The sequence below is a fragment of the Centruroides vittatus genome, unplaced genomic scaffold (genome assembly GCF_030686945.1).
Source record: "Centruroides vittatus isolate TY-2023 unplaced genomic scaffold, ASM3068694v2 contig_742, whole genome shotgun sequence".
Lineage (NCBI taxonomy): Eukaryota > Metazoa > Arthropoda > Arachnida > Scorpiones > Buthidae > Centruroides > Centruroides vittatus.
The window spans coordinates 497,640-641,818 of record NW_027122478.1 but is presented as its reverse complement, the minus strand read 5'-3'; the positions used below and the strand labels follow the sequence as shown (position 1 = coordinate 641,818).

The window sequence follows — 144,179 nt, the reverse complement described above, 5'->3', positions numbered from 1 at the left end:
AAAAGGAAATTCGGAATTAATCTAGAATTTGAGATGTGTCTATTGTGATTTTCCATCTTTTTTGTACGGCTTGAATCACCTTTATCGAGTTCGGAAATATTATCTTAATGAGCATTAACGTTACGACGAATTCTTAATATAATTAATTTTGGAAACAAGAAGCTCGGGAGCGGCATAATTATCCTTTCAATTAATTGCAACTTCTTCGCTGCAAGTAAATTAATTATTAAAATCGATAATTATTTCTTAACATTTTATTTGATTGATTCGTCTTATTATTAAGTATAAACATGTTTTACTTAGACATTAATAATACCATTATATTCTTGTTTTTTTTTTCCAGATTTTGTAGGCAGGGTCTTTAAACTATAGCATTTAACAGACCCTTCCCCTCTACCAAATGACGATATTATATATAAAAAATATGAGTCTTTAAACTACAGCTTATTTATCTTAAATCCCGCCTTGGATATAGATCGAGATAAGTATACTTGGTTACTAGAGAATAAAACGATGCCCACATTTTAAGTAGAGTCACATAATTAAACTGATGATTAAGCGATTTGTTCATTCGATGCTTAAGTGGAACGAATCCTTTTATTTATAAAGACTGCCAACAAAAATTATGCAAATATAATTGTGACCGATTGGGTAGATCGCGTGACTCACCGTTAAGTTACTTGTCACTCGAGTAGCGTAACGCTAACCTTTCAGATACGAGTGTTGGACGATTAAAAAAGAAGGGGTAATCACGTAACAAAATCGCGCGAGGTATATATATTAACACGTTAATAGTAACTTCAATAATTAATGATAATGTTTACAGAGTTACATGCTGTTAGCATATGTGGCAGAATAGTTCTTCCTCCTCGAAAATCAGTACAATGAAACTACTGTTTCAGTGTTTACACAATTTTTCACTCTTTTTTTAATTCGTGTAAAATAATGAATGTGGTTAATGGGTCATATTTAAAAACGGAAATTGGTTAAAGATGTCGAAATTTCTGTATTTGTTTACACGTATATTTAATTATAACTACTTTACACGTTATTTATTGGAAGTAGAACTAGATCCAATTTACAAGAGTTTCCCTTGACACATATTCAATAGAGCTGATTGGATCATGTGATTTGTCCGGACGGCTGTAACGCGACTTGTTTGAGTTGTTAACACCGGTCACACGGTTAATATTTGATCCCGTGACTTATCTAGACGTTTAAAATAGGACAGAAAATTAGGAGAAGTACAATATAATTTGCGAGGGTGTCGAGGAAGTCACGTGACTCGTTAAAAATTGCAGAATGGCGAAACAATAGTGCGGTTAAAATCGATCACCTGGCATGTCGAGATGCTTAAAATGGGTCACGTTCTTTTTCGGGGTTGGTTGAAAGTAGAATTTCTTCCTTCACTTGTCACGCTTTTGTTTTCTATTCGAAAAGACGAAACTCGTGTACAGAGAAAAAGTTGTACTTTGATTAAGGACTAACATAGTTTGCAGCGATCAATGCACTTCCCTGGAGTCAAGAAAGAGACTATCGAAAAAGAAAGGAAACTTAAACTAATCGCATGTTTAGAAAATCTTTTGCCATTTCTTCTTCAGTAGAAGTTCGACGTGACTCATTCCCAAACAGTTTTTATTTATTTACCCTTTAACCGGAATGAATTTAATCATATGACTGTAAAATTTCCTTTATTTAGAATTTGATTACATGACTAGAGAAAATCGATAACTAATTAAGTTATTAAATTCTGTTTACGTAGAATAAATTTACTTAGATTATTCACTTTCGGGATTTTCAATTCTGCAACAAAATCGGTAAATAAATTAACATTAGTTCCCATATTAGATCATTACTCTTTAGCCGAAGTCGGGATGATTCACATAAAGAATATGCGCCGATCACGTGATCTTCGTCTAACGAAAGCGACTACAGCACGATTTATTACAGTTTTTCGAGGGAAGAAATCTCAAATTGTCATACCGAGAAGCTAAAGTTATTTTCGTTATTTTTCCTCTTACAACTGAAATAACTTTCCATTAGTCTCTCTCTCAATCATCCGGTTTGGAAATTCGGAAGAGCGGGAGAAGTAAAGAAGAAGAAATTACAAATGTGTCCTTAGGAAATACGTTACGTTATTTTATACTCATTCGTGAAAACTATTCTCCCCCCTATCGTCTCGCGCTTTTACGAGGCGCAGACAGTCGGTCACATGACAAAGGTGAAAGTTCACGTTAGTACCAGTCCACACGTTTTCTCGACTCGGCTCTGACCCCGGCCGCTTTTTATGACTTCCTGTGGAGTGTCTTGCCTCAAATAGTAACAGACTTTTCTTTTGTTTGCATAGTGTGACACCTCGTCGCTCACACGCCTATAGTTTATTTCCCAATGTGTGCCCAACCCCCGTTTCGATTGCCAATTGAGACGTGAAAATATTTCGTCTCTCGTATCTCTTTTTCTTGTTCATTGTATAATTTCTCTATTATTTTTCCTTCATCCATGCTTCTTACGCAATTTTTCACGCGGATTTTTAAGAATTTATTCGTTGTATCGCGCGATTTGGCGAATTTTTATGCTTAGTTTTTACTCCTCAATTCTCTATGCGCGTTTAATTTGCCTTGAGGAATTCGCATTCGAATTTTAATCGGATATTTATGATTTTTTTTCCTAGATATTTCGGTTCGAAGAAGTATTTCCTATCCATTACTTGTGTTGATGAACCCTTTAGACATCGGGTTAGCCTATAATTAGGAAATATGAAAAGCGCATCATTGAGAAAAAATTGAATAATACCCTGTAATCCATAAAGCATTGATACTTCGCCTCGGGAAATTGAGAGAAATTTAGAAACAGTTTTTCACTATAAAAGCAAATCTGCTTGATTTCCAGTGGCGAATTTTCCATTAGATCCAGTAGACTAGGACCTACGGGCGCAAAAATTCAAAAGAATAATAAGAACAATAATATAACAATTCATAAAGGAATTAGTTTAAATTGAAAGCTTAAGTAGGACAAAATAAGACATATCAGTCGAGTAATATTAAAATATGAATATATTTTGCATGAACAGAGTTTGATTAATGAAGGATTTTCGGTAGCAATGCCCTTCTCTCTTTCGATATTTAAAAATCTGTTTAAAATACAATTGCTGCGGAATTAAAATTATAAAATAGAATCATTCCGTGGCACTATTAGTTTGGGGGTGCCTGCATATTGTGGATCCAGGGTGACATATCTGTAAATCCTTCACTTTGTTCTAATTATTCTTATGTGATTTAATACGGCTTAACGAATCTTTGTACGTAATTCCCAACATAACTTTTTTATATTTAGATATAAATTTGGGGGTATTTTTAACGCTTTTTGTTTAGTTAACCACGTGTCTAAGCGATTTGTTTTCTTATATTTTTAGAATTAAATAAAATTTTCCTTTCTAAACAAATTTTCTTTTCTTTTTGTTTACTTTTAGTCACTTACCGAATGCTATGGGCTATATTATCTCCGTTTTAAAAACACTGTTTATCCTTAGATTCACATCACTTTCTGACATTTTTAAACATTAATTACTCTTATAAATTTTAAGAATATTTTCAGAATTATTTAAAATTATTAATGAAACATTTTTTTCTTCACATATTTTACTTTAATATCTACCTGAAAAAAGAAATAAAACTCGTAATTTTTCACGACGTGTAACTCAAACGAGAAACGTTTAAAAAACGTTATTTTTCTAAAACGTTTACGATTCGAAAACAATAACAAACGTTGTCATTACAGAAGACGAAAGCTCCGTTTTCAAATTTCACTAAATCACGCAAACAATAAAAATTTCCAAAGGGGATAGTCAATATTTACGAAGTAAGGAAGAGGTAAATCAGTAAAAGACTCAAAAATCAAAAGGCATCAATTGTGTAGTAGTTTTTCAATCGCTTTCGGAGTTGGTATTTTCAGCTCACTTGCCATCCGTCCTCGATATGCAATGCAGAAAGACAACTCTGTAATTTGTCATTGGCTTGACAGCCGCCAAGTAATACAGCGACATGATGGATAGAGCAATACTGCCTCTATTGATAACTGCCGGAGCACCTCCATTGGTAAGAGTGCAGTGGGACCGACTGGCGAGTGGCAAATCGTTTCTTATTTTATAACGTCGACGATAGATACAGCCAACCGAAAGTCAGGATAACAGGTGACCTGTCAAGAAAATAAAAAATAAAAAACTATAAAATCGCCGCTTGTTATATTGCCGTGCAACTTTTGAAAGATTGCATAAGAATTTATTAAAATTCCCTTACGATACGTATATAAATTGTCTTGTGAAATGCGCCAATCTGCATCTATTTTTTAATTTTTTTTATATATATATTGATAGTAATATCACTTATTTTATCCGTATTTTTTGAAGAATTTAACTATAAAATGTTTATTTTTTTTTTGTAGTTTCTGCAGATGGAATCATTTCTGTTTAGCTTTCTTATGAAACCAATATCTGAGATTCTGGAAAATTTTAAGAATTTCGACAGAAACTAATATTTAATAAAATATCAAAAGAATTGTCGTCAAAGTCGAAAAATTTACCAGAAAAATAAAAACATGAATTATTCTACTATAACACGCTTCCATGCAACGGTGCGTTATAGCTTCTTGGGGCCCGGGCAAATTTCAATTAGGGAGCCCCGTGTGCAGTGTTGACTTTGGACATTATTCTCCGGGGAAATATAAAAGATTAGTTTGGGGCCCTCTTTTGATGAAGGCACCAGGCAATTGCCCTTTTTTTCTCATAGCATAACGTTCGCTGTTTTCGTGTAAAATTCTATTTCGAAATGATGCGAATGGACTCATAAGAGATTTGCTGATTACATGAAAACATTCCATAACAAGAAAGAATTTCTTGTAGAAGACTCTTTCAGGAAATGATTATTGACTGCCACGAAAGTATTTTATCAATAGAAAAATAGAAAAAAATAATTATTCCATTTAATAATTAAAAATATTTCATTATAATCAAGCAATGTATGAGGGATATGTTGGATATTTGAGTAATCATTAAATATTGTTAGATAATGCCTGGAAGAAGCACTAGTACAATTTTCTTCTTTTTTCGCCTATGCAAAAAGATATTTGCAGTATCAATAAAAGTATATTGTTAACTCAAATATTTGACATCCCTCCGGATTTAGAAGAATATTATATTAAAGAATTCCGAGAATGATTCGATTATAAATGTTTCTCCACGGAAAGGGATTTCATAAAAATGAAACTTGAAAATTCAGGATGATAAATTCGCATCATCTTTTCCAAAGAAATTATCCATTGAAATCTTTTTAAACAAGGATTATTTTAGGGGAAAAAACACGAAATTGAGACAAAAGGAAAGCAAAAAAAATAGCAGAGTTAGATACAATTTTAGGGGAAACGACACTGGCTACAGTCAGACACCCGTCTCTAACAATGGACGAATCTGTTCCGCTCACCGATATTAATTAAGAAAATGAATAACCGAAATGATGGTAGAGATGCTTACCATTTCTCTGATGAGGCGGCGGATTTCTATCTAGGATGCGCATTCTTTATGCATGACACGCGCTGACTTGTGTGCATCGGAAGACGGGAGGAGGGTGGCTAGCATTGGACTAATTAATCTGACTGTTATTTATAACGGTAAAGGCGAAATAAACCGGTAATTAATGTCACGTGACCTGGAAGGCGGAAATAAAGTATCGAACGCGGGACGTGTTGCTCTTTACTGCCTTACCTCCAGTCGATAATCATTATAAAGCATATTTGTTTAAGGATTTATCGAATTGACTTGTAAGCCGGCAAAAATATCGTTAATGTACTAAAAAATTATGCTTGATACACTTAAATCATTGACAAAAAGATTAATTTTATAAATATACGCAATATCGTTAATGGCGCTTCTAAAAATATTACGTTTTTTTTTAAAATAAATTATTGTATTTTGAGTAAAAAATACGAATGTAATCCTTGTAAAAGTTTTTAAATACTTCTAAGTGTTAAAAAATTGATTTAAGGCAGTCGTTTTCAACCGGTGGTACGCGTACTCCTCGCGAGAACGATGGGTTAATGCTATAAGTACACTCACAGAAAGGTCGAGTGAAAAGGTTGAGAACCTCTGATCTAAGGATTAAAGAGTTCGAAATGTTTAATCGTTTATCTGTTTACAAAAGCGCAAAAAAAAATGGCTAAAATATATCCGATTTTAGTTTATTAATGGAAGAAAATTATAGGATTATCTAACATTCGAAACTAATTTGCGCTAGAATAGTAAAAAAAAAAAACTTGAAACAAAGTTGAAGACAAAGCGATTAGTTAATAAAAAAAAGAAAAAAAAAGTTATTCTTAGTGAAAAGGAAGAGATTAATGAGGTAGAAAGTCATAAGACAATTAAAGCCGTTGATCTTTCACTTGTTTCCGTTATGTTTGGATGACTAATTAGTGTAGTTGTGTGCACGGCGGCACTTGTACTAATCAGTAGCTCTTCAATTCCAACTTTTGATTCTAATGACATCTCCTTACTTAAATTTCCTCTTTTCTTTCAGTTGCGAATTGTTATTCCTTCTCTACGTCATTATACCTCGACTCAAATTGGGATCGTTTCCTCCTTTTAACGTTTATAATTGGAAAGATACAACTTAAACTGCACTTTTCTGCAATTCTTTAAAATTACGGCCACGTTTTCTGTTAAGAACGCCGATGCTGTTCGCCTGATAACTTTTTTTTTCTTCTTAGAATTATCTTTAAAAAGCTTTCGGAAATAAATAAGCAAGAGTAGGAAACGAGTCTCGAGATGCTGAAGTGGTTTACGTTCTTCTACATTATTCTACCCGTGTTATATACCTTTAAAAAGTCCAGCAACGAGTTGCTTAACTTTTCCGGCAATATTTAAAATTTTACTGTCGGCATTTTTATACTTTCGATTATTATTCCCTATTCCGACCCTATTCGAAATATGACACACGACCCCCTATATCTCTCTCCACCCTCGACCTTTAACTACCAAACTTTAATGGTATCAATCCCCCTAATGCACAGAACTCCTTGCAAAGTTTCAAACATTTTCGACAAAAAGCACAGGAGTTATTAAGCTTCACAAGGTGAACAAAATCGTGACCCCCCACACACACTAACGTCCACACAGAAAAAATTCCGGAATTATTTTTACATTTCTCGACTCTTTAAAGGTCCCCCGAGTCCACGTAAAAATGTGAAAATCTTTGGTGGTCGTTCATACTTTCCATCTGTTATATATGAACATAGCCGGGAAAGTAAAAATATAATATTTATAAGGAAAAATTCGATCAAATACCAGATAAGAATTTCCATTATTACCCATTAGACCAATTGTCGTAAACATTTTCGTCATTAAAAATAATTGTTTGAGAATTTGATTCTTCTTCCTCTTCTTTTTTCCCCGTTTTCTCTTTAACGAAGAGTAAACGAATCGAAGCAATTTCAGACAGGGCCTATTCCTTAAATAACGATATCGACTGGTAGAATCAAATTTCACTTAGGTCTATGGTAAATAAGAATCCAGGATCGTATAACTTAAACAAAGTGAAGTTCGAGAGTATTAATTTAAAAATAAATGAAGCCCTCTGTGGATTGGTGTCCTTTCACTTAAATGAGCAACAGACTAAATACTTTATCCGAACATGAATCCTATTAAAGACGAATATGCGACGAGCCTAAGTAAAAAGACAGTTTTGGATTTAATGAAGTAGGGATCAAGCTAAAATAGCTTTTAAAAAAATATTTCTTTCCATCAGAACAGTAATGAAGCGATTGAACCGAACATTTCTATACGAAAATTATCGTCTTACACGAAAACTGATTAAAGCAGAGCCCGAAAATTATCAAAAGTACTTTTCCCGTGTTTAGAATTTCTGTAAAAAGTTTAAAATTTCGAAAATTGTGAAGAGCTTCTTTATAATTTAGCCAAGTTGCACGTTTAATTACATTGCATTGCACGTTGAACAATTAGAAAAAGCAGTTACTTTATTTTCATTACAGTTCTTTTTACATTATTTTAAAGCTTAATAGAGCCTATACGTCATTAACGTCAACGTTGCAACTTTGAGAATTAACATATGAACACGAATTTTACACGTAAAGTTTACATGCAAACAAATTAAAGTTCGAGTCTTTCATGAGTCTCTACCACACAAAATAGATTATTTCAACAGGATTTATACTTAAAACCAGTGCCGAATTGCTCACTAGACACGTGAGGCACGTGCCTAGAGGCCCCGAGACCCGTAGAAATTGGTAAAAATAAATGGTAAAATTAACATTGCAATTTTAGCTCATAATTTATAAATCATTCTACAGCTATAATTAGACTTTATTAGTTTATGGTGCGAAATTATGTAGAGGGGCGTCCAATCTTCTGTGTCCAGGAGCCCTTTAAAGTCGATGTATAACTGCTCAAAACAAATTATTGTTTTAAATATTATAGAATGAGAAATTTTTATGAAAGTGATCCATTGGTCTGGGAATTAATTTCTAATTCTGAGGCCTCGTGTAAATTAATATATGTGTAATATAAATGGCTTAATTGGGGCATACGGTTTCTGGTTTTATAATTTTGAATGTAAAATAATTCTCAATGGTTTACGGTTTAATAATTCACATTGATGCACGAATAAAAGGGGTAACGTGTTATCTTCGCAAATAATATTTATGAGTTCATGCGGCATAAAGATTTGATGATAGACTAGAAAATTATTCAATAAAAATCTTGAATGTTCATATCTCGACTGTTTTTGCTGAAGGTTTTCGAATTATAATAGAAACTTTTTCTTTTACTATCGCTGGATAGCCTTGAACTTCCAGTTTTCCTGGTCTCGTCACGGACAAGATGATGGCTCTTCTGCTGTAATTATCATTAGAATAAGCAGTATTAGACCACTTGATATGTCGGTGACACACAAAGAAACACCTTTCTATGAGGGCCAATTTGAATTACTCTTTTCTCATACGACTAACATTATAGAAACGTTAACTGAAAAACTACATTTTCCCATTTGACACGGTTCCATTTGCAAAAAAAATAAGAGAAGGAATAGCTTTATAATCTCACAGTAAATAAAATATACGAGTTAAAAGTTAATTATCTAATTTATTCGAGGCATAAATGATAAATTTTTTTTATATTTTTAAAGCGATTTCAAATTTAAAGAGAGTATTGTAGATACATGTTTTAACATAACTACACTATATTTTATTCCGAATAATTCAAAGTATGGTTATCGAATTTGGATCAGTTAGAAATCAATGAAGCGTTCAAAGTCATTTTACGTCGATAATGCAGGTGGCAAATAACTCATGACCTTAGTAAGTTTCTTCAAAAGATCCGGGTTCAACTTCCAATACAGTAAAATATATATATATATAATAATACGATCTCGTTTATGGCTAAATATACGTGAGACAATTCCGTATTTAACAGAACGTCGTCTTAAAACATTTTTGTCTATTTTTAAAACTCGTAAATCTGAAAGGTGTGGTCGTTGAGGACGTCAGCATAACAGTCTGAGCTAAATGCATTTTTTTTTTTTTTTCTTTTCTTATAAAACGTTTGCTCTAGACCTAAGAACTAAGAAACCACATTTAATGGATTTATATAATTTTTCTCTCCCGTTTTAAATTTGTTCAGAATTAAAGCGATTTTTGTAGAAGCAAAGCTGAAATATCGATTGGGTACAAGTAATTGTAAAAGAAATGTTGGTAGGAGGAGTTAGATGCAATAAAGTGGATATGGGAGCAGAGTTGAAGGTAATTGAACCATCTTTTCAAAGAATATTTTCTAATGGAATCTATTGCCAGGACAACAAGAGCGAATATTTATCAAAAAAGGAAAAAAATTCGAGTAAAATGAATCAAAAAATATAAGTTGTTTGTTTCCTTTTCAATACAGATAGTTAATATTGGTAAAGAAAATTTTTCATTTTTCCGAGATAGCTTTTTTCATCTCCACTTATTCTACATATATTTATATAAAATACAGTGGTAATGCTTTTCTAGGACCTTATAAATCTAAAAAATGACATTATTTTTGTATCTATTATAGGAGTAATAACTTTGTGTTTTTGTAAAGATATTCAATTTCTACATTAATTCTATCCAGGAAATATATATTCAGCATATGTTTACGCTTAGATTATTCTGTATTTAATTGATTTTGATTTGTTGCAGAGTGGTCGTAGGTGAGGTAGAGACGTGAGACCTTGCACATAAGCATATGTGACAGAAGTTACCTTTCCGTAGATTTTTCTGTATTCACTCGGGGCAAGGTTGTTTATATATAACCTTGGATTTGTTTTATATTGATAAAAATTATCAATATGAATATCGTGAAAGAATGCAACGTACTTAGTTTTCGTTTAATTAAAGCGATGTATTAAGGGAATAAAAGAGATAAAAGTTTTTATTTACACAAGCTGGAAAGAGCAGGAATCTGAACTGAATAGAAAAGATACTTTTAAAAAATTCCAAAAAAATAACTTTGTATCAAATTTTGTGAAAGATCGAGAAAGTCTTAGCAGGAGATTATAAAAAATGACTCCGGGTGATAGGTGACAACCAATCAAGAGACGGGAAAAGTGAAATCGATTTGACACGTGACTGGAATCAAATCTCCGTATTTCATCACGACTTGTGAGTATTGCTTGTTTACTAGAAAAAGAAAAAAAAAGAAGAATGCGTCTAATCGTCGAAATTTCGTGATAGCAAACAACCTAAACATATAAAGTAGACGAAAATTTTTTATATAGGCCTATACATTAAGAATGTTATCGCCTACACGACATAAAAACGCAATGAGATCATGTCCGACAATACACAAATATTCACCTTTCAGTTACGTCAAAAACGGATTTAAAAATAAAAAAAAATAAAAAAAAAATTCTTTAAATTATTTTCTCCGAGTTAATCTGCTAGACAATGTATATTTTTATTCTTTCTTTCCGACCTTTTAACGGTAATTTGACAAAGAATTGTGTTGTTAAATTTAAAACGTACAAAATGTATTTAAAATTGATTTCGATTACGCAATTACATTTAAATGTACTGTACGTAACCACACACTTTTATTATTCTCGACTTTTACTATCAAATTCGTTATCGCGGTTTTCAACATCCTGCAGACATCTTTTGATCTTATCTCTTTGGCATGAAACTACGAGACAATTTCATAAATGATTTATAAACGAGGAAAAATTGTCTAAAATGTATAACATTCTATAATGATGGTATTAAACTAATTGAAATCATATATACTATATTTTAACAGCTCTTTAGAAACACGTTGAGAATTTATACTCTTTTGTATCTATAAAATATATGTATGTATTAAATACAATATCCCTTTGTTCCCTATACGCTTCTAAACCCTTTGACCGATCTGGACCAAATTTTTCAGTTACTCTCTTAGACCCTGCAGAAAATATATACTACCAAGAAACCTGTAAACCCGCTCCTTCCCTTGACATTTCGTGATAAACGTAACAATGGTAGGCTAAAATAACCAGACTTTTAATATAGTTTTCATTTTTAATGTTTGTCATTATTACTTTTCGCTCGGGCCACGCCGGGCATTTTCTTTATTATTCTCCCTTAAAGATTAATCATAATTAGAAAAATATACTACAAAATAAGTTCTGATTAGCATTAATTAAATTTAAATAACAATTTATAGGTTTATTCAGTTTAAATTCAATAGATTCTGTGAGCCCAATGTCAAGAAGGTAAAGAGTTAAGAAGATTAAGAAATCAAAACAGTAAAATTAAGTAACAATTATTATACAACATGTAGAAAAGCGGAAGAGCGAAAACAATTTAGAACATAAACAAGTAAACGTCCTCGTATTTTTTTATTATTTTAATTTTTTCTTTTTTTTTATAAAACATTCATTCTGACGCCATTACTAATTCTTGTCGTACAACAAGGTCCGAAGGACTACGAAACGAAAAATAAGATTTCAGTCGATTTAAAAGAAAAATGGTTATAAAAAAATGAGGGTTAACTCGATCAATCGGCGATTTCCGGGAATGGAACCAACCTCTGAATGAGTTCCTTGTTTTGAATCTCGTTACGAGCATGCGTAATGAAGGAAAGAAAGAGAAAGCTAGAAAAGCATCAACAGCGCATGCCAGACAGTAATGTTTACAGATGTATTTTCGTTAGGGGAGATGGTATTACCAGCTCAGCTAATGTCAACAGCTGCACTTAGCTTTCGGCAAGAGTGTTGCAGATTTTTTTCTTTTTTCCCCCTTTTTTCTCTTGTCTGTTACAGAATTAGATATTAATGAAACGATTTCGATTTAAAGAAACGAATTCCATTAACCTACATCCTGTTTTTATTCGTTTAAATATAGATATTACAAATATTTAAATTATCATCTCGAAAATGCCACAGAATTCTAATCGTTGTTTAAACGAGAATTTAATAATATGTATATTAGAAAGAAGAGGAAGAAGAAGAAGAAAAAAAAAACAATATATATATATATATATTATTCGTATGCTCGTCAGATATTTTGAGCGAAGAAATAGGGAAAAATCTAAAAATCTCGACCCTGAAGATTTCGCACAAACACAAGACATCTACAATAGCATCTGACAATAGAGAAGGGAACAATAGACAAGAGCCTTACCAGTTATGTGTGTGTGTGGTTTGCCATCCTCTGTTATTTTGGACTACAATAGTTATCGGAGTACTTTGAACCGCAGAAAGAGCAAAATAGTTTCCAGATCGATTCTTCAGTTCTGGTTTTCTTGTCGCTCGTATATGTTCCGAGATGAAAGAACACTTCCCCATTTTAACCATAAATCAGTCAACTTACGTTGTACTTCCACTTTTACTCTAACGAATACCCTTGCCAGTAAACTAGATCAAAATTTTCAACTAGATTCTCCAAGAAAAAGAAACCTTTCCCCATCCAAACTAAAAATTTGAATATGTGGAGCCTACTGAAGCATGCATTGCAGGCGTTCAGAGATTTTAAATTTCTAGCGCTCTAAAAAATTATTTCTTCGCGTTTAAATCTCAAGTATATATAAAAACTTTTTCAAAAATTAAGAAAACTTAAAGATCCTCGTCTAGTTCTTATCCAGAGAACATAAATAAATTCGGCCTTTCACAAATTATTTTATTGAATATCCTGTAAATTTAACATTTACCCAATTTGTTAGAAGGAAAGAACAAGAAGCTAAAGGGAAAAAAAGAAATGAAATTTTATTAAAATCTCATTTGTTGACTGTTTTCATTAGTAAAATTTGCATTTATTTGCAGAAAGAAAAGAATACTTAAGGGATTTTAAATGTTTTTGAAACTTTTCTCAAAACTAGCTGCAAGACAAATAACGAAGGATAAAAAAAAAATGAAAAATATAAAGAAAAAATACTCTACAAATGCTAACAACACTGGTACTTACACTTTTATAAACACGTCAGCGAATCTTTTGATCGATCACGCAATATTCCAATCATTTTTTCCCTTTTCCTTCACGCAACCTTACTTGGGTGTTAAAACGCCCAAAATGTCAATACCAAACTATCTACTTGGATATGGGCATAGGATAAAAAAGTAAAAAAGTAAGAAAAAAAAAAAAGAAAGATTTCTCGACCAAATATTTATTTTCGTCTCCTAATCGAATATATCCCATTCATCGCCCTCACATTCGCTCTAAATGATGTAGAATAAATCTAATTAATACCCCGAGGAGGTTACAGTTTTATGTTGTAGGAGAGAGTAACCCTTTGGGAAACGAAAAATTAATTAATGTGTTAATTTTAATGACAGAGATTCCTGTAAAAATCACTGTGTTTTCTTGTCGTTCGACAGATGGCGCCACGATAAATTTAAAATTTACCAATTGGAAATTGATCATTTTTCATTTCGTTTACGGAATCTCTTCTAGAAATCAAGGAGTTTCAATAGGATTTTTGGATAAATCTTCCTATAATTATTGTAATTTGTCTAAATAATAATCAGTGAAATTGTCTTTTATAGGCCTTCAGATAATTACTAGAGAGATAATTTTGCTTTAATGGCCTTCTAGAAAAACATTTAAAAAAAAAAAAAAACTTCAAAATTACGCAAAAATTCTTTCAGTAAATTCTTAAAAATAAATTAAATTTCAACATCAAAAAAAGTAATTAATTTAAATACATGTTTTTTTCTTACCCAACTGCGAAATTTAACACCGAACACATTGAAAATAAAATGTAGCAATGCGTTTGAAAATTCGCTATTAAAATCATATTTCCTCATAGTTGTTCTAATTTTTGGCCAGCCTAAGGGATGTCGGAAAGCAAAACTTGACAAAGACAATTGAAGTGATAATTTGGGACGAATGTTAGCACGTGGAAGGGTCGACCTTTGTAATGGTCGCTATTTCTCTTGTCATCATTCCATTATATATGTTGAGTTGAGTGATGGATGAAGCAGGACGAATGACGCTGAAGAAATTTATATTTAGGACAGGAAAATCTCGATAGTTTAAGTGCCAAATTAAACTTTTACGAGGGATCTGCTTTTTGGATACGATTTACAATATTATGCTTCCAATTATAAACGTGTTGAGCTATTTATAATCTGGTTCGGAGTAGGGTCAGACGGAGTATCTTTACACTTTTTATTCCTCTGAATTACTCTTATTAAAAACCGTTTTAGTAAATATGGCGGGCTAATTAAATTAAACAATTTTTTTTAATTAAAAATGCTGAATAAACCGCTAAACTCGTTAAAAAATTAAAAACTCTTTAGTATTAATTTGAACAGGTTTGATAAGCAGGAAAAAAAAAAAAATTGAAAATTCTTCCACGTTACGAAATATGTTTTAATAATTGTAATTATAAAATTGGCAAATTAAGTCGTTACTTCATTAAAGCGGATTTTCATTTAAATATATTAAATTTATGTAAATACGCGCATACAAACTAACTTTCTGCAAGTTTAAAAACATTACCAATCGAATAAAAATAAATGAAAAGTCGTGTTTAATCACCGAAACTTATGTCTCTGGAGAAAGTATAATATTAGGTGTTATTCGAAGCATTCTTTTCCAATTAAAAACAAACAGAAAACCGAAACGGCTTTGAGGGCATCTAATTCAATAACCACCCAAGCGAAAGTTGTTTCAAGTAAGAGGCACAAGTCAGGTGGAAGAATTAAAATAGTCGATCTAATCCTCCTTCCAACTTCACAACAATTTCTTCCTTTCCAATAAAATACTTCCAACAAGTGAAGAAATATAAGAAACCAACATACAAACAAGCGTATATATTTAATAAATGTAACTTAAAAATAAACTTTAGGCCTAGTTACACCACATTAACCCGTTTGTCTATAAAGGGTCGTTACCTATTTAATTCGGTTCTATAGAACTGTGAGCAATGCATAAATGCTTTGTTGTTGGTGATTTAAAAAATGAGGTCAAGGTACTCGGTATACTAAGAAGACCCCATCAAGGTTGTGCAGACCTGATATAGCAGTTATATCTTCCCTCGTTAACGTTTTTAATAATGAATGTTGTCGTCTTCATCTATCTGATGGCCGATAGAAAAAAAAACGAGAGTTTATAAATAAATTCTGATATATATATATATATATATACGTATTAAATATTTGTTTGGCATGGCGTAAATGCTTTTTTAAAACGTAATTATATTTGTGAAATGGCTTTAATAAAAGTCGAATTTTTTTTCTCTATAATTTTTAATGACTTATTAATGGATTTTTCCTTCTGCTTTGATAAGAATGAAGTCTGAAAGAGAGCAAAACAAACCGGAACAAAATCAATAGAAACAGAAGAGAGAAAGAAGAAAACACAGACACCTCGGGAATTCAACGTGAAACAGAATGAAGAGAATTATTTTCTCCCCTCATCTAACCATTCCTGCGGCCAACGAATCGATTGGCGATCATTAAATAAATTTTCTGTCTACATTTCATAAAAGCGGAAAAAAGATTTTCCGCATTTCCGGAAGAATTTCTCTCTCTTTTTTTCCCCCTTTCTTTCTATCTTTCTTAGCTTTTATATATCTGCTTATTGACGTTCAATCGAGTGGTATTGTCCAATCGGGAATAGAAATTTTGCCTACGTCATCGCTATTCCCGTTAGGATATTTAAAAAATTTGAATTTAAAAATTTTTAAATTGGAACGCATTAAAATGCATATGTAGCGATGGGATATTTTGTAGGAATATTAATTAAAAATTTAGAAATGTAATTATAAATTTTATTTATTTATTATTTATTTAGCTCTTTTGATTTTATTTTAGTCGTTATTTTTATTTTTATTCTATTTGAATGCATCGACTGAGATATAGCAACATTACGACTTAAATGGATACAGAGAATTGAGCGACTTTTATCGATCGGAAGAACACGTCTCCTCTACAGATAAAAAAAGAAAAGAAAAAACTAACATTGGAGTGAAAGTTTCCGACTTGGAGACAGTCCAGAACAAGGAATCAATGTGGCCATTTTGCCTCATAAGACTGTAACTCCCTCTATTGCGAATGAAACGTTTTAAAATTCCAAGCTAGAAACTCATATATGACGTCACAGCTCAAGATTAAATTCAGGAAAAAATTTCTCAGACGAAAAACAAAAAAGAAGCCTTATTATATACGATTTGATTGGTACAAAGAAAATTAGATGGGTTTTAGAGATTCGCGATAATTTTTAGGCTTCCTCGAAACATTAAACAAAAAAAATCAAATCAAATAAAATAAAAGAAAACAAAAAATTGGAAGCCACACATATTCCAGTAAATAAATTTGTGTTAAGTAGTTTTGCTTATACTAAGTCCAATACTTTGTTAATGATAGGAGTGGAAGTAATCTTAACCTTATCTTTATAGCCTTTTATTACACAAGTAATCTGTGGCTAGTGAGTTGCGTGCGAATAGTCCAAAGGGACTGGTAATGTGGAATTAGAACTAAATAGATGACACTGCCGCTAGGATGAAAGGTGATAACTTCTACCGGAGATTTTTTCAAACAAAAATCTTTAATTAATTGGCTCGATGCCTGCAGACGCGTTGCATATTCCATTACAACAACAATAAAAAAATCCGCTCTTCGGAATCATCCGAAAGAAAATCCCTTCAATTATAATAACATTCGATTTTGAAAAATGAAAAATCTTTAGAGCATTTTAAAAATGTTCGTATCTCCCGCTGCTGCCATGCATTTCCCGTGTGCTGTCCTTTAAAATGCTGTGCCTCACCTGGTGAATTGATAAGGTGAACAAGTAGAAATGGCATTTTTTTACTCTTCTGTCATTCTCTCTTATCTCGTTAACCTTGGAACTATGAGAATGTTGATTCTGTTAACTTAAAAGAATATAATGGGTTTAGCTTATACATTAAAGAGTTTGTTTTCTTTAATTAAATATTTACTTTCATTCTTGCTTACAGTAAAATACCTTCTACACATGATTAACTCATTCTTAAAAAAATCCACGTAAACACGTTATTACCATTTTTATTATTTTTATTACTTTAAAAGGTATAAAACTTAAAAGCAGCCAAAGCAACTTGCAAATTGCAGTCATTGAATGTTAGGAAAACAACATTTTTAAAAAATCTCTTTTTATGCAGTTATCTGAATTTAATAAAAGAGAGGGGGAAAAAGAGAAGAGGCGCACCTTTAAAATAATAAAAATGTTCAATTGTGTAATCCTTTCACATTCCATTATTATTATTTTTATTTTTATTTTTTACAGTTTTTACGATGTAATTTTACAAGTGGCACTTTGATACCAAGTTGACATCATGGCACACCCCTGATAAAGTTCGACCACTCCTTTGAAGCTATAAAGTGAAACAAAACTGTTGACATAGCTTCATAGCTTTAAAATTAATATTTTTTAAACACTCTACATTATTTACTTTAAAAAAAAATCTAACATTTTAAAATTAAATATATATATATACACATAATTAAATTTTATTGTATTAAAGTATGCCAATTATTTAGAATTAAAAATAAAATATGTAAAAATATTTCTCGCTCTAAAAAAAACCTCATTAATGGCATCGTTGTTCTTAATTGAAAAACCTCCACTCAAGGATTATTATTCATTCAAGGATTTCGGAAACACGACTTCCAATTATGGTCGAAATTAAACGTTATATAAATGTTATTTTACTGTCGTTTCGTCATTCCATAAAAGCTATTTGATAATTTTTCGCATATAAATTTGATTCCGACATTAAAGTGACAAAGATTTGTTTTAAGATAAAGCGGCAATTAAATAATGTCTTAATGCACTTCGGATCAGATAAGAGGTAAGCAATAGATTTATATTACACAGAAGATATCATTAATAGGGCCACCCTGGTTATTGGCCCCATTGTGTTAAATACAGAAACAGATAATTAAAGACTATAAATGTTTTTTTTTATTTTTATTTTATTTCTTACGGAATTTATGATGAAAAATCTTTGAATATTTGATTGTATTGAGCGTGCAATTATCGATATTTGCTAGGAGAATGTCTAAAATCTAAAATATTTTTAGATCTTAAAGCACTTTTAAAACGTTATTTCACGATCTACTAGTGTTTACGAGTCTTTTCATCATGTAAGATCTCTTTTTAAGTTCTCAAAAGAGGGCCATTAAAAGAATATTGTTCGAGAACTTAAATAATAATTTTTTATTTATTTACTTTGCAGGATTACAACTTTAACTTTCCATCATATAAAAGATTTCTGGAAATGTCATTTATTCGTGTTTTGAAATTCCCTGGCACATTTTCTATTACATAAAGTTCTCAATTAAACTTAACCTCTTTATAACGACCCAGCCTCACTATTTAACAAATAAATAAATAAAAATTTCGCTTAAAAAAGCAACAAAAAAAAATATATATTGAATTTTGAAATTAATTTTTTTCGTTTATTTATTTTAACATAAATACTCGAATTATTATTTTTTAACTTAAGTGATTGAGCATCCGTTAATTTGCACAAACGTCATTTCCTGCATTACCAACAAGATTAAACAATGACCTAATATCCCGGATATATCTAAGGTTAACGTGTCAAAATCCGCAAGTCAAGCATCAAATGCTAATCATCCATCACAAGATAACTACACTTTATGAAAAGAATGCTTTCAGCTGTTGGAAAAAAGGAGGAAGAGGAGGAGGAGGAGGGAGTAATGCACACAAATAAGTCTCTATATAAGCATTTACTTAAACAGATTACTTCTTTAGAAAGATTTTTCCATATTCTTCGAATAAAAATATAATCGAGATTAAAATGTATTTCCTGCTAAAACATAAGAGAGAAAGAGAGAGAGAGGGAGAGGGAGGGAGGAAGAAACAAATCAATGACATTTTGTTCCTTTATTTTAGACACTTTCACTTCCTATTAAGTCTCAAGCGTTAGCTATATATGAATCCTTTTAAATGAAAAGTTACTTCTACTTATTTATTTTTTATTTATTATTTTTTAATTTTACTTCTTTTCTCGGAAGGTCTGTTATTTTCCAGAAAGAATCTTTGCAGATGCTTTTACACAAATCTACAAAAATATCAGAGATTTGATTAATTAAGTAACAAAACAGTTTAATAAAATAAAACTTATATTGATTTATTATCGCATTTTTTACTTTACGTAGATAAATAACGGGTTTAAATCGAAGTTTAAACCAAGAAAATTCTTTTAAAATAATGTATTATTTTCCAAAACTGTATATAACACTCGGTTTAAATTTAAATTTAGAATTTCTAATTAAATTAAAATATTTAAAAAAGAAAATTATATTTAATCTAGCAATATTGACTAATACATGCAATAATTAAAATAATTAAAATTCAATATATTCAATAATTAAAATTAATTTACGATAAGCGTTCAAATTAATGATAATTAAGAATTTTACGAGGGTTTAATGACAATAAAATGTAAACAATTGTAATAATTCAACACTTATTAATTAATAATTATAGTTACAATTCAAACTTATTAAGATATGAATTAAAATTTTCGAATCATGAATTGAATTAAATTAAATTAAAATAACTAATTCATCGTTTTCAGTTGCAAACATTAAAAAATAAATATAATTATTAATTAAAAATTATTTTAAAAATATAAATTTAAGTTCATTTTATATTAGAATAAATCGATTAAATTATATAATAAACAAGAGCAAGTATATCATTAAAAAATAAAAAATAAATAATAATAATAATAATTCTTAGTTTACATCGCCATAATCATTGCTTTAAAGAAGAAATATATAAAATAGATTTTTAATTGTATTTTTATAATAATAATAACTTGTTTAAACTGCAAGTAACCAATCATAATTCTATAATTAAATAGGCCTAATTCAAATTAAAATAACCTAAATTCTGGTGAAAAAGGAAATTAAATATTAAATATAATTAATTTTGTGGCTTATTTAATAATTACAACAACAATAAGAAAAAATGATTTAAAACGTAATTTTTTTAAGTAATAAAAGAAAGAAGGAAAAAAAAAAAATTGAAATTTCAATACAATAATTCAACATCTTAAATCCAATTTTTAAATAGTTAAATTAGAATATATTAATAAATTCTATTATCAAGTTCAATTCTAAGTGGAGTAGTGATTAACATTGCTATTTTTAAGCATAAATCATGTTTAAAAATAGGGAAATAATTGATAAGTTAATTTTGAAAGTAAGGCGAATTAGTAATAATCCTCGTTTATACGTAAAGTGTAGAGAATATAAATATCAGGGAAATATTAAATTCCTCTTTAAGCAAGAAATAAAAGAAATATTTGATAGTGTTCAAGGCATATCGCTCCATTTGCATGTTATAAGGCAAATAGCGGATTCGTCTGGGAAATGAGAGTATCTTTTTTCCAAATTGATCGCATCACTTGTTTTTAATGCGCCTGGAAGAATATTATTCAAATCTATTCACTTTGCTTTAATCGAGTCGAAATTTATTTTGCTTTTTACGAGTCAATATCCAAGAGTAAAAAAAAAAAATAAGAAAAAAAATAATAAAAAATATACTTAAATCTATACACAGTTTATTTATTTAAATGTAAATTTTTAATATATAAAAATGTATATTTTTGACTATTGTAAATATATCGATTTTTTAAAAAAATTTTCCTCTAATGGTCGAAAATAAACTCGACACATCTCTGACGTATTTATTTTTTTATTTTTTTATTTTTAATTCAAACGGTTCTGTGAAATAGAAATAAAAATTGTGACGTCATAAACGCGAAGCTTTCAATTTTTAAAATTTATACCGAAAGAATACGCTATAAAATTGTTACGCGATTGTGACGTAATAATTATTGTTCTGTTTGAAATTATCTTACCGTTTTTTTGACGTTACGGCATATTATAAGGGATAACAGCTTATTTATTAGTAACTGAATAATTTTCATTATCAGATAAATACTTATCGCCGTTTCTTTCTCGATACAAAATAATTTAATTTTGTAATATTATTTCAAGGTTTAACAATTAAAAATCCATTTTATCTCCTTTTTTTTGCGTAGTTTACTTGGCAACATTCATAACTTAAATTTAAAATTAATAAATGAATTTTTTAAATAATTTAAACTTCGGCCTGTCTCCTTATCAACATATCGAAGATAAAGCTATGAATATTAACGAATATTTTTTAATATTAAAAAAAAGAAGAAGAAGAAGTAGGCAAGAAGAAGTAGGCAATTGTTGGACGAGTAAAAAGCCATAAAAACCAATAAACCCCGAAGGAAAAACTTCACTTTGATTGGCATTCTAGCTTATATATAAAATAAATCAGGTAAATTACGTCTTTTATAAGATTTCTATGTGTAGTTTTTACATTAAGCGACGCCAGAAGAGGGGGGAAAGAGTAAAGAAAAGCGGTTAGTTTCAGAATGCTTTCCAAAATTCGATGATGCATGAAGAAAGAAGGTCCACAAGGCGCTAGATCCAATGCAGCTGTCCATTCCCGCATGTCGAGAGTAACAACAGCAATTTTACTTTTTTCCATTTGTCCTCAAAAATTGTTAGGATGTGACTAGTTTGAATTACAAGGTCTGCAAGTGCAGCAATCACTTGTCAAAGAGTCGAAAATTGTTTTATTGATATGTGTAGTTCGGTTAATGTTTTCTAAATTACTAAAATGTTTCGCTGGCAATTTCGACAAGATTACCATCTTCTATTTGATACTCAAGAGGGTTATTACTTAATAACCTAAAAAAATTTGCGTGTGTGTGTACGCGTACACGCTTAGGAATAAGAAAAAATTAAAGCTAAGCAAGCTTGACACGGTTTATAATTGATTATTTTTTCTCCAATCTCTTCCTGTAAATTATTAACTATATATATATATTATATTTATTTTTCCTGTAAAGATTTGTAAATATTTTTAATTTTATTAAATAAAAAGATTCACGTATAATTTTTTAAAAATTTGTACATTAAAAATTAACTTGTTGTTTATTGAAATGCTTAAATTTTTATTAGGATAAAGTACAGCCAATGTGTTTATATCCGGAAAATAAAATTTTTATTATGAAGAAACGAGTTTACATTCGAACGTTTTTAATTTTTCAGCAGTTAAATGACATTTAATTCTTAATTTAACAGTTGTCAAAGAGAAGAAAAATTATCTCACGTAACAAGTAGGCACGATTATAACGGCTTAATTTCTGTTATTATCCACTTATATAATAAATAAATAATTCCGTTATCATTTATTTTCTTTACTTATCAGGTATAACAATCGTAAACAAGCACTCGTATTCCCGAAAATTAGCGGTTTTTTTTTTCTCCCCCATTTAACGTTGCTCTATCGTAAGACTCATTATAATCAAAAAGATGAAAAATGGCGTAAAACGAGCGAATTATTTAAAATCTATTTTAATTTGCAGTAACTCATCGAATGTCATATTAAACTGTATATTAGAAGCAGAACATCATAAACGAGAATTATCAGGCAGTCTATCATCCTTAATAAAATTATCATTAGGCAACTGTCGGCACACCTCCTGCCAATTAGCATAACCAGACCGAAGGAGAACGTTTATCAAGCCGAATCATTCAAATTTGCAGATCACGTCGAGCCAGTGACGTCACGAATTATCATTAAGATGATAAACGATAATAAAATTTTATAATATAGTCCGGATAATATGAAATTAATATACGATTCCGTCCTTGAGAAGGGATATAGAATTGGTCGGGGCAGGTATAATGTTATAAGTTGCTATGGATTACTGAGCAAGGACGTGAATCGCGATTGGAAATACTCCAAATAACTCTTGCTTCGAACAAACACATTGTAAATCACCCCAGATGAGGTAAACAAAGGTGATCGGAGATGTTATAAACACACCTCCGCAACAACGAAACGGTTTCTGTTTAATATCTCCCCGATTCTTTATCATCTAACTAATGGCGTTTATATAAATAAATACGATCAAGAATTGACTTTTCTGCAGAGTAGAATTACAAGGGAGGTTATTTGTAGAGCTTGAAAGACAAGTAACAATATCACCCAGCTGATACTTGTTGAAATATCTGTAAAATTAAATTATTTTTTTAACGCTTAAAACATAAACACATTACCATTAAAGTTATTTGATTTAAAAGTTCGTATTATATGACTCGAATAGCGTAGGATTAGTTAATAATAGAATAATTTATAAACTATTTTAACGAAATATTATACTTGATTAGTGTTAATTTTAATAAGACGTCTGCGCAAACCTGTTATTAATAACCCAAAACCCCTACTGCTGAACTGACTGCAGTTAGAATCAAACTAGCTGGGAGGTATCTACAAAATTCTTAAGTTAATTATTTATAACAGAGTTGATATCTTCATTAATAAAATAACAAACAAACAAGCCGAACATTTATTTATTTATATTTTAAAAAATATATGCATAAACATTTAATAAATTATTTATACTTTGACAAATCTTTCTTCCTAACAGTTACACTGGTATGTAGAAAGGATTGCAGAATTCTTCTTGTGGCTTAAATGTAGGAGGGCCGAGATCTATATTAATCACAAAACAAATAAGCATATATTTATCTTCGCATAGCTAAAAATCCTCGGTGGTTCCGGGTGAACCCACGATTTTTTTAAAGCTGTAATAGTGTTGCAACGACACGTAAAATTTCAATGTTAACGCCCTGGAATGAACCACGTTGCAACATAATATTTAATAAATAATTTTGTTGCAAAAGGCGAATATCGGATGAAGCAAGTGGATTATTATTATTATTTTTAATCATCTTACAAGAAAAACATCATTACAAAACGAAAACCCGAAAATAGCGACAAGGAAATAAAGCTTAAACAAGGAAGTACCAGATGACAACAAGTAAAAGCAGGAGACGAGAATAAACTGGGATGCGTTACTTTTTAAACCGACCTATCGAATCTCCAGCATTTACCAGCTGTGAAAATATCATTCAACAACGATAGCCTTGTAACAGCATGAAATGTGTAGATCGTTCTCCATTAAACAAGTCGAGAATAAATTGCTGGCTTCTAGGAATATTTCAAAACATAAATATCCCTATTTATATTTATGTTAACATATTTTTTTTCTTCTTCTTTATTTTTCGAGCCTCTGCGAGTTTCAACAATACTAGAAATATTCACTATTTTACAGGAAATCTAACGAAAAATAAATACGATTTACAACCAATTAGAAAAACTTTTATATAACTTATTATTATTTTTCTATTTGCACAACGTCAGCCTTGACCTATTACTTCATAAATCAGCCTTATTAAGAACGATTTTTACTTTTTTCTAAATCGATTTTTCGGTTACCATTTCCGCATATATTGGTTTGCCAGCTTATTATAAAGAGAAGGCGACATCAGTTCTCTCTTCTTGCCAAAACTTTTACGACTGTTCTTACGAGGTAATTCCAGCAATCCCGTACTCTCTTCTCCATTCAACATCCTGTTATTACTAACCTTAATATACCGACTACACCCTTAATGTACTCTTTACTATCTCGAGCAAGTTTTGTCGCTCTAATTTTCAGCTCTCTTCACTCGGACTCGACGTTATGAGGCCCGCAAACACGCGTACAATAGAACTCCTAAAATCCGTCCCAACGATAATCAACGTGATTGATCATCCTCGATTTTATTCATATAAATCAATTATCCGGCGTTTTTTTCATATAAAATATTAAAAAAATACACGTATAATTCCTATTTTTATGATGATGATGATGATGATGATGATGATAACGTTTTTATCATCGCATAACGACATAAATCACGAATCATCTCGTCATAAAACGAAACAATTGTAAGCCATCTTTAAATATTTACCAGAAAAAATACCGTATAAAATATACGATAATTGCTGATTTATGATAAACGAGTTTTTAGATGTTTATAAAATAATAAAACTAGATGATGATGATGCTATCATCATCATTTTTTTTTAAATATTTATACGTCGAAACAGGTATGTAATAGGGTACTTAACTCCGCCACGCTGGTTCATTCAGTGATTTTATTATTATAAATTAGGCGCGATTATATGGCTAATTAATAGATAAAAATTTTAAATACGGTCTATTCATTTTATTTTCCATTTTTAAATAGTTATAATTAATTTTTTAATACATAAAAAAGACGAATTACTTTATGAAACTGTTCTTAAATTCGAGAATTTGTTAGCTCACACCATTAAATGGATTCTTTTTACGCTGCTGACTTTAAGGATAAAGTTATTTAAACTTAAATATCTTTTTATAATGTTGATGATGATGATGATGATGAAGACAAAAATTTCTTTTGTTTTTCATTTAAATCTTAAACGAAGCGCATAAAATCCGATATCATCACTCACGCCTTTTAGTAATAAATTACACCAAAATTATATCCATTTACTTAGAAAAATATAAAAACAAAAATTTGAAATTTATGTTTTTCTTTCGTTTTATGATGATGACAATCGGCTTGTTTTATTTTATAAGTAAATAAATCCGCGTTAAAGTGTAATTTCTTATTTATCTTCACGGTCGAGATACGTGTTTTGATTACATTAGAATAAGGAAGTATAAACGAAACTTTCATTTATTTTTCACTATTTAAATAATTAATATTAAAATATGTTATATTTATAAAGCTTTATACAAGTTAATTTATTTATTTTAAAAGTAAACAGGAATGTAAAATAATATATCATTATGCAGGATAACAAGTTACGAGGAGTTTAAGCACACAATCTACCAATTGGGTCCTTTGTTTAATCATTTAAAAAAATAAATAAAAATTATTCTCCCACGCAAAAGTGTTAAATAATTTTTTTTAAATTTTAATTAATAATAAAAAATAAAAAGTAATATTAACACAGAAAAAATGAATTAAAAAAAAATTTTTTTAATAACAAAAATTAAGTTTTGTGATTAAAACTTTTAATTACTTTTAACTTATTTGTTTATTAAACACAAATTTGTATATCTGGAAAATAAATAAATATATTCGAATTTAAAAAAAATTAATTAATAAAAAAAATTATTGCATTAATTATTTAATTTTAATTTAATTAAAGAGCGTAAATTAGCTGTAAAAAACAATTACGAATAATCGTCGCTTTACGTGAATTTTTGTAATTAAGAGAAAGGGAGGAAAAAAGCTTTTTTTTTTTTTTTTTTTTAATCACTTCTAACAAAAGAAATGTAAATTGAATTTTAAGAAACCGAATTAAATAATTATTTTTTGATGATTTAATAAATATATACTGTATATAGGAAGGAAATATCGAGTACGAGAGACTATATTCCGGGCCAGAATGGCTATTTAGATGTGTTAAAGCACGGTGTGCACATGACAGAATCTGTACACGGAAATGTCATAGAAGAGCAACAGGCCATGAGACAATTTCCGTGCATCTTCCTCAATGCTAACAAAATTTATGTGGTATAATGGCAGATTTTCATTATATCCGTTGACCGAGGAAAATATATATTCTTATATATATATATATATATAGGTCGTGTATAATAGTTTACAAATATACAAATAATTTACAAATATATTTATTCTTCGTATGCTCTTATTAAAACACATTAAAATGAGCGCGGAAGAAAATTAAAATGCCTTTGAAACGTTTCCTCCTCGACACTCCATTCTAATTCTACTGTTACGTCGGTGGGGCTGTCACGTGACGTATTAACAATTTGTATATTACAACATCTCTTTTGTATATTAATAATTTAATTGTGGCATTAGTGATTCATGCTAAAGGTATCGTTACGTTGCCAATGCTGACGTAATGAGGACATTAGCGAGATCAAACCTTATAAAGTTTGTTTATACGTAACTACATATGGATGATTCGTAACATTATATATATATATATATATATTCGTGTCCTTAAGCCAACCAATTAAGAATAATAGCTTTTAAAAATGTGAATTTTTAAAAAAATAAATGCTTATGCTTTCTCCTAACAGAAGATTCGAAAAGTATACATAAAAATATGATTTTAAGCGGATTCTTTCCTTGCGTAACCGTATTTTTTTTCACTGTTTAAACATATTTTTAATGCAGAATTTTAAAATAGTTTAACGATAAATCTTTTCACAATCCATTGCATAAAATTGTTAAATAAATTCGGATCATCATCTGGCGATTTGCTTGGCGAGTATCTTATTTATGGATAAAACGCGTTACGTATTTACACAGTTACGACTATATATATATAAATCTACGCTTTTTTTTTTTTTTTTTAAGTGAAGAAATGCAAAATAAATCACCGTCATTACGGTGAATATTTGCATAAAGAAATGATTGACGAGAAGCTGGGAAGTCACCACCATTTCGGTGGCACCTCGGCGCACTTTTGGTGAACAGATATCATCCTTCATCGCCCCTTGCGGGTGCCACGACTCTTTTTTTTTTATTTCTACCTCCTTTCTGTTGGAGAAAATTGAGAAGGTGCAGTATATTGATGCAGGATCTGGAACTGGAAGCGATGGCGGAATAATAACTTCCATTTCCGATGGCTGTGCTGTAGGTGGTAATATGGTGATGGTGTAGTTGCGCTTACTTTTTTTATTATTATTTTTTTTAATCATTCGTTCGAGAAAGGAAAATATGTTTCTTAAATAATTTCACTACAAATCAGTTGCTGAAAAATATACTCGACGAGAGAGAGAGTATTTTTATCGGAAACGTTTATATCGAAAGTTGAATAAAAAAATAAAAAAAACGGAATTTTATAATATATTGTATGGAATATTTTCCCTTTCCCTTACTCTGAAAGATGGTTATGTTAAATTCTCTGTATAAAACGAAAATATATTTTAGTCATCTGGGACTTTATGTATAAGTTCTATTATATAAAAGCTGAAAATATTCGTTTCCTTCAATTTTATTCTCTCCGAATTTAATTGTTCATAATTTTAAATTAATTTTATTGCATAAAACAATTAAAATAGCAATTTTAAATAAATACGAAAGTTTATACCATAATTATGTAATTTAATTACACGAATTATCGCGAGAAAATTGAACTTCATTCACGATAGGAATCAATTCTTTTTAATCTGTTTCTTTTTTGTACAGATTTTTGTGCGAGTAAAGAGTCTAGACTATAGTTTTTGAGCGTAAACATCGCCTTCCCACGAATGAAACTGTTGGTTATCATCTCTTTTAAAAGAAATTTCGCTGCTCGAATTTCTGTCTTACTACTACAAACGGAGGATTTATCTAGATTTAACCACTCGAATTTCTACATTACACAATTTTTTAACTGTATAAACCAACAACTTCAAGCAGAGAAGCTCAGTTTCTTAACGATAATTTAATATCCTTATCTCCCCCTTTTGCTCTTTCTTTTTCTAGATTAAAAAGAAAAAGAAAACAAGATATAGTTTCATCTAGATTTTTATATAACTCTATATATATTTTACAAACACCTGCAACAAAATGACAAATATTCGCTTCGGACTGTCTTTCTTTTTTTCATTTTTTCGAATTATCGAAAGGTAGAAATGACAAATTGATAAAGTTGATACACCCTGCTAGAGTTAAATGTTTCCAGATGATCACTCTGACGGATCGCTCTTTCGATAGCCGTACAAATCGTCTAAAGAAAAATAAAAATAAAAATAAAAAATAAAAAAATGTAATTATTGATGAGCATTCTTTAAAGGAGACAGTTTCAAAATGGCTTTGTTTATCGTCGATTCAATTAAAGTGCGGGGGTCGAGGCGTGTCCAGACATCCTAGTACTATATCAATATGAGTACTTGTGGCAAGTGGCTGTGTTATCACTCTGAGACCCGACGTTTTTCACACGAAGAACTACTGGTCAATGGCCAAGAAAAACTTCTCCTCCACCATTTATTATCTCCTAGAACCCCGGCGCCATCTGCAACAACCGGGAAAGAAATGGCGAAGAGATCTCTAGCACTGATTTTAGTAAGTTGAAGTGGAAATGGGTATGTCGTCCGCCATACTGGCTAGCCACATGTGTTGTACGGCTATAAAAATCTCTCTTTCCAGGTGTTTAGAAATATACGAAACCGCAAAAATTTATTAAATACAATTTATACATTAATTCAGTTTAAAATTATATATATATATAGTATCCACAAATATATCAATTTTGAAGTGAATTAAATGCGTTGATATGGTAGAAGGCTAACAAAACGTTTATTTCTGTCTGTGAGCTCATTTGAATCTAGTAATTCACCCATAACAGATATTAGAAAAGTGCAGAACGTTTCTCCAATTTCTCCGACACCTCCACAATGATTGATTGCCTCCTTATTACCTAAAGATACAAACCCTAGCTGTGTATGTGTTGACGGCTAAGTTTTGACCTCTGATCTCTCAAACATGAAATTCTTGGCTGCTCAACACGCACACCTGTCAGCTATATTACCTGACGGCTATTACCTGCATTATTCAATATATCCATCCTACCTTGATATAATGAACCCTTCGCTGCCATGTTAAATCAATGGTTGATGCCTTCCAACCCCGAGTTTAAGGCTCTAATTAAAACTCTGATAAACATACGTCATTGGACGTGATCAATTCGTCCAACTCCGCCCAAGTAATTTCTCCTTATACTATCTTTTTTTTCGGTTTTAAATGAAGATTTGTGTTTATTTTGTTAAAGATCAGCGCGGAGAAAGTTAAACTCTGTAGTAAAGTGGAGGGAGGGAGTGAAAACTACTTAGACTTCACTGGCAGCTGAATATTCTTAATTTATCGTAGAAATTACGATAATTAGAATAATCGAACGTTTCTCTTCGAGTTTTTAAGAAATTTAAGTGTGTTTAATGCGCACTCTTATGAAAAAAAAAGATTAATAAACTACATCAATTAAAAATTAATAGACATATTTCGAACTCATGGTGCATGCTTGTTTATTTACCCCCTCGGTGCCTTTAATCTTTTCTATAAATTAAATACAGTATAACCTACTTTTAGTTGACATAAGCGTCAACGTTCTTAGAATCATAAGCGTTTAATTAAAATATTTACAAGCATATTTAATGACATTATTCGCATTATAACTCACTAACAACTTTGTTGGAATGAGCGATGAAATTTTTGGCTATGCAATAAAATCCTGTGTCACAACAGTTTTGCTTTATAGTTTTACCTTTAACGTTACTATTTTCCTTTGAAAAATAATATTTTTAATACTTATAATAGACGTAAGCTGTAAGCGTATCGTGTTACATATTGATTTTTACAAATTCTGTTCTGGTTTCCTGTTAAAACACGTTCGCGTTTTTTTATCAAACAAACATGAATCAAAGTGACGAAAAGCGTCGGAATGACGGAAACACACCCGAACTGCAATCACGTGATCGAAGAGGCCACTCACCGCATGCCACTTAATAGGTAGATATTTGTTTCAGAACTGTCATGCACACGTTGTGACGAATGAGGACCGTCTTAATGCTGCAGGGGTGGTAACAGGTAAGGATGGGACACAGGTGAACGTCCTAATAGAGCAGTTAAAAGTCGGTCCAACCGTTTTAAATATTACCTAATAACCAAATAAAAGATTTAAACAGATTCTCAGATAGAAAAATCTGGTTAGAGGGAACGTGTTCAGTGTAAAGTAGTATCTGTCAGCTACCGGTTGTAAATCTGGCGAGTTAGTACAAGGAGGGAGAGATCAAACAAAGAACGTCTTTCACGCAGCAAACATCTCCCAAAGGCCATATGGACTCGTTGGTTAGCCGAACGATTCAGTTTTGTTACACCACATTCCGATAATTTAATTGAAAAATGGCGACCTTTTTTAAGACGCTACTAAAGAAAAGATTTCATCACTTTTTTTTACAAAGTGATTTACAATCCATAGTTTTTGATAAAGTAGGATTACTCAACGTTTATAGAAACATTCGTACAATATGTGTCAGGTATGAGTGATGTAAGGTAAAAGTATGTCATCGAAACAATCGAACGTTGCTTAATCTTTAAACTTTTATCAACAGTTTATTTTAATTAAATTTCCAATAATAGTTTCATTCGAAACTCGTATTTTATTACCGAATTTATTATTATTTAAGAATAGATCCCAGGCAAATTCAATACGAAGATTGGTCACAGATCTCATTTGTAGTTAACCCAATAGTTGCCCCTCGCGACTAAACATCGTAGTGACCTAATTTTCTTCCTAAATTTTTCCTTCATTGGCTAAATATATATATATCATACGATCGGTACCATATGAGCTCTTCTAGATTAGGTCAGGAGGTTAGAGCAGTAACTAAAAACGCATTACATAATTGTTTCTTAAAACTTATTAAATTTAAAAAAATAGAAATTTTCAGAATTAAAGAGAATAAAAGTTGTTTGAAATTTACGATATATTGCATCTAGTAGAAGTGACAAAGTAAAATCGAGATGACAAACGGAGTTGGGAGAGTGAAGTTGATGACATCATCGTTTTTATGGCGACAGTAGAAAGAAGGCGAGGGCGATCGACCTGCTGTGTCACGTCTCTTTTCATGAACACCAGGTTCCGCTAATGGAAATCATCACGAACATCTCATGTGCAAATCGATTGAATGGCATGATTTCCTAGAAATGTATATTTTCCGCGTTTAATCCAGCATGGTTGGATGAAGATCTTCGCTTAACGAGCCGTCGCCAAGTTTTAAGAAGAGCGATGATCGACACCCTGCTAAACCGGAGTCACACGAATTCATTAAAAAAGTACGGTTTGATGATAATCAATCCACTCTAACCGCAGTTACGTATATTAAATCACAATGACTATGATAATGATCATCAAAATCATGCGAATAAAACGCATTATAAACAAGAGATGATGGATGACGATTAATACCACGCGATCGTGTTATTTAAATTCATAAAATACACAGAATGATGTTGATGATAAATCGATATAAGTTAATATAAAGTCAAATAAATTCTAAAAATACGTAAGACGATATTGACGATGATGATGATCAACACTACATTTACATCAGTTCACAGAAAAATACGTGAAGATGATAATGATCGAATCGATGCAACAAAAGAAATATAAATGCTCGAAGAAGCGAGAATATTAGAAATGAAAAGGACACAGATTCGAAATAAACTATTATATAGAAGCTTAATTAACAACATACGCGTTTCCATTCAAGAAAAATAAGTAAGAGAAGGAGAGAGGGAGGAGGGGAGAAAAATGAAAGAATAAAAGAGCAGGAGGTAAATTGGAGATCTCAAAATGCAAATGAGGTTAATCACATAAAGTTGCAGTTTTTAAAGCGAGGGAAACATGTCAAAATACAAAGAATTTTCTAAACATCATTTCCCACTTGCCATCAAATCTGTCCTTATCTATTGTAAATGTATTCATGCCACGAGCAGGAGGAGAAATAAAAAGATAAGAACATTCTCTTCACCGCATACTCATATGTGCTGATGTTCAGCCACAGGCCAAGATGCAGATGATAGCTCTTGATTCTGTTTGATTAATGATACAACAGAAAACTCCCCATCCTTCCGGGTATATGGATGCGCGCTATATAACATATATATACATATATATATATATTTGTACATCTATCAAAATTTCCGAATTATTTATAGGTTATGAATATGTTAATAAAGTTAAACTGATTGCTTTTACCCTGATATATTTTCTTTTTTCCCCCCTCCCTTCTAAACATCTCTCTACCCGTAATAACAATTAGTGAAAGTTACGACTCTGCTGCCTATCAGTGGTTATGCTGTTACAGTCAAGTTTACGATGTGTGTGTGTACTTTTTTATGGAAATTTAATAGCCAATCTTCGCATTTTGTTAATGGAGATGTAAAAGTGGGAATTTTATAACTTGAGTAGTTCTATTTTCGCTTCAATTGCTCTTAAATGGGATGAGAGAAGGTGTTAGCTCTTCTTCGTTTTTGCTCCGACTCGTTTGTAATTAATAGAGAAGAATCCTTAATTTTTTTTTTTAAATTTTGACGATTGTTTAGACCTTAAACGCTCTTCTATATTAATTTCTGATAGTTAAAGTTTATAAATAATTCTTTTTAAACTTTATATAGATCTACGTCTATTTAAAAGTCGTTTTTCCTTCTTTGATATTAAATTTAGTATCATTGATATTGTAATTCATTCAATTTTAGGTTATCTGCAATGATCAAAGTTATCTTCCTTCCGAGATTTAACCATCTGTTCTTTATAGATCTAAATTAAATCATCTCTTTTCTTCTATAAGTAATTTTTGGATGAAAAATAAAGATGAAATGTAGCGATTTGGTTTATAGATTTTTTTTTTATGATTAGGGAATATCCTGTGGTAAGTATTATCTTCTTAAAATTATAACTTAATAATTTTCTTTCCAGTGAAAGGAGATTTATTGTTCGATTTTAGATCATCGTGATTGCTTTTTATAAAAAGAATTTTAAATTTGATAATATTCTCCCGAAAAAAAATTAACTTTAAAGAGAAATATCTTTAAGTTAGACTTCAACATTATTACACTTTATTTATTTATTTTAAGAATTTGCATATTTGTAGGTTATTTTGTTTAATGAATGTCTTAGAATCTCCACAAGATTCGAAATAAACTCTTACCAAAACCACAATTTTCTAAGTGCCAGATTCATAAATATCGTCTATAAATAAAATGAAAAATACTATTTAAAATTCTAATTTTTCTCTCAAGATTTTAGCAAAAAGTTTATGTAAAAGCTGGACATGCACCGATTTAGACGGTAGAGTTGCTATGTCGGACCTCTAACACTACCTAAAACTTTCGTATCTACATCCTAAATGTATCTGATTGAATTTTCAATTGAGGCACTAGCTCATCACGAGTATAACGATGAGCTAGTCACATAACGAGTTCAAATTTGTTCATTTGTTAGTTGGTATGACCCGTAGATTAGCGTAGATAAGAGACTAGCAAAAAAAAAGTGACAAAATAAACTAACTTTTACCATTAGAAATAAAAATAAAATTAGTCAAGAAAATCGAGAATAAAAGTAAGAAGAAAAATAAAATAAAATTAATCAAGAAAACGAAGTTATGAGGTTAACCAAGAAACCAAGATTAAGATTAATTTAGAGAAAAAACAACCGTAAGATTAACCGAGAAAAATCAAGGAAAATATATAGGCTATATATTTATTATATTTATAAAAAAATTCTTTTATTAAATTGTACTTTAAAATATTTTCTTAAAAAAGAAAATGGACACTTTATATTATTTTAATTGCTTTTGAAAATATATATAAAATCAATAGAATTTTCCTTCGTAAATACTACAGGGAATGTTTTGTATGTCTGCATTCAGGACAATTGCATATTGTAGGAAGTTTGAAAATTTTTAGAGAAGATAAGGTATAATTTATGCTCCCTTTTTTTTTGCAAAAAATTAGTTAGAAGTCAGTTTGGTCGGATTGTAATGGCTGTTTAACTTCCTTCAGACGGATTGTTAGGATATCATAACGTTCTTCTTCCTTCAAGTGCCTCCTCCGGAGTGTTTCAAAAGGAATATGCTTTTCGGAGAGATATAAAATCAAGTTTAATAACCTTTACATAGGTGAATCGTTTGGGATACAATAAAAAGTTCTCCCTCTATCCTCTGCTTTAACCACAGTAAACAAAAATATTGAAGTTCATAAGAAATAAAATTTTATCGGAGTGGAGATACATTCTATGGATTTAAAGAAGCAGAAAATTGATACCTTTAAAGGGAAAAGTGTTGATATTCAGCCAAGCTGCAGAAAATCGAAATGTTGCATCTCCACTTTATGTAAATCACTTATTTTTTGAAAAAGTCTAGTCGAGCAAACAACCGCATTCCTTCATCCTCACAATATCAAAACCTGGATTCCGTTCGGGGATATGAGCTCCTAAAAATGTTTTAAAAAACTTAATTAAAAGTCAAATATTCGCTTGTTAGACGAGTAACGGCGAAAATGGAGTGAGAATTTCACCAAAATTTAAGAAAGAGACACTACTTTATTTTACACTTCTTTTAAAACGATAATTAAAATTTCGCATGGTTTAACTGAACCTAATCGACGATCGTTTCGATATTTGTATATTTTGGGTTGTTAAACTTGAAAACACGTGACGATAAAAGGAAGTGTTATTTAAATAGGTCGAATTATCGCTGTATAAAAATGTTTGTGTAAAAACGTTAGAAAATTTGGGTCCTGTCCTAATTTACCTGTTTTAATTTTCAAAAAGCGATTTCATAATTGTGGAAAAAAATATATATATATATATTCTTTGCAGATCAACAATATCTCTTTTGTTAATTTTAAAAATCGTGTCTCTATCCTGACGTCATTTTAAAAATAGAATCACACCTTCTCTCCTTTTTCTTATCCTCTCACTCACCCCCTTTCCTATGCTATGAAAGGAAGAGGGCCTTTTTTAGCCTAGAACTTTGAGTAGTCTCTACTCGTAATAATAATAATATCTGAAAACAAATCAGGAACCATCATAAATTATATTAACAATATTTACAATTCGTTACATATAGATTTCGATTAAATAATAAATTTTTAATTTAATATAAAAAAAAAACAAAAATTCATCGGATCTGCACGAAAACGAAAGGGATACGATTTCACGTATATTATATAATAAAATATATTAAAATATAATGGAATTTTTCCAACGGAAACATGTTTTCATTGTAAAAAATTCTCATCTAGCATTTCTTTCTATTGAATACTCAAGAGGATTACTACTTAAGTTTGAAGGCCAAAGCATATCGCGTAATGATGTAACCTGATTTAATATTTATATCCCTGACCTTAATTGTATTTTTTAAAAAATAATTAAAGACACAATTCTAAAATTAGAATATACATGAAAAGCAAAGGAAATTCTTCGAGACCCAGATATTTAATAAGGTTTCGATCGGACGAATGTATTAATAATAGTAAAAATGAAAAAAAAAATCATTTCGGAGAGGGCCAACGACAATAACAACTCTTCTATATAATGTATCCACTGTAGCTGCGTGGTTATTTTTTATAATGATGTGCATGACCCTGATCAATTAGCCATACCTTGCCAATGGTTAGTTAGGAGTCACGTTTCGTATGCAATTTAGGACATGACCTGTCATCCGACATAAAAAAATTATTATTTTTTTTTAAATAATAATATTTTTATTGAATTCGATTCTATACGTTACTCGATACTGTATTTAACCTACCGTTCATTTTTCTTGTGAATTCGTAACGTTATTAAATATATAATTGGGAAATTATTGTTACAGATTTACTCGAGATTAGTAGAATTGCTTCATCAAATCGAATGTTGCATGCAAAAAATCGCAATTATTTTCTAATCAGAATGTTAAAATTTCATCTTAAGTTAATAATAGAAGTGGTTACTGTTTAACCAATTGACAGAAAACAATGAGCTTAAGATATTTAACGTGTTTTAAATGTTACGCGATATAGTTTGGCCTTCACACTGATGAAGTAGCAATCTTCTTAGTTCTGTTTAGATGTGTAAAAAAGATGAAAAGGAGTAATTCCACTGTAACGTTTTGATGGTAGCACGAATAATTATAATTTTGTTTAAGATTTGTTAGAATATAGAAATGAGTGTAACTCTGATACTTCTACAGTATAAAAATATGAAGGTCTAAGTTACGCGTATTCGAATGATGGAACAATGTATAGATATTAACTTTTTTCCTGGTGCAAAGTCAATTTTTCTTGTAGATATTGTAGTTGTTAAACATTTTCCTGTTAGATGTGTAATTTTTTCTCATTTATTGAATATAAGCAAGGTATTTCGTGCATATTAAATGAAAGAAACGTTCGATAATAGGAGCATGTGCAACCTTTTTTCAAACGCTAGTAAAAGAGCTTATAATTTCTATCAAGAGTTTCTTATTAATAGGCTATTTTAAATAATAGAATGATGTTCAATTGTAATTTTGATGTCAAATATCCTGCTCCATCGAACATCTATATAATAGTTTTAATTTTTCCTTCTTAGATTTGTAAGATAACGAATGAGAAACTTTATTTTCTTTTTTTTATTAAATATTGATACTAAAATAATGAAGGAACAATTTTGATTTTTAATTTCTAACCTTCCTTAAATCTAATGATAATTAATATATGGCAACGGAAGATCAGATTTATTGATTAATTATAAGATTTATATGCACGTTTTATCTGAATTTATTATGAGAATTCTATATAAGTCTGCACTATAGCCTTCTTGAAACGTACGCATAGTGGCCCAAAAACTGAGACTTAGCTAAATTAGTCAAATATTTGTTTGTTAGACGAAAATGGAGTGAGAATTTTCGCTAAATTAGGGTGACCAAAACGTGCAATAACCGAGATTTGCTTCGATGTATTAGAATTCTGTACATTTATAGCAAGAAAGATTTCATTCTAAGTAATTTTTATTAATAGAAACTATATTAAACGGGTTAGCTGAGTTTTGGATCGCCTCGTGTGATAGTTAATACGTCTTTAGAAGAAACTAGAGTCGAACATACTTTGATAAAAGATCTCACTTTTCCTCTTTGTTCTGTGCGAATCAGACACAGGATGAACATTTCCGAGACGATAATTAAATTGTAGGAATGACATTCTTAGAAAACGCTCCGATTTATCATTTTCTCAGTCTTAATTAAACCATCAAAACTTTAATTTTTAATATTTCCGGAGGAAATTTTATTTATCTCTTTAGAATGGGGTCGAATCGCGGACCGGCGGAGACATTGCACGAACGTTATATGTATACGTACCGTACTACGTTAATATACTAATATATATCTAATATATAGCCTATTTCTTGTGATGCGCGCAGTTCCAATGACACAACCGAGTTGGCAATTTGCCCGACCTAATTATTTTAATTCTCAATTAGTATAGATGAATGTATCGTCTGAGATAACATCATCCATCTGACACTCTCTATAACTTCAACCACTGAAAGAGAGAGAGAAAAAATTAGTAGGTGTATATTCGTCCTTGATTCCTTTGCATGACTGATTATTAGTGCGTGAATAAATAGTAAAAAATGTGTTTTTATATATTACTGAATATTAATATAGATTTATAAACCATGTTTTCCTCAATTTTAACAATTTTTAATACTCTTAAGCCGGAAAATAAATTTAAAGAGCATCAGCATCACTGTGCATCGTAGCGATGAATTAAGTAATGCATTTGTGGGCCAACTTGATTACATTTTTTCCTTTTAATATCGAATATTGAATGATGTTTTCCTAATTAAAATAGCAAGAAATCATCCCTTAACTTTAATACCTTTTCCTAAGACGATGCAGTATATTAAAACTCGACATTACTCGAGCATCTACTCCGTTATCAATTTATTAATTTTTAAATAACATTTTTGTCCGTCCACGGCTATGAATATGTATAGAGACCTTTACAACACATTATAGATGGTCTTTATGTAAATATATTCGTGTTAGATAAAGAAAGAAGCAGTCGGATCACCCTAGAGCTAGGCGAGGGAGCTAATTTTGGAGTAGAGAGAGTCTAGTTATCCAAAACAAATAAACTCATTAGCGAAAGAGCGTCAAGAAGAAGAGAGAAGGTCTCGGATTTTGTTAAAGAAGACTTCATTGTAGTGATCGATCAGCTAAATTGTTGTTTAAAACGCAAAGATAAGTCGACTTGATTGGAATCTCAATTATGACACCCAAGATGCTCATTTATAAATAATTGATGAGCGCTCAGAGAGACATTGAAAAGATTTGAGCAGATAATGAAACAATAAAGATTGGAGGAGTAGACGAAGAGAATGTTTAAAACTCGACGCGATTCTTTTTAACTTTTAATTTTTTTTTTCCTCTTCCCCATTTCATCTCATTGAAAGAGTGCATTGTCACTTAAAGAATAATAATATCTAAAAAAGAACAAAGAAAAAAATAACATTTATTGGTGTTGCATCCGACATCGATATTTTTAGATTTGACAGAGATTAAACGTGCAATATCCAAGCACAATTGCAATCTCGGTGCTGCAGCTTACGATACAATTCCTTGACCTTTTCTTATAAATCGATTTAAACTCCAGTTACCGCAATAAGTTTCCAAATATCCCGTTTTTAAGGGAACAAAAAAATAATATACAAATAAAAAAAAACACATAAGTCGTAGGAAGAACTTTTTAAGTGTCTTTTAAAACACACGATTCGAACAATAAGATGGTCAGAATTCACGTTTCTCCGTCACAGAATCCTTAATTCACTTAACTACTTCAGTATCCAGTTACCAGAATTCGTTTAATGAATAAAACTAAATAAGTATCATTAAATAGATGCCAGATTTATATATATATATATATATATACACATAAAAGCTATACATAGAAGCATGCTGTACATCTGTACATATTTTAATTAAAGTCTTCCTGTATAAAAGTGCACCGTAATGTACTGTACAGTACTGTACATGTTGCACATTTTCAAGAGGTCTCGTAGGATTAATTTATAAAGTGCGCTATTGATTTTAGACTAATAATTTAATTTAGGAAGAGCTAACAATAACTATGCACTCCCTATATATATATATACTTATATACATCACAAACACACGCATATATATATATTACAGTAACAAGATTTTTACGCAAGGGCGATCACTTTAATTACAATATTAATTATTTACACGTTTTGTTGATGAAATAATGTGATTTATTCGGCATCAACCGGTTTGCTCCTTGGAAATTATTCATTCTTATCAAAGATTAATACTTCTGAGACGAGTAGAAGTTGAAAAACGGGCGCTCGAATTATGGAAAATAATCGCAATGCGTAACATCGGATGTGGTTTACGAGTTGTTACTCGGTGGCGCACTTTTTCTTTGGAAAATATCAATTTCTGGGCATTGTTTACGTATAGAGTACAATTGTCTGTCTAACCCGAGTCGGGACAATGACCGATAGATTCAAGGACGAAAATTGGGAGTGACGGGCTGCTTGTTTAGAAAAACGCACTTATATATATATAAGGAAAAAGAGAATAAAGGCTTTTGGGGAAAAATCAAGCTCGGGTTCTCACTTCAATCGAAGCAGATAGTGACAAAAAAAAAAAAAAAAAAAAATGCAGCCGAGATAAATTACGTTTTAGTTATCTGATAGCCCATCCAGCCGGTGCCATTCTTCCCTACAGGCCGAATGGATATGCACCAGGCAACTTCCTCTGCCAGAACTGTCCTTGCTCTCATTTGTCAGTCGGTTCCAGTGAGGGACTTCTGAAGAACGATCCAACGGACGGACCGAGGCAGCACCCAAGTTCCCTCTTTTGTATGTTGGAGGGCGCTGGCGTGTGTGTACGGTGCAGCCCGGATGTATCAGCAGACGACGTGTGCCGACCAATTGCAGTGGCTGCGCTGCACAGCCGGCTTAGCTTAGGTGTCCGCCGTAGCAGTTAACTTACAGTCGTGTGGTACTGTGGTGAGAGCCGGCAACTAGTCTGGCAACACTACGATGACACGCCTCGGTTTAGCGACAATTGGTGTTCTCCGCTGTCAGTCAAAGCAACGAGTTTGCAGTAACCTGGCCTGCCTCGCTCTGATAGAAGTCTGGTGACAGAGCCTGGGAATTAACGCATCTTAAACCGTTTGGATTGTAGTAGTGTGTGCCGTGTGGCTAGACTAATTGGTTAAAAGGAAGAGAATTACGGCTGACAAGGTGAGTGTTTCTACTTAAAGTTCGACTGGCATCGGGTCGGCGCCGCTCGACTACGGCCTGACAAATTGTCTCGTCTGCTAACAAATTACGCGTTTTAGAGCTTGTTTGGATAAACACTGGGATGGTAATGTGTGCCACGTGACTTGGCGTGATGCGCTACACGCACCTTAATAACGCACGAACGTAACTCGATCGGGTGAAGTGCTTTTCTGCTGACCTTGCCCCGTGCCATTCGATATTTTGTTTAAGGGGTTGTGTGTGTGTGTATGCGAGTCTGTGTGCAACAGCTAGGTGGCTGCGCTAATCGGCAGGGAGTAATGTGCCTCAACTGGTCTCATTCAATCTGCAGACATGGGAGATTGGTCTCCACTTACTAAAGCACTAAAGTAGCCTGTTTAAGTACGAAGGCGGGTTGTAAAGTGAGGGATGAGGAGATTTCACGTGTTTGCCTCCGATCGGGGTGTAAACACTGTCTTGACTTTTTACCGCTCGTTGCGCCGCTTGGCTGCGTATCTTTTAAATGTTTCTTAAACAATTGTTCCTGTTTATTTGACTTGTTCGCTTCGTGTTGACATCATTAGTCGGTCGCTTTTCTCCTTTTTTCAAAAATAAAGAAAAAAGGCGTTAACGAGTTAAAAATTCCTCGACTTTAAAAACTAAAAAAGAAATTTTTATTTTAAATAAGTAATTCAGTTTATATAAAAATTATTAAACAAATGAACAAGTTTATTTAAACAAATTTATGGTTGAATATTTACAGCATTAATCATTTAAATATTTTCTGGAGTAAAATAAATTAAGCGAAACGTCATTTGTAAAGTGAAGAGAGGAGAGGGAAAACACTTTCCATCTCTAATAATATTTGCATAGTTTAGAAGACGGAAAAACCATAATTTGACACGCTTTTATTTATTTATTTTTTTTAATATATATATTCCGTTAATGAGTAAATGTTGACAGATTATGCATATTTAAGGTGTTTTGTTGAGATTTAATTCAAATGAATAGACTCGTGTTTACGACTACAACAAATAAATAAATAAATTACAAGATAAATCGTATTTCACGCACTAATTCCTTACGTGGAAACAAAGGTCTTCCTCATTCTTTCGTCGCTCTGAGATTCTAGAGCATCTGATGCACACCAGGACACAAGGACCACACCTGATTCTATTGTCAACACAATCTACGTACAGCCACCTTACTAAAAATCTCTTTGCCATCTTTTAAAAGTTAACTAGTCCAACTCTATTTCCCCACTCTTCTCACGAACTCTTATTACTCGCCATTGACACACGGTAACTTTCCATTTTTCCCGCTTATCACCCACTTATCCCGAGGTACAAAGTCTATACCTGTTCCCCTTACCTCACTAGATAAAAATATATAAGCAGTTACATTATAAAAATTCGCATTAAAATATATCTGATGCCACAGTTTTTTTCCTCTTAAAGATAAAAGTTATATATATATATATATATTTTTTTTTTTTTTTAATAAAAAAGCATGCCGCCGAGTTAGGAACAGAAAAACGGACAGACATACAGACAGACACGGAGACGAGCCACAAGTGATTACTGTCTGTCACAACCTGGTTAAACGGGAGTTTATAAATGTAGGCTACTGTGCCATGACGAAAGCCAATAATAGTTTAAATGTTTAAATAACCGTTTGGATGCTACTAATGTAGCAATTGGTTAGCAGCTGTCCAAACAGCGATCTTCCTATCGACACGAAACTGCTTTTGTCATTTCATCACCGTGTGCATCACCATAGCAACAATGAGACACGTCGTGTCATTCGATGACGTCAGGAGGCACGATATACACTTTTATTAAGAAGCCAGTCTGGATAGAATTAATAATTACAACATAAATAGAGACAGTTAATTTAGTCGTTCAGCATATAAAGGTTGGTTGAATGTAATCCATAAAAAGAAAAGGAAAAAAAAATATATATTATACACGAGAATATAACCAAGCTGGGGACAGTTATAGCAGTGTTGTAGCGCAAATGAATAAAGATAAATGCTCACAACTTATATCCATAGAGGCGAGAGGATAGATAAATCATAATAATATCCTTTATAGGTTGTCGGACATCCATCACCGGTTTTTCTCCTTTATTTCATATTCTAATAAAAGTGTAGCCAGCTTCTAACATTCTTATTTAATTTAGAAAACCGACCAACATGTTGAAGGTTGCACTGGCATACAAATTGTCTTCCTGATTAGAAATGGGCTGTTATCAATTTTGTTTGACTTTACACCGTTCATTTCAAGCTCATGATTTATGCTTACGTGTTTTCCCCTTATTTTTCGTACAAGAAAAGCGTCGACGTAATCGTCCCGTCCGTCGTCGTCGTCTCCGGAGTGTGTTTTAGAAAACGAGAGAAAAAAAAATTAATAATAATAATAATAATAAATACTACTATCGTCGATTAAAAAATGAGAACGAATTTACGATTATTATTTCGGTAAAAGAGGGCATAAATGATTCTATTGCCAACTAGCGATTTATATATACATGTATATAAAAGTCAGACAAAACCGCACAGCGATTAACATCTAGACCAGAGCATTGACAATATAGATAACTTCCTGTACAACATAGCACGAATGCAACAATACTGCTTCCTGTATTCTAGGTTAAAGCGATCTCGAGGGGAATGAATCCACCAATGTAATCGAACAAAGTTTACTACACATTTAACGTATTATTAATTATTTCGTTTCCAAAAATGGCACTGCCCCGTACACAATGAACGGGAGATTTTTACGGCTTGTCACAATACAACGATTTTAGGATAATTTGTGAATAATTAATAGCTAATTAGTGACGATTTATAGATAAAATGATATCTGTAAGTACTACATTCTTAGAATAAATTAGAGTTTTTTTTAGGGAAATGTAATAAATAAGAAAGCTGGTGATATATTTGGGGATTTTTTAAAGGAAGTGTTAGGTTGTTATTTTAAAAAATGAAAAGAATCTATTAAAATTTTTTGGTTATAAACACGAGTATTTTTTTTAACGAAGGATATCAGGAATTTTCCTGGAAATTTTTTTAGAAAGGGATAATTTCGTGTAAATTAGGGAAAAAGAAAGTTAAGGTAAAAACACATTGTAATGAACTAGAATAAGGTTTAGGAAGTGAAAACATTCTAAAGAAAGTATAAATAAAATTTTAAGGTAAAAATTAAAAATAATTTTAAAAAGATTAAAGATTTAACATTATCAGTTTTGTTTATAAATAGAGTATCGTATGAATATAAGGTATTATCAATGGCAACAGACATTAAAAGGCATTATTGCAGTTAAGTGCACTTCTTTGCCTTTAGTTAATCTGATCGTTCCTTACTGTCAAGTGTATCACTCATAATAATCGCATTAAAAAATTATATATATATACACAGAATTTTTTTTTAATTCTTCTGTATTCTCTGCTTCATTGTGTATGATCAAATCATCGCATGACTCTTGATCCCGTGAACGTTAGTAATTCAAAGTTAATTCTAAGAATATGCTTAATAACGTTATTAAGTGACGATGCACTTTAAAGTTTGATCTTTGTAGCGCTTTACGCAATCGTGTTTCATATCAAGGAAAGGAGGAAAAAAAACGATATAAAGTTTTGATTTCGTATATGGTCAATTGCATCACTTCCTTGCAAAATATGGCGCTAAAAAAGGGTCTTAAAGTGTAGTTGTATGCCAAGTAAAGACGATTGAGAGTAGGCAGAAGGGCAACTTGAACTGATTGTATAACAATTTATAGATGTTTATCCTGTGGGGAGAGAAGTAAAGAACCTTATTGAGTTAGGGATTGGGTTGGCATCTTCACTCTCTCTTTCTCCTCAATCGTGTTTACTTTAACAATTCCGATGTAACGTATATAAAACATTTTATTACCCAACCAGTTAAAGGTTATCGGAAGATTAATTTAATCCCAAACACTGCTTCTGTTGAGTGACGTCGGATCTCCTCCTGTCTTCTCGAGAACACAGGTGTGTCATCGTTCTCTCATATGCTGTCTCTGGAATTGGGAGGACCACTCCATTTTCGGAAGGGGGAACTAGAATGTGAGGCCCGGTCTGCGCTGTGGCTATTAGGGCCAAGTTTGGGGAGATCCTGGCCTCTCCGACTGTCTGCACTTTACCAAATTTGGCTGTTTGGATGGCAATGTTCTGGTTCCTCTGTCTGACTCTCCCCTATCAAACTGTTCGCCCGGGGGTGGGGGAGGTCTATATAGGTTCGATACAAGACGATTAGAACTGGTTTACTGAATGGTTGGTCTTCCTTAAACAAAGTTCTTTGCCAATCGAGATAATGAGATGTTTGCACTCTCGGTGACATTTTATATACAGCCAGAGGACCGATAAATATCGAATATTTAAGTGTTTTGTAGCACATGTCGTCTGATAATTTTTTTCCTTCGTGTTTTTTCATGGCATTACGCTTAGGGACTTTAATTGTTTCAAGTACTTTGCCATTTGTCGAGCAGCGCGCATTTCATGACACGTTCGGTTATCTGATCCAATTTTGGATCAACTATAGCTTAAAATTCAAGAATTTTCATCCGGGAGACGTGATGATTTCAAAACCAATTTCTTCCTAAGAGAAAATCATCTCTGATGAAAGATTATTTTTAAATTCCTGCGCCGTGATATCTTTCCAATCTGGCACTTCTCCAACTCCGCAGACACCTCATCCTTTTCCCAACTCACATCTGTCCAATTCCATTCCGAGCCATTCATCTCTGTGGTTAAAATTGATGATAATTCAGCTAAAGTTAAGTTTTATTTCTATCATGGATTCGATGAAGTGGCTCACGCTCACTCTTTAAGAGATTTTTGCTTGTTTTATAACTAGCGAGATATTAAAACCAATCTGGAGAGACGAAGAAAAAAGTCACCTCCTTTACGATTTATCAGCCATAATTGCCGACTGCTTGCTCACCTTCAAATTATCAATCAAAATTATCCATTAGTGTCAAGAGCCAAACTGAACGTAATCGGAAAATATACAGAAGAGGAGGAGGAATATAAAAAAAGGAAAAAAAGAAAAAAAAACAAATGCTTGCTCGGAATTTATTATTTTTTTAATTTTCCCATTTCCCCCCTTCTTTCTGATGAATTTTTGTTTATGATGCCTCGCGACGTATTCTTTTGCATTTTGCTGATGCTCCACGTTAAATTGATGTTAGAGAAGAGGAAGAATTTAATATTTTATTTTTAAAATCTCCGAAAAACGGATTAATTATTTATGGATATATTTGATAGGTCGACGACCCCCCGAACACTAGTAGCAAAGCGTGTAGCACACATCCCGGTGATGTGCCATACTGTTTACTACTAGAGAAGCAAAGTGTCCATGTATCTGTGGTACGGTTGGCCTCCTTTGCACCGCTCGGTCACACTTCCTACTGAATATACGACCTGGACAAGCAACGGACCAGTTTTTACAAGCGATATAACCTCATCTATTTATAGCTCCGGAAATACTACATTCATATATACGATTCTTTCTACGTTCGGAAGGGCATTTGGCGTGTTAATGACACTTCCCACAGATAAACATATCTGACATCTTTGTTCGCGGCATTTTTTACAAATGTAGGTCTCGTCGATTAAAAGAAAAACATAGCTACAGATAAGGCTCGTCTGCCAAAATTAGTTTGGAATTTCGTAATTAAATTCTCATCCTCCCATTCATTCGATGAAACGATTGACTTATTTGCTCCGAAAAATAATATTGAATACGCTTTTTCTGTAGGAATTACATTAAACTTTTTCAGGTAGAAATCACTGAAAATTCCCTAAAAATCGCGATATTTTGAAATTATAATTTAAAAGATTTTGCTGTAAATTATAAAAATTTCAGTCTTAGTCCCCAGAAAATATTTTATAAATCCGAGGAAATGGGTAACTTTTTAACGTCGAATGTCTTCGGCATTTCTGAAAAGAAAAAAGTCCTCTAAATTCATAGAAAATACTCTCCAATTTCCGGTAAAAACTTCTTAAACTAGCATATTATTAAGATAAATGGAATTTTAAAATTTCGAAGTCATTTGTTTTATTCAACAAGTTTTTTTCAACAGAATGGGGAGAAGAACTCGTGTTTTTGTGTGCTCATAAGCATGTCAATGAATGACCACAGTCTCCGCCATTAGCATAATTAAGTGAAAGTTACTTAAACAATTTTTATCTCTATTTATTAGTGTCAACCGATGCATTTCGCTGTGTTTGGAGTGCGTTGCCAAGTAACAAATGCTATTACTCGTTTGGTGCTTTGATAGGATGTTCGGAAGATCAGTGCTAACAGCTGTCTCTTTTCATTGCCACCGACAAGCCAGAGAGGGGAGTCAGTTAACCGATAGCATTGTGTTGTTATAAGTCTAAAATTCAAACAGTAAACTCTATAATGCCAGATAGATTTGTGCTGATTGTTTTCTTCGATTTTAGCTGTAAATCATGGCAATAATAGTCTATAACAGTGGCACAACCTCAGTTTACCATAAAGGATTGGAAAGATCTCCCTAATTACGAATATAACTGGCACAAATACATAAAAATTTCAATCTGTTTCTAGTAAATGTGTATCTGATGTATTCTTTTATTAAAGAAATTACTATTTTATCATTTTTATACGCCTAAATAAATTTATAGTAGAACTAATTAATGCAGTTTATTGTACTTAACGGTAGCCAATTATGGTAAAACCATGTTGCTATAATAGTAGCAAACTCACAACAGAATAATAGTGTAACACTGGCGCAGCCGTTTAACGCCCTATTAGCACGTAAATTGCATTTTCATTGTACTTTATTATTATAACAGTAGAATGTTTAAAAGTGTTACATTAACCAGGCCAAACGCAGGGGAAAAAAAGAGAAGATAAAACTGTTATTGTGGAGATAGTAGAAAAGGGGTGTTTAAGAAGCTTTTATTTAATAAAATAGCCATGTTTAGAGTTCAATTACCCGCAATAAGGTGGAGTCGATTCGAAACAAGAACAAGGAAGAAAAGAAGGGTGCTATCTTATGTTTGGAATGATCTATTGGATAATTGACGGATACTATGAGCAGAGAGAGAGACTTGGGGCGGAAATCCCCTTGTCCCCAAGGCCTGCAGGTGGTGAGGGGAAGGCCTGACGCCATTGTTGTAGGCCTGACAAAGACAGGGAGTGAGAGTACAGCTGTGTGTATGTGACCAACACTCCAAAACCTCATAGGGCGACCTCTGAACTGCAAATCGACCGCATACGATAAGAAAAATAGATTACAACATTCCATTTATCGAAAGAGACATGTTGCAGCACAAATTGTCGCCGACGTCATTTTGATTCCCATCGTCCTCTGCTTTTTTGTTTTCTATCATACCCCAATTGAGGTCAGAAGCAGGAAGTGGACGTCCTCGCTATCATAACTGTTGTGTTAGAGATTATAGGAGAGAGCACGTCTTTTGTTTTCTGGAAAGAAACGAAAAATCGTTTCGTTAAATACGTTAAGAGAAAGAGAGAGAGAGAATCGGGGGGAAGAAGAGGAAAAAAACAGACAACACTCCATACACTCACCAGAAAGAGAAGGGAAGGGGAAATGCCGAATCTTAAAAGGGGAATGCGCCAAGCAGCCACAACAATTACACAGTCACGTGACCGAGGGTGTCTTTGTCCGCATCTCCGTAATATCTTTCAACATTACGTGTGCGACCGGTAATACGACCTCATCTCTCCTACAAATCCGTCCTTCCCTAGAAAGGGACGGAGTGGTTGATTCCACTTCGTTTTTTTTCCTTCCTTCCTCTTGCTCTTCCCCCCTTCGGATTGCACTTCTTTAGACGATTTGTTATGGTTTAGCGTCAATTCGTCTACCAACAATTCCCACATACTTTACACTGCATAAATCGCTATTGATATACCTCGCCTTATTTTAAACGGATATTGGGTTTAGTTGCCAAGTGGTCAATCCGTTTGACTTGAACCGTAACTAAACACCAAACACTTTACTATTGACATGTTTTTAAAAGGACATGATTGATTTTACTTTTTTTTTCCTTTTCCTTTCTCCTTCCTCTCTCTCTCTCTCTCTTACCTCTTCCCATTTAGTAATTTATATACCTTGGTAGTAAATGTTTATAATGTTTTGCAGCTGGTAGTGTCGAACTGGTGTTGCTTAACTCCGATATTATCTGTAATAATCTGTTTTGTAGACGTTTCTTCCTCTTATTACGCATAACTTCCGATTCTGATAACAAATTACGAAGCCATACACGCCACATCAATGCTCGCTTAACGATTAGAAAGCTTTAAAAACTTTATTTTTTAAGCTTAAAATTTTAAACAAATTATCGTGTAATCTCCTAATCTTTAGAAGAAAAAGTGAGAAGAACGGTTGTTTCTCTCTGTGTAGGGTGTTTTTTTTTCTTCTTCTTCTTCTTACTGACGTGTACTTGATAAGTGCATCTAGACAGTCGTAAATTTTATGATGTCATTTATTGCCGAAGTCAGTCCCCTTGTCGATATGTTTGTCTTTATTTTTCTGTGCTTTTTAGAAAAATCACGCAATTGAACATCATCCTCTTACACAGAGATAAGGGAGAGAAGATTTTAAAAAAATTACTATTTTACGGTTTATGTTTTAAGATTTTTTTAAATAAATAAACAAAAAAAAAGCCGAGTAGATAAAACGGTTTTACTGGGATTTTAAAGAGATTCCGAGTTAAATAAAACGATTTATAAAGTGAAATTTTAAGATTAAAAGTTAATAAAATATATATATTTTAAAGAAGGAGGCTGCAAATTATAATATTAAGTTGCATTCTTTAAATAGAAGTTTTGGATAAAATGGAAAAGTTTTGTTATACCAGATCGAATGTACTTTCGACATGATGTTCATTACTTTTAATTACATTTTCTCGGAAAATGATATTTATGGCAAAATTTAAAGATTTTTTCCTTTTTTTTCCCTTCCCCCGCTTACGCGACTGTTAATCTAGTTAGAGATTTTCGCAGAAACGGATCAAATTATGTAAATTATTTAGTTAATGAATGTGGAAATGCTTTGTTGGTAAAAAAGCGAAGCACTCGATTTAAAGTGACAGAGTTTTGAATAAGAATGGATATTTTGGAACCAGCTAAAATCCGGTTATTATTTGCTGTTACGCTTTTAATCGAATAAAGAGGGAAAAAAGTTTTTTTAGCTGTTGGAACACAAGCTTTACTATTTGAAAGTAAAAAGGGATTTTTGGTTGCGAGTAAGGTGAAATTTTAGTAGGAAATAAGTGGAAACACTTAGAAGTAGAACACTAAGCTCAAAATAAAAAGGAAGTTATAAACATTTCTAATAAGAAACAAAAGGATTTTCACTAGAAATAATTACAATTTCTTAACAGTTTGATGGCGAATCTTATAAATATTTTCCTTATTGTAATATATCAATAATACTAGTAAAGTTAGGGTTTTGTAATGAAGAATGTCGATCAGATATCGATTTAATCAATTATAAAGAAAAATAACTTTAAACATAGAATATTTGATATGGTTTGAATAGGAATTTTGATAGAAAATAATGGGATTTTGGAATGGAAAATGGAAAAGGTTGAAGAGAGATTCGCTAAGGAATACCGAAAAAATTGATCTGTATATATGCATTTTTCTGGCATAGATGGTAAGAAAAACGAAAGTTTTGGCTGTAAATGTATAAAATTTATTTGAGTTTGATAAAAAAATAATTTTAAAATTAGTATAAGGAAAAGAATATATATTTTTTTTAGTCAAGGAAAATAACGGAAATTAATAAAAATTGACGAAAAAAAAAGAGAAAATGGAAGGATAGAAAAACAAAGGCCTGCAGTTAAAATCTCTAATGATCTCAATAATTAATTGAAACATTGTGCATAAATAAAACATTTATTCATTTGAAAAATATTTATTTTAATAAAAAGAAAGTTGGAATACATAAAGAATTTAAACTGGAAAAAAGTAAGAAATAAAAATTAATTCAAATATTTGCAAGAAAAAAAAGGAGAAAATTGTCATTTTAAAAAATAGTAATTTGAGCAGTTAAATTCTGGGTAAATTAAAAATGAAGTGCGAATCTAAGTTGATTGAAAACAAAAGAAAGAATAATTAAATTGTCGAGAGGTAAATAAGAATAGAGGAAGAAGCTCAATGGAAGAGCAAACAAGTGAAAATTTAAGTTTAGAAAGTAAAGAATGAAAACTTAAGTTCGATACAGAAAGAAAAAAAGCGAAATGAGTTTTTTAATTAGAAGAAACGATTGAGTGAAAATCACAAAACTTTCATTTAATGTAGAGATTTATTACAAAATATTTATTCCTAAATACAATTAAATAACTGCTTAATTATAGTAAACAATGACTTTTATTATAATTATACATTCGATGCAATTAATCATCATTATCAGCAAACTTATAGATAGTAATATTTATTTAATTAATAGGTTATAATCATTATAATCATCAACTATAATCAAATAATGTCAATTATCATCATCATCGAATCGGTGTATGTTAATTAAAATTAAATTTTATACTTTATCTATTTAAATTTAAACAACAACAACAACAAAAAAAAACATGTTTATACGATGGAGTAAAACGAAGTTCACTGCAAAGTCACAGAGCCTTGAGGGGAAGCAAACATTCAGACGTAATTGAATAATTATAACAAATTTTCTTAATTTATAAGTCGGGAATTGCGTAAAATCTTGTATTTATTTATATAAAATATATAATTTGTGTGTTGTACAAGCGATTTTTATAGATACTTAATGAACTTTTACGATTTTTAAGAGTTTAAATTTCCGAAAGTTTAAAAGCTTAACTCCGAAAGCGAGGAGTTGACGTTTTTATGAAGTGCTGTTTTGTTAATATCCTGGTTATCGAGCGTTTAAACAAATCTTAACTGAGAAAATAACTTTACATGGAAAGTAATCCGCATGAATATGGTAATAAGGATCATAAGTAGCGTAAGCATTGTCAGTAGTGCAATTGGTGAATAACAAACATGCTCCTTTTTCCAATAGTGAATGGTTAATGTATTTTTATAATTTCTTAACTCTAGAGGTAAAAAAAGGCAACAAATCTCGAAACAAGTGCATTCGCTTACGAGTAAAAAGCTGTCGAATTATTCATAAAGTATTGACAACAGCTTTGAAAGTAAGAATTTCGTTTAATTAGAATATTGTCCCCCTTTTTTTAACTAAGATAATGTTAAACAAACACTTCTTTTTAATGTAAAAAAAAGTCAAGAAAATTCGCTAGTTTGTGAATTTGACAGTTTAAAAACAAATTTAAAAGAAAAAATTGAAGGATTTGAGGAAAAATACCGGATTATGTACCCAAAATTCTGAAAACTTTACAACGTTTTTTTAAAAATTGAAACGGTTCTTACCAGCCATTTAGATCGCTAAACATATTTGAATTGTTAACATAAATTAATAAGGAGAAGAAGAGGGAGCTTATCATTTTAAATTTAAAAAAAAATAATATCAAAGGTATTTTAACGTATGTAAATGATTTATTTGCAATAATGGTATTAAGTAACTTCTCTGCAATCTATAATTCATCTTCCTCCTCCTTATCATTTCCATAAATATGTGTGTGTGTGAGAAGCGAATATAATTTAAAAAAAAAAAAATGAAAATGGTGGCTTTTGGTGCGTTTAAGAACATCACTTATCACTGTAAACACAAACAAACAAGTCATTATAAGCTCGAGTCAAATATCAAACTGATCTGAAATTATCCATTTTACAGCGCATCTCTGGCTCTTTAAAGTGTTTCATTTTTGATTCAAAAGGCGGATTCAAACAAGTAAAAAGAAAATAAATAAATAAAGTTAAATCTATCTTTTAGTAGATAAAAATAAAAGAGAAAAAATCTAGCCAATAAATCTGATAGCATAAAGTTATTTGCGAGAGACAAATTCGTTTGACCCGCTTGTCTGCAGCCATTAGATTTACTACCAACACACTATAAACAGATCAGTCGGCAGTTCAGTCATAAAACCACCTCAAATACCTCGGGATTAGGGGCGTCGAAAGTGAAGTTGCTACTTTCCTCCAGTTCCGCCTTCATAACCGGTAGTGGCTTTATTAAAATTTAGTCATTCGTTGCACATACATTAAGGTAACATCGATCGCTGCAGCCACTGCATTTATTGACGCTAGCAAGAAGTAATTACTCTATATGGTGTGACGCTAAGAAGAATTTCCAGTAATCTCTGTAATTCTTCCTTTCCCCACAACTTAACGAAATTTTTCCATTCTTAATACTTTTTTTATCTTCAAACATTTATTTTGGAATCTCCCGTTGCAGTTACGCTGCTTTAATTTTAACTATTAGAAAGAGGAGGGAGGAAAAAACTTTATGCACTAGAATTTACGGGGAAAAAATTATTATTGATAATAATCTTTGAAAATTTAGCATAAATAACTTCATGCAATAAATTTTACATGCATACGAGGGAATAAAATACATTTTAAACGTAATTATCTTATATTGAAGCGTAAAAGGAGTCGTTGCAACTCCATTGAAGATGAGCACATAATTTATTCGCTATTATTTTGTGCACGTGTATGTACACGTCTGGCACCTTCTTCAAAACAGTTCTACATGATTTCCACATTGCACATGATCTATACACGCTACATGCATAGATTCGCAAACGTGTTGCGCATAGGCATCAGATTGAAAACCGCGCTGTAATATGCATACATTACATGCACATTATGGCCGGGAAATGCGTGGAATGTGCATATATTACACATTAAAAATTTTATTACACGCTTCAATTCAAACCACATATATATACTACAGGTGAAAATTACGCTACGTAGTCTGAATCCATTATACTTACAGTGTGATCATGCAAGCCATAAGCAATAACTATGTAGCGCATTATAGATTATACAGTATAAACTATATGTATACACTATAAATTGTATATTGTATAATCTGCAATTCACAAATTACCATTCCATTAATATGCATTCACACATATATACGTTATAAATTACATACTCCGAAAACATCGAGTAAACATATCGCATTATTGGGCATAGAATGGGACACAGGAAATGTATATTACATTATTAAAAGCTATATTTTTACGGAGGGGAGGGAAATATTTATCGATAATTTTACAGAAATTCGAAGACATGATTTACATTGTCTCGCTTTATATATAAAAAGAAATTCTACAAAAATCGAACCGGTGGATCGTGAGACTTTCGTGATTAAATTTTCTTCTAGTCTGCACGAAAGCTGGAAGAGTAATATAAACGGTTTATTAATAGCGGAATAATTTACAGAATTTCTTTTTTTTTTTGTTAGCATAGAAGGATCGCCAATTACCGTTTGGAAGATTAAATAGGATGCCGAGTTGTAACATATATTATAGTCGGTGCAAAATTATGCCTGGCATTCGCGAATTGCGAGAGGAAGTCAAACATACTCATTGTCTCTAACAACCTCATGACTTATACGTTTCGCATGACAACAAGAGAACATATCCACAAAGTGAAAAGTGATGGCATGTAAGCAACCCCAGACCTGGAACAAATCCAAAAACAGCCGAACGGCATTCTATTTCTGTCCACCTGCTGTTCTCTGTCGGAATGTATGCTTTCGTACTCATTCGCCAACTACTCTTCTGTTTAACACTGGTTGACATTTTTCCTTGTAACCTTAACTTGTACGTAACGTAAGGGCATGCTGTATGGGCGTGTAATACGTGGCACTTACATGTATCATTGCGATAGAGTCATATAAGTGAAAAGTACACTTCGTACAGGCCTATAGTTGTATATATTTAAATTATCCGACACGTAAGTTTAGTATAATATGATACGCGTGTCTTTAAAGTTTGCATTGTTGTATGCGTGTTTATATAAATTGCGTAATGTACAGATTTATAATATGTAGTGTAAACGTTTGTATAATAGAATGTGCATGCATACTAAGCACTTATTGTACAATAAGTGTGTAGAATATAAAATTTGTTTATATAACTTTAAACTTATAATTGGCAGAACGTATTATCTAACCTTGAAGTTTGCACAGTTTGAACTTTTCTGTATTTTTGCAATAAAAACTAATTCGATTTTACCGATGAGAATTAGATATGATAAAGTTTACGGATCCTGTTTGTCGTAGAATTTATCTAGCGTAAACGTCGTTTAGATAGTAAAACACCTGTTTAAGAAACTCCCTTTCATAGTTAAGATCATCTCGTATTTAACGTTGACTCAGTACAAATACACGTAAAAGAAATGATCAACATTGTATTCTGTCGTATTATCATCTCTTATCCGGAAGATATATGTATCGAGTGCAAAATTATCAAAGACTCTCTCACTACAGGACAGAAAAAGAAGGAAAAAAAATCGGTAGAAGAGGGGGAGCGTTTTTGATAAATTCATAAAAAGTAATTTTGCTTTCGATCGCTGAAGTTAAAGCAAAGATGACTAACTTTACAGCGTAAGCAGCGGTCGGAAATACAATTAATCGTCATGTTTCATTCTTAGGAGGATATGCATCGAGCTATCGATTTCACATTTGTCTCGTTCACCTGTCTTCTCTTAACCTTTCTTTCCGTCTTTGCAAACGATGAAATTTTTTTTTCTTTTCATTTTTCTGTTCGAATAACTGAAATGTGCGAATGAAAACACGATCGATATTACAGACACAGTCTGTTGCTTGTCCGCAAAAGATTTTTTTTCTTGGTGTTTTTCTTAAGACCTATATAACTGTCTGACCCAATCTATCCGGTGTTCGACACACTGACATAGACATGAAGTTCTGTTATTGAATCCACATAGATATAAAGAAAGCCTTTAGTCGGAGAAATAAAAAAAAATAGAATAAATAAGGTAAGTCCTCATACTACACTGACCTGATTTCTGATTTTTCTCAATCTTTCTACGTATTTTTGATGTTTGAGGTCAACGTATAAGAAAGACTTGGAAGTAGTCGTAGTCTTTCTCTCATATGACAAAGAACAGATCGACTGACGACCTAAAATACGAACTAGTTTATTAAATGTTATCAAGTGGAGACTAACTTGTAATTTTATGGAATTCTGTTAAACAATAACTTTATTTTCCCCACTTCCCCCCGTAATAAGCGTAAAAATCCAATACATCTCACTCTTTTGTTCTTTTTTTAAAAGATTTCTGTAATAAGTTTTATATCCAAAATTTAATTAATAAATTCACAATAACTATCTCTGCAAATGATAAATTAAACGGGGAGATATTTTAATTAAATCATCTTCATAAGCTAGAGATGATATAATAAACCGTTACTGATATGGAATTATCATTAGTAACCTTTGACGCGTTGACACAGGTGAATTGTAAGCCCATTACCTTATTGTACTGTAGTCTTTGTTAGAATAATAGCATTACAGAGTAGATAAGGTCTGATGAAAATAATCGAAAATTCGATTATTATTATTATTATTATTATTATTATTAATATACATAAAAAATGAAAGATTCTTCCAAAAAAAGATTTGTGACGAGAAAGAAAATATGTGTAAGAGATTTTAAACATTTTAATCAAATCGACTACTGGTCTTTTGAACTCGACATACGTGACGTGTGACGTCACACTTTGATAGATTACCAGTGTCTCCAATTCTGATTATTGTCGATTACTCATGTTCTTTACCGATTATTGTTACTCGTATTGAATTTTCGTGTCAATTACCTGTGTTGTTTGTTCCTGTCGATTGTTGTCTGCTGTTCTGTTACGTCACACGTGTCGATTACTTGTCTATTACATCTGTCAACTTCTGTGTTTCGTTTCGATCGTTTGTCGTTTATTTGTCAATTTTATTTTTTTACACAATCTGTACCATTCTTTCCGTGTCATTTTCGTCAATTCGTAGTTTATTGGCGTGTCAATTATTCGTAATATATCCGTCGCAGTTTATATAGGCTTATATATATCTCGATTATACATCAGTCCGTCACGTGTGTCGTCACGTCAAATTGTTGGCGATAAAGATTATTATTTCGCTAGAAAATTCGAACAATCCGACACATGGTAATAACGCAATGCTGCTTACTACTAAGCTTGGCATTTATTCGATTTTAAACATTTATAAAGTAAAATTGGATTACTCGCAAATGTAACAAGCTAAGGGGGTCCAACTGTTAGTCGATTGGAGCGTTTGATAGATAACCCAATCATTGTAAGGATAGTGAGTCATGTTAGTATCGAGGGAATAAATTCCATGTCGTCATTTCGGTAAAGGAAAGTCAATGTGCTAACGAAAACACTCTGATGCATGCTAATTGCTGCAAGAGTGGTCGTATTGGGAAATCCACTTTGTAGCTATTGGTTGATGTTATTGTAGCTGCATCTGGAGAGAATTGGACAGAATGATTCTGTCGATTTATATTCAATTTGATCGTTGCTAATCTAATCAAGAACAATGCAACCTCTGGGCGAATTATATTCTTATATGCTTTAACGAATATCGCGTAATTAAAAAGACTTTTTTACCCATTCGTACCATAATAAATCCGCCCGGAGTTAAAGATATTTTTATAAAATTTTTAATAATTTAGTGCTGAGCTTCTTACTTAAGGCGGTAAGAGACTATTCCTTTAATGCGTTAAATCGATACTTTTGCACGAGCAACTGCCAGTTTATTAATTTAGTAATCGTTAAAAAGATGTCGACACTACCGCAGTAACCAATAAAATGATGCTTTCGTTTCCATCCTCAACCTGTTCTTAACGTCCGAAGCTCAGAGGTCACGACTTAGCGCAGATAACCTGGTCGTGATCACAAGGCATTCTATAGTGAGGCCATTGACTCCTAGACACCACCTTTGGTTCCACCTGTATGGTACACGCGCCTAACTCGCGAGGATCACGTGACACGGGTAAAGATGACAACTAGTTCTTTTTACAAGATTTACCATATTTTGATTATTGCCAAACCTTTCACGTACGAAAAAACGCGATTGGTCTTGCTACACGCAATTAATTTTGATTGCTTAATAATTAAATATATACGTGCAATCATCCCACTGTCTGTATGGGAGTGGGGGATTTCAACGAGCAGACACCAATGAAAAGTTATAAAATAAGCTTAGAAGATAGAAATCTTATCTCGAAAACATGAATCAGACACAGTTTTGTTTGAATTTATTGAATTTATTATCTTAAAAAATTAAGTATTTGATTATAAAAACGAGCGAACAGCTTTAATTCTCTGAAGTTTATTATAGGTTTTAATGGATTCTGATAGGTAAAAACACCGAAAGAAAAAGTAGAATTTGTTATACTTATACGAGGATGCCGTTTATTATCTACAGATGAATTGCAAAATGAAAGGCTATTGTGAGAAGCACGAGTAAGAGTTGAACATAATCAGAATCAGATGAATATGAATTTAAAACAATTGATATGTAGAGATAAAGGTAAATAGTAGAATTAATGTAATTCTATAGATGAATATACTAGGTTTATTTGCGAAATTTTATCTCCTTTATGTTGTAATAACGGCTTCGATTTCCTTCGATACGAGTTAAATTTTCTTTAAATAGATTATTTATCGTAGATAGAAGAATGGAAAGTCGTAAAAATCCCGAAACGAATAAGAAACTTTTCGGTGTGTTATTTAGAAATTAAAATTGTTAGATAAAAAATTCTCTGCTTTTGTGAGTAATAACATTAAAAATACGAATAATGTTCACCGTGACCAATGGACAAATATACGTATTAAGAAGACGAGATGTTTATCCTGTTGGAAATGTACTCAAAATTAAATTTAATAATTTAAATATTCAAATATTGAGACTGGAAATTCTCAATAGAAAAATCAAACTGCAGAGAAATAAAAAATAAAATAGAATAAAATAATTTTTTGCACTTTTTAAAGACGAATCTTTGAAATCGTCTCTTAACGACGAGCATTGCAGTCTTAAGTAGATTATTTGCATCATCTCGCAACTATCTTATTAGAATCCCCTCTAATAAGATGTTTTAATATTAAATTATAAAATTTAGGTTAATTTTTTTAAAGTATTAAAAAGAATTAAAATTAGAAACAATCGCGAAGATAATTTTATTTTTATAAATTAACCCATTTTCTTTTAAAATGCTCTCTTTGCTAATGCTTAAAAATTTACTGGATCGTTACAAATAGATTTTTGTCTTAATAATAATAATAAAAGGAGGGGAAAAAATAGAAAAGGAAGAATAAAAATTACGTCAAATTTCTCGAAATTTAATAAACACTTCATTTTGAATCCAATTTTCGAATTTTTAAATCAGAATTGTTTTTTTTTGTTTCTAGAACGTTGAATTTTTTTAAGAGCAATTAATTTGCTTTTTTTTTTGTTGTGTCAGTGAATTCAGTTAGTTGCAGCCTTAATTGCAACCACCTGGAATAATTCCGCCCACGAAATATACTAGTGAAAGAACCTCTCTAAAAATTTGAAGATTTTTATCTCGTGTTTACTCTAAAAGCGATCTTAAGATAATTATGAAAAGTCAAACTCATTTTTAAAGGACATCATTATCATAAAACTGAATCTTGATGTAATAACCTTTTTAGATGAACATCGCTTTTGAAGAAAAAAAAAAAAATATATATATATATATATATATATTTTTTACTATTATATATATATATATATATATATATATATATATAATAGTAATAAAGAACTGAACCTGATTAATTTCTCTTACGAAAATAGATATTTACAAGCGCATTTGTCCAGCATCACTACGTATTTATATGTAGTTCTTTATAGTATTTTTTAAACGGGGGAAGATTTGAGGTTGTTTAGTTAAATAATGATTAAAAATATCGAAAATTGAGGTTGTTTACGGTTAAAAACTGCAAAAATTTGATGTTGTTTACTTAAATTATGGTTAAAAACTGCAAAAATTTGAGGTTGTTTAGTTAAATAATGGTTTAAAACACCAAATCAGTTAATTATTTGATAGTATAAATAAATACGAATATAAATTTGAATAAGTTTTAAGTGAATACCAATACCAAAATCTAAAATGCTTTAACTTCTATAGATAAAACAATTAAATTTATGTTGATCATTCTACATACTAATACGAAAATTTAATTATTAAAAACGTTGTATTGAATCTAAAATATAAATATAAAAAAATAAATTTTGCATAGAGGATACAAGTTCTCTTAAGAAGGATAGATATAATTTTCGCTTCCACAGATAAACCTTTGGAATTAATGCTGTTTAATCTTTAACTCGAGTGGATAAACACCTAACTGTATTGAAAGTCTTATTTATAGTAAATATAAATACAGTTGAACTGCCAATAAAGACCACCTCCATCAACGGAGACCTCTAAGTAACGGCCATTTTTTTAAATGTTTCTGTCAGTGACCGTCGTTCGGAGGTTTGACTTTACTATAAAAATGACGAATTTACACAATTTTAAATACATAAATAGAAGTGTTTTTATTGAAAAAAATTATAATAATTATTTACAGACGAATATAATTAAATAAAATTAAAATAATTTTATTATTTTATAAATTAATATTAAGAATAAAATAATTAAAACAAAAACTCGAAGTGAATTGTGGAGGTGTCCAAAAATACCTGAACTCTCCAGCAATTTGAGACTTTCTCATTTTCAATACATGAATATTTATGTTAATATATACAAATACTTCAAATATATATAGGCCTATATATATATATATATATATACACATACATATATGTGCTTCATATGTATATTATATACTTGTATCCATAAATAATGGAAGTAGGAAAGCATGCTTCTATATGGCTTAAACTGTGAATGAAAAGGTTTATAAATTTAAAAAAATTGCATCTTAGTTTGAAAAATAAGTGTGCTGTATCTTTTCTATCGTTGAAAAGTTAATTTATGTTGAGAAAAAAGTGAGAGAAAAGATGAAAATGCACAGTTTCTCATGTTTCAGATTAATATGCGTGGTTAGCAATATTTATATTCATCAAGGAATGGATTACGGAGAATATTTGAATCTCTTTCTGTAGTTTGAATATTAAAAATCATGATATATGACATTTTCGGATGAAATCTAAACAAGAAACGAGAAGATTAAAAGAAAAAGAAGGGTAGAAAAGTCGAAGCTTTCGCTAATTCCAGATAAATTTGTATAGAAAAGAGTGATGAGATTCGTCGTTCCTAGATGATTCCCTCTATCAGAATTGGTTCATCTCTCGATGATTATGGACACGGTATAAGTAGCTTCTCCAGTTGATTATTGACATTAAAGATGCGATTGATTCAACGATGCTAAATGAATTTTGGAAAGAGGAATAATAATAAACCGCTTACATATTTATCGGAATTCATCGGAAAATAATCTCTCACCAACAGCTAATTCATCTTATAAAAACATTAGTACATTCCCTCATAACATTTGTATTTATTTTTTTTATCCTTTGTAGTTAGTGTGTGAGCTGCCCGGCATCCGAGCAGAACACAATGTCAAGCTTATTTTCCCTCAGAGAAAAGAAATCATTTTTCTGTTTTCACAGTGTTTGTAGTACTTATTAAGTCCACATCGGATTGTTTACTTTAACAATATATTTTTAAATAATATGTAGCATCCGCTTTGCTATCGTTTAACGGCAAGCAAATCTCCATTGCAATTATTAACATTTTAAAAAGCGTAACGTTATGATAAACCTAACACACTACGTTAGAAGGAGACGTGAAAAAAAGAAAAGAAATTATTACCTTAATAGCAGTTAAACCAGCAGGAATTAATAGTTAAGTACGTTATTCCGCGGTTTTTAATGCGTTTATCTACTAACTTTTGGCACGATTACAAGTATAATAAAGCGAAAATTATAGTTCTCGACACGATATATGCGGGATATTGTATAAATTACATATTTGTTCATATTTATCTGATGCATTAATAGATATCGGAAGAGAGGGAGAGAACAGGGAAAAAATGGCATTTGGGGAAAAAGCGCGTTGTAAAAATTACCCCAAAACATGCCAAACAGCATTCATTCGGGATAATTTCCTGTATAATCATAAACAGGTGCACAGTTGACGGATGGAACTCTCTTCCACTAAATGATTTGTCATTTAGATGGATTAATTGCTTTTTTCATCCCTATTTGTCTTCTAATGACATGTAATAAGTCAACTCATCACGATAATAGGAACGATCAAAGTCTTTAACGTGCACAACTCTACATTATATTTAATTAAAATAATAAAAAATATATATTAAAATTTGAAAGTCGACTTCACATTAATGTTATATCGATCGTCGTTATTATTATTATGTTATGTATTTTTTCCCTTTCTTCTTCCCATTTAGCTAACAAAAATAGAAATATCGAATAGTTAATAAATGCAGATGTTCTTGCAACCTACCAGCCATTGGCAATTATTAAACAATTATTTCTATTGGTTGTTTTCAAATTTTGATAGAATATACAGCGAAAAGTCGGTGGCGAATGATTTTATATTCTTTTTATTTATTTTTTTACTAAAGTTTAGGATTTATTATGCAAATTAAAATGTCCGACCTTGATGCTTAATTTGAGTCAGCCATTGTTTTTGACAGACAAGTTATGAATATTAAGCCCTTGCCCCATTTGCGAAAACGTGGTCGTTATTTTTAAATATATATATTAAAAATATTCTCATAATTTCTGAAATCTTTAAAAATATTACACTTTTTTTCTTTTTTAAATCGTGACTGGCTGGTAACAGTTTTATTTATGTATAAGCCTACGAAAGGGAGTAATTACACACTCAATACGCCGTATGTATATTTGATTTCGCTTTGTTAATTTACAGTTTTGAGACTGGAAAACTGTTAAAATCGTTGATTAAAATGATGGCGAAACATTAGAAATTATTTAAAATTCTTTAAAATTAAATTGTTTTCGATTACGAAGCGTTTAAAAATGTAAATTGAAGTATAACCCTGGTTAAACGACTCTTCTTAATAACGCTGCTTTCGTCGTTATAATGAAAATTGGAAATTTACAAAATACTTTAATTAAATTTATCAATGATAATCAGAAAGCTAATTATCAGCAATTAGTATCGCTTACAACAGAAATTTTTATTTTACTTTTAACCTAACAGGTTATTGTTACGGCGTAAACTTACTTCTTAATTTACTTATTAAACAAGTTTTGACGATAATAGTTCCTCTTGTTTTCTGATATTAGCGCGAAACTCTATTAAATTACACCATCTTTCTTCCTTTTTTTTAAGAAAAAAGATAATTATTTAATCAATATATTACGAGGAAAAATTGATATTTCTATCTTATTATGGAGATCAATCTCGGTTTTATTGCTTCTTTATCGTCGTGTTGTTCTTTATTTTCTGAATGGTGTTTGAAAAATGCTATATGTGTGTTAGGGAATTAATTAATTTTAACAATTGACTTTAGTCTTTGGGGGGGGACATCTTGTATAGTGTGATTTTTCGATGGTAAAAGTTTGCTTTGATGCAATTCAAAATGCGCATTTCTAGCCGAAAATCTTTTTATGATAAAGCAAAGTATTTTCCCGGAAGGAAGACTGATGGTATCTTTTATTCATTGTCAATCCTTTGGCGACTATGGTGTTCTGACTGCATATCGTCGACGGTATGCGTCACGAGGCGAAGTGCAGCTGACGTCCCTGTCACGTGTCCCACGGTCGTGTGATGTATGATTCTGTTGTCGCCTACAAAACGAAGTCTCAACGGCCGTGTGACAGACAAATAATCTGTCAGAGCGGTATGGCAATCAGCAACACAGATTGTCTATTGTTTAGAGACAACATCTAACCCAAGCGGGAGATTGTTCGTAGGTGCGAAGTGTGGAAAGCCAAAAAGCTTTAACAAAACCTTTTACAAAATAGCATACTTGCATTTTCTTTTTTTAAAAAATTTAAAGCTTAAACTCGAACTGGATAGATAAGAAAAACAATCAATTATTTAACGTGTTTATTTTACTATCTGTTGAACATATTTTATAGAAATCTCACATGCGAGCTAACGTTTACAATTTAAGAGGATTACCTCGGAGAAGAGGGGAAAATCGATGTTAAAAAAAATAATAATAAATTGATATACAGTTATTTTTCCCGTGCAAGACACAAAGGAAGAAAAGTATATCCGGAGTCACAAAGTCTGTAAACAATTTAGGCCGATTACTTAGCCGGAAAAGAAGTTAGATTGGCCTCTGTGCCTCAAGCTATGACTATAGAGGAAGATCTAAGGAAGCCGAAACCTCAATCTATACACAAACTTTGTTAAAAGGTTCTAATTCTGCAGTAAAGTACAAGTTTAAATGGCTGATAAAAGTAAAAAAAATCCTCGTTTTGCCAAATGGCTGAAGAGTATAAACAACAAAATTCCTTTTGTTTTTTCTTCTCTTGTAAAGGAAATTTAATGATATTATGTTTATCCCAAATATATAAATATTTATTTATTTTGTTAAAACGGTAAAATTTTTATATACCGTATTAATTATTTATTCTTATAACAAGAAGTGTTGGCTAAGCAATGAAATTTTTCCTTCTATTAAAGACAGAGGGGGGGAGAACTAGCAAACTTTCACTGGTCAAATGCCATTGAAAAGCATATTTACGTGCTCTCCAAGATTCAGATCTAGTGCTCAAGATTAGATCAGTTGAAATATATATATATATATATATATAAAAGATCGGCAAAAATCCTGAGGGTTTCCTTTATATAACGTGACGCGGAGCCATTTTGAAAGTCGATCCAGAATAAAACAATCGGAGATCCATATAACGTTTATCATCCATCTAAAGAACTATTAGAAGAGAGGAGTGGGAAAATGTACACAGTTTATCGACTAGTTTCTCCCGGTGTCGCAGATCACCGAGTTGACAGATGGATCACATATGTCTACACACGCCTTTGTCTCGATGACCAGTTTATAAATCGATCTCTCTCTTCAATACACCTGAGATACTCGAATGCACCTGCTTAATTTTTTTTTTACCCTTTCTTTATTTCTTAGTCTAGGTGAGAAAATGGAGAAGAGGAAACCGAATTAACGATTATAGAACGGAAAAGTTTATTTATTTTTGATAATGTTACGTTTTATATCCGTTAACTGACTGAATATACCGCGAGCGTGTGTCTGTGTGTATATATATATATATATATATATATATATATGTACCAACTCTTATTACTTTCACTTCGGATATGGTCTCTTCGTACGCTGTGCACGCACGTCATCAAAAATCAATAGGTCTGTCTCTATCTTCCTTAGCGAGTACCTTATACAGACGACTGTGCTGCTCCGGCGGATGTTCCGGCTATAACTGAAGAGAAAAAAAAAACGAGAGTAAAAAAAACTGGTAGAAGGAAGAGAGAGAGAAAAAAAAGAGAGAATCACGAACGGGATGTACAATCTCCTAACCTACGAAATGTATCTAAAATACAGAAATTACTAACTTTTGCCGGTGTCATTGACATCTTAATCAGAGAGGAGGATGATAGCATCTGTAGATTGACTCTATTGTTGCATCAGCACCACGTGATGCGGTGTTACGGAAGTTGTTGCCATGGGAACGTCACTCCTGTGCCCAACTTTCCCTGACAGTCACCCTGTCCTCTTAGATGGGTTACCAAGGTAACAGTAAAGATTGTTGCGAAGACTGTTTATTCTCGGATGTTTCGACTCTTGTTTTTCTTTTTTTGGCTATTGTTGTTTCGCGTGTTGATTTCCGTTTCCCTTTCCGGGAAATGGCGGGAATGGTCTTGATATATCTACTCGGAGATAAATGTCTTTGATGTTTTGCTTTCACCTAATTGGATTTCCCGAATAGAAATTTTATTAGTAATTTGTAAATGGATGAGCTCGACCATTCTTTCCTCTTCAGTTCTATCTCTAAACGTGGAAAAAAGTTATAAAAGTTTTTAGCATAGAAATCCGGGTTTGAATTAAAGATTTTAGTACATTTTTAGCACAAATATTCAAATTTTGACTGTTTATATAAATAAATATTCCAGGATATCTCTAGAAAAGGGTCAAACGTATCTACAAGAAAGTACTTTGAATAATATACAAAAATATAATATAAATAATCTACTAGAAAAATAAATTATATTTAATAATCGTTTAAAAAATCTTGAAAAAGAGAGTACTTTCATAGATAAAACACGTGAGAAGATATACGATGGAAAATCCGATGCCGTAGATAATCCACGAAAAAACGTATTACTCTATAAGAATTTACAAAAAACTAAAAGAATAATGAAAAATAATCCATAGAGAAAACGACATTACAGAAAATATAGTAAAATTTATACCGAGAATTATTTTATGCCGTATAAAAAGCGAGAAGAAACAACGTGTAACTCAATTTCGACTGGATATTTTGCTCGACGTTGCTAGAGTAGAGAATGACATTATATGAATACCAGAGCGATAAATTTATTGCTATAATAGATTAAGAGAAAATTTAATAACGTATGCGAGTAAATAAACGTTTTAAAAGAAACCAATTTAAGTAAAAAGGACAGAAAAATGTCACTCGATTGTCGCAATCGGTCGGAAAACGGTAAAAGATAAATCCACTTCATAATGGAAGACGAGATGTTAGGAAAGTGTCGCCCCGTCTTTCTCAGCCCGTCACCTGATATCCAATGAGGTGATATGCTGGGTGGTGTGCCTACTCGATCAATAATGAATGAAACAGTTTGGCGTAGGTCACATCGACCGTATACCGACGGGGAATGTGACGCAAACAAAATGTCACCCTAGTCGTCACGTCTTTGCGTAAACTTATTCAATTCGATAATCCTCCTTCCCAATAGCAAATTTCCAATTGGTGTTCTGGATACTTAATACAAGAAGGAATAGAAAAAAGTCGTTTTAGATCGCAACACGGCACTGGATTATTAGAAACTGACATAATCTACGTCACGATCGGATGCCAAACGTGGCGAATAATAGCGAATCTTTTAAGTGGTAGAGATTGATAAAATAGCAAACGTGGCACCGTTTTAAAGCATTAAACGGACAAAAATTCCCGGTAACACGATTAAAGACACAAACATAATAGATTTTTTTTTTTTTTTAAACGGATTGACACCGGCACGCAGATGTCAGAGCGCAGTCTTATGCGAAAAACATCAAGTATTCATTATCATTTGCAGAACTATTATAGGACCGTACACGCAGACTCGGCATCGATCCCAGACGCCAAGTTCTCTCTTAATAATGACGTAATTAAATTAGTTTTTCGTTTGTATGTCGGAGTTGGAGAATGGCGAAGCATATATCCTTCATGGCATATCTGGAGTCAACCGCATTAATTGGGAGTAACTCCGATGTTGCTGCTTGAACAGTAACAAGGCCTCATGCAGAGAAACAGTCATCTCATTAACGAAAGAAAACTGACAGAACATATTCTCCGCTGATTAAATATTTGATTTGTGACTGTAAGACACTCTCCATATTTGCCTTATTGTTTTCTGATGTTTTGCTCCAAGTTTTTTTTTTTTATCTTCTGAAATATTTTTTTTCCTCCTTCAAAATGAATGATCTACTAAAATTCATGATTAAGAGATTTATTTTTAAAAAATATAAGAGAAAAACTAGACAAATTGTTTTAAAAAAACGTGATGACTTGACGGTTTATACGTTAATTTTCTCATTTGTAACGTGGAGATTTTGCGACGAAACAAAAAAAAAAAAAAAAAAAAAAAAAAAAGAATGATATTTTGAAATTATGTTTGTCTTCAAGCGTTAAAAATAATGGGAGAAGATTGGAAACAGTTTTATGTAACTCGACTCTTCCAATTCAAGATATCGTGTTGCTTATAAAATCTACATAAAAAAATAATTACAAAAAAAAACTGATAATAAATATCAAGGAATTTAATTTCTTTTAGAGGTAGAATTTATAATCCTAGCAGAAGCGTCACTATAAATAAGATAATTTGCGTAAAAGTCGAAGAACCTGTGACAAGAGGAACTCTTGTATGTTTTGCATCAAGAAGCCTTCTCATTGCAAGCAGGTGGCACCTGGCCTTCCGAAAAGCAGAAACGATTCTTCAGCAACATTTCAAAAAATCGTAGAGGTTAGACGGTCTTCTATCCCATTAAAAACTTTCCATTTTTCAAGCGGAAAAGAGAGTAAAGAAGGAAGGAAAAATAAATAAATAAAAGACCAGTGAGAGAAACAATTTAAAAAAATAAAATAAATAACAACATCAATAAAAACGAAGTTAAATCCATAAAAATCACACAAAAATATTTCGGGCTAACAGCCGGTAAGAAAATAACATCACCGGTTACCACACTTACCGGTTAACGGATCACATTAACGAGCCACGTCCGGTAAAGCGGGCAGGATTTGTAAAGAGGAATGTTTTACGACTGTAGTGCACATGTACACGTCCGCTATCTACAAGTTGGACGGGTAGACTGGAAGGCGTGCTGGGGACGTACTTACAACGGCACCAAGCAACCCATTCTATTAATACCGAGTGACATTGCCTATCTCATTGCTCCATCTTCCACAATACTAATCTGTCTTTAAGTTTGTACTGCCAAGTGGCTGTGACGCATCGAGACTCCCGACTTGCTCCTTTATTCTTCATCTGTCACATATTCGAGTCTTTTTTTCCCTTTTCCTTTATTTTTTTTTTACGCGAGGACACGTTTTAAACCCGCTGACGCTCAGCGGTTAGTAACAGCGATATAAGTTACTTTCGTAAATTTCCTGATTGAAAGGGAACAACTAAGTTTGGAATGTCATCCATTTGTTGATAACAAAGCTTGTAAATCTTCCTTCTTGGCTACATCCGTTCTATTCCTAGCATTCCTAGCGGTAGGGGTTGTTTTACTTGCTTCTGACGTCATCGACCGTCTATATTTGTCTGAATGCTTCAGTGGATTATTTGTCGCACTCGATTAAGTTTTATTTGTTTATTTTGCACGGTTTAAATTCGGTAAAAATTATATTTAATCGCGTCCCGTTCGTAGAATCTCCAGCAACGTCGCTGTTATTGAAGTTCTAAGCCGAGAAGCGCGTCGCTTCGCGTCGTTTCGCGTCGCTAAGAAACGATATTCGATCCAGGTTGATAATCCGCCACGGAATTTTCTCTCGAATCGCTCGCGTTAAAAGAAAAACGAGAAGTTAATCATATTACTAATCCGGATGCGATTTAAGTACCGGCAGAAACGGATGCAGGCGAAGTGACGCTACGTATCGCGAAGCGACGTCGCGACGACACGAGAACGACGTACAGACTCTAAACACTCGTTCCACTTACTCATTTATTTATTTAAAACTATTTTAAATGATAAAATTTCCAATTAAAAAAAATTTTTTTCTAGTAAAAGAAATATAAATAAACTCCAACTTTACGAAGTCGGTTTATTTTTGTTTCTACGAAGCGACGCGTCGTCATCCATGTTATTAAAAGTCTCAAATTGTGCTACCGCTTGTTTATAAAGTAGAAGGTGCATAATTTGAATATTCCCATTGGTAAAGTTGATGGAAATGGGTAGGAGCATACGTCAGTTTGACGTTTTTGCCCGGAAGATGGCTGCGCTGTCAGAAAGCGTTGAAATGGAAGCTGTCAAAGGAAAGAGACCTGACAAACAACCGAGTCACCTGCGCTCGGTGACATGCTGGTAATTTGTCGACATGTCGTTAAATGTCTTTGCTCTTTTGCTCCACTGTTTATCCTTTTTTTCCTATTCACACACAAGAGCCACGCGAATAAATTCCGGGCAGGCGAAAAATATTTACTAAACTCTATTTTTACACCCAACTGCAGCGGTCCGTTTCCGCCATTATATAAGTAGATTATTTTAAATATTCAATATCTCACCACGCGTTTGTACAAGTAAGTAGTCTCTTGAAATCTCTCTTATTTTATTTTTCCTATTTCTGGATACTGTTTATTGAGAAAGGGAGTTAAGCGAGAGCCCCTTAGCGCTGGAGGGACTCGAACCATACTAGCACCTTTATATCTGGGATACAAAAATAGCATTCCGGGGACTAATCTTGGCAACATATTCGTGTCTGGTCAGCCGTACAAATGCTTGCCAAAATCGCGAAAACCTTGTTTTGTAAAAACAATTTAAACAAGCCAAATTTTTATCTAAAAATATTATTTTCTTTCCACATTGATTATTCGATATTCCTTCGTTTTTCTCCATGTAGAGATTCGAACTAGATAAGGAAAATTAAAATAAAAAAAGACCTGGTTTTTTTATATCCATTTTTTTTTTTAAATTAAAATACCAAATTTTTGTTGCGAGTTGCAGGCAAAGCGACGTTTTAAATTGTCGATAAAACGAGAGATACGGCGCTATATCTGTTTAAGATGTGTGTTTATCTGGAAAGAATGTGTTTAAAACGTTTTAAAATAATATATTTTGATGGTTTAGAAGTTCTTTTTTAGGCCCATATCAAAGGAAATAATTGAAGTTTACTCACTAAAACGCGTCGTCTTGTTGATGGCGAAACGACGATTCTTCAGCGCATCTGGTATTTCTAATTAAGGAGGAAAAATAGAAATATATTATTATTATTATTGTTATTATTACACAACAAAAATACCAAACAAACACTTTTTTTTTTCTTTCCACACTGTAAACTCGTTCTGACCTCACACCTTGTGGAAATCCGCATTTGAAAGGTGAAGCAGGTCACTGACCGTCAGTACATCTGCGGAAGCACGATCTACTCTAAAAAAAGATGAAAAAAAAAAAGTTACTAGATTTAGACGATTTAGAACTAAAACATCTACTCGATAACAAAGTTAAAAAATGGCAAAACTGAACTCGTTTTCTCGATTTTTCTTTTTATTTTTCGCCCGATATATATATATAGTTATTTTAGCTTGTTTCTGTTTTAAAGTGGCAAAAATGTAGTAATAAAAGTGACGATGGTTTGTCTTTCCCCCCCTTTTTTACGAATACTTTTTATAAGTTATAGAGGCGTTGATAGATCTTTAGAAGCTGAAGAGTTTGACTTGGAAACTTGGCTGACGTCTATAATTAGAAGACTTTCGCATACCTTTTTGTCAACTCTCCTGTTGGCCAGACGTAAGCTGTTGCCAAATTTACCTTCTCAGTTCGGTTAACCTGCTAAATTGCTTTACACTCAAAAAAGTCACTGCTTGTATATACGTATAAATAATTATATATATATATATATAATTTCTGAAATTAATGTCAGGCTCGTTTCTGTTTATTTATTATTTCTAAATTTCCTACTCTAAGGAGCCATATCCGAATTTTAGGAGCTCGAGTCGAAAAGATTAATATATATAAATCTGGTTTATGTATACGTCGTAATTTATCTAGAATAGCTCTTCTTGAACGTGGTATGCCCTATATAATACAGATAAACATAATTTTTTGAAATAAATTTACACGTGTTAATCGTTGAGATTGCGCTAAATTTAATCACCTTTATTCTCGCATATTATCTATAAAAAAAAAAAAAATTATCAAGTAAACAGATTATGGAGACGATAAATGATGATAATTGTTTTCTTCAACAATGAATTTTAAAGCAAGCCTATGTGGCTGATATCGATTAAATTTGGCATATTCCATAAATATGAGACATGCTTTATCACGATTTACAGAGTTTTCAACAATGTTTAAACTACGTTATTAAAGTACTGTTAGAGGATTTTCGCTAAAGATTTATATACTTTAGTAACGAATGAGACTTAGGAAACTGTTATGCATTATATGAGATATTAAAATGGAGAATAAGCACAAATATTTAACTTACGATTTGTCCATTAGCACCACACAAGGATACTTTGGCATTTTTTAAAAGTGTTTTTAATAGATTTCTACTACTTTACCGCATATTTTTATAGGATATACGCTAAAGCACGGTTGATAACTCGCCAAACAATATCCTTTTACATTAAATATGTGAAACATATACGACTCGTCATCTGCATATTTTGTCACTTAGATAAGTAACACACTGTAGAATCATTAACTAGAATTTTTTTTTCAAGAATTATGTTTATAAATAGGCGTGTAATATGCTAAATTTAACCCAAACAAACTAAGACTTTCTTACAGAATATTAAGAGCAGTTTCTATAAAAATAAAAAATAATAAAAAAAACTATTCAGAAAATAAATAAACAAATATTTTTCTTTCATTTTTAAAAACTTATCTTCACTAGAAAATTTTAAATGACAAAAAGAAAGGGAGTAATTCTTCTCAAATAAGTTTACACTAAATCTAAATGTGAAAAAAGTCACTTAACAGAGGCTTTCTTTCAATTTAAACTACGAGAGGGGGGAATTCAGTAGAAGATTTAATGAAAATAAAAAAAACGTAAAATAATTTTTAAAAAAACAAACCGGAAGAATAGGCTTCTTTTAATAGTTTGTTGTTCATTGTCTGAAGATTTAATTTTGTCGCCATTTCTCAAAGAAAAAGAATATTAAAAAAGCAATCGACTCCGAGTTTAATCAACACCTGTAGGATTTTTCCTTCTCATAATTTCAAAACAGCTAAAATCTCTTTAATTAGCGTAGCGATGGGGTCCAAATCATAAAGTAATTAAATCGTGTCCGGCTTCCTCATCTCATCAATACAGAGCAAAGACTCTTCTTCCCCATTGCTAATTACTTTCGATCACTTCCGGGTCACCAGCAGCCATCTTGATTTGACGTCGTCGCCATTGTAGTTTCACTTTATTCGTTTCAAAAATAGAATCCGTTTTTTTATTTTTTATTTTTAGTTTATATTTTTGTCTAAAAACAAATTATTTCTCGCCGTAAAAAAAAAGACAACCCAAACATCACTTTAGCTATACAAATATCGATAAAGTGTTTATCTCCCTTTATATCAGCGTAAACGAGTTATAAGTAGGCTATTTATACCGCGTAGCTGTGAATACTTTTTATTCTCATCGATTCTCTTCAAATATATAGGCTATGTGTGATTTTTTTTTACTGGTTTGTCTCCCGTGAATAAAGTTTTTTACACGATTATTATAGATTTTCGTGTTGTTTGAAACAAATAAACCTAGTATTTTTGCAGATTTCGTACACTTAAACAAGGCGCAGTTATACGAGGCCATTAATAATTTTATAAAGTGAGACAAATGCGTGACGGCTTAAAATAAATTCGTGACGTAGCCAGGACGTTGTCGCTAGTCTGGTGTTACTCCGACGTGTTAATAAACGACCGAAGGGAGAGAAGCAAAAGCAAACACTTAAAACAGTCTGATCGACTTTTTTATTTTATTTTATTTTATTCCTGTACCGCTGGCTCTAAGCCAAGATAAGTATCAATCAAGGTTCCTTTTTTTTCAGTTTACAAATGTTATATGTGAATGGTTTTGTCTTAATGATTTTAAAAACTAGAAACAATCCTCCCGAATGTTACTTATCATATTTTAACATATTTTTGATCCCGTTTAAAGTATATAAAAGAGGAATTAATTACTTATTCGAAACTCCGTTATTCGAAGGAATGAAATTCGTACGCGCTATCGTACTTGGATTCCTTTATTTTTTATTAAAAAAAGAAAAAAAAATGAGAACCAGCGGTCGATCAGAATTATCTAGTTTCTTGTTTGGTCGTTTACAAGCCCATTACCTGGCCACCAACAAGAGACTAGAAAGATTCCTTGTGGGAGATAAGGTGTATATAAAAGAGTTGATTTAATTATGTATCCCCGCGACAGTCGACATTATCCCCACTTAATCAACCATTGTAGTAATGCGGTCTGCAACATTCTTTAATTCCCAACTCCTTTCTTATCGCTAAGTTCTGTATTAATCGCTTCCATCTTATAAGTCTTCAATACAATCTCCATTAGATAAGTTGAGCGAATGTCGTAAATAATGTCGCATTTTTCTTTCTCTTCTCCTAGATAAATTCTTACATTACATCTTGATATTAATGCTTTAACATTTTAAAAGTATAATTTCTCTTTAAACACGTCCACGCTTCTTAATATTAGATTATCGGTTCGATATAAAGTTTCCTTGTCAGTACATCTATAACATTTGAAACGGTATTCATTTGACACTAGATCTGTTTGACATCAAATAAGCAACACTCACGTACTACAAATATTCATAACATTCAACTGATAACGTGTTCAGTTCGACTACACAAGCAAAATTCCACACTATATACACATCACTCACTCGACATTTCCTTTACTCGATATCACATATGTAACATTCTCATAATACTATAATCACTTAAATCTTACGGGCCACTGAAAATCGCCCGTAACATTTAAGGATTTTAACACAATTTTAACGTTATAAACCCTCATATAAATAAAAATTTTTCTTTTTCTTCACTTTTTCTTTTTCTTCACTTAATACTTCTTCTTACTTTCACTTTTTCTTCAATAAATAAAATATTTACTCGGCATTATCTACGTAACATTCATTAGTCACTACGCTAACCGGCATTCAATTTTACGTAGCATTTACTAAAATATATATAATCTACTTGACACTATTACGTAACAATCACTGGCGTAACATTCACTTACGTCATAGATATATGTTACTAGTTACTCGATGCAGTAACTCGACATTATAAACGTTACGTTTACTTGTCACCGCAGTGGCTACACTATATAAGCGCATCTATCTCGACATTATATTATATTAAACTGAGTGTTATTTACGGCTTTACTCGACACATTTTTCCGATATGACTGACGCAATTCATATTTACACCACTTAATATAATATTCTAGAATATTTCGAAGAGCATTTTATTAACCAGAGTTTACGACTTTAAATAATAATAATAGAAAATTTCCAATGAATAATTCAAAATATTCACTTTAACGCGTAAACAAAATTGGAAACGTATCGCCCTCCATCTTAAATATAAAATTAATTCTGGAATAAATTCGTAGATAGATAATCACGAATAGGTTTACGAATCAAATTACTTCATCCTATTATCTAGAAAAAGAAGAATTAAAATAAAAAATAAACAAAGTATAGATTTATTATCAAGAATTCATTCTGGAACGAATTCAAACAAAACACTCCCCTGGAAAATCCGTTTTTCCGATGATAACAAATTACCGCTTTGACTGAATTATGGTCGTCCATTACTTTAATGATATTGTTCAATATTTTCGTCGCTATTCTTCCATAAATAATCTTTCTGTAACGGGACGAGTAATGAATATAAAATAATTATCCTCTTTAATCTAGTCCCATTGCTGCTTTTATATTGAATTTTTATTTAAACCTTAAACGTATCGTTGTACTTTAATGCTATTCGGAAAATTTTCGTATTGGGAACGTACGGGGATGAGGCGTAATTTTTTTTAATGTTTCCGTTAATTATCTTGATGGATATTTACACTGGCTTAAAGAAAAAGCTACACTTAGGAGGTTTGTTTTGTTGCCCTGTTGATATATGAAGCCATTGTAATGGAAATTTAGGTGTTAGGTCCGAGATAATAAGCTAATTTTTTCTTATTAGTTTCTTTCTCGGGAGAGAAACACGTACTCGAGAGAGGCCATATAAAAATTTGGGGTTCTACCGCTGCAAAAAACGAAAAAAAAAGTAATAAGTAGAGAGTGTTTTAAGTACACGGGAATATATTTATTGGCATATTACAAAAAATGAATTTTCTTATCAGCCGAGCATTTCTAGGAAACTGTATAAGGTTAGCACGATTTTTATATTCCTAGAAAAATAAATTTTGATAATCGGGTGTCACGTGTCTGGATGTGGTACAGCTTTACTCTTTTTTTTATTTTTTTATCTCCTTGTTTCTTTATTTTAAACATGCGTGCGGATAAAGGATCGAATTTGTTGTGAAATTCGGCTTGTGTGGAATGTTTTCTCGCATCGGTTGATGACTTTACTACTAAATCATTTTCACTCCACCTTTTTTTCTCCCCCCTTCTTCTTTTAAAAGGGATGACGTTCGACTTCTCGTCTTTCGGTCTCCGCCGTCAATGTTGTCGTGGTCCCAATGTGCTTGTGTCACAAATCTATGTCGTGCTATTTACAACTTGATCTTCTGTCACTTCTACTACACGGTTTGTCAAAATAGACGTCTGGCATGAAGAAATTTTCTTCTTTAAAACTACTGTCTCCATTATTCTTCTAAGTGGTTAGTTATAAACCGCTTTTCGGAATTTTTAATATTTCTTAACTTAAAAAAAACAAACAAAAAAAATTTGATATTTATAATACGTTGTTACGTTACCTTAAGTTTCTTTTTATCTTGTAATTTAATATTTGCTAGTTGTCACTTGTGTTAGGCAATTTATCATCCTGTAATGAATGAGCAGGATGTTTTTCCCCCATTCTTTTTATTCCAACCCGTAATATTTTTATAAAATTTAATAATTTAATCTACTTTTCTTCCTATTATCGAGCTTCCACATATCCATTACCATAACCGTATCTTTTTAAATAACGTGACACATTAAAAAAAAAAAAAAAACACTAAAACTTAAATTTTACACGCTTAAAAATCCACATCAGAAATTAAGTAGCGTAAATGACGAATTAATTATTTTACAGATTTCATTTATAATTAAACTCGTAACGTAGTAACAAACGAAGTTATCTTCGAACAATTTGTGAATGTTAATTGATGGAGGATGCTATGGAATGATATAATTATCGGCGGTGTAAACATATAAAAATTCGAGAAACTAAATCATTTCGACGGATAATACTTATGCAAACGAAACTAGGATCGTTTAAGTATTCGAAAAATATAAATTTGAAAATGGTTTCCGCGCTAGTCCATTACTTATAAAAGTAATGTGTTTAGTTGAGCGGTCATGCTCTACTTCTCTTTTAGATGATTACGGTTTTGCAGATATTCTAACCACTATTATTATAGATTGCTGGTGAGCATTACCGTTATTTATTTTCAGATATAAGTGTAATCAAGATAGCGAACGAAATGAGCAAACATCACTTCCTAATATTAACTTAAAATATCAATTTAACTTACCTTGTTTTTCTTTCAATTACTAAAACTTCCCCGACAGATGGCGACACTATATATTCTCCTCTATCCACCAAGTCGAATTTATTATTTTAATTTTATTATTATTATTATTATTATTATTTAAATAATTATGATGTATTTTAAACTCGTGATTACATTTTAAAATTTTTATTTTAGAAATCATGATTTATAGAAGGAATAAGAACTAATGGAAAAAATGACAGGCATGGCAACTGCTATGGAAAGACACGTCCAGCAGACAAACGAAAGATTGCAATGTATTAAAGAGGTAAGTGAAAGGGGAGTGGCATAATGGGGACGTGTGGCTTGTTATTAGGGGTGTGAGGAGGAGTCTTACGTGTCGTTCTTTCGGTGACACTAGTGACAAATCTATAGAAATTAAACATAAACTATCGCTTACTTTATGTCAGAATTTTTTAGAAAAGGAAAAAAAACTAACTTATTTTTTAAACAAACGCCATCTTGTGCTAGAAAATCCAAACATACTTTAAAAAAAAAAAAATTGTGACATTTTATTAAACGGATTAGAAATGAAAAGCCGCATTATTTAAACAGGTGCACACACGCAGTAGGGATATATAATAATTGTGGTGGTTTATAATAACCGGAATGATTTACAATTCATCATTTTAAAGAAAAGAAAAGAAAAAAAAAATACGCAGAAGTTTTTCTGCCTGAAATTATAAAAGGTAAAACTATTTTTTTATTAAGTCATGCATTTTCCATTTAAAATGAAAATATGGAGAAATAATTGCGCTAAATTTCGAATTACAAAACTCATTTATTTCGACATAAATTCTATTTTCGAAATGTTTTAAATCGGAACATTTTCCAAAATCAAAATTAGATAAACAAGACTTTAGACGAATTTTTAATACGTAATTTTTTTATTGTTATTTTACAGTTAAGTATTCATTCTCATTCACTTTAGCAAGAATAAATCCACTTTTATTACCTTCTCTTCCCACATTGATATAGTTGACCTCCGCGCGATAAATTTCCCTATTTTATGGACAAACTAATTTATAACATCATCACATTATTCTCCTATATTATCCTTAATGTATAAGCCCTTTTCAAAATTCATTATCACACGTGACTGACCGTACTACTTAAATTTATTATTTTATCCCTATTAACCATGCCGCACTCGTAAAAGTGTTTAAAACAAAACTGAAATTTTTCACTATACCGCTACTAGATTTATCTCTTTTAACGTATTCAACTTTTGTGTATTAACCTCGCCAGTTGTCCCATCATGATTTACAGCCACTCGCCCAAGAAAGAGAGATGAGTGGGAAGAGTAGGAGGAAATGTTGAGAAAAAAATCCGTATCCTAGCAACGGGATAGGAGACAAATGGTTATTAAGATGGAGAGACGCACTCTCTGAGAGCTGCTGTCCAGAGGAACTGATGCAGCCTCTTTCGGATCCAGAACTAGCGCCAGGTCATCAGCGCTTCCTTCCCCTCGCACTCATCCTCTCCTGGCTTCTATCGATCTTTCGGGATGAGTCGTATGTGTATGTGTGTGTGTGTGTGTGTGTGTGTATGTGTGTGTGTGTGCGAAAACTCGTGGCTGATCTGTTGCTGCTCTTTGCCTTTACTGACTCTATTGGAGCAAGTGACGAAATGTCGCAACATTTCTCTCTTTTCGTATCGCATTTGTCGTTTTAGTGGGAAAAATAATAAAATAAAATAAACTCGAATGTAAAATTAAACAAGTTCAAAAACTCATTTAATCATCTAGATTGTCAGGGACGTTACAAAAGGCGCGATAAATCCAGCGATATGAATTTTATTTCTCCAACCATCTTTTTTCTATGTTATTAAAACGGAATCGAAGTTATGACAATATATTAAATGGAAGGAAAGTATTTTCGGATTCTATTCAATATAATGACAGATAGAAGTAGATGGCAGTGAAGCACAAAGAGCAGATCTGGGTCTCAAAGGAACTTCGTTTCCATCTGACATCAATGTAAGGAAATCCCTTAAGTGTCTGTCTCCTACTTGTTGACGTCCGACTAAATAGAAATGTTGTGATTAAATAGGAGATGATCTCGATACATCCGAAATTAAATAGGGGAAAATATAATAATTAAATAATATCAATTTTAACAAGATTCCAAACCGTGTAAGACACTTTATCGATATATTATAGCCATTTGAAACATCGCTTGGACGTTGCCGTGGAGCATGGTTATTGGCAGCGAGACCGATCCGAGTGTCTCGGCATACTTAATAATTTTTAAACAAATAGTATCAAATGATACTAATCAGAGGTGATAAGTGAATCCAATTCTGAGCATGATACGACGGAATCATCAGACATGGTACGAATTACATTGATTTATCTGTCTGTGTTGCAATCAGAGCCATCTGTGTCCAACATCTGCATCGATTACGTTTACTTTTCTCATTTTCCGCCTTAGAGACCGCTTGTCGTCGAGATGTCACCAGTCTTTCTCCCATTTTTTCTATAAACTCGAGATGGTACTAGTCTGATATCTCTTGATATCGGATAATTACTGATAAACATCCTAAGATTATTTATTGTTAATTTCGTTAGAGACTGGTTAATTATCTTCTTCTCAACTTGAAGAAAATATAGCAATTTAATTAAATAAATATTAAGAAGGAAAAAAGTGAAGATTTATTTTATCAGCCGATAGAAATCTTAATTTAGGAGCTTTTTCCCCCTTAAATTAAAGAAAAAAGAAGAAAATGAGAAAGGAAGATAAAAAAAAGGACTAAATAAATATAAATAGGAAAACTGGTGTTGTTTCTTTGTATAATTTATAAAAATCAAGTTAGAAAGAAACAAATATTTTTTGATCATGCGTAATGTTGTGGGTAAATATTTAAAAAGGCCAAAATGCCAAGTGGCATCCAATTGAAACTTTCGGAGGATTTTTCATGTATATTTTAAGAGCTAAGAACAAACTGCTCTTCGGAATGGACTCTTTCTCTCCTCAAAGATTTCCTTCTTATTTATTCATTTCTTTTTTATATATATTACAGATTTAGCAGATTTGTTTTTAATGTTAAAAATAATGTATATTATCTTTGCAGGCTTTGAGTACACCGACCGGATTCCAAAATGCAGCGAGAGAACTTCTCGAATGGTGTAGTGATAGCAGAGCATTCCAGAAGGTCTTCGAACAAAATCTTATCGGTTGTTTGACGGTAAGTTTATAAAAATTAAATAGAAGAAAGTTCTGGTATTGCTTTTGTATCGAAAACTTTGTTTGTTTATTCGGAATAGAGGAAGAGGAAAGAAGAAAGGGGGAAAAAAAGAACAATAACGTTGACCCGCTGCGAAAGACATTGATCCAACATCGATTCGGTGGATCTTTGCTTGTCTATTCGAATACCTTCGCGTTTCTTCCTTTCTTATCTGTTAACATAAGACAGTTAACAATTTCTGCTACTACAACATCGATTTTCTCTTTTTATATTTTTGTTTTATTTTATTTATAAAAGCGTAATATAAGCAAAATTCAATAAAGGATAAGACGGAGGAGATGCTCCGCCACCTATCGAGAAGAAACCAAACTATTTTTTTGGCAATTCTCGAATATTTTTTGAAAACATAAAAATATAAATGTCTACTTTTATATGTTAACTTATTTGTAGCTTCCGAAATTAACCTACCGAGGTCAAGGTTTATGTAATAAATTATTAAACTGATCACAATAAAAAGGAAAAATCTTTGAACAAGCGACAATTTGAGACTGCATACAACAAAACGACCTTGAATTCCCCCCTTATTCCATTGCAAGGCAGAGAGGTTTGTGTGGGGGTGACCGCTCTTAAGAACAAGAAGGAAAAAAAAAAAAAAACTTCCGCTGGTCCGACCAACCAGACTCGAGTTAACCTGTCTCCCTTGCCAAGGTTCAGCCAGGGTCATCTCAGGCCTAAGGCTGCGATCCGAGGCACGCAACTCTCCCGACAGGATGTTGGAGGTAGTCACCTGTGACATAATTAGACTGGGTGAGTTGCCTTAGATATCGCCTCTTCGATACTACTTCAAAAAATGGAGGCCCCGTACCAATTCTAACATATATAAAACTTACGATTGCATTTTCTTTATTACATTCCGACATTAATCGAGAAAATTATTACCGACTCTTTAACGAGATGCTTGGCATTGCGGCGGCATATTTGAAACCAGTCGTGGTTAAAAATGACTTTTGATACAGTAAAACAAAAGAGGGAACTTATGTACCTTCTTGTAATAATGCCGAAGATTTTCTGTATAAGAAAATTAAGAAAGTAAGGTTAACGTGTAGAAGATGTAGCGAAAGTACAGCAGATGCTTCACCTCACGTTTTTATCTGCATCCAGACTCAAATTCCTGGCGTTATTACGGGATACAAAAACTATTAGCGGTAAAGGCAGAAGTGTAGAACCCGTTAACTGCCACGATGCATTTCGATACTGCGCAATAACTAATGACTTTGTACTATTCTGTATTGCAAAATCTCTAGAGATTTCTCCTGGCTAAGGTTAAATATAACCTTTTGTATCGATCGCCTTACGTAAGGTGGGTATCTATCATCACGCACTCTGTCGGCCGAATCTGGAATCACGACCTGTCATCGATTCGAGCGGAACAGATTGGAATCTTTGAAGTGAAGTTATTATCGATAACTCAACAGTTCCGATAAACTCCATCTGATTTTTGTATACGCTAACTTCTTTTTAATCGGATTTATTAAGCGCATCAATCGTTGTATCGTCTTTTACTCGCATTTTTTGCGGTTACAGTTTACAAATTCTATAGGCTATGTGTTAAACCGGGGGAAAAAGTTATCATTTAAGAGTTTTTTCCCCTAACTTTACATTCTTAATTCCAACATTGAGCCAATAAATGGATATAGACAAAAGTTTTCCAATTTCTAAGTCGGACTGTATATATAGTATATATAGCAGCTAACTGTAATACTGTTTGTGATAGTGTCACGAAAGATATTAAAGTTTAGCAGAATATATATCTACTATTTTCTAATATCGAACTATATAATATTGCAGTTAGCAGCTTAGACTATAAAAAAGAAAATTTCTGTTAACCTCTCTACCGTTAGATCCTAAATTAAAATATCCCCAACGAAATAGAATATAAGGGCAAATTATTTATGTCTACGGACATTAAAAACTAGTAATTATGTTCAATTATAATTAGATAACTGGGCATAATGGATTATATACAAATAGTAGCATATATCCGGTATTAAACTGTAACGGGCAGTCGTCATTAGATATTGGATTGTGGCGAAATACAACATTTGGTACTGTACATTGGGGGTACATTGGGGGGGTTAGCAGGTAGAGGCAGGTAGCAATTACTGCATTCTGAGGTACAGTAGGGTAGCAATAACAAAGTTAGCAGTGGGCTTATATATGAGAACTTGTTATATGACAATAGCCTTATATTACTTTTATTTTCGTCTACATACTATGCGATTTTATTGTTGCTTTCTACTTATTCTCAACTGCAAGTTGACTAATATTACTAAAATAAATAGATTTTAATAGAAAAATGGGAAATTAATAGAGCAGATACTTAGTAATCATTACAGGAACCAATAGGGTTATAATAACAATACAATTATTAAGAACTAGGTTGGATAATGATAACAATATTATGTATTAAGGAGAACTAGTCGGCTGATAGTAATAATATTAGAATAGCATCTGTAATATCATAGAAGCATGCTTGAGAATTTGATTGGCATAACTAATATTAATTAGCGACATAAAATTAATAAGGATATGCTTATACAATAGACCGTATCAGTTACAGTATGTAGGGTAAACTTAAAATAATGCAATTAGAATTATACCTGCAAGCTATTTGGACGACGACAATGATATTGTAGTTAACGCCATCGTGATTAGTGGCATATCACAGTAACATTAAATCAATGCATAGAATGGTTCATTAAAATAGCAATTAACAATGTCACACGTTGCTTATACCTATTTCGGGAAATTGTAGGGTAGCAATAACAATAACACAGTTAGGAGCATGTCGAGGGAGATCGCACGCAAGTTAACAACGTTGCATACAAGAATTTCTGTAGTTGCACGAACGTATCGTTATCAGATACGATTTAATACTACGATTCTTATTAATTCTCTTATAGAAGTAGCTTATAATGGAAGCTTATTTATCATCCACAGGCGTGTATATCACAGGCTTCTAGGGATGTATCATTTAGAGAAGTATAAACTCCAGCTAGCTTTTACAACTCAAATTATGAAGAAATATAAATTCAGTTTTACTTGAATTGCATCGTTTTATAGCGGTTATAACTAACTTTAACTCTTAGAGATTAAAAACTGTAGTTTTACACTTATACTACATCAAATGCACTAAACTCTTATGTTGATTCCGTGACATGTCGATGACGTCACGACAACCAATCCTGAGCTACCTCAACTTGCATCAACTGTTATAACCCACACGGTAGAGGGAAAGTGTATGATTTTATTATTCCCTATCTCAATTTCATGAATGTTTTAGGAAGGGAAAAAAAGCTAGACACGTCTATAGTAAGATGGAAGTAGAACCGAAACGTGTTCGCTTGCGCTTATATATACTGATATAATATTTTTTTATATATTTCGTTTTACGGGTCTCGTGAGCTATAATACCACAGAAAGTACATTATACGCGTTTAAAAAATCATTAAAATATTTTCAGGTGGTCAGCCAGGTTGCTGTGCAGCAGGGGTATGATTTGGATCTGGGTTATCGTTTATTGGCAGTCTGTGCAGCACAGAGGGACAAGTTTTCACCGAAATCTGCAGGTAAGTTTTTACAATTTACAGATTTTTTTTTTCTTCTTTCTTTCTTTCTTTCTTTCCTGGGAGATCGTAGTTAAGCTAAGGACCTCACACCTTTCGACCACTCCTACCTAAGAAGTGTTGCTTCTTATCTGATGTCCTCTTTTCTCACCGACAACCACTCATTACAATAAATCAGCACAAGAAACATTAATTACTACTCCCAGTATTACTCGGGTCCTTCGTCAATTAATCACACGCTATGTGATGGGACTTTATTTAATTTCGTCTTTGGTAACTGTACAACGCTTCCATACCTGTAATCATACAGTTTAAGTGAGCAAATAACCTTCGGCAAGAACCTCAAGAAATTTTAACTTAGTTCTCAGGTTTCGGGATTTCGATCCGCGCCATTTTTTTATATTTTTTTTTGAACTTCTATTCTTTGCAGAATTAATAAAGTTTCTTTTGAAAAATTTATAAACTAGACTGACTGTTCTATATATTTAATTTTAACTACGGTATTTTTACTAGAGCAGTAGAGATAGAGCTTCCAGATTGGGAGTTTTCTCCAAAGCAGAGAATTATTTAAACAAAAGATTCAATGGAATAAACATAGAAAAAAAAAACTACAAATTTTTAAAATATAATTAAGAAAAATTATTAAATATTACATATAATTATTAAAGTGTAAGCTTTTTTTATATAAGTATATTGTTTATCTCTAAAAGTATTGATAATTAAGGAAAAATATAATTGTTTTTTAAACGCTTCAGTGCTATTTTTAAGGGAAAAAGTTTAAGAAACGACTAATTAAATTTATTGTATATAATAAATACGCTTTAAAAGTGATAATTATTAATAAAAATGTATCATAAATGTAAGGAGTTTTTATAAATAAGAATTTTTAAGAAATTAACGTGAATATTTAGAGAAATTTGTCTTGTTTTAAACAATAATATTTAATAAGGAAACTTTCTACAACTGAGAGAAAAAAAAACTAATCTTTACAATAAAAAAACGAAAATCAAAAACCATTAATTAAACATTTTTTTATACGTATTTTTTGATCACGTTTTCAAAATAACTGTTATTACCGAGGAAAAAATAAGGAAAATTCTTAATAATTTTGGGGAATTTTTCAGGAAGATTTCAAAATCAGGAAAATTTTCTATGGTCTAGAAGAGCGACGAAAGAAATATAATTGATTCTTGCTCGGATTTTTGAATGTCGCGGTATTATGTTATGATCTATAACACAAGAAGGAACAATTGTTTTTTTTTTTTTTTTAAATTTTGAATCGTTCTTCGTTAATATACCTTTTACAGATTAATAAAAATTAAAAAAATATTATTATTATTATTATTTTCTGGCTTTACTTTTATTTTAATTCATCAGCAATGACTTTATTGAAATATTATATATTTATACAAATGACGTGTATATTTTATACGTTAATCAAATGCCAAGAATATAAATATAATTCTATAATTAATAAAGATATTTTTTGTATTGTAATTATTATTTTTTATATTTTTCTATATAAATTCTACACGTGAAGTAGTGTTTTGCAATACTGTATTGTACAGTATAATAAATAAATAACTTACATTATCACTGAAAAAATGCACTCTTTAAATAATAATAATAATAATAAGAGTAATTAAATTCGCGTCGATTTCTGGTACATTTATACTATTTTTAGCCAATAAAAATTCCATATTTTTCGAATTAAAAGTATAATTTAAGAGAAAATTTTAATCTTTATTGATGAAGAATGAAAATAGCGTTTTTTTAAAAAAAATAGAAAATAAAATTTTCGAAGAGATTTTATTTAAAAAGAAAAAAAATAGAAATAAATAAATAAAAATTTAAGTTTTAAAAATCGATTTAGATTCTAGATAAGAAGAAAAAGGTAAGTGTTTTTATAATTATTTTTAAAAATTAATTTAAAATTTAATGTAGTTTATGTTTTTAATTCGATTTATTTATCGGTAAGTACATTAATGATTTTTGAATAGAAGAAAGAATATGCATGATCGAAGACTAATAATAATTTTCGTGGATTAAATATATCCTTATCGATTGTAATAAAGCGCTTAAGTCGCTTTAATTCTTTACTAGTACGGTGCCATTTTGGCAGGCGTATCCTCGACGAATTTTCAGAAATATAATTTTCATTCTTATCTACGATATGTCTACCTTATGGATGGTCACAGAGCAAAAACAATTTCTGTTTTTTAGATTCCGGCATCGTATGGTGATGTTGGCAATCTGCCATTCGGTCGCCTCTACTTAAGTAAGCATCTTATGACACTTAAAGCACTTTCTTATAAATCAGAATGGATATAATCGGTTGTCTTTCTCTCTTCCTGATTTTTTCCCTTTCTTTTCTTCTTTTTTCTTTTTAAACTAGCGACGCGAGTTAAGAATTTTCCTTGTTTATTGCCAAGAATATTTTGCAGTTTCTACATGATTATTTGTATATTTTTCTTCTATTTCTTGTGTATTTTTTTAAATGTAACTTACGGGGAAAAAATGAAAAGAAAGAAATTTTTTCCAGTTTGTTAATTTGTAGCCTGCACCATTTTTAAAAGTGTATTTTATACCATGTCGTGTCATCTTTATATTCCAAGAGATATAATTCTTTTTGATATTATCTTTTATCCGAAATAATCTTGATTGATGGATGATTGACATGCTATTCTACTCGACAATAATGGATCACATCTTCCATTTTGATCATTTTTCCATTCTTTCTGATTAAATTATAAAAGTAGGGGAAAAAAACGATACTACGGTTCGTTTAACCTTATATTATTAAAGATTAAAAGAGGATTTCTTATTTTTATTAATGATTTTATAAATTAAATCGCTTAAGTTACATATTTATGTGTTTTATATTTATATTATTATACAGTTCGAAAAATAGTAGTTATCGACTTTCGACCAACACAAAATCTTATTTAAAGGGATAAATAATTAAGGAATCGTCACTCGAGTGTTAAAAATCCGGCTATCAATCTGACAATTTAATTTTTTTTCTTTCGTCTTTTACTTAGAAGATCTTTAGTTGTCTCATTACTCATGTGATAAGCAGCTCTGATACACATCTTTTGTTCTTTTTGTTCAAGATTTTACCTTAATTTTACTTAGTAATTGGTCTGTTTCGAATTTTTAAGTATAATATCTTGGCAAATCTGTTACGGCTTTTTCTATTAGAGTAGAAAAATTATGAAATACTCTGCATTTTTAAAGTAATTAAATTAAATCATAAAGTATAAGTTATTCATTACGTTCTTTAAATTAATATTTTAAATGCTACATTTTGATAAATAATATCTTTATTTTAACACATTTTATATTGTGGTTTTTAATAGTTTATTATACTTTTAACATAGAATTTATGTTTTTAAGTGCTGTAAAGCTACAGTAAAAAAGGTACCCCTTAATTTTTTTTTAACGTCGTGCCTTGAAACGTAGTCTCATTGTTTAAATAGTTACACCTGCTCGAGTTTTAAATGTTAAATTATATATTTTAAGAAAAAGAAAAATCAGATAATTTTTCGATTGTTCTAACACGAAACAAATCACTGGCATTTTTAAGAGTTATTCCACGAAACGAATCCATTGAATTCTTTTCCCTCGATCTAAAAAAGTAATAAAACTTAATTATACGTCTCTTCCACCCACGTAGAAGCGATTTCTCTCTCTATTCATAAAATTTCTAAAATATTTATATATATAAATATAATTTTTAAATCGGTCGATTTAAACAAATTAAATCGTATCGATGGGAGCGAAGAAACCGAGATTACAAACCATCATAAAGTGAGTATTAAGAAGACGGTGCGGAAACAATCTCTACAGTAAGGCATAAAAATAATCTAGATTGTAATAATGATGCTGCGGTCTTTCTCCATTGTTAACATGCTCGACACCTTTCTACTCCGTCAGACAGACAAACCGGCAGCTTACTTGAGGTATATTCATGCCATTGTCATCCCGATCCCCGACAGCGCCGCTTCGCTCCATATTGCTCAGCATAGCCAGTTAATCTAGCCACAACAGCAAGGAGATAATGAAGTTAGCTACTGTAGATTCCGTTGCCTTGACAACAACAAACTTCTCTGCCAGTTAACCTCTGCCTTTTGTAATCGCCAGTGATTGATGATGCACTGCTTCCAACACCTACACCTATATAAACACGAGCTCTCACTTAAATAGTGTTAACCGCTCGTACCCGGGCATTTGCAGGAAATATATCCGCTATGTACACATCGGTTTAGTGGCATCTCGACTGCCTTTTTTTCTCTTTCTTTGCTTCTTCCAAATCGCTAACAGATGGAGCCATTAAAGAAAAAAATTCTTACTAGAATACAATCGATTTACTCGATTTATCAAGCACGATATAAATCTGATACGAATCTATTAGTTTGTTTGCATTTAGACTTTTGTCCTTTCATATTATCGTTGGTTACAGGGGATGGTCGTCAATCTCCTCCAGGAAACAGGACGGATACGGATGAAAGTGTATCGAGATCTTAAATTGCATTAAAAGTGTTTTTGAGCCTTAAAGGATACAGAAATATAGAATATTTTCAATACAAAATCTCTTACGATATCTTTAAAAGATGGCTTCAGAATCTTTTCTACTCTAAACGTTGCTAAAATGCAAATTATTGGCGTAAAGAAGCGAAAGAATGAGACTTTTAAAATCGAAATTTAAAAGTTTACATTTTGTAAAAGGAACATTCTATTAATTTTATGTAAAACATAACTCGTAACAGAATTTTCTTGTAGAAAACTTCACGCTTAAAAAATATAAAACTATAATTTTGACCTTTAGTTTGCGTTATAATATACGAGGATTTGATTTAAATTGTTTGCTACAAATGTGAAAAATTAAACAAATAAAAACTAATAATTTAATTTTGAGTCATATTAGAGCTTGAAATTCAATCATAAACGATGCTAAAAGCTTACTTTTTTGGATTTAGAAAGCTGTAAAAATTCGTAAAAATTTCATCTTAAATTATGCAGTCGCTCAAACTCTAGAGTATATCTTTAATCTTGTAAATATATATTGTTGAGTCTTCGGAGCTTTAAACATACTCCAATGATCCTTTCGAAAGGGTAGAAAGCACTTCAGCTCTTAAGACTTAACGCATTTCGAGATGTAAAAGATCTCACATTTTGAGTAGCTGAAGACGAGTAAATTGATGCTCTTCAGCCTCTCGCAATCCTTAACAGGCTCGAGAGAGAACCCAAGTTATAATGAAACTGCAATTTAAAATTATCTAAAATCAAATGGAAATAGTATTAATAATGATTTTATCTGGATTTATTCCTTAATTATATCGCAATCGTAATAAACGGTAGTGGAGTATAGCGGCTTTGCACAGTTTATGAATTGCAAATCGCTAACTTTATTACTTAGAAGGGATTAACCTTCGTAAATGATGTTATCGCCAGATCTGTTTCCAATATCGATCGAGATTTGCATCATCATTTAAAACAGCAATAGTTTGTAAACTTCTCACCAACTAGGATCTCTCCAAGCCTTACTCTAGCCACCATTTTTTCTTCTTTTGCGTTGATTAACCTCTAACACGAGAGTTCCCAGCAAATTTGCCAAAGGAGACGAGCAGTTTTTAAGCGTATTTTTTAATTAAAAATAGTTAAAAGTGGAAGCGCAACGTCTAATATTTTCGAGTGAGAGGGGGTTTTTTTTATCTAAAAAACGTCTGATGGAGTAAAAGCAGAGGGGAAAAAAAGGCAAAATAAGGTTTGGCCGGATCGATGTCAACTCGGAGCGTGTTGGGTGCCGTCTTCCCCATCCAGTAACAAATGGGTTATATCTGCCACTGTTTAGTTGATGTTGCGTCAGTCCGAATGGCTGCAAAAACGCAAACGAATAGTTTTTGCTGTGTATAAGTTAACAATAAAATAGAAAGCCATTTAAAATCGTAGAAAATATTACAGTTACGCGATAAAAATCGAACGTTTGACCGAGCTTTCTTCGTCCGGCACGTAAGCAACAAGCACTTATTGGTAGATTCGGCCACTCCCAATCGTCTAACCGCCAATAGTAAAAGAGGTGACACGGCAAAATTCATCGGGGCAAGTAAAATTACAGGTTTAACAGAGTAAAAATCAATTAACGAGCAGGTAGCAGGTTTAATGACACACCTCTAATAATATGACCGATTGACAACGAGTGCATCGGCTTAATCACTGCCTCAACACTTCATTAACGTGTTTTGGCCCTTATCTAATCGAATTAGCAAATAAATTTTTGCCTCTTGACCATCTCCACTGTGAAAATTTTGCTTATTCACCTTTCCCCTCCCCCTTTCTTCTTTATTGTTATATATCGACAAAGAGAGATCTGGTAGTTCAAATAAATCCAGCTTTGAAATGCAAACGAATCCAAGTTATTTTTTATGCAAATGGGATAGGCAGGAGTTACCCTTTAAGAAAAAAAAAAGTATATTAGGTAAAAGTGCAGAAAAGCATCCGTGGGGCATCGTGTTATGTACAGATGTCGTTCTACCAAAAATCGATACATAGTTGACGTCTGGCAAGCTGTCCTTTAAGTAGTCTGTTGTGAAATCTGCGGTTTTGGCATCTTTGCTTTTTCCTTCTCTCTCTCTCTCTCTCTCTCTCTTTCGTTTTCTCTCTTTTTTCTTTCTCTCCATCCGTCCGTTGTGTGTGTGTGTGTGTAGTGTGTGTGTGTGTGTGTGGTGTGTGTAGAGACAGGATTAGGTATTTGTGTGCCATTCGCTTGGTCCCAAAGATGCCCGGTTGCTATAGCGACGGTTGTGCCATCTGTTCTAGTGTGGTAATCGAAGGGTGTATTCTGTATTCTGCACTAGGATGTTGCCTTCCGTGTAAACTTATCTGGGCATGCTCACTGTTCCTTTACTTGTTCTTTTCCGGACATGTGCATTTCTTTAGCTTGGTTGATGGGCTCGTGCATCTTTATATCTCCGCACTAAAAAACGTATTCGAAGAGTTCGAAAATCGCCGGGAATTAATTCATAAAAAAATTTCTCGTCTGCCGTTCGGCCGAATCGACTGTGTTTCTTAACGAACTTGCTTACCATAGTTAAAATTTCTGGAAGATATGATAAAAGAGTTTTTAAAAATGACGTTAAAGTCTTTATAAATATCGAATCGGTTGGATCCATGATGTTTCTGTGGCTAAACCACCAATCGATCCGTGGCACAACACACAAACAGACACGAAAGAGAGAGAGGAGACTGCATACCAGGTTTGAATACGATATGAAGTGAACAAAATGTCTTGAAAAGGAAAGAAGTCATCTTATATGAATTATGTATCGAGGAAAAACCAAAGTTTAGATAATGCTGCTTATGACAAATTGGCCGAAAGAGCAGAAAAAAAGAGAGAAAGGAGACAAAATGGGGTCGAGGGGTTGGACATCAGAAACCGATCATTGGGTCCTGCTAGTGATAAATAATAGGAATTTGGATGGATAAAATGTGTAATCAACAAGAGAACGAACATTCCGAAATAGATGTTTAAGAAGCACTTTAATGTATGTGTATACAATAGCCGTACAGTATCTATAGTAAAAGTGGAAAGTTAGAACATTTTACTAATACTTGGATGAAGTAAGGTAGGTGCAGATGGTCTTCTTATAACTTTCCATTTTTTTCCTCCCTGTTGCTCGAAAGAGATAGAAGCCGTTATTGAGTAAACTGTCGCCAAATCGATCTTTCTACGAGTTAATTGATGTAATTATAGGGTTTAAGAACTCTTTAAGTAGCCTACTGCCAATTGTGGAAAAGTTCCAGGATGCGCGCAGACGAATAAATTAACCTTGTTTCTTAACTAGTTAAATATGGGGATAAACTGCTAAAAAAATTTAAATCATTTCAAAGGTATAATTTTGGAACAGTCCCAATCGGTGAAGACAAAGGAAACTCATTGGAGTTGATATCTAGAAAAAGTTTCAATCCATCTTCTGCAACAATATTAATTGGTCGAGACATTGGGAATATGTTAGACAAATACGTTTGTATCTAAACCCGCGGTAAGGGGCACCAACATTGTTATTAAGCTCGGTGGTGCGGCGGCAGAGGGGTAATTATTAGATTGAGTGTCGACCTGACTCACGCCAGTTTCGATCGCTAGAAAAGGGAGACTGCAGGGGAGAGTGTCGCCTTCTGAATCATCTTCGACGCACGTGGGCGGCTTTCGGTAGAAAAGAGCTGCTTTTTTCCACCTATCTATTTTACCTCCCCCTCAACGTGGTGACAAAGCAACATCTGCCGCTTGGTTGAGTCTAAAAGAGTATCTATTAGTGTATCACCGATAGTCAATAATGTGGGAGGGAGCTCGATTCTGTTATGTCAACACGCGACTGTGTACAAATTTTCCAGATTTTATCTTCGTCCCGACCGGTGAATAAAGGGGCAACAGGTTCATCTTCGAAAATTTACTATTTTTATATTTACCGCATAAACGTTTGGCGATCGTAAAGGTAGTCTATAGAGTGTGAGCTGTTTTACATCGCGTAGCGACGCTAAAACGATTTTAGATGTTTTATAATTAGCGTGATAGAAGGATCGACACTCGTTTCGAGCCTCTGTAAAGTCGTAACTAAACCGAGTGGGGTTCAAATTTCGCTTTTACTACCCACTAATTATCTCAGCACTCTAGGAATGTAAAGGGGATAAAGTGCTAAATTAATTTGGCAAATAGGGAATAGAAGACCCTAAAGACCTGTACCGTGTATCTATCTGGTCGTCAGAGGAAGTAATGCAGCAGAACCCGACTTCGATAAACTCCGTCAGCAGTTTTTTTCTCGATTCAATCCGAGATGACCTTTTGCCATTTATTTTATTGCAATAGATACGGAAAAAAGGGGAAGATGCTATATAGGTTAGATATAGACCGTGCCATAGAAGTACTTTTATCTTTGTGGTTTGGTCAGATGGAAGAGATTGGAGAATTCTACCGGAAAAGATAGATCTTTGATAAAAATCCACATCGGCAGCCATTGAGATGATGGAATCGAGAATTAATAGGATTGGTCGTTATTCCATGATGGAAACATTCCCGTTGTTGATTGGAAACTGTTGAATAACTTCAAATGATTTAAATTAAGTGCTTCACTCCCGAGTACAAACCAGAGATTTCTCTTTCCTATAGTTCATTTGTTATTAAAGGAGATACATTAATTTTATAAATTAGTTTATATCCGTTCGAGTGGTGGTAGATTGTTTAACCTTTACCGGTCTCATCCCTTAAGGGTTCTGCGCTGGAAGAGGCTCTTCGATAGGGGAAAAGAAGGAAAAAAAAAACTCTTTTCCAATCTTATTGCGCCGCCTCGGAATGTAGCAATCCGTCTCTGCTCTGTTGTGGCGCAGTAGATTGTGGGAAGATATTCAGCTGTTTCCCTTTTGGCCTGATTGACCAGAAATACCACCCATATTTCCTTCATACAAGTATATAGTCCTATCCCATTATTTTTAGCACCACCTTCCTCGGAGGTGTAATTTGTTTGGTGAAGTATAGGAATATTCCGCCTGGGTTATTACCACTGATTAAACAGAAATGGTCGCTTGATGGAAGCTTTGCTTAATTATCAATGCTATTCGGTTAGATTAAACGGGTTATTTTGCTTTATTGAGAGGAATTTAAACTGGTTCCCTCTCCTATTTCTCTTAAGGAATACTTTTTAAAAATCGTTTCTGTTTCGTGATGAATAGAGAATGATAAGATCGGGAAAATGTAATTTCTCCAGTTCAATATGTAAAATATCGCTTTGCAAATCTGCTTTTGACCTCTTTAAACTATCATCTGGCACGAGTTATTTGTCATAGGAGTACTATGGAGGCTCCTTTAAGTTCATTTAAAGGGATCTAAGATTATAATGGTTAAATCGGGATCATATGGAGTCGGGAAAATTAAATTTCGAACAAATTTATTACAGGCGAGAGCATTTAGAGGGCCGCGTAATAATCCGAGGGTGAAGTTAAATTTCCGAAACCATTCAGCAATTAGGCAAAGTTAAAGTTTGGGAAAATACCATCGTAGTTTATCCTTTGCTTTCGAAAGCGATGAGGAACAGCAATAGTGATATCACGTAGACGAGGCGGAGGCTGTAAATCAGCATTAGTCTGCTGACCTCTCTCCCATGTATCACAACATAACAATTAACCAGTAGCTAAGCCGTTTGGAGACCGGGAGCAACTGTCGTGTAGTCACGTGATGTCAACATCATCCACTTGCTAATCAGTTAGTTAGACGCTATATATATCATCAACTTTTCATAATGACCGGACGCACAGGCCACTCTATGCATCTTCATTAAATAAGTTAGACGTGCGACATAATCCCTTCGCTCAAATTGGTAGAGTCGAGCATACCGAGGATTACAACGACAGAATGCTAATCTACACTAGCAAAGTGTTTGTTTAGATTGGATTATATAATTTAACTTCCCTCGCATAACATCCGATTTTTACCGTTGTTTCTCTAAGCAATTTTTAATTAATGGATTCCATGGCTGACTCGAATTCTAAATACAAATACCAGGAAGATAACGCCTATCATATTCCTCATATTGATGTATTCACTTTACACTATAATTATTCTACTATTTTTCACGGTTGCTATTTCCTCATCTTACCCAAACGCCCATTTGCTGATGCGCTTTCCGATTGGAGGGAGGTGCAAAAGAAAAAGAACTTTCCTACATCATCTATCCTTCGATATCAATCATATTAAGATGGCCGCTGATATCGCCTTTATTTTATTAATTCCTATTTGCCACCCCTGGTTATTACAGGCGTGAAGTTCGTCCCTCGAATGAAGTGATTTCCTCTTAAATCTCTTCCTCGTATTATTTGACAAATTGTTGCTGGACGTGACGTGCCTCTTGCTACTGGCTCAAAACTAGAAATTTCTAAATCGATTTTAATGAGAAAAATATTCAATTTTTGCTTACGTTTAGTCTTTGTTTAAAACTTGACAATATTTTAACCAAGATTAGCTTACAGGTGATAAAGGTTAATCCGCGATAAAATTTAATCTTTCCGAGATTATTTCAACCCGGATTAACTTTACCCAGAATGACTTACTCCGGTTAACAGTTTATCAAGGGTTAAACATTGAGGCAGGCTCAATTTTAATAATTACCATATCTTGTTATATTAAACAATATATGTATATATATATACGAATGTGTGATATGTATATACAAATGTAAAACCCATATTTTTTTAATTTTAAAATCTTTGATGTAAACCGAATATTATTAAACGGCATGTGGTAAATGGGGAGACAAAATCTTTTCTTCGGAAAGTTTTATTTTCTTTGTTGCTTTTCACCTTATTGAAATGCAAATCAGTCGCGAATTGAGAAGGAGATGATGAAATTTTAATGAAGATGATGGTCGATTTTTCCTATTTGTTTAGAATCTGTTTTATTCGCTACAAATTCTGTAATAAGTCCTAGGAAATCGACAAAAGTCGATCCAGTGAAGAGCTCGTGACCAATTAGAAACATTAGTGAATCCGTATCTGATCAACTTTGTTTTTGGCTTTGTCTTAACTACTTTACGAAGCCTATAAGAAGCACACCCGTTTGTTAACAATTATAACATTGTAAATACCTAAACATTTATATTCATAAAGTTTATTTAATTAAATACAACTAAGTGCTTATCATTAAAAGAAGTTGAGTATACTCAATGTTCAAATCAATAGAATCTCCATTAAGGAATAGAAAATTTTAACTATGTTTAGTCCTATACAGCTAGGCTTTTACTATAAAATATATGCCAAATATTCATTTTACTATGCAAATTAAGCATATAGAACTATTGTAAGTATATAGCATTTGTGTTATAATTTTCGGCAATAAACATTATTGTTAGTAGAATATATATTGAATACATTTTACAATAACAGTAAACTATGTAAATATGTGCATGATATATACATATACAGTATATATATATATTATTATATAGGTTATATTATAACTAGATTTATTATTATTATCTATGTTATGTAAAGTAGAACTTATATTAGTATTATCATATAATTGTATGCTTATTTATAGATAAGAGTATGCAAAATTTGTACAATAAATAGACTCCAATAGAATCTTGTTGGGATTTACTATTAATATAGCAATAATGCTATACCACACACACAAACATAAGCTGATACTGTTGTTATAACGATGAGCAACAGAGCATTATAACATTAGAGTAATATTATTTAATATTGTTTTAAGTTTAAAAAGAGTATATTAATAATGCTTTTAAATCAAAGTTTCGATAGTGAAGACGAGTAAATCTTAACAATACTAATTGCTAGGGAAATCACAGAGTAAATTAATGCATAATTTTGTGAATCCTATAATTATATGCAGTAAATATACACAATATATTCAGCAGATAGAGTAAATTTGCATCTCTGCCATGAATGTTTAATGTTTAATGGATTTTATTGGTGTTAATGGACATTGATATCCTCCACTCTTCTAAGATTATAAAGTTATAGTTGTTATAAATCGTAAACTAATTACAACTTTTAACTTGAAGATGTTAACCGGCATATTTCTTTAACATTATTTTCTACTTTTTATATTAATTTTACTATTCTTACATTAGAAAAGAGAATTTTAGCGATCGATTGTAATGATGATAGCGCGGAATTTTTGCTAAAATGTCAGGTGGTTCTCGAGGTGATGCGAAAGGTCGAGTAGCGTCGTCGATTCAACAGCATACAAACCTTTAAACAAGTAAACATTAACGGCTGGCAACGAAATGAATAATTGTTTTAAAACGTTAATTTTTTCTTTATCAATTTTTGCGAAATTTCGATATTTCAAAAGAGATAGAATAATTTAGGTCCTCTCTTAATTGTTGTATGAAGCAACCATTCTTAAGGGGATTAATGCATGTGCAATTCATTTACGCGTGATTAATCTTCATACATGGAGATTATAACATAGAAAGAACATGGGAAAAGAGTTAGAACTTTAAAAATGTGAGATTAAAAAAAAACACCGCGAACGAACAATACATCTGAATTTAATTTACACAGAATTTGTTGCCACGTGTTTGAGAATCGATGATAATCAATGGAAACCAATGGAATCAAGTACAAAATTTTGGATTTCTATTGATTTCATTATGGGTTGACTATATTTAAATTGTATAGCTGCAAATATTAAAATCGTACATTCGCTTATAACTTTATTTCGTATTTACTGTACTGTACAGTACGTTACGTTTTAATATAAATAGATTAATTCAACTAGTTTATTTTATAAGTTCCAAAAATGAATAATTATTTATTTTTTGAGCAGTCGAAGCTTCAATAACAGTGGCCATTTTTTTCCAGAAACTTATTAACAAAAAAGCTTACAAAATAACCTCCAAACAACGGCCATTTTTTACGTTTCCGTCAGTGAACATTGCTCAGAGATTAGACTTGTATCACGGCTCTTAAATCAAATTTCAAAATTATGATATTAAAAATAAAAGGATGTGGCTTACAACTTAAACAAGTCACTTCGAAACTAAACATTTTCATTAGAATTTTATTAGTATATTGAGTTTTATATTTAAAATAAAAATAAGTCATTAAATCTAAAATATTGACGATAAATAAGCATAAATATGTCGGATTTCAAGCATAACTAGTTACCAAATTAAATATATTGCACTTCAATGATATGATAACCAGTAACGCCATGTTCAAAAAAGAATTTTTATTAATTTACATGTATTTATCACGAATTTATATTCGGTTTTATAGACGAATAAACATGGGACATCGCATTAAAATTTAAATTAGTACCCGAGATTACTGGAATAAAACATATTAGGCTACATATACTTTAACTATGTATAATAATAATAATAATAATTATAATATTCAAATATTTGATATTTGTGTATATCCAAACTTGAATTGATATCTAGTTTAGTAATTACGCGCTGTTTCAAATGACGTTTCGAATTAAATTAAACTGGGTTTCTAAACCACTTTAGTTTTAATGATCTGAGTAACTTTTACTGAATCTTCAAAGGCTTCCGATACTTTACACACTATTCTCGTCACTGTAATATATGTATTTACTTCTTCTAAGACTGCAGTAAAACTAAAGTGGTCTATCGGAGTGCATATTGCATTCGTCTAGGTGCATTCTCATTGAGATATAGGTACGGTTGAAGAGGCACACTTCTAATTACCGGATGTGGCAGCCAAGGTGTGGTGTCTATATATGTACCTCCCAACTGCTTTTGTTTCCATCCTTACCGGTTTGGAGACACCGGCCGAATGGGACCGGACACACAACCTTAATTTTGTCCCAATGTCTTCGTTGTGACCTACTTGACCTTGCGTGACGATTATTTGCTTACTCGATCTATTAATTCGACTCGAAAGAATAAAATAAAATAGAATATACTGTATATATATATATACACACACACATAAATTTAGAAAATTCGAATTAGTACAAGTTAGCCTATACTTAAAAGTTTATACATTATCCTTGATCACGTTCTAATTTCGCAATTATAAAAAGTTAAGCAATTTTCCACTCTGTTTCCAGTTTTTGTGTGACAAGTTTGGGTCCCAATCTTAAGCAGCTGATTTATATCTTTACAAACAGCTGAGCCCGTCAGAGACGGAATGAAGAGGGAGATACGAACGCCTTTCAATTAAATATTAATTATTAATGTGTGGTTTTAATAAACGTTACGCAAGAGATTAGCGTAAAAATATATAAAAAAACACACCGAATATGTTTCGATTTATTCGTGTTGTTTGTTAATCGAATCCGTAGCAGTGGCAGTGATGTCAGAGATTGACAGTTGTGCAAGGTGGTGCACAAACTATCCGCCAGGCGGAGTGCGCTCCATGTCGTCCCAGCTGCCAGTCCAACCATTCAATAAGTAGCCAGCAGTCGCTGGTGTAAGCACAACCGCCGTCTGTCTCTACTGTTTGTTTTTCTGTGCAGAGCGTTTTCGCTGCGATAGCGATCGCACGCGCTGGCCACCATGAACTGATTAAAAACAAAAAAGGGCATATTATGTGCGTGGGACACCCGAACGCACCGTAAGCTACGCTTGCCGAGGTGAGTCATTTTTGGTGTAATTTCGTAGGGATTTTGGTGTATTTTTACGTTGAGGAAGTAGATTCGGGGGCGGAGTTGGAAAGGGTGCTACAGTGGACTAGTGTGCGTCGGTCCGTTAAGCGGGCCAAGGTAAGGCCAGGTTAGGTGTTTCGGTTGGGCGACGAGGATGGTGCCCGGTTGAGAAATAGCCCGGTAAAGTCTATTCACTGAGGTTACGTCGGCGGAGGGGTGCAGATGCACGTGTAATGGTGGCTGATGTACTAAAGACAGCTGCCTATCGGTAAATGACAGTGTGGACGCGTCGTCTGCTACAATCTGGTGGGATGGAGTCTGCGCGTTAGGATCGCCTCCATTGTACTTAAACATCGATGGCTGTTCTGCCTTAATGGGTTGGCCTGTAACGAGGCTACGGATATTGCGTTAAAGGTGAAGGAAGCCTTAGTAGTGTCGAGAAGTAAAGCATCACGGGACGCTTTATCGATTGATTCAATCTGTCACTCGACACGTCTCGAATGAAAAATCAACGCTCCAATTATTTCTTCCTCTTTGCTTAAGGTTTCTGGAAGGAGACGCCATGGGAGGATGTACATTTTTTTCCTCTTCCTTTTCTTTCGTTTTTTCCCGTGGGTTGTATAGCTTTTATATTTCGGGGAGGCTTGAACGACACGTGCGGCGTTGGATGTTTCCCAGAGTAGTCGACAACAGTTAGCCACGTGCGTTAACATTGGGCCTCAGTCTGATTCTGTGGGAACAGAACCATCGGCTATTGTGGGCACCCGAGTCGATCTGTCTCTAGAGAACAAATGTTGAACAGCGCGAGACATGCGACCAGGCGTGAGGACAGGAGTGAGATATACAACTGCAGGAAATGTTGTAAATTTTCTAAATTTTATCGTGTTATTCGAGCAATGACGCGTGAACAAAATACAAAAACTTATAAAACGTCTCGATAAAATTTCGAAAGAATTGTTTTGTCGTTTCTTCTATTTTTTCTTTATAAACTTCTAGTTCGTCGGGTGGAATGTCGTATGAAAAATGCCATTAAAGTAACATTTTCTTATTAAATAAAAATAGCAATTGCACACGGGTCAAAGAATCTGTTAAAATGTTATTTGCTGGAGGTGAACCGTATAATAAAGAACCAAAGGGTGGAATTTTGGACAATAATCGCAACAAACTGTAGCTTTATCCAGGTGGTGCCAGCAGCGATCTTTGATCACCAAAAAGAATCTCCACCCACTCCCAAGTCCCTTGCTCACAGGTGGGTCCTCTCCCGCTGTACCGGAAATATTATAGACAGATCGTTAAGACTTGCTGTACACCCACAAGTTCTAATATTGGAAATTTATAAATAATCATGCTATTTACTTATTCCGCAACCCTTTCTTCGGTTGACAAACATTTAGAGAAGACGGTAAACAGAGACTAAGTGGCCACACCCGTGCCAAATTATACTCTCGTTTGTTTCTTGGACGCACGTATAAACTGTTTCATAAATTAATACTTAGCATGATACACTGAAGTAATGCGCCCATTGAAAGTGAAGTAAATGCGCTATCAATCTCGCCTCGAAGACACTATCTGATTCCCTTGATGTGTTAATAAAGAATATAAAACTAGCAATGTGTACATTTTGTTCTCCTGCTCACGCCAAACGATTTCTACTCTATATTGATCGTGAATGGCGTGCCACACAATCATCCGGCAGGCAGTACATGTGGGAATCGTCATCAGTGCTGTTTGCATAGCGTATGACGCTAGATGTTTGTTAAAATCTTGCAAAGTTACTTAACACACTAAGATATTGTGTAATTAGAAAATGAAATCGCATTTAATTTAAAATTTTTAGAATTCTGACGCTTCCTTTACGAGAAAATATATCAATACTGTAGTATTGTATATAGGGATAATGCTTAACATCAGAAGGGAGATGAGTCACTATAGCTCTTACAATATGATCGATTTACAGGTAGTGGTTAACGTTGATTCAATTCCGTTACGCTTGATCAATGCATAAAAATGATATTTTTGTTTCTTCAACGAAATAAACAGATTTCTAGCTCTAAATTTATGCCGAAAATTGCTATTTTGCAGTGTTTAAGTGTTTTATCGTAGCATATTATTTAAAGCATGAATACGAGCAACGCGAATCTGTGGTTGAACTTAGATCACGGTTCGGTGGATGAGTGTTCACGGGGCATATCCAAGGTCAATCCTATCTTCCGTTTCTGAATATTTGAACATCCTTAAGTGTGTAAAAATGCAAAAGAAATAAACTGTTGACCTGTCCCCATAAAGTGTGTCGAATTATGAAAACGTTCCGAGATTTAAAAATGCAACCCACACGAGATGTGCTAAACACCACCCAAAATGAACTACTACACGCCTAGTTAGTATTACGCAGCAAATATCCTTTCTACATCGCTAATCATGATGTAACTATTCTCCGTTTGACCTGACCTCAGCTGAGATAGAACTGTGTTAGTAGGTATGGTACACCACGCATCAGACCCAATTAGCGTCTTTAATAACAGCCACAAAACTGTAGGGGGTTGGTTATTTTTTCCTACACGCGTACAGTATTTTAATTATCTCTCGTACTTTCTCTTCAAAGAGATCTTGGAAATTAGCCAATAATTATTTTATATACGGACGAAATCAAAATTTTTCTTCGGTCGTGTATGCGGTAGCCGATTGTTGAAATGGTGAAAAGAACGATCGAACCGCATGATTACTCAACTTTAACGTGTGAGAAATTATTATGGTAAACATTTGGCGGATTCTAAAGGAATTTAGAGCTGAAAACAATAAAAATTGCTTAACTTTAAGCACAACAACACGTGCTTTCACCATATAAAATTTTAATCGATATTTCGTAAATGTCGGCTGTTTTTTTACATTAAAAATAATTAAATAAATCGATCGAAATTTTAAAATTAAAAATACAATTCTACATTTCATCAGTAATAGAACTGATAGTTTAATTTATAAATACGATTTCTCCAATTAGATGAAAATAATTATCGAATTTCGGAGCACTTAAAAGATAATTAAACTGTGTGTTACATTAAATAGTATACAGCGTGTCCTCCTTAATTCGAAAATTTTAAATTGCATTGATTGTAGAAAAATACATGTATTAATTACTATTTTTGCACTTTTAAGACCTTGAATATTTGCGTAGAAGAATTAACTACTTTCCCATCCAGGTACAGGTATCGTAACTATGTCACAATCGCGACGTACTGTACTGTACAGTATAGAAATATCGTTTTTGTCCATGACAATTTTTAGTAGCCTACGACACGAATCGCAATATCGGATATAACGCACAACTATAATTTTCATTTCGCCAATTAAAAAAAAAAAAATTCGTCAAGCACCGTTACAATTCTACACTACACCTAATTTTAATTGTGACGGTATTTTTTTTTAATCGAAATCGAATTTTTATCATCTATTATTAGTATTATTATTATTATTATTATTATTATTATTATTACGATAATCATCATCATCATCAAAAATTTAGAACTTTGCGTTCGTACAAATATAGATTTTGTAAAATTGCAATTTTTCGAATAATAATAATAATACCTAATAACAAACAATAATAATAATAATTTCTAACAATTTAAATATATATATTTTTTCTTTTTAAATTTTATCGTTAAGTTTGTTGTATAAAAAAAAGAGAGAGAGAGAGAGAGAAAGAGGAAAAATTAATTGTTTATAAATAGATAAAATATATGTTTTTAATTGTGGCCAGGTTATTTCGGCGCGAATACCTTTACCGAAAGTGTAATTCAGTTAATAATGCAAGTTAATTTACGTATTGATATCTAAAATGGCCGCCCACTAAGTTTTATTCACCTACCGTTCGAGGGCGTCCACCTGTATTCTGTCAAACAGAACTATAACTTATTTTTGGATTGACTAAATAGTTACTAGGGATACAACAAAACGTTACATTCAAAAAAGGATAATATAACATCTGGTGTCATTCAAAAATAAATCTAAATTCCGACATTTCGTGTTTCGTTCTTTAAAAGATCGAAGTCCCGTCTGCCTTCGATATATTGTATGTAGTTTCACTTATAGATTTCGTAACTGTACTCTCACAGAGCCCTTCCTTCTTTTATTCTTAAAGAGAATAATTTGATTATTTTAGGTTAAGGATAGTGGAGAATATTTGGAGAGAAAGGTCAAAGATTCATTTTTATGGACATGATATGTGTGAATTTTTTCCTGTAAAATTATCGATTCTGTTTAAACGCCAAATCCTCTTTTATTATGTTGTTGCACAAGAGCTGTTGACTGGTCAAAAATCAATGATTACGCACGCATTATTTCGAAACTAGTTTTATGTATTGTAACCAAGAGGTAATAAAATACAATAAGTGGCTATTGGTTAAAACAGATAATCTGTTTTGTAGTAAATTTATGTAGAGGAACGTATAACGATGTTAAACTAGCGTTTTCCTCCTCAAAGCCATGATCTTTGCATAGTGAGAGACGTGAATATTCGAATATTTCCAACATGTCTACATTATAAATGATTTTTGCTGAATACTTGACAGATTCCTAAAATTTTTAAAAGATAAAAATTTAACGAATTTATTCAAATTATGGTATGTTTGAAATTAATCCTAGATATACCGTAAATTGAACTAAATTCCGTTTAAGTAACCGCGCGAACTCTAAGCAAATTAAAAGATTCTTGAAGGAGAAATGAAAATAAATATATGTTAAACAGGATATTTAAATTTTTTAATGAAAAATTGAGAATCTTTCGTTGGGATAATCTTACAGATGCTTTAATTAGCCATGGGTATTCTCGCAGATAAGAAATTTATATCGATTGCAAAAGAATTGAGACTATCATCATCGATTACATTGCTTAGTTATCGCTATTTTTTTCCTAAAACAAATCATAATTAAGTAAGATAAATGGCAAAATTGAATCGATAACGCTTCCAATTTTAGTCTTTTTACGAATAACTGAACGCTATATAAAGCACTCTACACCCGCAAATAGTTATTAAGTGATTGAACGTACTCAATAGATGCAGCATCAAGATCAAGCAAAGAAGCAACTCTTGCGGTTTCCTGTCTGTAACTTTCTACCTTCTTCATGACCACTCAATTCGTGCGGTGATCGATGATGCTACATTTGACACCTTCTCCATTAATGTTGGTGTTCCACTACTCATTATTTACTCTGTTCCTCATCACTACTGGCTAATCTTATCTTAGTCTTTCAAAGTATTTTAGAAACTCGAAAAATGCAGAAATATATTTAACATAAAGTTGATGCTAATTGAAAGAGCGTACTTAAAATTCCGACTTTTAATTCAGGAGACTACGGGTTTCGGTTTCTCTACAATTTTAGACCAGAACTTTTTTTTAAAATTCTAGGTCTTGTCTCCGTAGGGATAGACAGCTAGGTCCGAAAGAATGAATTATTTAGTCAACGCACTCCACGCTATCGATTGAGGAGCTGGCGGCCACCCGCTTCTCGTTCAATAGAACTGACACTCATGAAACATGCAACGAGATCGTATGTTACAGTACGAAGAGCCTTCTTACCGCTTTTGGGTGATGGGAAACTGTATGCTGTCAACTACATCAGACTTCTGATCTTAGATATAACCATAACTGATAACATTTTCGCTTTTTTTTATTTTTTGGATGGGAATGTGAAATGGAATGGATACATTCCAACCATTTGCTATTTCTGATAGAGCGAAGAATCCAAAGAAGGAATTTTCCCTGACTGTCACGCTACAATTTTCGACAAACCAACCTATTTGTTGACTCGGAATCGCATGCCAGGAACCAATTAGGAAGTGCACGTGAACCAAAGATGATATTTCCTACTGGGTGACCGTGGCATCAAATGTTAAGATTGAAGCTGTCGACGATATTGACTCGCATGGGTGAATGACACATGTGACCGACATTTTCTTGTGTATGTGTGTGTGTGTGTTTTTTGAAAATTTATAGGCCTTTCTATATATAAATGCTATATAGGTATATGCGGTATTTATGTTTTCGGATTGTGAAATAGAATGACTATATTATATATGAATTTGCGGTATGGTAACTGATAGTTTAATCTATATTTTTTAAAACAATTTTCTCCGTTTGAAATTGAATATTGTATACATATTTAAATCGGTTCAGTTTTCAATTTTTATTATATAAATTTTATACGACTTAGCAAATGAAGAATTTCTCTTCGTGTGGGATGTAATCGCGTAACTTCATAACGGCAACAAACAAAAAGATTTTATTTCAAAATAATCAACAATCAATTAATAATTTATGTTTCAAAACATAAATTCTTCGTTTCAAAAGGTCCCATTTCAAACCATAAACAACTATTCCAATTTTTAAAAAGAATATTAAGTTATACTTTTTTTATTTTATAGCAAAAGTATATAGGAAGATGCTGAAAAAAATGATTTCTCTAATCTGTCCGAGTAACCAAACTGCGAGATCTTTTAAATTTCCAAGGATGAAACACGACGATAATGCTGTTTCGCTAGAAAAATATGTAGATAATGTTTCGCTAGGCTGTCAGTCGGTTGTTCTCATTGGACAGGTTAGTAAGCAAGGCAGGTGTCTATCGGCATTGGACCCGTGCCAACAAAAAAATAACGAAAAAGTAAAAAAACGGCTATGGTAGTAGCAGCAGTCGTCCTTTTTTGTCATCGGACATCTAAGCGAACAAGATAGGACGTAGCAGATGTAAGCGTCGTTGACACAGCCGCACATTCCGTTTTATAGTTTCTACTCAACAAATTAAATCGTGCTACAAAGTCATTTAAATCCGGAACGGAAGATTTTTACCTTTTTGTCAACAAGTAACAACTATTTATGAAATTCTAACGCCGTGAAGGCTGCGAACATTAATTGTTCTTTTAATATTCTTATTATAGTTTATTAAATAATTCCATTAAAGGAGTTTAAACTTTGATTTCAAAAACCACCTCTGCAATATCTTATACATCATTGATAGCCTGTTAATATTCTAAGCGTGTAATCTACGTTTTGTGTCCTATAGGAAAAAATGTCTTTGATTATCAATTAATTTATCTTCGATCTGGTGGTATCAAGTGCTACCTATCAGCGGCGCATTACCCCGTGCGAACCGATCTAACCCGGCCGCACGCACGTGCATTGCAACCATCATCACCCCCTCCACAATAGTCACGCTTTCTGCTCATAATATCCCGAACAGGACAACGGCCTCTGGCCATTGCCAGCCTTGAAGCGTCGTGTTCAGTGACCTCACCGGGCCAGGATTATCCGGTAAACAATGCCTAATAGTCCAATGCCTATTTTGTATGTCGGATCGATGCCTTCGTTCGGTGCCATCGGATGAGACGATACTTCTCGCCTTCGTCACACTAGAAATGTATGACGACGGCGGTTAAGTGGTTCAAATGATAACCTGTAGGCATACTTTTATGAGCTATACTTAAGCGATAAAAAGTGTTTTTTGCCGTTCGAAACCATTTAAAATATTACAGATAAAGAATTGGAACTCGTTCGCTAACCGGTAGTTAACCGGTTTTAATTAGTTAAACTATGATTGATAAAGGTTAACATCGAAGTTAGTAGGATGTCGATGATGTTGATGAACGTGAGTTAGCGTGTTGATAAACACGATGAACATCGCCGAAAATATCGATAAACGTAAACGGTAAACATCGGTAAACAGCCGGTAAACGCACTTAACGTAATCACTTAGTAAAGGCAATATTTCCGATTCAATTACTAATGAATAATGTTATTTGCATAATTTTTTTATTAGAGAATTGTATGGACGAAAGGATACATTCAATTGACTTGTATTATGATCTAAATAATTACTAATGAGAGAAAATCTTGTGAACTGCTCAACGGGAACGTTCTTAAGATGTTATCGTTTTAAAATTCCTAAGTACTCTGTGCGAAGAAATAAACTCTTCTATTAGATACAGATCCATTGTTTTCGTATTAAATCGAATAAAAATCAAACGGGTATAAAATTATCAACTGAAATTTTACTAAACTACAAAGAAATCAGATTTATTTATTTATTTTATACGGGCGACAGTCGCTAAGAATAACTGACACCTCCATCATACAACAAAAAATGTACGAATTTCATTAAAATATGTATTGAAATACAAAATAACGATAACAAATTTAATAAATAATAAATTAATTAGAATAAGGAGTAATGAATTAAGCAGTATAAAGTACTTTTTACAGATTAATTTATATATGTGTACTCCAGGTGCAACTTGTTCTCCACTTTGTCGTCGACGGATTTATAATAACGGCTCTAAATTTCCAATATTGTGTGATTTTTGATAAAGATCGAAACGATATCAATGTCATAAAATTTTCTTTATAATTTCTTTCGTAATTAATCATATAATTTTACATTTTCTGTCTCTAGTTCTCACGAAAAGGCAGGAGAGGTAAATGAGTAGGTTCAGAACACTCGTACATTATAATAGAGTAATTGTATAATCTTATTTCTAGGAAAAGAATTCTAGTGGATTATATTTTTTTTCATAGTTTTAAATTATTTGTAGTATTTTCATAAATTTGAATCCTTTGGCACACTATCAAACGTCCCAAGCGAAAGGTTAACCATTCAATATCTCATAACAAGACACATCGTATTTATAAAAAATTTTATAACTTGATTTTTATCAATTCTTTGATGTTTTAACCTTACACTTATAAGATATCTACACACTGTGTATACATACGAAGGACCGCCCAGAAGGTAACGAGGCCTGGGGCAAAATACATATTGGGGCCTATAGAAATTAAATTATTAAAGGAAGTAAACGAAAAAAAAAGAAACAATTGTATAGGAGCCCTATTTCCTTGGGGTCCAGGGCAATTTTCTCATTTGCCTCCTCTGAGCGTCCCCAGTACAAGTTCAATTTGAGGAGGAGGAGGAATTTCAAATTTTCGATATCTTTATTGAGTTTGATTTAATCAAAAATAGTAACTAATACGTGTCAAGTTGTATAAAATTTAAACTGTAACAAATTCGGATGATATCGAGGAAGCAGAAAGAAAAAAAAAATTTTTTTAATACTTAAAAAAGAAAGAAAGAAGACTGGAAAGAAGTGCACTTCCTCGAGAAGAAAGAGACATTACAACAGATAACATTACCGAAAAACTGTAAGGCAATATATGAACGATTACTCGAATTTTTGGAAGTTTTCCAACTGGCAAGTGCACTGTCCTGTTACTTTCTCTTCTCCCGATTCACTGACTTGTTAGGCTTAGTGGTTTCATCATCGACTTGCATGTTTGCCAACGTTTAACGGATCGATCGTACCTCCGATTATAAACGTCTGTTTTCGGATAATTTACTAATTCTATATTTGATAATATTCTCTTTTATACTTCTTTAGCCATTTAGAAAGAAAATTGAAAAAAAAAAATGAAAAATAAAATGCTGTATCGCGGATACAAAGCCAGGACAGTTGTTGCTCGTGTGACGATGGCAATTTGTCTTTTGTTTTTCTTTCAACACATGCCGAATTATAAGTTAAAAATTTTTTATTTGCTTTTTATTGGGAGAAAAATAATAATAATAATAGAAAAAAAAGTTTCGTCACCACTAAACAAACGGTAGAAATGGAAATCAACTATTGACACCGGTCGACCAATCAATAGCGCTAGTCTGGTCGACTCGCAATTAAAGACAAAACAACAGCGTCACGTGACGTGCACGTTACCTAGGCAACTGAGGTAACATCGATTGCTGGCCCGAGATAAACAGAGTGGCTGATCAGTCTGTTCATTGCCGAGAGAAAGTTGAACAGCGATGCACCTGAAAAGTGTGCCGCTCCGCCGACATCCATCACTCGACGTGTTAAGGACTTGCGCAATGAAATGCGAAAGGTGACGCGGAAATTACGTAAATGATGACATCATATCTGACGGTATACGAACACCATTTCAATTCGACCGATACCGTGTTATTACCGATGCAATTTTCTCAGTACTTTTTTGAATTCGTTAGCGAGTCGCGCTCGATGTCAATCAACTAACCTTAATGTAGTCGGAAGGTCTACGGTAACTTTTTCCAAACGTCTTCGAAGTGACGGGAAACGTACGGTTACTCACCTATATTTCAAATTTTCCTTCGACCTCATTAAAAAGATAAAAAATAAAAAGAAATGGCGCATAGTTATCAAGTGATTGTTTAGTCTGGTTCCGTCACATCAGAGCAGATGATGAGAGAGAGCAGTTTCTCCCCCTTTCCAAATCACCACCTGACGTTTCCTGTAATCGCTGCGGCATCTTCAAATTACCCACAATCCTTCGGTAGAAGGGCCGTGTAACCATGACAACCACGACAATCCTTTTTCTTTCCCTAAAACAGCGTGGTAGCATTGTCGGAAGGAGATTCTTCCTCCAACCAAAAATTGATCCCGATGCTAAAAACTTTACCAGAATAAATATCATTTTAAAACATATTTTAAACATCGCTTAATAAATTGATGACGGGACAAAACCGATGACATTTTGCCGCGATGCTTTTTTTTCTTTCTTTCGACGAATTTAATTAATGTTATGGAAGAAATGTGCGTATGTCTTTCACGCGATCTTTTCCAATAGAGGAAAGGATATTCATTAATTAATTAATTTATTATTTTTATTTTACAATTTCCAGCTTTGCTGTCGCTATGGTGTGAAGACTTAGGTCGCCTTTTGCTGCTCCGTCATCAGAAAAACCGTGAGGGGGACCCGACCCTTCAACCACCCAACATGCATCAATCTGTACAGAAAAATCTACCTCCCGTTCCCCAGGGGTAAGTGATCTGACATTTGTACTTTCTTTCCCGCCTGTTTTTACTTCTCTACACGGATTAGATCTCAAAAAGTTCAAGAACAATTTGAGTCACCATCCTTTGTTTTTTTCGAACACCCTTCGATCGATTCAACAGATTCCAATTGACGATAGAAGAGTCCATACATTATCTTCTCCCGATCGCTGAGTCACATCTGCGCTTTTGTCGCTCGCTGTCTGACAGCCAATTGGTCAATCAATGGCACGTGACTCGACCATTATTCGTCCCCTATCGATGCAAATTTTCGAAAGGACCATCTGTCGATTTTTTCGAGCTACTAAGAAGCAGAGAAAGATCGCGATATGAAGACGTTATCGAGAGGGTGAGTCGAGACTCGTCACCTGTGCGGGGGCGTGTCTCCGAGCTATATTCTAAGGGGGGATGGCCTTCGGCTATGACGTAGCTCGATCGATGGCGGCGGAATCAACCATTCCGCCCACGTTACCCTTCTCCAGATGGGTGTAATGCGGACCGTAATCAACTCATTCGCTCGCTCGGACAAGTAACAGGTTGATATCGGAAACATTAAAATGCAAATTGGGAAGGAGCCGAATGAGTCACGTGCCCGGATGAAGGTTTTCACCCCCACCGATAGGGTCATCGCCACACGTGTCTGGTGTCTTCAGCACGAGTGGGCGTTGTCCGCACCCGAACCCATGCGGTAACATAATCTCATTACCGGAATACAGCATGACAAGCCACTGCCCTTGGGGTTAGTTGGCTGTATAAGACAGGTTGGTAATAACAGCATTTATGTGACTCGGGGGTTAGTGACACAGCTACCGTATTCTCTCTTCTACATACCTGCTGGGAACTTGCTAAGGCCTATAATCGCGCTGGCAAGGTCGAAGACGTGCCTAGCCTGAAGGCTCTTTCTCTCTTGGATCCCTGCCATCTAACTAGTTAACATTGGTAACTTAAGATTATGTAATTGTATTCGTGCGGATTTAGAAACAATCCACAACAAATTATAAAAGGAGGAGGAAAAAAGTTTTTAATTTTTACGAAACTTATTACTCTTTTCTTTGTTTCGCAAGCGGATATTTTTTTAACGCTCCCCTTTTTAAGAAAATCTTTTCATGCTTAGCATTCAATCGATGACGGCAGCTGTTGCCTAAATACTATGAAAATTTTATTGGGGAGAGCGTCCCAGTGTTGTATGGCTAGAAACAATCAACCACTTAACAAGATGAAGAAAGTGTGTCGGTTTTGTTTTGATCAATGGCCAGAAATGCTAAGCTAATACCGTAGGCGGGGGTGGGACGGGGTTTGGGTCGACGATGCCACCATCAGAGCAGCACCTAGATGTCTTGTCTACGTACTATTCTGAGAAATCTTTCGATCGATGAGAGCGAAGTAAGCAGCCGACTAGAATATTGCCTTCTAGTTGGGGGAGTAAATGTTTAGTAGTAACGTTTTGCTCCATTATAAGTCCCGATGCGCGCTTTGGTCTCGACACATTCTCCGGTTACTTAAATATAATCGAAGCTAGCGGACGGGACCTGATTTGTATCCTGTCTTTGCTCGCGGTCTATCCCAAGCGTGAAATCAGATTGTTCTGTGACCTTCGACTTGATAAATGTCATACGATACGTTGTGGTTCACTTATAAATTATGGATGTTACCTTCTTCGGTTACTCGTCTATTGTTACATGGTGGAGTGTAGTAAATTCTCCTTTGCCATACGTGTGAAGATCGGTGAATCAATAATGGAGTTACTATAAAGAGAGCGTGATTATAATCGTTAGAGACAAACCAAAGCAATCTCGTTACCAAGGTGACGACAAACATTCTCGCCAAACAATATCTCCCTCCTGCTTGGACGATCCAACGTGTAACTATCAACATTCATACCTATTATTTAACCAGATTAGGCGTGTTTTATATTAATAAGTTGAGTGTACAAGTTAGAAAGTACTAAAAGTAGTAACCGCTTAAAATAGCTTACGATTTATAAACAATGTGTAGCCTCTAGAATGCTAGCCCAAGATTTAAATAATACATTAACCATTTCAATGAATCCGAAAGTTCGCTTTTAATTTAATCACAAATTTCTTTAATGAAATTAATCAAATCTTATTATAATGAGTAAAGAACTTTTGTAGAAGGAAGATTTAGATCTTAAGACGAAACTTTCCTAAAGTATCAACTTCTCGTTACTTAATTTTATTAGTATTGTTACTAATAATAGCTACGTAAGTTAATTTTCAAAATTTCTTGGAATTTTTCGCCAATTTATTTAAGATTCACCAAAAAATGTAGTTTAAATTCTCGTATAACGCGCACCGTAATCACTTTCTTCAATCAACTAATTATTTATTAATATCTCTAACTAAAAAAAGACATTTTTATAGATTATAAAATTAATTATATAAACATTATTACCGGTTTTTTCACAAATAAGACGTTTGGCGCTATCTTTTCGTCTTAAAAATAACTAAAAAAAAAAATGATTTTATTTTATTAATAACTTAATTTCTCTGTTTAGCTACGATTATACGAGTTAATTTTAACGATCAATAGATTTTCTATCGCTCGATACAATTTCAAAGTCGAGTGATGAAAAGGGGTAAGCGGTGAAGTGTCCATAATCCAGTCTTGTTCTGTCAGTCAATGAGATAGTGGAGTAACACGCCGCTTCTCCAAACCTGTCAGGTTTCGTGACCTTGATGAAGTGATGGTTTGGTCCACCCACCCCGTTAATTGTCTTCCCTCATTTGCCTTTTATCTTATATAAGTCCTGTTCTGATTGACTGATTCGGATTGTTGAGCCTTCTCGGATAACCGAAAACGGTTACGTAAAAAAGAAAGAGAAAGAAATTTGATCTTTTGTCACCACACTACTTAACGAGGTTCCTTTAGTGAAAGAAGTCGTGTGAAAAGTCTCCCATTTTTTTCCCTTCTTCTTCTATTCTTGTACTTACTTGAGGACCGTTTTGTAAAGGACGAAAATTAGGTTAATCTAGTGAAGTCCTCCAAATTAGTTATGAGTAATCGAGAAGGAAAAATCTCGATCCAGCTTAACTTAAGCGATTAAAAAAGCTGTATAGAAATATTTGTTTCCTCTGAAATTTTCAAGAATATTTGCTAAATTAACTAGAATATCCCTCAATTTATACAGACGCAACGATCTTGATGAGATATTCAAATTAAAATAAAAAAAGAAAGGCAAATATTGATACCTAAACTTTCAGAAAGATAATGAAACATTATTTTTTTACATTCCTCAAAAAGATTCCTGAAATATTATAGAATAAATTTTATTAATAAACTGCAAAAAATATGAAATTTTCTAATTGTAATCTGTAAAAAGTCGGTTAGTTTACAAAAAGCTTCAATTATTTTCGAGAATGATTCTGTGTTTCGATGAAATTTATATTATTATTATAAAGTGAGTAAGAAGGAAACTTTGGCACGTTTCGACATAGAACAATCACAATTTATTATTTAGCAATCTCATACCTTTGAAATTCATTAAATTTCGCCATAAACTTTCCTCTAAACTTTGATCTTTTAGAATCTATGCAGAAAAAATTTCAACAGCAAAATTATACATCAAAACATTTAGAATCCCTCGCGATTCTTCGAGTAAATCAAAATTTTACACCTAAAAATTCGGAATGATCCAAGATTTCATCATTAATGATCCGATATAAAACCTCAAACAACGTAACAAAACTCTCATATTTAAACAAAAAGTACTTAAAAACCTTAAAATTTAACACATAATTTCGAAGTTATGCGTAAAATTTAAGCGTAAACATAATTTCGAAGAGTGCTAACTCAATAAAATGCGATTAAGACACTAGACACTAAAACGAAGTTACCCTTTATAAAAGGCGCGCTATTAATAGTAAATTTTGCTGTTTAAAACAGATTAATTGTTGAAATAAATAAAAAGGGAAGTCATATAAATAAATTATTAGAGTATCTTTCTTTAAAGTAGCATTTTAGTAGCTAAAAATTCAGCTTAGTAGAGATTAAGATATTTATCGTCGTTCTCCGTTAATAAGTAGCATTTATTAACAACTATTGAATTTTATTAAATGTCTTTTGGTGTATAAGCTACTTAAAAAGCTTATAAATAAACATAAAAATGACTTTTCTCGATTGTTACAACAAGCGCTTAATTTTAATGTGAAGGAATTTAAAGGGAAAGAACTCTTTTTTTTATTATTTTGTTTTGATGCCGTAACAATAAACTTCTTTCGCATAATTTACTATGAAGTAAGTTAACTTGCCGAGCGTTTTATACGCTATAAAATTAAATTTGATGACAGAAAAATAAATTTCACTTAATAAAATTAATAGTAAATAAAAGTTGAATTTTTATTTTTGTTTATTTCTTCGTTAATTTCCTAGGCGCTAGATGGCGATACGATCGGGGATGAGTTTAACAACGCTTAAAAATATTATTATAACATAAATATTATTTACTTAACAATTGTTTCTTTTCCCCTCAAGAAAATTAGGTTTATTTAAATAAAGGAAAAACGCGAAGGCTAATAGAATGGAAGGTCGAAAATTTCAATATAAACCGTTTAAAACGTGTTGCGTTATATATTTTTTCGCTTAGATCAAACGGCTATTGCGTGCGGAAAAATATTCGCTTTGCACGGAAATTATAGTATTTACTATATAACCGGGAATGTTTTCATCTGTAAAATATAACACGTATCAATTGAATTTTCTTCCTGTTATCGCTTCTTTTTTTAGCCCTCGATAAATCGGATTTTTTTTCCTCTTTATTTAAGTAAAGCTCTTTGAGTGTGAAAATGCAAGGTTGCAACGGGAGATGGTACAATGTACCGCCGACTCAGATTACAGATCTAACAATACTTTCACACACCCAACAACACAACTTAACCTTACCTGATACAATTAAGGGGAATCCAGTCCTAGAAGGGCAATTTAGTCTTGCGTGGAAGAGTTCATTGTTTCTCCTTGATCAAATCTCTGTATTCGAGGGGAGAGAAGGGTGGGAACACTAACTCTTTCTGTTTGGACGTGCGAAATGACCCACCCTCTATGACCCCTGAATTCCACAGCAACCCCCGTAGAAGATAATGAGCGTGTAGGTCATTCACACTAAGCTAAACAGGTAGAGCGCAGCGGGATGAGGCTGGACTCCTCCTTTTCTCCCGACCGTTCCCCCCCGTTCTGGGTGAGTGCTTCTACTTCGTAAGTAACCTTGATGACTTAAACAAGGACGAAACTAGAAGCTTTGATTTGACCACCGTATAAATTTTATTTAAAAAAAAAATTAATAAATAACAATAATCATAAGGTTTCCTCCAAATATATCCGTGTAAAGTTTAGTAGGTCTTACAATCTGCCATCTAAAAATGTCTCCGCACGTCGCTCTCTAAAGAAGTTACATCTAGTTATAGTTAGGCGTTACTTATGCAAATCACATCCTGTAATTTCTTTTTACGTCCTGAATAGGAATTGATACTTATTCAGGTTACAGACAGTCGTAGAGAAATTCTAAAATGATGTTCTTGTAGTCAGTCAATTTCGGATTTTTGTAAACAATAAAAAAGAAAAAAAGAGCAGAACAAGTACATATCTTCCTGAAAAATCGACTTTACAAATCTGAGATTTATGATAACTAGTAACATATCTACATAGAGGCTGACAAACGGGCCTAAGGGCTATATAGTAAAGGCCGAAATTTATTATTATTATTGATATAATCTGTTAGTATTTCCGGTTTATTGGCATCTGTTTCAAACAACACCTGTTTTTAAAGATGTGCAAGGCAAACACCTGTTAACATAAAAAATATATCCTAATAGTTAATTTTTAGATATAAATGCTTATTTCAAATCTCGTGTTAGACAATAGAATCTGATTTAAGTTCTAAAGGTTTCTTCTAAAAAAAAACTCCATTCGATAGAAGATTTTTTCCTCCATTTGCTTGCTTTAACTCAAAACACATTTTCACTTCAAAATGCTAACCTATTTTAAAGTTTTAACCTAGTTTGCGTTTAATGTATTCGAATTTACCTTGAAGAAGACAATGAAAAAAGATATAAGTTATAAGAGGATTAAAAAAAAAACAATTCTTATGATCTAATGAGAAATTTATTTGTTGTTGTTGAAGAAGCAAACAAACCAAGAATCATGTTAAACGTTATTAAAAACATTACCAAAATTTGCTTTCCTTCCCCGAGTTTGTTTTGTAGATAAACAAGTAAAGTTGTAACTCACTTGAGCATTCGTCTTAACTTTCAATTTTGCTAATGGATTCATTGTACCATAATACGTGATTTGCAGACGTTACGAGAGTCACGGTGACTGAAGTAGTTTGGACTTTGTCTTTTCCAACACTTCACCTTTGCCAGATGAAGTCTTTGGATTACTTACTTCCGCATATAGAAAACTAAACAATTGTGTTTCGATTTTTCTATACTTATCATCTCTACGCAGAAATACAACAATAAATTCCAAGATGTTTTAGATGCAGCAGCAAACCTATAAATATCGGACTCGAAGATAAAATAATCGAGTTTATAACGTAAAAACGAATTCGAAACGAAGCTATAAATTTAGCAAAACAATTATTTGCAAAATTTAGTTTTTAATTTCATAATTAAATGCAGAAAACGTGTAGAAAATCGCCACGTATAAAGTGAAATATTCGCTCGAACGTGCGAATTGTCGGATGCGTATATTGTCGCAACACGTACGCATTTCACTTACGCACCCTATAGAACGATTTCGACATCTTTTTTTTTGACGTCAGAACACCTGGAATGTTTTGCAGAATACAGGGAACAGATGGTTGTCTTAAAGCTGATTGCGGGTAGGCAATAGGCATGACCTCGGACAATGACAGACTTTTACAGGTAATATTATTCGCTATTAAACGGATTATCGATTGCACAGATTTTTTTTCTTTTTGTATAAATTTATTTTTAAGTGTAAAACGTAATTATTAAATTAATATTTTAAAATAGGTTTAAAAAAATAATAAAAACTGACTAGTCGCTATACTCATTAGTGATAATCCCGACCTCTTGTGGATGAATTGTTAATTTAAATATTTTTAATCCCGATATATTGTTTACAAAAAGACAAATCTTTAACTAAATTCATTATAATGACACTTAAATTTTATAAACACAGTAATTAACAGTTTTATAAAGGCATAATATAAATATTTTACGAAAGTTACAATTAAATAACAAAGAAAAATATGCGAATATACTTTTCGTAATTAATACATATGACGTTAAATAGTGTCAAATTGCTAAACGGCTTATGATTATTAAGGAATATTCTTTTTTTAAATTTTGCAACGTTTTTATTTCTGTGCAAAAGCTCGTGTATATTGTCGTAAAATCATAAATAATTACTTCTAAGTGTCGCTTAATAAATTCACGAAGCGTGAAGATCGCGGACAAGATTGCGGATTTTTAGCTCGCTACCGGATGACCAGTTGATGTCGTTACTTTTTATCTACAGTGGACAGATTTCCTGTCTACTTCGGTATAAATCCTTGTTATTCTTTTACGATTAATAAATATATTAAATTAATATCCTGAAACAATTAATAATTATTTTAAAGAGTAATTTTGTGTCAGTCGGCTTGACAGACGGATAATTTAATCATTTGTTAGCCGGACATCAATTCTCTTCTTTAGAATAAATATTTTTCGAATTTTGTCCTTGACAACTGTTTACTTACGTAAAGCTATTTGGCAAAAGAACTGCAATTATAGGTAGTTTATTTGTTTTTTTGGCTTTACATATATATGTTTTCGGTATTAATATACAAAAAAACATTTTGAAATTCTTATAAAAAGTTATTTTTAGTAATAGAAATTCGAACAAAGTTACTGCCGTATTTAATTCAATTAATTTAATATAAATTTTTCGGCCATGCGAAAATTATTATACGTTTTGAAAATTGTAATAATGCTTGTAACTGTAATACGTCATATTAATATTCATCATCATTGCAAAACAAAGGGTATATACATATTGTTTGCGATAAAAAAATAATTCTATAAATATTTTGATATTTTTAATAAAACGTTATAATTAAATCATGCTTTGTAATTAATTTTTAAAAACGTTTCTGCCGGTTTCTTCGTATCTCCCTCTGGTGTTGAATTTGCGATGTTATTTTTAATATTAATAATTAAAATATTTCCGAATAAATTTATTTAATAAATATATTTAATTTACATTTGTAATCTTAAACTGAATTTTAAAAACGGATAAAGTGGGTGCTAAGTGGGCGAACTTTTCCTTGTTTTTTAAAGTCTTAATATCGAAATTTTTAACACGCCTACGTATTTATATACCATTATATACAATCTCGTATCAGTCTCGCTTGTAAAACCAACGTAATTAAGGCGAGTACAATATATGTTTATTTAATGTATAGTTTTTATTTATTAATTATAATTTTCATTAATTTAGAATAATTTAATTGTAAACGAGTAATAAAATCCTAATTTCTCATTTTTAAATTCCATAATGAAAATATACGAATGGTAATAAAATTTAATTTAATACGTCACAAGAGGGCGCTATGGTTATATAATATATAGTTTAAATATTTAAACTTTATAGTTAAATAACTGTTAAAATTTATGTATTTAAAGATAAATAAATTATATATATTTAATAAAATTAAATATCCAAAAATTTAAATGAGATAAAGAATTACTTTTATTTTAAGGTCAAAGGTGACTCAGAACGTGATTCTGCGTCACCTTTGACCTTCCTTCTCATATAATGGTTATTAAACTATGTAATTGAGTTTCCTATAATTCGCAATTTTTTTTTCTGACATAAAAACACATTTCACATAAATTTACCAAACGGAAATTATGGAAAAAAATTAAGAAAAAATATTATTAAATTCAAGGAATATTTTTAAAAGAGAAAACAAACAAAACAAATTCAAACCGATTTTTCACTGACTCATTCAATGCAGCTCAGTAAATTTTTTTATTTTTTAATGTTTTCAGAATGTGTGTGAGAAGTAAACAGGCTTTTAAAATTCTTAAAAGTTTCTAATATATGAAAGTAGAATAAAAATACAAACAAAAATATGAGTTTTACTTTTTTTTATAAATCAATATTTTTAAATATTCAAGAACATTTCTTGAATTTTATCATATTAAAACTATTTTTGAAGTTATAAATTTGAGAGAGATAAATACTTCTTAATCACTTTTATTTTATTATTTTATTTAATTTTTTTTTTACTAAAATACAAATTTACCTTATTTAGCTTTTGCTTTTATGCTTTAGTATAAAAAAAGCAAGATTTTAAAATGAATTATGCATTTCATAGGGATTTTAATATAGGAAAAGCGTCTAATCTCGAGAAAATTTCACAAAAGAACAAGAATAATAAGTAATAAAAATTTAAAAGAAAAGTTTAAAGGAATTAGTTATTTTTCACTGATATCTAATTAAAAGAAAGTTGCTAAGGTATTATTTTTTGTTCGTTGCAGAATTAAGTTATCTAAGAAGCTGTATAAAGAAAAAAAAAATAAGAAAAGATTGATGTTAAAATTAAAAGTTTTGCCAGAATATCTAAAATATTTTTTGCATTTAAAAAATTTGGTCTCGTTCTAATACTTCTTGTCTGGTACAATCTTTTGTAATTGCTGAAAGAACAAAAATGTTTTTCTTTACTATTGTTGTTTTTAAATTCAATCCAAAAGACTTTTTGCACCTTTTGCATTTTATTTTCTTCTCCTCTTGTTTTTATGTTGTTTATACCACATTAATTTAACTAGCTCTTTATAAATCATCTATCACAAAATTCCTAATAATAATGTAGATTCTTTATAGAAAAATTTTAAAATTTTGGTACTTCAATATGATAAAAACCTAAATAATCATTGTTGTTTTACTTTCTGGTAGTTATTTTAATTTTTACTTTTTATAATTTTAGTTTTCAATTAGTTTTACCTTTTACTTATAAATAAGGACTAATTTTTTTTTAGTTAAAATATTAAATAATTTCAGTTTTAATATGTTTTTATATTTTTTAAACTTTATTAAATAATATTTACTGTTTTAGTCGTTTTTTTAGGTAAAAAATATTTTAATAATAAGGTTTAGGAAGTGTCTTAAAAGTAAATAAATTTGAAATGAAAAATAATTTTTACTGAAAATTAATTATGGAGAATGTTGAAAGTTCATATAATTAAATTTTTTATTGTTTAAAAGCTTTATAAAGACTAAGCAAAGCATTATTTAATTTTATAATTATTCTATTTTGCTTTTAAGAAATTAAATATTCTTAATATTTATTTTTAACTGAATTTATTAAGCTTTTAAAAATTTCTTAAACTAATCTGTTTTACATTCAGTTCTTTGAATTATTTAACACTTATTCTTTAATTATGAAAAAATATTCTAATAAAAACAACAGTTTGTATCAATTTCTAATTTAATTCAGTGTGTTTAATTATTAATGAAAATTACTAACACTGAAATTTAACAAATTTTCCATCCTTTATAAATAAAAGGAATACTAACTAATCACCAAATTTATACCAAATATTCCAGACCAGATTTATAATTATGTTTTTACCCTGATTTTTAGATATTCATATTTCAGTGATTCTGCCATGACAACCATGGCCTGGCAGCAGACTCCACAGTCAGGTCCACCGGGTCCTCCACCACCAAACCAAGGTCCTCATCAGGGTACACAGCAGCAATTATCGGTAGTTACAACTGTATGGGGTGTTACAACAACAACTCAGAGTGGTCCTCTAGCCCACAGTTCCTATGGAGCTAACACTTCAACAACTATGGCTGAGATGTCTTCTTATTCTCAGGCATCTCAGGGTTATCCTACAGGTGCAGGTGTAGCTCAAAAGCCTTATCCACCCCAAGGAATGTCTGTTCCACGCCAGACAACACCTGGGTATAATGGGTAAGTTTATCAATTTAAATATAGAAAATTATTTTAAAAGAAGTGTACTGAACAAACACACAATGTGATCTCATTACAATCATAAGTAAGCAAATTTTATTTCATTTCATATTCAAATAATTTATCAGTGTATTTATGCTGATTGCATAAAATTTAAATGTCCAACAAAAATTCTGTTCTCATTCACATTAATAGAAATTTTTGTTCAAATGGCTTAAATATGATGATTGATATCAAATAGTAAGTAATATGTAAAGAAGCAGCAATTTTGACTTTTGTAACCTGTTAAATTCAGATGATGTAATTAGTAGAAACTATGATGATATTTACTAGTATTTACTCTAAAAAATTGTAACTAAAATTTGACAATTTGCAGAAAAAATTAACAATAAGTTTTATTATTTTTCTGCACTTTAACATTTCAAAATAGAAAAGTTATTTTTCATGCTAATAATATTGCAAATAAAATTTTGCAATTTTTTCTAATATGCTGAGGACATCAAGATACAGAATTCATGCTAACACATTGTCAACAGAATATGTTGATAAAGCATAATACATATATTTAAATTTGTTTCAATATGGAAATCCTTATGCAACCAGAATATACAAAAGAAATGATATGTGGCAATACTTTGAAAATAGTGTGTTATGCTATGCTCAGCAGATATGCTACCATGAGGTGTGTTGTAAAATATTTTAGTAAGGGGGCAACTTTTCCTGTTTCTTGCTTTGATTTTATTGAAACTTTTTCAAATGTAGTTTCTATGTTCCCTGGGGCAGATGCCCCATCAACCTGTCTATTAGTATGATAGCCAAAATAGAACTGGGTAAATCTTATAGCCATTCTGAAAGGGAGAATATATTCCATCACTGAGAACTGAATTCACATTCACCCAGCCTGAAGCCAGATACAATATTGGCTGAAACACCACTTCTATTTCTTGACAACTATGCAAAAATCTGTATTTTGAGAATTACATTCTGAACATTTTTATAAAATAAATATTTTAATCTATAATATTTTATATCTTATCTAAAACTAAAATTTTTTTCAGTTAGTAATGACATAATTAAGAAATGGAAAAACTTTTTAATCTCACTTTTTTCTTATTTTTTTAAGAAGTAAATGTTCGGATGTTTTTCTCATTTATTTAATACTCTGTTATTAAAAATGATTAATTGATGAATTTTTAAATATTAAAAACAATAATTAATTATTAATATAAATCAAGATATAATCTAATACATTAAAAATTTTTGGTTGAGTAATCAAAAGATTTTAAAAATTAAAACTACAATTTAGAATTTTTAGTAAACTCAAGGTTTAATGATTTATGAATTTAAATTTTAAAAATATCATAAAATCTTAAATTTGCAATATTAAATTTTAAATAAAAAAAAAATACAATCTTCAAATCATTTGGAATGATAACCACATTGAACAATTTTATATTAGTTTTTATTTAAAAAAAATTATTATTTAAATGCATACTCGGCTTTCAAATATTACAAACATTCCATTACAAATCACAGCCATTATATTTAATGATTTGTCTTAATAATTAAAATTTAGAATTGAAAAAAATATATATGATTTTTATTATTTTTCTACATTTTAACATTTTATGCCTTAAATAGCTAATAAAATTCCTGTTTGTTATTTACAATTACAGTATATGTTTTCTTTTCTTTTAGCTAATTAGATGCATCTGTCCATTTTACATTCCAGAATCTGGAATGTTTAACATTTGAATAGAATTTTTATGATATATGTAATATTTTTTACTCTGTTATTTGAAAGTTAAATATTTATCTGTTTGATAATAGTCTTTTTGATATTAAAATTTATTCTGACAAAATTCTCTTAAAGTTTATATTTATGAAGATTATTACAAAAATCTGAAATATTTTCTTACCTTAAATATTTAACCAAAAATGTTTAATTATTAAATTAAATAACAGATGTTAAAATTATTTAGTATCTATTTTTATCTTTATTTTATGATTTGTTTTTTTATTCTAGTGATGAAAGTATATTAACGGTTATATATTGATAAAGATCAAATTTGATTTAAATTACATCTTTAACTTTATAAATATTAATAGGTAGTTAATTTAAACTTTTGATATCCATAAATATTTAGTTATATTTATAGATATCCCCTGAAGAGACAAATGTCTATTTATGATATTTATAGCTTCATTATCAACTTTAAATTTGCTTTATCTCTGCTTGTAAAGGGGCAATAAATGTATTTGTTAATAATAAATGATAAATAATGAATTAATAATGTATATTGTTTGCATTTGGATTTATTGAGAATAAAATTGATGGGCTAGAAATGAATTTTGATATAGTTTATGTATTTTAATATTTACTAAACATCATTTTAATTTTGTAGGGGATTATCTTTGATTTTATTTTTTACTTGTGTAGATATGGTCCCAATCCAACCACAATGAACACTGGTATGAGTGGGTCAATGCCAACACCAGGCCATAATGGAGCTGGAGATTTTCAATCTCCTCCAAATGCTCTTAGTGCTGCAGCTTTAGTAGCTGCTGCTGCTACAGCTACTGCAACTGCTACAGCTAGTGTTGTTGCATTACAAGAACGGCAACAACAAGAAGTTGCAATGAATAGTCAATACGGACAGGTATGCATTTTAAATGTAGAATTGACAATGATTTCTTTAACTAGATTCTAATTTCTATTAATTATAAATATACAGAAAAAATTTTTTTCTGTTTTCATGATGCATACAGTTGATATTTATCAAACAAATAGATATTCAATAGGAAATAAATGTTTCTATATATATTATAATATAAAATACAAAGTAAAAATGTATGGATTGTATACTTTTATGAGATATATATCTATATTCTTCCAGATTTTGAAAATTTATTACAGTTACTTGTTCATTTAAGTGCAGTGAATGTGTTAAATATAAATTCAATAAAATACACACATATTTGTATTATATTAGAATGCAAAAATTAAAGATTATATATATATATAATCTTTAATTTTTGCATTCTAACATTAAGAAACAAAAATAATTCTCTTTAATTACATATATTCAAAATGAGTATTTTCAAATTTACTTTTAAATGTTTTCATATTTTTCAAATATAAATATTATATTGTAATGTGAACCCTTTGTACTTTTTCCCATCATTATTTAATATAAAACTGCAGTAGTCAGGTTAGTATAATTACTTGGCTATTGTAAGATGATGATGGAAAGGAATCAATTTAACTTACAGTTAAGTTCTGGTTTTTTCATCTTACTCAATGCAGTTATCAGGTTCACTCAACATTCATTTCAATGGATACTCCTGTCCATCCAGGAAGTAAAGGTGGTTAGAGTGTGGTATTGATCATACCACCTTCTACTGCCATTTGGTTGCAGCAGATGACATTAGAAAACACATACCAGAGAAAAGCAGTGAGATTGTACATACTTTGCTCAATAAGTTAGAAAGGATTTCAAACAATGTATCTCTATTGTATTAGTTTTCACTATACTTTAGACTTCATTTATATTTTTAACTAATGTATATGTTTATTCTAATTTTATTTTGTAAGTTAATTTTAACTTTATTATTTTAAGAAAAAATTTTGAAATAAATTATTTCATAATAAATAAAGATTTTATGATGATAATTTTATAACAAATTTTTTGTCCTGATTATTCAATTGTAATTTAATTTCAGTATTATCTATGCTAATTATTAATTTATTAAAAATTTTCTTTAAATATAATTTACTGTAATTAAAAATAATACATCTACAATATTCAAGCATTTGAATTTTGTCATACTAATTTTCATAATGATCAGTCAATTATTATTTAAATACTACTTAAATATAAATATATTCCACTATGTAATCTATTAAAAATCAATTGAAAATTACTTGATTGGGAAAAAAGATTTGATTAAATCCCATTTATTTTATTTTTATGTTATTCTATTTATAAATCTGTAATTTAACTTCTGTATTATCTTTGCTAATATTTTTTAAAAATATCTGACTTTTTACAATTGATTATTTATTTTAATGATGACAGAATAATCTAACATAATAATAATCATTAAAGAATTGAAAATTGAACAAATATAAATCCACTGTTACACACAAAAATAAGATATTTTTCAAAAATAATTATTTATTGTTTAATAAATAATTATTTTTGAAAAATAATTATTTATTAAACCTAAAAAAATAGCATATTTCTTTCATTAGAAAATGTCATGGTAATTTATATGTGCACAATAAGGTATCTTATAGTTGCATATGTATTTTTAAAAGATATTTTTATTTATTTAGATAGTATTTTCTTATACTAATAAACGCTAAACTGAAATATACTTAAAAACTCTTAAATTTTTATAAGATATTATGTAATAATTTATATGTTTATATTTTTATTATTTTTCAATGAAAAACATATTAATTAATTCATCAAGTTATACTATTATTTTATAAAACAATAGAAAATAAGCTTTTATTAATGATAAGTTTATTCTGTGCTTATTTCATTTAGTTATTTAACTAAAAGTTCTATAGAAATTAATTGTTCACTTTATATATAAATGAAAATCTAAAATTAAATTAAAATATTGTAAGAAAAAAGATATATTAATTTTTATTTTTATTTTCTAAAGATTAAATATTAATTCTTAGAATGTTTAGAATAATCTTTCTAGGATTAAGATAACTATTAAAATATCAAATATAAATATTTATATTCTTGAAACAGTAATAAACATAATTTGCATAAAAATATGCAATATCAACATTATTCTGAAATATTACATAATTAAATATGAATATATAACAGATTGTTATTTAACAGTTATTATTTCTTTATAACTTTTTAAATAATTGCTAATGAATTAAATAAATTGTAATTTGAATTTTCATTTATTCATATAATGAATTATAAATTAATTCTATCACATGCAGAAATTAATAAAATTTAGAAATACATGTAAATCATTTTTTGAAGGAGTTTGTAATATGTATATGCAATTACATATGTATACATTTTATATATAACCTGTAATACATGTGTACTGTAAATTCCAATTAAATAATATATATATATATAATAATATATTTTTTTTTTTAATAATTTACTAAATCTTACAGATAAAGCTCAACATTTATGTAATACAATTGTCTTTTAGTAGATATTTTACATGTAATAATTACATTTTATATTTATATTAATTTATACATAATTCATCTATGGTACTAATTATTTTTGATGAATATATATTTATAAATTTAAATGATACATATAATTGTATGCTTTCTGCAACAATATTAAGATTCTGTAATGCAAATATTCTTATTATATGTTATTCCTTATATTTTATAAAATGAAAATAGAAAAAAATTATTAAAATTTTGTTTTTAAGTATTAACTTTTAAATTAAAACTTGTAAAATTTATTTGAATTAAAAAATTCATATAAAAATTAAATATATTTATACTCCTGTCAGGTTAAATGAATAAAAAGTGCATGAATAAATCAGAAATTAAATATTTCTTTTATTTCAAAATTATTATTATTGACAATTAGAAAGAAATTGATTTAATTCTTAAATATTAAAAATAATTTTTACTGTTAAAATTTGAATACTTTAGAAGAATTTTAACTATATATATTTCTATATATATTTGATTATACATCCTCCTGACGATCTAGTGTTATGTTTTAAATTAAAAACATAGTTTCTAACACTCAAACTAAGATGTGTTTATTGTTTGTCATTTATATAGTTCAAATTTTGATTTGATTTATTTTATTTTTTTTATAAATAATTCAAAAATATATACATAATTTTTCATTATTGAACTAGTACAAAAGGAAATTTTTGATTTTTGCATAATTTATATAAAATTTCATGAATAAAAACTTTTAAATTTGTAAAGATGGTGAATTTTAATCTATAGAAAGAAATGTTTGGTTGAAAATCTAATTTAAGAAAGTTTATAACAAATTGTGTTTTATCTACAGTTCATTATCTAATAAAAATGCATCTTCACATAATAACATGATTTAAATAGCTAAAGTTTTTTAATAAAATTTTTCTTTCAGAATATACAAGGTCAGCAATTTCCCGTGGGATATGGTCCACCAACTTCTCAACGAATGCCATCAAGCCCAGGAATGAACAATCCCTTAGCTAATCCTATGGGAAGCCATATGAACTCCATGACTGGACAGATGCCTAGCAGTATGGGTTCTGTGAATAATTCTATGATGAACATGCCTAATTCTATGACATCGATGGGTTCCATAAATTCAGCAATGTCAATGAATGGTCCAATGGGTATGAATAGTGCTATGAACAAGTCTAGCATGCAGAACATGCAAGCAATGACTGGTCCCAGTCATCCAAATGTATATTCTACAGGGACACCTAGTCCTCAAGGCCGAAGCCGTTCAACTCCTTATCCAAATCCACAGAAGAGGCCAAATCAGTACAATCTTATGGTACAACAATATGGTGCTGGTGTACAGCCATATAATCCAGCACAGCAAAATTATAATCCTGCTCAGGTATTTTAAATCTAATTTTTTAAATAATTATTTTTATTTTATAAATATTTCTTAATTAAATGTTTAAGTAAAAATGTTATTCAGAATTAATACAAAAAATAATATAAAACATTTAAAATATAAATATATCAATTTATCTGTTTTCTTTTGTTATTAATGTAATTTTGAAATAATCATAAGAAAAACGTATACATCTAATGATATTATACCAATAACAATAATAGTGATTTAGACACACAAAAAAGAAAACAATAATAATAATTAATTATAATAATTATTATTATTATTATTGTTTTCTTTTATTGCTGTGTCTAAAGCACTTATTCAAGAAACAGATCAAATATTAATTTTAATTAAACATATACAGCAATTTATTAGCAATTGGTTGATCAATTTAGAATTTTCTGTTAAATGTTGTTTCTGCAATTTTTGAATTGTATGAAAAAATTCTGATCAGTATCTTAAAAAATATTCATAAGAAGCTTGCATTTAAAGAAGTATAAATTAAAAAAGTAGTTTAATTTAAATAAAAAAAGGATTAGAATTGATTGTATAAAAATTAATTATACACTTTGTTGATAATAAATTCATTTACATAATCATTTGATTTAAATTATTATTATTATTATTATTATTATTATTATATGCAAGTATAGCCATATAATATGAATTTTAAATCAAATGATTAAATCAGTGAAACCTGTTCACTTGTTAAAATTTCACTTAATCTAAACTGTATATGTGAAATCTTTTAAGGAATTAAAATATTTTTGGCACTAAAAATATTAAATTAATTTTTGAAGAAAATCATGGAAGATATTTAATATAAATAAATTAGTAGTATTATTTATTTTGAAAAATTATAATTAAAATATCAAAAGATGTCACTAATTTCAATTTTAACTTTATAAATTTTTTATATAATAGTTCATCATTAAAACTGTTATGATTTACTTTAGTATCCAGGTACCCAACCGCCACAATTCACAAAACAACAACAACAATATACAACCATTCAACAACAACAAATGACATCACACTCCTATCCACCTCAACAACAAATGCGGCCTTCAATGAGGTCACAGGCACCTCCTTATGGTAGTCAACCCACTCAATATTATCAACAAGCACATTTAAATGGTGCTCCTCAACAAACACCTTATGATCCTCATTACAGCACACAATACAGCCAACAAAATATGCAGGTATGATTTTAAAATTTGAATTAGAATTCAAGATTTAATCATAATTTTATCTTTAATGTTGATTTTAATTAAATTTCATTTTATTCATTTTATATTTATGATTCAATTTAATTGCAGAGGAATGTAAATTATCAACCATCACCAATACCTGGTAATCCTACACCACCTCTCACTCCTGCTTCCAATATACCTCCATATTTATCACCAAATCCAGACTTGAAGCCTACATTTCCTGATGTTAAACCACCACTGCCACCTCAAAGTAAAATTTGTGATATTTTATAAAATAATTAGAAAAATATAATTAACTTTTCAAAAATTTATTCAAAAATCATTGATGCTTTGGATAAGAAATAAGATTACCTTATTTGTTTCAGAAGACGATGAATTAAGGCTTACCTTCCCGGTCAGAGATGGAATTATCCTTGCACCTTTTCGGTTAGAACATAATCTAGCTGTAAGCAATCATGTCTTCCATCTAAAGCCATCTGTTCATCAAACATTAATGTGGAGAACAGATCTTGAATTGCAATTAAAATGTTTTCACCATGAGGATCGTCAAATGAATACCAATTGGCCTGCCTCTGTACAAGTTTCTGTTAATGCTACACCTTTAAGCATTGATCGAGGTGAAAACAAAGCTTCTCATAGGCCTCTGTATTTGAAAGAGGTCTGTCAACCAGGTCGAAATACGATACAGATTACAGTAACTGCATGCTGTTGTGTAAGTGTAAATATAATATATTCAAATTGAAGCTAAAATTTAAAAAAAACAATTAAAATTTATTCTGATTAAATTATTTTATTTCTGTGTCTAATTATTCTAAGTCAATAATGAAGTTTTTTTTTTATAAGAATTTTATTATTTTAAAAAAGAGACTTTTCTTCTTTAAAATAATGAAATTCTTAAAAAAACACTTTTCATTATTGATAAATTTAATTAAGTTATGGTCTAGTCAAACATATTTTAATTTTACAATGGCATTATGATGTAAATCTGCTGTAACATAATTAAAATAATTATTTATCTCTTGTTTGATATCTACACAGTATCACTGATTATATTCATTCACCTGAGCAAGAATATAAAACAAATAATTAGCAATAATTGTAATTTTAAATATTATAAACAACAAAAAATTATTAATTTTACCAGTACTAACAACAGTAATATTTCAAATTTCTAAGACTGATTGTTGAATAACATAATAAGTAAACTAGAATACATTACAAGAATGTAAATAAAATGAAGTTTTACAATGGGAAAATGTTCTTGAAATTTTAAATAAATTCAACATTGATATTCAAAATACTATTTTCTTTCACGAATACAGATTGTAATAACACTGAGTTTTGATACTCAAAATATAGTTATTTCAGAATTTTATAGCAAATGTGCACCATATATTGATTTGTATGATTTCTGCAGCCATAGCTATGAGAATTAACAAAATATTTTATACACCAAATTTTTTTTGGAAGTTTATTATAAATTTTTTTGAACATAAATTTATTGATATTAAAGATATATCAATTTTAGTCAAAAATCAGAGATTAAATTACATATCTTCATATTTACAGTCCCATTTATTCCTGTTACAACTTGTTCATCGACCAACAGTACGATCTGTTCTCCAAGGATTATTAAGAAAACGTCTTTTACCAGCTGAACACTGCATCACCAAAATCAAGCGAAACTTTTCTAATGTTGCTGCATCAACAAATAGTTCAATGGGAATGGAAGATGGAGTAGAACAAACTGCCATTAAAGTATCTTTAAAATGTCCCATTACTTTTAAGAGGATAACACTGCCAGCTAGAGGACAAGAATGTAAACATATACAGGTATCTTTATAACTTGCAATATTTTACATTTATATCCAGTGTTTTCTTTATTTTAAATAACAAATTTATTTTAGTGTTTTGATCTTGAATCATATCTCCAACTTAATTGTGAAAGAGGTGCTTGGAGGTGTCCAGTGTGCAAGTATGTACTTTGATTGTTATTTTTAAATTCAAATAAAAATTTAATTTTAACTATTCTAATTAAAAACCATGAATTTTGAATATATATTTTTTTTCTATCAGAATACAATGTTTGAATTTAATAAAATAATAATAATTATGGTATTAAAAATTGTTTTTTTTTTTTTTTTTTTTTTTTTTTAGTAAACCAGCACTTTTAGAAGGATTGGAAGTGGACCAATATATTTGGGGTATATTGACTAATCTCAGTAATTCTGATATAGAGGAAGTAACTATTGATGCCACTGCTAGTTGGAAACCTGTACCAGTAAAAACTGTAAAAGAAGAACATGATGGTGGTTAGTATTTTTTAACCCATCCTAAAAACAAAATTTATTTATATTATACTAGGGGTCTTTGCCCCCTCTGGATGTCTACAACAGCTCAATTCCTCTCCCACTTTGCACACCTATTCCCAATATAGACTTTGCTCCCTTTACCCTACCAACCCTGCTTGCTTTGTTCCCATTTCAGCCCAACCCCTACCCAAGTTAGCTACTTTTTGCTTCTCCTTGGGCCAACTCTTTTCACTTCACTCCCTTTGCTTCACTGAACTGCCCATTCACTTTGGTCACTTGTTCAAAAATTTCATGCCAATTCATTGATTCCCAGTGCCACTATTTCTATTTTGTTTTTTTCATGTGGGAAATGTTTAAGCTAAGTATTTTAGAGTAGATAAGGCAAATAATAATAACAAATCAATTATCCTAAACTTTCTTCTTCTTTTTTTCATAAATAAAGTTTGTATATAATTGTAAGATTTATGGAAAGTCTAATTTGCATTGCATTACAATATATTCAAAATTTCATATCTGTTAAATACAGGTAGTTTCCATTTCAAGAGTTTCCAAGTTTACGAGTTGTTTTTTAACACCAAAAACTTAGTTGCAATGACTTGGAAAAGTAACAGAGTTCCTAACTTTTCATGCACAGTATATTAAATCATCAGTTAATAACACATTAGAATTTACAGATAAATATTAAGCTATTAAGATGATATCTACTTAGAAGGTAAACAGTGTTAATTGTTATATCCAAGTATAAAATGATAAAAAAGAACCATTCTGATGATCCATTTTAATTATATGTAAGCAATTTACTGAAAAAAGTGAACTCAATATTTATATAAATAAATTATTTTGTGTAAATATTGTTTAATTTGATAATGAAAGTTTAATTTTTATTATTGTAAAATATGTAAAAGTGTTAATAAGGATTATTAAAATAATATTTCTTGCTGCAACTTGCATATAGGCATTGACATACTTTATCTTCTGAGAAACAATCATCCTGATAATGAAACTTCCGTCTATAAATCTTATCATATTCTCACTTCATCACAACAATTTAATGAACTCTTGGCTTAGATAATAACTTTTTCACTAAACAGTTGCAATTTTTTTCTTGCTTGAGAAATTATCTTTGAAACAAATCTTTTGACACTGATGAATTATAAATTTCTAACTGAAAAAAAATTTAGAGAGTATTTAAAATTGAAAATTGCAAAACTCTTTTACATAAATTTTGACTTACTTCTTAGTCTAATATTTAATGATATATTAATTTGTGTATAAATAGATTCCATTGTAAATATATTTTGAATGTTCTAATGTTCCAGAAATAGAACAAAGATACAGTACATTAAAGTATAGGTAAACCTGAAGTTGATCTATAAAGCAGTTCGAAAACATTTGTTCAATCATTAAATAATTGTGTGGAAAGTGAAAAGGCTGTTTGTGGGATATTTTTAGATTCCATTAATTTTCTGTGTAAATTAAATAAATGAATCTGTACTCCAGTTTATTAGATGTATTCATTTGATAACTTATTGATTTCACAAATACAGTATAAACAATTCTAAAAATGTATTAATTTTATTCACGAAAATAAGATTTAATGCAGATCTTTTTAAGAAGATATAGATACTGTATAAATATAAAATATAATGATAAAGGATTTGTATTATAGAATATCCCTGTAGTGGACCAAAACAGTTCAAGGCTATGTCACCAAGTAGTATGACACTTCCTACCACAAGTACCTGGGAAATGGGACAAGGTTTATCACCTTATGCACCATTACCACCTCCAGATATGCAGAGTAATTATAATTTCATTTTAAAAATATTACAGAATTAATATTGAAATATATATTAAAATATTATGATTTTTTATTATTATTTTAGCAATATCAAATGGCCCAATGCCTAATGGTCCTATGATGTCCAATGGAGTAGGTTTTGGTACTCATGGGACAGCAGGATTTGACTTTCAATCGCAAGCATCTGATTTCAGTAGTCCACTTTCTCACCTCAATGAAAGTGTAGCATCATTAGATCCTTTAGCTGCAATGGAAAAATCACTTAATCATCATGAACAGGTAGAAAAATATTGATTTTAATAATACTTGAATGTTATTGCTAAATATACTTACAATATTAAATATATATTTCATAACATAATAGTATTTGAATAAAATAACAGAAAAATAAATCATGAAAATATATTAAAATTTTTGTATTAAATAATCCATCTTATTTTATTTTATAAATAATTGTTGAAAACTTTATTTCAAATAAAATTTTTACTTACAGCAAATGGGAACCATTAATTTACATGATCAAAGCAGTCAGGGTCTTCGTCACCCACCTTCCTCATCATCTGGGACCAATTCATCCCAGCAAACATCTGCTATGCCCACAACAACTCAGGGACAGGTGATGATGCAACATGGACCACATACACCTCACACTCCTCATACTCCTCACACACCACATACACCTGGAAATTCTGGAGGGGGTCCACCTAGTGTGCCACCTCCAACTTCCCAGCAATCAAGTGGTACAGAAAACAATAGCAATAGTACCACAGTGGTTGCTTCAAGTCAGCCCAATAGTCAGTCATCCACAAACAGTGATTCTTCTCTTCCACATGCTCCTGATCTTGGTGATTTAAATTTTGATCCTGCAGCTGTTATTGAAGGAGAGGGACAAGGACAAGAAGGATTAAATGTAAGTAGGATTAGGTCCATTTGTATATCCAAATTTCATTATATATGATGGTAATGCATTGATTACTATGTTAATTTAATTTGATATATGGTTGGAATTCTTAAATTATATTAGCTTGTCTAATTCTAGATCTCATGTGACATTATTAATCTGTATATGAGGTAGAAATGATGATATTTATTTGGTTTATAAAAATAACTCAACAAGAACTGCTGAACAATTTGCATTTATGTTTGTTGTTTTTGTTTCATTATAATTAACACTTTTACTTAATCATTTATCTTTTAATAACTCTTCATGAAAACTCTTTACAATAAGCTATTCTAATTAATAAAACTGATATTTATAAAAAATCAATATTATATATCTTAATTAAGAAGAAATTAAGATATATTTAATTCCTCACAAATAAGATTTTTTTTAAACAAAGATTGAAATTTTCATCTTGATTTCAAATTTGTTTCACAAGTTAATTATTTTAATAGAATAATAATGTTTCATATGATATAATTACTGTATTGATAGAAATGAGACAGGACTACAATAGGCTCTCAGTTTAATGGACTAATTGGGGAAGGAGTGTCCACTATTGCTGGAAGTTCATTAAATCAAATGTATTTTAGAAATATACATTAATAACAAACTTACAGCGTACATGATGTATTAAAATGTTGGTATAATGTATAATTTTGAATAAAATATTAAATTGTACACTGAGTAATTTATGCTCATAGACTTATCTTTTAGTGTAGTCTATCTGTGAATAAAAAGAAGTTATAAATTTTTCCATTAAGACAAATTTTTTGATCTAATAAATTTAGTCTATTAAATTGAGGATCTATGTACTGTATTTATAATTCAAATATGAAAGTTTAAATTTAAAAAATTATCATATCTTACCATCTTATAATTTGTCTCTGTAAAATTTTTTAATAAACTTATGAAATACAGTTGTTTGAAATGATTCAAATATCACTTTATAGTGCAGAGAGAATTGAAAAATGCTATTTAAAAGGCTATGCAAATATTTCAGTGCAAGGTGCTTTCCTTCTTACAAACAGGTTAAGTTTCAGAGGTTTCATTATAAGTCAAAAACTAACCTAGAAAGTATGTTACACAGAATAACCACTTATCACGAGTGTTTGATCCTTCAATGTACATAATGAAACACATTTAATTCATTTACCCATTTGTTATTGTTACTAACAAATGTGGTTTTTCTCATCTAAATCACTTAGTTTCATAATGTCCAGTTTAGTTTCTATGGTAATACAGTGACACTTCTTGCCTTTATCATCACTGCTAGATTTACTATTATTTTTCAGATGCATTTTTAAAACACTAATCATAAATGTTTATATTGCAAACAATAGCAAAAAATGCTGTTACTGCAATATTATCAACTTCAACTTCATCTCATGACCAGTAACGGGATCTTAGATTTATGCAAAAACAAAAAATGATGATATGCAATAGAAATAAACCTAATATTAATTTTCTTTAGAAATTTATTATTTATTACTGGCCAAAAATTGACTTCAACAACACCTCATGAGTGTCAAGAGAACTTCAGAATCTGCATGAAATTTAAATTTTAGATTTATGGTCAAATTGATTGTAAGTATGAAAGGTCATACATTGAAGATTCGTAAGTAGGCGAGCACCTGCACTAATTTGCATTATTTTCTGGAAGTATAGAGAAATCTAGTAATGTAAATAAGGAATACCTAGGAAAGATAATCTCTTGAAATGTAAAAACTAATAATACAGTTAATTTAACATAATAACTTTTGTAATTCAAAATCATTTATCTAGCAAACTATAATATAAGACTATCTATTAAATAATTGAACTCTTTATTTAAAATAAAACTTCTTATTATTTGTTTTCAAAATATACTTGTTTTATGATAAAATACATTAATTCTATCATTTCAGTCATGTTTGAAATACGATTCAAAGAGTGAAATGCCATTATGAATAAAAGCATTCTCAACATTCTATACACATCTTGAATCAATATTTCAAAGATGGCTGAAATGGTAGAATTATTCAAATCTTTGCTTTGGAAACTTTTTGGTTTCAAATAAATTGTATCCAAATCATTTCAGCAGTTTTATACTGCTTCTCTCTTTAGTGTTTGAAAATTCTGCCTGATAACTGTTTATCTTTCAAATTCTCATTTCTTCTTTCTTAGACTAAGCTACATATCCCATTCAAAATCTTGTGTAGAGGATAGAGCATCATTATTAAACATTTTTTTATTACATTAAATACTTCAGTATTAATTTTCTTAAGACTTTATAGACTATAAATCAATGATGAAATTTTCCATACATACAGACATTTTATCATTTAATACTGAATTATAATAATTAGAATGAGTTTGTTTTTACATAAAAATTACTTTATTAACAATTAATAATTTTAGAAAAATGTTTGCAGAAAAAAATCAGCTTGGTAAAAGCCTCAAACCTGTAATTCCTGTATACTGTATATTTTATTTATATCATCATTAAATATTTCATAAATATCCAAGATATTAATATCATCAAGTTCTTCAATACTTCAAGTTTCTGTATTTAAAGTTTTTACTTAATTAGCTTCCATGTAATGGATATGCTTTTATGGATGCATGAAACTAGGTCAATATGTAATAGTGCAGCATAATTTTTGCCAAAAATTTGTCAGTAAGACTCAGACCATTAGAGAATGGTTCAAGTAATTTTTTGAGACTATACAATACATTGTTGTAGTGCATCCAAATGAAGCCAAGCAGATTGCAGTGAGAGTCCTATTGCAACTGTTAGAGATGAAAACTTCATTTTTCAGATGATGTTATGCATTTTCTTATTCAAATGCTCAGAAAATGCACAACTGTTTAGACAAACATCTCAGTTGATGGAAAGAATGTTTCCAAAAAATGTTTCCAAAAAATGTATCAAATAGCCACTAAGATCATCTGGCCTTGCACCAGGCATAGACTTTGCAACCATGTATGGTTAGTCTTACTGAAATGCATGTTATGGGTTATGTAATAAACATAATAAACTTAAATAACTAAATATACCTAACCTATGGGTTATCTGTAATCTGGGCTCTCTGTATGGTAAAATTACAGTATATGAATATTAGTTTTTATTCTTTGATTTCAGATATTACTTTTGGATGATCCTGCATATAAAATTTATTAATTAAATTAAAATGAATTAATTTTACTTTCCCTAGTTTTATAAGTAAAATTCAGATGTATTAATATTAAATGATTTAAATTTTATTTAATTTAACTGAATTATTCCTTTCTAATATTAAATATGTAATAAAAAAACTACCATCATATACAAATTACCAGTTGTAGTATCAAAAATAAATCTTATATATCTACACCATATGTAATACAAATTAATCTTACAGCCATATTATAAGTGAATCATAATTAAAAACTATCAGAAATTTAGATTTTATATGTATTATATACATTTTATCATCATTTTTAAGATAATGTTACTTTAATAATATATGCAAACTTATTATTTATAGCTAAGTCAAAATATAGTACTTGTGTTCTTTCCTTGTTAATAGAAAAAAATACAGATCAGGTTCTTGCACACATTCTACTTCTGTTTTGCAGATAATCTTACAATGACTTAAAATTGATAGTCAATTTATGCGTGGCATATGAATATAATTGTACTACTGTATATATATTTTATATAATATACAGTATTTATACTTTGCCTAATTGTACTATTATTTCCTTTATTTGTTTATATTATTTATGGTAATAATAATGTCAACACACAAATTATTCAGAAAAAGTATTACTATGGGTTTACTACTTCAGAAAATATACATATATCTTTATATAGTATAAATATATTTATGTGATATATAGTGGGAAGCTGCCACCAGATGATAGCAGGTTAAGGGAACTCCAAACTACAAAAGTTTGGGAACCACTGATGTATACTGTATAGATTTTAGATTTCAATGTTTGATGTTATTAATATAATGATCATATAACATTTCAAATTAATTCTTGTTACGAACTTTACCCAACCTAAAAATTAAAAGTTTAAAGGAGCTGTATAAGTTACAAGCAAATCAATAGCAAAACATTAGTTTTTATGAAATATTTGTAGTAGTTTTAATTATTAAATGTTACATGTACAGGTTTATAATGTTTTATGTAATGCATATAATATCCTTATTTACTAGTACTTGTTATTTTTAGTTATTTAGTTGTAATTAAACATTATTTATCTAATGGTGTATTATATTTCTCTTTTGCTTTTTATTCATTTTAGCTTTTACCAGAAAATGTGGTAGATCCAATGGAGTTGTTATCATATCTGGAACCTCCTGATTTAGGCAGCACAGGATCAAACACAGGCACCACTTCCACAAACACAACTTCCGTAAGCAACAGTGCAACACCTGCCACATCCAATAGTACTAGTGATGATCTTTTAGCACTTTTTGAATCTTAAAAGATATCATATTGGATGTTTGGTAGCTTTGTGATGGTTTCTGCCTTTTAGTGTTTATTAACTGACTTTTATACCAAAGCACATTAAATCATCGAATATCTTCGACTTGGCCAGTTTGTCGTGTTTTTACTCGGCAACAATTGTACCTAGAAACTGTACAGTTCTGCACTCATTTAAACGTGATAAGTTCACACCATGTACAGATATCGAGCCCTGTTACAATTCTTGTCTTCATAACTTGAAAATAAAATGTTCAGCAAAAGGCTGTACATAGAACAAGGATAATAATAGTTGTGATAGGTATATTTATTGCATGCACATTTATTCCATCCATAGTAATTTTCTGATGGAAACTGTTGTGTTGATTGCACCATTGTAATAAGAAAATCCATTCTCCTAAACAGAAGTCCTACAAAATTATGTTGAAAACCTAAGAGTACCTCAAGCTCTGATATCAACATATACAAATTGTTAAGATTATCTTCAGAGCTACAAAGCCAAAGCCTTAGAGCATATACAACGGTTGGAAAATCTCATTGCACAAGTCATCTTTGTCAGACTCCGAAGATTTCTTGACTGATCTCGTTATGCAAAGGAAGAAATTTACATCAATGTATAGTTCAAATGTTACTCTCTTTTAAGAACTTGCATAGACAATACAATACATGCATTTGCAAGCTATAATTCTTACTTGTGAAAAATAAATTCCTTTCTTGTGACACTAACCTCTGTCCATATCTATTGTATGTACAGATGAACACAGCATTACACATTTTGTTGTTAGAAATTGAAAAATAGCTTGTGCTTCAGTGACTCAAAACATCTTTATTACAAGGCAATTTTGTTGCCTTTTGGGCATTAGTTGAAGGTAATCACAACTATATTGCAGTGTTCTTCGTTGGTTGTCCACTTGTATGCTGGCAATAATGTTTTCTCCTGGGAATGGTGGTGCATGGTGGCTGACTAAAGTGGTGCACTTACCAAATCAAACATTTAGACTGGCAACAGCCATGAACTGTTGCACAGTCAGCAATACAGCCCTCTTAACCAAATTAGTATATCTGTTAAAACAATGTAGATGATTTCATCTTTATTCATAGCAGATTAATGCTACTATGGATGATTATCTTCACTGTTGTTTGTTTGTAGCATTCTTCATGTTGTCCAAGAGCATCATTGCTAAGTGAAAGAATTTAAAAAGTAAAATAAAATAAATGCATTATTGCTAGTGATCAAGGAATAAAAGTTGAAATGATGTTGTTGCTCTATTATATCAGGAACAAGTCCTTTCATACATTTACTTCTACAAAGTCCATTTCTCCTGCTTCACTATTTTAAACAATGATAACATCAGTTTGTATTTTGTTCATTGAAAACATAAATTAATGCAGCTTTTTGTAGATATAGAATTACTTCACACAGTTCATGCGCTGTTGCCATCATGTCCTACAAGAAAAATTAAAATTTTGCACAACCAACCATTTTACATCTTGGATTTAAACCCTTGTTAGAACTGTGTTAGAGATGTGGGTTTGGTTTTCTCCTCTTTGCATCTTTTAAGTTGGAGAGTAGACTTGTTTTTATTCCAACCATTCACCCTGTATAGCATCCCTTACAATTGCCAAACCATTAAATAGCAATTGTGGATTATTGTTAAAAGCAATCCTATGCTCTCCAATACAACTGTATCAATCAATCGGGAAATCTGCCCAAATTGTTGAACAATGTCTTTTATTGTATTGTGTGTTAAGCAAGGGCTTGGTCCCAATCTGTCCATTACAACAAAATTATTGTATGCAGCTTTTCTTGTCTGTACCCAACATCTACCATATTTGTTTTTATGGTAATGTCGTATTATTAGTGTAGATATGCATATTTATACAATAAAAATTTGTATGGAAGTGTTTTGTTTATATTATATGAAAAGTAACAACAGTTATTTTACAGACAGTTTTTGAAATAGAATTTATGAAAAGAACTGGAATTATACTGAAAATTTTCTGTAAGTTTATATATAAAATTAATGATGAAGTATTTAAAAATTTGAATTAAATTTTTGTATTCATATATGTTTGAAAAACAGACTGAAAATAAATAAATTTTTAATATTAATTTACAAGAATTAAATAATTACAGGGCTTAATTTTTTAATAAAAGAATTATAGTAAATTAATGAACATTTTAATTTATACTTTAATAAATTGTATATTGCAGAATACATGTGTTTAATAAAATTGTAGTTGTCATTTTGTGATTATTATTACTAAATTATAATACAGTATTTAAGAATATTTAATAAGTGAATGTTCTGAACAAACAAGTTTTAAAAAACTAAATAGAGTAGAGAATCTGAATTTTAATGATTCAAATTTTCTATTCACAATTTGCCAGTCTTAACTGTATATCCAGCTTGACATTTATAGAATGATGTCTTAGTTTACAGAATTAAAAATTTATATCTACTTTGTAAAAGATAAAAAAGGGTTATCTACTTTATTTTTATAATGGAACACAGAAATCATCTCTATCTTTAAGTATCAATCTTAAAGTTTCATAAGAAAATAATAAATTTTAATTTATTATTATAACTGTATAAAAAAATTAAATTGAATAATTTGGTTCTAATGACCAAAATATGATTTTGCCATAATTCCTATAATAGGAAATTTAAGTCAAAACAATTGTTATAATGATTTGATAAATTTAAAAATTAATGATAAACATGTTTTACCTAGTGTGCTTTTATGCCACTTAAAGTAATTGTTTAACTTTTCCAACCATGCACCTTGAAAGAATGCTGAAAAATCAAGGAGAAAAACATTATTTAAAAAAAAAAAAAAAAAAAAAAGACACTTTTAGCCCATTACTTTAATTTAAATAGAGTTAGGTAGCCTAATAAATAGGATTTTAACAATTTGGAGGGCTTGCACCCGAAATGCATCCTTTCCTAAATCTCACCTTAATTAAGTAAAAAGAAATGGTTTACATATTGACACAACTGAAAAGATACTACTTTACTAACACTACTTCCAAAAAAGTCAAGCTATAATTCTGAAGTTCTTGTTCACCTAAGTTAAATGATGTATGAAAACAAAAACTTGAATATTTTTATACAGTTACTATTTACTGAATCTCAAATTGGAAGTATTTTGTAATGTCCCAATTGCCTCTGATCATACATATGGTATAATTCTTGTCTTGACTTTTTCAAAATATTACCATAAATACAAATTTAAAAACGTTGCTAAAAGTTAAGGCAGCGTTGTTTAATCTGTAACATGTGTTTATGTAGCATGTAAATCTTAATTAAATATATCAAGCTTTTGTGATTAACTTTTGCAAAAAATTGAACAAGAAACGCCCATCTTAGTCAATTTTGAAGGTTAATAATGAATTAAATATAAATCAGCTCATTTGGTACACTCTGTAATATGAACTTTTTTAGAATGGAAAATCCAAAGTTGAACTGGACAAGCAAACACGAATACACGTGCTAATGACACCACTTCCGGTGTTCAGAATTAGCGCTGCTAACTCAGAAGTAAACGCACCCTAAATTGAGACGTTCGAACTGGTTCATGGTGGACAAAATGTGAAAATTTTTAAAGTGTAAATTATATATAATTCCAGATGCAGGGGCGAATTCTCTGGGGTTGCTTAGCATGCGCCACATGCTTAAGAGAAAGTTTGACTGTCAATATACTTATTATATGAGAAAAAATATGCTAATTATAATTTATTCTAACGTGTAAACTCTTTTATCATTTGTGTTCGCTTTTATTTACATTGACAGCTATCGGCTAGCCGTTTTAAGTCAGTGCGATGCTTGCGGGAACTCGATCGCTTGCTCGTGTGGAGGTTTGCCGCGGCAAACAAGTGCGCGCGCATGACGTCTACGAAGCATTTAACACGGCCAGATTGTATCGAAAGCTTGCGGTATTCAGTCAGCATACACGTATTGTGTACAGGGGCGGATCTACATAGGGACTAATAAGGTTTAAGCCCTGAGTCCCCAGTGTCAAGGGCCCACTAAAATTGAATTATCACTGTAAATTTTTAATACTTTTTCATTATAATATATTTCATGTGTAGATATAATAGTCTTTATAATAGTCCATACTTTTTTATTCACACCAAATAACATTTCTGCCTATTGTTTAGCGTCTATTGTTGTTTATAACTTTCAGCATGCCCAAAAATTTTGATCAGGATTCGCCCCTAGTTTTAAAAAACCTTCTCCAACCTTTAACCACCAAAATTTAATATCATTAATGTTCCTTATATACAAGCTATCGTGCCAAATTTCATTTCTTATAGACACCAACACAAACGGAATATTTTTCCCATTTTTTGTTCGGGAGGTCTCAAAACGTGGAGATTTACAAAAATCTTCTGAGGGTCAAATTTGACACGATTCCAATGCTTTCCCTTATTATGTGTATGTAACAGCCGGGAAAGTAAAATTAAGAATGTTAGAAAGACATTTAACTTATCGATACAAAATATTTTGTCTTGTTTAGAAACATTTAAATAAAAAGTTAAGAAAGAAATGTCTTATTATTTACTTTCAAAATTAAAAAATAAACTAAGTAGGGTCCGGTCATTGACTCGCACCATAGCTGTTAAAGGTTAAAACTCTCTTTTCTTTGCACACTTTTAAACAAGTTAGAATATTCTAGCTCGTTGCCTTTACACAACACTAATGGCACGCTCCTTGACTAAAGGGAAAATGGCGAACGCTTATTCACTTTTTTTTAAACATGGCGTCGCTACAGCCACTCTATGTAGTATATTTATTTATTTATAAAGGAAAAAAGATGGTGTCTATATTCTAGCTCGTTGGGACGCATTTTAAACATTATGGTTTCTATTTCTTTTTGTGTAGCAATTACTGTATATTCCTGTAATTTAGAAACCGTTCGTTCTACATAAAATCTACAAACAAAATATTTCTACAATTATATTAATTAGAATAAACGAAATTACAGATTATGAAAATTTATTAATTGTACTTCGTTTTATGTAATTTATAGGGTTTATTATTCTCCCACTTAAAGATCGCGTGTTATTAAGCGTTATTTGTTTTTTGTAGCGTGACTTACGTCACACAATCTTTCTAGTGTACAGGTACCATTCGGCATAGAAAAATCGACGTAAAAAATTATTTAAAAAATTAATCAAACAATACAACAGAGAATAACACTGTTGAACTTTATTGTTCGTATTTTATTGTAGGAAAATGTTCGATCCAGAAGTTGAAAATTAACAGAAGCGAGACTTGCAAAGCGCCGAATATGCCGGGCCAAACTAAAAAAAGTATTTTGATCACGGTACTTTCTTAATATTGAGTGTGATAAGTAAGCAGACTTAAAAAACTTTCAGATTGCTAATATTTTATATTTTTGTAATGAAAATTCGCTTCTATACTTTTTGAAATTTTACATCAAATGGAAGATTTCATGTTGATTTATCAAATAAATTTTGCTCAGCAATGAAAATCATCTTGGGCAAGAATAAGGAATAAATTATTTTGATTAAAATAGAGAGATTGAAAATAAGGTAAAAGATTTAAAATATTAATAAAAGTTATAAGAATTAAATTTAGATATAAAAAAATTGGGTTAATGTGAGCTTAGGTATACAAAAATGGCGGCACTTCCGGCCGCCATCTTGATTACGACTATCGGCGAAAATATTTATGCAAATTAGGCCTCGCGGATTATTAGACACTAATAATCCCTATTTTAAATCTATTTTATGTAAAAAAATAATTATTAAATTGAAAAAACAGATTTACTTACATTAAGATGCTTTTCCCTTCTTCCGACGCTTGTTTTCTACAACAGTTGATTCTGACGGACCGGGTTAAAATGCACCTAGGTAGTCCAAGATGGCGGCGTAACCGGTTGCGATTGCCGACGCT

The 144,179-nt window shown here is 31.3% G+C and overlaps 1 protein-coding gene and 2 long non-coding RNA genes across 8 annotated transcripts; 1 reads left to right on the top strand and 2 right to left on the bottom strand.

The window, feature by feature from the left end:
* Nucleotides 1–28,909: 28,909 nt before the first annotated feature.
* LOC136981030 (uncharacterized) lies at nucleotides 28,910–35,382 on the bottom strand. The gene is made up of 2 exons (XR_010881639.1): nucleotides 35,220–35,382; nucleotides 28,910–29,127 (listed from the first exon to the last, which is right to left on the bottom strand). It is a non-coding gene; the product is annotated as an uncharacterized lncRNA (long non-coding RNA).
* Nucleotides 35,383–40,707: 5,325 nt separating this feature from the next.
* LOC136981042 (zinc finger MIZ domain-containing protein 1-like) lies at nucleotides 40,708–140,157 on the top strand. 6 transcript variants are annotated; one of them, XM_067277306.1, is made up of 19 exons: nucleotides 40,708–41,190; nucleotides 77,372–77,483; nucleotides 80,288–80,401; nucleotides 83,925–84,030; nucleotides 109,848–109,986; nucleotides 120,608–120,943; nucleotides 123,384–123,603; nucleotides 127,063–127,297; nucleotides 127,382–127,527; nucleotides 128,487–128,732; nucleotides 128,850–128,994; nucleotides 129,110–129,456; nucleotides 130,314–130,577; nucleotides 130,652–130,719; nucleotides 130,902–131,056; nucleotides 132,726–132,857; nucleotides 132,943–133,136; nucleotides 133,351–133,767; nucleotides 138,074–140,157. In XM_067277306.1, the coding sequence occupies exons 2-19, from the start codon at nucleotides 77,403–77,405 to the stop codon at nucleotides 138,254–138,256; spliced, it is 3,528 nt and encodes a 1,175-aa protein (XP_067133407.1). In that variant the 5' UTR covers nucleotides 40,708–41,190; nucleotides 77,372–77,402; the 3' UTR covers nucleotides 138,257–140,157. The 6 variants fall into 6 exon arrangements, with proteins under 6 accessions (XP_067133407.1, XP_067133405.1, XP_067133404.1 ...); XM_067277304.1 differs by having other exon boundaries at nucleotides 127,063–127,527; nucleotides 129,113–129,456; XM_067277303.1 differs by having other exon boundaries at nucleotides 127,063–127,527.
* Nucleotides 68,089–69,013, bottom strand: LOC136981063 (uncharacterized). Its single transcript, XR_010881643.1, has 2 exons — nucleotides 68,533–69,013; nucleotides 68,089–68,334 (listed from the first exon to the last, which is right to left on the bottom strand). It is a non-coding gene; the product is annotated as an uncharacterized lncRNA (long non-coding RNA).
* Nucleotides 140,158–144,179: the final 4,022 nt, after the last annotated feature.

Coding starts and splice junctions, on each gene's coding strand:
- LOC136981042 (XM_067277303.1), top strand. CDS start 77,403: ATGGAAAAAATGACAGGCATGGCAACTGCTATGGAAAGACACGTCCAG. Junction 128,733..128,849: donor ACAGCCAACAAAATATGCAG/GTATGATTTTAA, acceptor ATTTAATTGCAG/AGGAATGTAAATTATCAACC. Junction 129,457..130,313: donor CAGTAACTGCATGCTGTTGT/GTAAGTGTAAAT, acceptor TCATATTTACAG/TCCCATTTATTCCTGTTACA.